The 140,138-nt window shown below is 38.8% G+C and overlaps 1 protein-coding gene across 6 annotated transcripts; it reads right to left on the bottom strand.

Moving 5' to 3' along the window:
• Positions 1-3,544: 3,544 nt before the first annotated feature.
• On the bottom strand, positions 3,545-117,133 carry PLA2R1 (phospholipase A2 receptor 1). 6 transcript variants are annotated; one of them, XM_057551434.1, is made up of 30 exons: positions 116,777-117,133; positions 102,415-102,798; positions 99,450-99,623; positions 88,453-88,626; positions 83,324-83,437; positions 82,365-82,508; positions 78,937-79,131; positions 77,483-77,640; positions 75,376-75,474; positions 71,997-72,109; positions 62,293-62,462; positions 49,567-49,769; positions 47,466-47,611; positions 43,499-43,583; positions 41,159-41,291; positions 40,547-40,582; positions 39,920-40,077; positions 34,358-34,422; positions 28,088-28,191; positions 26,388-26,527; positions 18,471-18,588; positions 17,650-17,780; positions 17,132-17,279; positions 15,027-15,143; positions 13,730-13,968; positions 11,983-12,151; positions 9,952-10,092; positions 7,996-8,112; positions 6,515-6,691; positions 3,545-4,020 (listed from the first exon to the last, which is right to left on the bottom strand). In XM_057551434.1, the coding sequence occupies exons 1-30, from the start codon at positions 116,889-116,891 to the stop codon at positions 3,806-3,808; spliced, it is 4,482 nt and encodes a 1,493-aa protein (XP_057407417.1). In that variant the 5' UTR covers positions 116,892-117,133; the 3' UTR covers positions 3,545-3,805. The 6 variants fall into 6 exon arrangements, with proteins under 6 accessions (XP_057407417.1, XP_057407418.1, XP_057407419.1 ...); XM_057551435.1 differs by lacking the exon at positions 75,376-75,474; XM_057551436.1 differs by lacking the exon at positions 9,952-10,092.
• Between the last annotated feature and the right edge of the window lie 23,005 nt (positions 117,134-140,138).

A 140,138-nucleotide genomic window follows, 5' to 3' on the forward strand; every position in this document is an offset into this window, starting at 1 on the left:
CACTGGAGTTGCACATATAGTTCATCCAGTTTAATGAAAATGTTCATCATAAAACTTAATTGGTAAAGCCAATCTTCATTGTCAAAGAAATGATCCAAATAAGACAATGTTCAAAAAAGTCTGATTTCATTTTTCAATTCAAATAAGCATGATAATACTCATCCCCAAAGCTCAGTTAAAAATCTAAGATAAATAAAGCGCGAAGTTTTGCCATGAGCTCTTAGCCCACATAAAGTAACACATCAGGGTCTTATCAATAGTTGCACTGTCTTTACTTTGCTTTCCCTAGATTTTCTCTCCAGAAATAGTCTTTCATAATAGACAGGGGCTGGATGAGATAAAGTTTCAAAGGAAGGCAGTTATCTTTCCTGCTGTTTATATATATATACACACACAATGCATATTAATTTAGACTATCCTAACATGGGGCAAAATAACCTTTTTCTAATTCACCACTTCATCCTTAACAGAAAAATGTATGAAAACAGAGGAAGACATGAGAATTTACATGCGTTTATAAATTCCTTTGTTAAAAGAAGTTTCACTGACATTATTATTTTGAAATTTTGTCTTTGTCTGTTGCCATGGAGGATTTTACCAAGAGAAGGCATCATCATAATATTTGGAGTAAAAGACATGTCTTTATTTTTTTTGAGGTAGAAAAGGACATTTCTACCAAAAGAGGTGGGAAAGAAGAACCAGCATGACACCTTGATCTCAGGCAAGTCAATTCTAAGAAAGAATATATATAAAGGTTAATGAGTCTGGAAACTGAGCTCCTTAAAAATATCCATGCCCCTGTATCCCTTGGAAGTCTTTATGTATCCACAGGGTGCATATTCTCAATTTAAAGACTGCTAACTTAGAGAATGTATTTCAATAGCCCATGGAAGCTACATAATTAATTGAAGATAGATCTCTAACTTCTTCTGTCAGGCAGAGGTAGGGGACCCACTGAGGAAACCAAGGCCTTAGGAGATGGAGGACCTACTATTTAGGAGGAGCCTGGACCCATGAATAACTGAATAGAGCAAAGTCTTCCTGCAAGCCCATGTTGGTGTGGATGAAAAATAAACCTTTGCTGTGTTAAGCCAATGAGATTTTGGGATTGTTTGGTCCCATATTAAGCCTCCCCTGACCAAGGGAGTAACTGATAGTGCTGCAGAGGTGACATGGCCTTATTGCCAAGAACTGTAATGTCCAGGTAGGGAATTGAATGGGAGTCACAGCCAGGGATAAGGCAATGCCAGGGAAAGCCAGGATGGGGCCAGTCCAAAGAGACTAGACTACAGGTTACACCAGATACAGACTTCATAGAGACGCCAGTAGAATTCCCAGGTGTGGGCCAGACAACTACCATCAGTGGACACCAGATAACACAGCCACAGTCAGTTATCACCTACTCCCCCCCGTACCACAAGGACAAAACAAGTTCTCATACATCCAACCACCATTTTGAGGAGGGAATGGAAACTCCGGAAGACTGAATGTTTATCTAATGAGACCATGTAATGCACCCTTGATAGGGAGTGGAACTTTCAATAGAAGAAACATTTAATCTGAAAGAAGACTGTTGGAATTGGAAGAGCCCAATATACCTTCAATTGGAAAAATCCAAGAGTTTCTATTACTCAGAGTTATAGAAAATAATTGACTGTTTTTTGGAGGGGGCACATTAATTATGTGTGAATGAGTTTGTGACCCTGCTACTTTTTTTTCATGTATAGCATGAAATCTAGCTCAGATTAAAAACTGTTGTGGAAGAAAGTTTTTAAAAGTGCACGTATATGAATAAAACAGAGTATTTCAGTAATTCCTATTTCTGAAATTTCAGTAATGGGAAGCAGCGCATGATCTGTCCATTAGGATGTGGTTCAATACTAAATGTCAAAGTACAGAGCACTGACAAGCAGTACAGTTTTTTTTCCTGCAAAACCACTTTAGTAATGACATACTTTGTCAAATTTTTGTGTGACTGACTATTCAACTTCAATATACCTTGACTGGAAGGATAATTGATTAGCAGTTTTTACCAAGTCCACTAAAAAGAACAGACCTTTAATTTCACTTGACAGATGATTAAATTGAGCTTTTATAACATCTGGTTAGTCCAACCCAATTTTCTTTTGAGTCATAAATATACAACTGTCACATAATGTAATATCTTAAAAAAAAATGAAGTCCCCAAACAAACAAAATTGTGGAAGTAGATTGTCTCAGTGTGTAAACTGCACACCAGTAGCAAAGAGCTACTTTTGGAAGCTGTATTAACTGTTTCAGGCCGCAAGGACTTCATTCTTAGGACAGGTTCTTCAAATTGTGTTTCTAATGATGATAGTTTTCCACTTAGAAACTTATACTTTCTCCCAAGCTCCATCTTGTGACTACTTGCCACCAGTTTTGAGGCAGCTGGTTGTAATAACTAAAATTCACACTCTAGGGAGACTCCCCCAGTTTCTCTCTATCACAGGACCTTACTTAATTTTCATGACCACCTGCTATTTTCTTCTTATGCATTTCTTTACTGGTTTACTCTTGGTTTTCCTTCATTCGAAAATAAGTGCTCGCCCCAATACCTCCAATTTCTAGAATGGCTCTTGGTTCTTAACAGGAACTCAATAAACATTTACGCAATGAGTAAACTTTTGAACATTGATTATGAAGTCCTTTTTCTTTATAAGAAATTAATGAAGGAAGATCAAATCTGTGAGTTTTAATTTATGGATAGTATCATACTTTTAATCATTTTTTACTGACTGCATGAACTAGCCCAATGCAAATGGAGTTGGTTCCCCCAAACCCTAGTTTACTCAATAGAACTCCCCAAATAAACTCCTTTATAGAGCAAAGGTATCTAGATTACTACTGGAGAGTAATTTATTTAGTACTTGTCTTGTTCTACTGAAACTGTAATTCACATCTTTCATTTTTCCCCTTTAAATTCAAGTTACATTTTATATCTTTTGGTTGCTAGTAGTGGTATACATTTCATACCTTTAGTCTTTGATAAAGCTCGTGAATTTTAACAGTATTAGGATGAAAATAAGTTCCTCTGAGCTAATCTATAAGATCTTTTTAACTATCCAACTTTGTCATCATTTAGTAATTGATGATTTTAGGCCACATTGCATGGTTGCTTATGAAATTGTGCTGCTAACCAAGATTTTTACTATTTAAAGAAAGGTTATTTTTCTTCTCCTTTAGTTTGAGAAGTCAGAACTAATAAAAATGAATGTCACCCTAAATACTAGTATAGAGCCCAGAACCTGTGAGTTTTAAGCTTAGAAATTAGTGTTTTCCAAACCCTGCTGTTAAACTGATCAAATTAAAAAACAAACAAGAAACCTCTCAAAAGCCGTTTCTTTTTTCCTCTCTTATACAAGTGTAGGACTTTAAAATTTGTTTTGCTTTTCTCTGCCTCTCTCTTTTAATGGAATGAGTATTGGCAAACGTCTGAATAGATATCAGATTAGTTTTAAAATTCCCAAACATTTTTGGTAGAAGCATATTGATGCAAAAACTATCATTCACATTGGTTTGAGAGTTTTCATTTGGGAGTTTCTTTTAATAGTTTTTGTTTTCTGAAGAATAGCCATTGTAAAATCTCCCCTTTTAAAGAACAGATCACAGTTTGAGGAAATGAATAAATGAACACCTATCTGATTTGGTTACAATTCAAAACCAGTAATCATTTTAAGAATAATTAAAATGGTGACACGATTCACATTAGAGTGGCATCTGGTCTGTAAAGGAAAGTACTCTTCTTTACTCATTCTCATGGCCGTGGCATCCTTTCACTTCATTATTATTGGTCATTCTTCTCAAGATCAGAAATGAGAATATCTTCTTCTAAATGTACTGTACTAAAGTTGGTTGCAGGATAGTAAGGATTTCCAAACTGTGCAAGTCTTCTGAAGATACCACTATTGTGCTTGTATATGCAGAAGGAAAGTGTGGAAATTGCCAGAATTACTATCAGTGTCACTGCTACTGCAAGGGGTATAATGCTGTGACTTGGTCCTGAAAGAAGATGAAAAAAAGAAAACTTCAATGACAAGTAGTAAGATAGATACTGTCACATAGTTACTTTCTATTTTATTATTTCTATGAAAAATCAAAACTTTCTCTACTGTTGAAACCTACATTTTCCTGGATCCTCCTTTACTGTGTGAATATCTAAAATCAAATACAAAAAATACTGCGATGAAAATTTCCTTTTGATCAGCAAAGTCATGTCATTGCTTATAGCAGGGCTCAGCAAATAATGGTCCATGGATCAAATCTGGGCACCTGTTTCTACAAATGATGTTTTATTAGAACTCAGCCACACTAATAATGTTTCTATTGTCTATGGCTGCTTTTGTGCTACAAAGGCAGTGTGACAGAAACCATATGGCTCCCACAGCCTGAAATATTTACTATTTGGTCCTTTAAAGAAAAGTTTGCTGACCCCTGATTTATAATAATCATTATTAGTGCTCACAAACACATACACTGCTTTTTTTTTTAAGCTGAAGAATCCCCATCCAGTTTCAGCACTGTGCTGCATTAAAAGTATGAGTAAAATATAGTCCCTGCCTGCAAGGAACTCAATTTTGTTGGGATCTGATGTGGAGTTGGTCCAGCAATGGTAACCTCCCTGGCTTTTTGCAAAGATTAAAAAAATCAGCACCTTCTCACCTTTTAAATCTCAAGAATCTTGGGAAATGAATAATAGCTCCCCCATTCAAAAAGTTAGAGGGTTCCTGTTTGAGGATTTTCTACTGTAAGAATGTATCTTTTCCAAGTAGACTCTATATCAAAGTTTGAACTCTGCTATTTTTGATTTAAGCAAAGATCCAGAGAAATATGTAGGGAATGACCCAGAGGCAGAGCAGTAAAGATTTGTGAGTGGAGGAAGTGCCTTAGTGCACTACTTATGCCCATTCACTCTTAAAAGAAATGTCAACATTACCAATGGCAAAAATACACTTTAAAAAAAAAAAAACCTCGATTTTGCAATTTTAAAATAATATTGTATAATTTTGCATAATATTATTGAAAACATGTAGTATTGTGTATGTGTAAAGATACATTTTAAAGAAAGACTGTTGAACGAGTATTCATTCTCAGGATGGAGGCAGCGGGCAGGTATAGAAGGGGCATATGGAATCAGAAAATGTGGCGGGTAGTTCTCCATGTAGCCTCAGTTTGGACAAGTACTTTTCTCATTGTAACATGGGAATACTGTATCTGCTTCACTGCCTTGGAAAGTTACTGTGTAGGATAAAAGAGGTGTCCTATGTAGTACAGGAAGCTTTAAAGTCCTGAACAGACATGAGGTGTTTCTGATTTGTTCTTGATAGTTGAATGCTAGTGGTTGCTTGTGCACACTAATAGGTTAGTCATGGTTTCCACACAGAGTTGATGTCCACACTTTCGGAGCTTCAAAGTTTGGTTCCTACACCTACCAGTTTTTGCTCTTTAATTCCCAATATCTAATCAGTCACCAAAGCCTGATGATTCTCTTTTCCCATTTCCGCCTTCCCTTTTTTGTTCCCAGTTCTATCACTCAAATTACAACCGTCTCCCTTTACATCAGATGGGTGTGACTCCACTGTTGGTGTCTCTAGAGCATGTAGGGGTTCCCTGTGTCCTTCACCATGGAATTCAGCTCTTTAGCCCAGCACTTTCTGTGGATGGATCCTACAGTAATGCGGTTTTATTGCCAACACCACCTAACGTGGTCCAGTCTAAGCTCATTCTCAGTTTCTGCCTTTAGTCATTCTGGACCTTTTATCCAATATTCCTTCCCTCCTCTCTTCTCATTATCTTTTGCGATTCCAAAGACTCATCCCCTCTATGAAGTTTTCTTCAGGAGCCCAGGCCATATCAATCCCTCCTTCTTTATTAATACCTGCATCTAGAAACTGTTGTGATTACTATAAACACCTTCCCACTGTTAATGATCCTTGTTAACGTCTTCTCTTAGAAAGCTCTATTATTTGCAACTGACTAGAATATTCTGGCTTATATTTCTAAAATTATTTATAATCACCACAAACTAAGTATATAGCTCAAGATGAAGTTATATGATTTTTATAATATATTATGGCTTGCAATAGAGAATCACATCTACTTATCCACAACAAGGATACCTAGACCTGAATTATATTTCCTGGGACCAAAGATGGAGCTTAAAATTCTGAGTAGCAGCTGCCAGAATGAGGGCTGATGGTTTACATTCCCAGCTCTATTTGCTTGAGGTAAACTTCTTTTTTGCCCATTAAGTTAACAGCTAGGGTGACACAAGAAAGTCATAGTCTTTGATTTGATTTATAATTGTTTTCTTCATATCAGAGGAAGGAGCTGAAATGTTCTCCGACTTTTTTGAGGTAAAACAAGACGATAATGTTAGAATCTACCTGAATACTCTCTGAATACTTAGATTTTAAAAGCTTTAAGTGCTAAAGAGGTGGGTCAACTTTAGTCAAGGTAGAAGCAAAATGAAGATTTACCTTCTAACTTTACCCACCTGCTTCCATTTTACATATAAATCCTTTTTTGTCTTGACATGAGGTTAACTGCCACACTCCTTCAGGAATCCTCAGGGCAACACACAGATGGGGTTTGACGTGGTCCATCTCTGGCTTCCTAATACCCCAGTTTGACTGGTCTGCGGGAGTTCCATCAAACCACTTTATGGTTTCATCTGTGGAAAAAATGCTAACATGAATTATGTGCATGGTTATCAAACATACTAAGTCTGGAATGAACCTTAAAAAGCAGCCCCTAAATTTAATGAGACTCTCTCCTTATCTGATGCATTCAACTCAGTAGGTAAAATCATGAACTCAACATCAAAATGTAGGTATAAGTAAAGTTGCCTGGTGAACAACTCTCTTTATTTTAGGTATATTGTTCTAATTTAGCTCATTCAAGATATCATGTTTCTTAATGTACAGTTTGAATTTGAAATATTCCCTATCATTACAAACAATTTAAAGAAATCATTTAAAGTCCTAACAGCTATATCATTACAAAGTAGATCACTTTCTAAAAGAATTTTACAGTGAGCTTCTTTTTTTTCGTAAAGTACCCCTTAAAATTTATTAGATTTATAGATAGAATAATAAAATTTGTAGTTTGAACTTAAAAGCTTAAAGAAAAAAAAACTTCATTACTTCAGTATATTGAATATCTTAGAAATCAAGTAGTTGCAAACAGTCCTTTATGAGCACAGAGTACGGTGAGCTTCTTTAAAAAGCAAGCCAGTGGTATACCAAGGGGTGGGGGCAGTGGTAGAATCCATCCATGTGTAGGTGATAAGGGAATGCCTTGTCTGAAAAGGATTTAAAACAAACAATAAAACTAAGCATAAGTCAGTCAGCTTTTTATTATCACCCTGTGCTAGAAATTTTAAGCAATGTCGGTGATTGAAATACTCTTCCTTGCCAGCATGGACCCATCCTCCACCTTGGTACACCACTGTAACAAGTTCTCTATACCAGTTAAAGTAATTTTCTTTACAAGTACTTTGAACAACCATCAGTTACATAAAGAAAAGAATAGCATGCTCTCATCTGATTACAAACTCTGGTTTTTATGAGTAGCAAATAACAATTCTACTAGCACTATTTAACACTGAAACATTTCCATAACTCTACTGTGCTCTCATAACATTTAGAAACCTGGGGTATTTTCAAGTAAATATGGTTTGGTGTCTATGACTAAGTCTGTGAACACAAAGTTCCAGCCAAGCATCTTCATAATGCAAGATTAAGTATAAGATAAACTTGTTTGTTTTCATTTTTGGTTTTCTGGGATTATTTCAAAGGGCAAGAGGGTATAAAAAGGGGTTAGCAATGATGTCTTTGGAAGAAATGGCTTTAGGATTTATGATATTTTTTTAAACAGGAAGGTATCCAAGGGAAGTTTTCTGGTTTGCAGATGCCATTTCCATCAACCTTGACCACTATGTATTTATTTATGCCCTCTCTCTACCCAGTCACTTACTGTCACCATCAAACTGAGCATTCAGCCAAACCATCTGGACAGAAGAACTGAAAGCTAAAAGCTGGTCTAGGAGAAATGAATTTTCAGCTTCATCTTTGATTGTTAAAAGATTAGATCCTATAAAAGAGACAAACAGCAAATGAATAACTATTTGTGTTTACATGTAAATACAATTAAAATAATGTCTTCTATACCATAGTTCATAAAGCTCAGACTTTGATGCATGTAAATCAATGAAGTGAGAACACTCCTTCACACACCATACACAAAAATAAACTCAAAATGGTTTAAAGATTTAATATAAGACATGACACCATAAAACTCCTAGAAGAGAATGTAGGCAAAATATTCTTTGACATAAATCATAGCAATGTCTTCTTAGGTCAGTCTCCCAAAGCAAAAGAGATAAAAGTAAAACAAATGAGACCTAATTAAACTTATAAATTTTGCATAAACAAAACGAAAAGACAACCTATGGAATGGGAGAAAATATTTGGAAACAGCGTGACCAGCAAGGGCTTGGTTTCCAAAATATACAAACAGCTCATATAGCTCAACATCAAAAAAAACACAACCCAATCAAAAAATAGACAGAAGACCTAATTAGACCTTTCTCCAAAGAAGACATACAGAAGACCAACAGGCACATGAAAGGATGCTCAACAATGCTAATTATTAGAGAAATGCAAATCAAAACTATACTGAGATATCATCTCAATAATATTGAGATGCTATCCAGTCAGAATTGCCATCATCAAAAAGTCTACAAATAGTAAATGCTGGAGAGGGTGTGGAGAAAAGGGAACCCTCCTATACTGTTGGTGGGAATGTGAGTTGGTGCAGCCACTATGGAGAACAGTATGGAGGTTCCTTAAAAAATGAAAAATAGAGTTACCATATTATCCTGCAATTCCATTCCTGGACATATATCCGGAAAAGATGAAAACTCTTAATTTGAAAAGATACAGGCACCCCAATGTTCATAGCAGCACTATTTACAATAGCCAAGACATGGAAGCAACCTAAAGTGTCCATCAACAGATGAATGGATAAAGAAGATATGGTATATATACACAGTAGAATATTGGCCATAAAGAAGAATGAAATAATGCCATTTGCAGCAACATGGATGGACCTAGAGATTATCATACTAAGTGAAGTAAGGCAGACAGAGAAAGACAAATATCATATGATATCACTTATATGTGGAATCTAAAAAAATGAAACAAATGAACTTATTTACAAAACAGAAACATTCACAGACATAGAAAACAAACTTATGGTTACCAAAGGGGAAAGTTGGGGGAGGTATAAGATAGGAGCTTGGGATTAACAGATACATACTACTATGTATAAAATAGATAAACAACAAGGTCCTACTGTGTAGCACAGGGAACTATATTCAATATCTTATAATAACCTATAATGGAAAAGAATCTGAAAAAGACTATATATCTATATATCTATCTCTGTATCCATATCTGAATCACTTTGCTGTATACCAGAAACTAACACATTGTAAATCAACTATACTTCAATAAAAGAATTAAAAAGCTCAGGCTTTGAAAAGTGAAAGTTTCCATTGTTAATAAGTAATTTTTGATTAGAATTTTAAAAGTAGTATGACATTTATTAAAAGATACAAGCTTGTACTTAAAAAATAGAATATTAATTTTCAGGAACATTAAAGATTCATAATTCAAATTCATTCAAAGGGAACACCTTTTTGGGAAAGTGCAGTATCCTGAGACATCGTCTTGGGTTTTTAATTTTATACTGGATATTGAACATATTAGCCATCCCCCAAACAAGCAAATTCAATAATATTTACTTTTTCAATTGTTTTTGTTGCTTCTGAAATCACTAAATAATCAGACGAATGAAGAAAACTACATTGTTTACTGAAATGTCAAGAAGGAACACATTGAAAGCATTTTACCACAACAAAAGAATTACCTTCCTTTTTGCAAAATTCATGAGCAGCCTCAAAACTCGTACTGTCTAAGACTGTAGAAAAACTGTAGCAATTACTTTTGAATTTTATCCAGGGAATAGATGTTTCTGAGCACAGCTCTGGGTATCCAAATGGTCTTGTTTCTATGAACAAAATCAGTTATGATTTCAGGGTGGTGACTGGGTTCACTTATTGAGATAAACATTGCATTACATTCTATGAAAGACCAAGATAAATATATGTAATGAGATTTTCATGCTAATACTCTGAAAGAGTGGGTTTAATGTAAATGATTACCAAACTGGAATGGCTTATAGCATGTCTGGCAGAAATAATCTTTACCTACACATAACAGGGTATATTAATGCATAGCTTCATAGGCTTAGTTTGGGTGTTATCTTTAATATTTACAGTTAGTGTCCTAAAGGTTGGAAAAACTGGGGGATGTGATTCAGAGAAATACTGGCAGCTGAATGAAGTTGGTAAAAGACACTTCCAAATGTACAGAATGTGTTCCATTCAGTGCTGAAGATTTAGTAAATCCTTACCTGCTAGTCAACTTAGAGAAAATAAAGCATTCAATAAAGTAACATATCATAACATAACATAACATAGTATAACATATCATAACATAACATAACATATAACCTAATGTAACATATCATAACATATATCATGACATGACATAACACAACATATCATAACATAACGTAACATCATATCATAATATATCATGACATAACATAACACAACACATAACTAAGGGGAATTTAGGGAAGTCTTTGTTTCAGAGGGCAAGCATGAGAGTCAGACGCACCTACACTGAGATCCTAGGTGCATGGCTGTGGGTATGTTACCTATCTTCCCTACACTCCCACACACATAAAAGAGAGCTAACAATAACATCTTTCTTACAACTTAAGAAGTTTAGATGAGCTAGTGCCTGTCACTTAAGCACTCAATAAATGTAGCGTTATTGAAAAAAGAAGGATAACTTCATGGTGTTTTAGAAGGAGAATTACATATGGCTATCATTTACATTTTTGTCCTGTATTGTTTTGAGCTGAAGTTACGTTATATGTGTGCTATTTGACTTATAGTATCCAGAGAGTAAGTAAATACATGCACACTTACTAAATGAGAGATTTAAAAAGAAACCAGTTAGTGTTAAGGAAATTTCTTTTTGTACACCATAGCAATCAAAGGAAAGGGGACCTGATTTAATGGGATAAACACGACATCAGAAATCAAGGAAACTTGGCTTCTGCTCCTGGTGCTGTTGACAGACATCTGTGAGATCTTCAGGAAGCTATTTAATGTTCTGAGTTTAAGTTTCATCTTTAAAATCATGTTCATCTGGTTGGACGAGGTGAACATTCAGTGTAATGAGATATTGTTATCATTACTGTCATGTTTTATATATACATATATAATATAAATATAAATATTATTACCATGATGATGATGATGATGATGATGAGGATGATGATGGCTCTAGAATCCTATTAGTCTTTGACTTAAACATAAATCTTCAGTGGTATTCAAGGTCTGCCACACATGCTCCTAACCTATGTTTCTAGCCTGATTTCCTACCTCTCTCTTACCAAAAACCTGCCATGCAGGAAAATCTCAACACCAGCTTTGCTCAGCTACATGCCCAGTCCTTTTTTCCTCCCATGTCTGCCCAAGCTTTTCTGCTCAGAATGCTTCTCCATGTCCCATCATTTCCTGATCACACCCATTCTTCAAGACCAATCTTCACAGTCATGTCCTTCAAGAAGGCTTTTTGCTTTTCCCCAAGGATCTGATGTGTCTATTTTCTTGCTATTCCCCCACAGCACTTGCTATGGCTCTTATATCATTTGGTAGCCCTGCCTCGTGTAACACTTACTTGTACATCACCTACCAGACCAAATGCTTCATGAGGGCAGATAATTCTTACTACTTTCCCTCATAGCTCTTGCTTAGCACAGTGCCTTGCATACAGTAGGTTCACAGTATGTATTTCTTGAGTTGAATAGAATTGAACCTACCTGTGGGCACATGACAAATGGCTCCTTGCAGATATGACTCACAGGCTGTGCTACTCCAGTGTCCACTGGTGTCGGCAAAAACACAGTCACCCAGGAAGGATGACTCATCGTCTTTCCAAAAAGTGAAGGAGGATTTGGTGCCATCTGACCAGTCAAAATTAAGACCATTCTGTGGAGGGAAATTGAGCCATCATTGCCTTGCCATGAATGCTGGCAACATCACCCAGTGCTGTCTGAGCAGCTCTCACTTCATGCATGGATTTATATTTCTACATCTAGACTTATATTTCAGGAAGTCTAGGACAGCTTGTGGATATGGCCTGACAAAAAGGACTATCTGCCATAAGCAATATCTTTTTTAGTTTTTGGGAATCCTTGGTTCCCTCCCACCATAATTTCCTGGTAAGCAATCAGAGGGAAGTTGAATCAATATCTTGTTCTTTACACCAAAATAAATTTAAGATTGATCAAAGATTCATACATATAATTGAAAACATAAAAGTGCTAAAGAAAACTTGGCTAAATATTTTATACTCTTGATATGGGAAAAATCTTTCCGAGTCTGATAAAAAAAATCCAGAGGCCATAAAGCAAAATTGACTACATAAAGTTAAAAATTCTGTAATATAAAAATACAATAAACAACCATGAAATACCATCCTTTCACCTATCCTACTGGCAAGGATTAAAATTTTGACATACCCAGTGTTGGCAAGGATGTGAAGAAACTAGATGTTATCATACACTGTTGTTAGCATGTAAATTGGCACAAAATTTTAGAGGACAATATAGCACCATCACTTGTTAAAATTTATACAGGGTACTTAGCAACTTTATTCCTGGGGATTTATCCTACTTGTACAAGGATATTTGTTGTGCATTGTTTGGAATTGTGAGAACTGGGAAGTACCCAAATGTCCATTCACATGAGAATGGTTTAATAAATTGTGGTATATCCACATATGCTGCTGTCTCAAAGAATGTATTAGATTTTTATGAGCTGACATAGAACGCTGAACAACGTATATTAAATTAAAAGCAAGCTTAAGGACAGTATATATAGTATGAGCTCATTTATATTTTTAAAAAATATACATACTAATCCATTACATGTGTATATATATGCATACACAGAAAATTTCTAAATGACACACAAGAAACTGTTTACAGTGATTAACTTTGAGGAGTAGAACTAGAGGTCAGAATAGTATAGATTTACTTTTTGCTATTTGAGTGTGTTAATACTTTTATTTAAAAAAATTTAAAAATACTACTTTCCAAACCATTTCCCTAGAGGGGGAAAATAACGCACATGTTAAATTCCAAGGGGTACTGAATTAATTAATAACCAAATTTCTATGCAGGAAGCATGATTCATTTTTCTTGGGGATTCTTTAAATGCAACAAATTACCCAAATGCAGGTGCTTGAGTTCAGTATGTATTCCAGTGCACCTATAAGTCAGTATCCTGAAATTTTTCACACATCTTCAGAGAAACTTTGAAGGGCATGAATTTCCAGAAATTAGGCAAGTGGATGTTTACTCTAAAAAGGGACACCTTTTGTAGTTACATGCTGCTCATGAGATTTGTCAGTAGTTATTGTATAATCCAATTACCTAAATGTTACATTTACTCTTATTTCATGGCTTTTTTTTTTCCTGTGCTAATTTCAGTGGCTATATCACTAAGGAGGTAGATATGGAACTTAATTATGCAAGGATTGTCCAAGGATTTTAGGACACCTACATCTTCAGTGAACAGTCCAATCCAGTGGGCATGTCCTAGCCGGTTGAGGATAACAGTGAGGAAAGACTGGTGGTACTGGTCTGTAATGCTGACCAGTTCTGCTCCATGCATCAGGCAGGTTTTTAGTGCTGTATACCAAGTCATATTTGCATTAATTATTTTGTAAGTTCTGTTTCCATATTCTAAGGTATTGGGGATTGGATACATATCAGATGTATTTATACTGTGTCCAGGAGTATCTAGGAAAAGAACAACAAAAATTATTTGTAGAACCTGGATGAGAAAGGGGGAGGCAAAGCTTAGCATGGATCCCTGTACAATGAACCATGCTCTTGTTAACATCAGAGTTTTTCTTCCCAGAATTGACTATTTCAAAATGAAGACAGTACCTGTAAGCATAGGTGATACTAAAGAATGAAAACACTTAGGAAATTTAATGAATGAGTTTTAAATATATATATAAACATATATTGAATCATTTCTAGATTTCCCATTTTTGACAATCCCTTGTCAAACTGACCACTTTTTGGTGGAACTGATAGGATCTCCTTAGGCAAGTTTACTTCTACTAGGTACACTCAGCCTAACACATGCCTCTGGCAGAACTTAATACTTACTAAGAGAATATTAACATATATAATGTAGTCAAATACTGCTTTGCAAACACAATTTACAAGTGCATATTCTCAAATATAACACTTTATTAAACTTTTGAGACTGTATGATAGTTGCTATCATGTTTAATGCTAACATGTATAATTTCTAAAGAGAAGTTAAGAAATAAGTTAATGCTTAGAAATACATACAGTTCTTATAAACCATTACTATTAATATGCCACCTAGCAGAGTCAAGATTTATAAATTAAAAGACAAGGTTTTCCCACACATGATCATTGGTGCCTTGTATAAATGAGTGGCTGTGATCAAGTGAGAACCAAGCTCATGTGTTACATACAGATGTTTCTTCTTTACTATGTGCATTTGCCTTTTTGTTCTGTACTATCTTTAGGCTGAGTTTAGGCATCCTAAAACACACAAAAAAGGTAAGAATTTCTCAACTGTCTGATCCAAAGTGGCTGGGATTTCTCTCTGTATACTGGTTTTTATCACGTTTGGGGTTGAAAAGGAGCATGGTGGATAGGTCTGAAGACCTGGGACTCAATCCCAGTCCTGACCCTAAATGGCCAAATCAGCTAATCTCTCTAAACTTTAAATTTCTGGTCTGTAAGAGATTACTAAGGCCTTCGTTAGAGGCGTGTGGGTAAAATTCAAGGAGATATTCACATAGAGCACTTACTATAGGATGTGGACCACAGCAGGCACTCAGTAAATGCTGCTTCTTGCTCTCCTCTCCTCTTCTTGTCACACTCTCCCAAATAAAAATGGCTGAGTGAGGATCTGACTTTTCCTGAAACTGTTACCTCAATATAGCAGTAGTACATATTGTAAAACCAAAGTGAAATTAATCTATTCACCAATTAAATTCTGATGGACCACACTTTCATCATCTGTTTTTCTTTGTAGAACTCTGTTTGCCAGCTGATGTACCAAGACTAAATGTTATTTATACAAAACCAGCATAATACCAAAGTAGCCATTTAAAAATGATAACAATTATTAAAATTAAAGTAACTGAAATTCTTTGTATGTGTGACCCAAATACCAATTTAACTGGTTTTTCCCACTAAGTCGTGCACCTGTATTTTCACATATATGAATTTCTCCCTATGTTATTGATTTCATCCAGTTTCAAAACATAAGTGATTTTGAGCACTATGATTTTGCCATCTGCTGCCCTGAGAAAGATCCATTGGAAAACAAGTTCAAAATTGGGGGTCTTGACTTTGCCCTTGTCTCTCTTTTTATTCAGATATCTTTATTCTTTCAGGCAGATCAAAGATTTTAGGTTCGAAACCCAATGTAAACACATACTCACATGGCACACAAAGAAGAGGAGTCAGAATTTGGATATTCATTGTAGACTACAAGAACTTGTGTAGTTGAATAATAATATAATAGAAACAATAATAACAGAAGCAACAATTGTTTGTTAAACACATGCTAGGAACATGCTAAGCATTGTATATATGTAGAGTCTGTGCGATAGTTATTATTCCGTTTTACAGATGCAGAAATCAAGGTTCAGAGAAGATAAGAAACTTGACTGACAGTTTATTTATAGAGGTGGAATAGGAACCCATGTGGGATTTGAACTCCACCACCACTGCTCTATACTATCTCCAAAAGAACATAAACATTGTTAGTCCCAAAAATATCAAAGAGAGAAAGTGGTCAGAGAGTACATTTCAAGAAGAGATCAACATCAAGGTCCTAGAATAGAATCATTGCATTTGAGAGAACTTGAGTATGTTACTTATTTTTCCTAAGCCTCAAGTTCCTCATCTGTAAAACGTGGAGACTTTTACCTACTTCATAGAAGTGTCGGGAGGATTTTATGGTACAATACTTATAAAAAGCAAGGCACAGTGCCAGGTGCATCGTAAGTGTACAAGTAATGATGTATTGATATTATTTCTTTTCTGATGAGACTCTGCTCTTCTCATAATACTCTTGCTATAGCTGATCTGGTATCTTTCAGTTCCTGACCACTACCATGCTAAAGTGATAACTGTGAACTAGGAAAGAGGATTTCTCTGGAACTGCTTTTCTGAGGATGGGTTGATACTTAGTATCATCAAAGAGTTCACATGTATGCACCACTGAGAGGTATAATTCATATTCCAAGTAAGCATATGTATCCTAGGCTGCCTAGAATTCCACACAGCTCCAGACACAAATTATGGCCTTCTAGGGAAGCCTGGGACTCAGTAAAAGCATGAGATGTGAGCTATTGTTGTTGTTGTTTTTATTTTTGTTACTCAAGGTCACTTATGGTGCATTCACAATGTTCATGTCCCCACTGGCTACCTGTAATACTATAGCTTTGGTATTTCATACCAGAAGTCATTGGGGGTTCTGAGCATCAGATCTAGAAATGTGCTGTTTGCCATATTTAGCCACAGAGACCATTTTAGGGTTCCAAGAAAGGAGTAAGTATTGAGTTGGTTTATGTCCTTGACTCTCTTCCAACATTTTTTCAGTGTCTTTTTTAAAATATCTGAACAGACACATAATCCTAGAACAAGCATAAAGCCTTTTAATATGACCAAAATGGATGCATAAACTTGGTCATCACTCAAGTGGTCTCTGGAGTCCTTAGAACCCCACTAAGGGGCACAACCCTGAAGTAGTGGAGATTAAGTGACCATATATATGTAAAGCTTAAAGAATAAGTGCTGGCACTTAGCTATGAAACTATTATTTATACAGTGTGTAAAACAAATGTGGAAGAGAAGAGTGGGCCATGGAAATGAAAGGAATAAAAAAACAAATATTTCTTACCCTGCATTTTTTCACAAACAAACCCATAACCTTCTTCTCTACAGTCTTCAAAATACCATTTTCCAGTGAAATGAAAATTAGGATTATTTGACAGCAAGGCACAGAGAGGAATGCGTTTTTGAACTTCGGTGGTGTTATGACTTGGAATCTTCAAAAGAATACACGTTTTTTAAAAATGGTAACATATAACGTTATCATAGCATTGATATTTTTATTAAGGACATAATTTTAAAAATTCAAACACTATTATTCCTTTATTTGCATTTAATAAACCTGTTCACAAATCAGTTCATAACCCACAAAATAAATAATTATTGTGATGAGTAAAGAGATGATATTCATGGAACACATGAAAATTATATGAAATTACATTATTAAAAATTAATATATTAACAACCAACTAATAAAAATTTACGCCTACAAAATATAGGAAGTAAAAAAAGAAAAACTTCAGTAAACAAGTCTCAAATAGGATCTCTTGCTAAAATGATTTCTAAAAAATAAATCTTAAAACTTACATTTACTATATCAAATGGGGACCAATTAGAATATGACACGGGCCTTCCATTTAGCCATTTTTCATAATCATCATTTTGTAACCCTATCCACACATTAGTGGTATGGCCAAAAAGATTCATAGTAATGAAAGCTGAAAAATAAGAATACATTATCAAATTTAATACCATATAAACCATTTGGGTAATCATCAAATTCTGTTTATAGCTATGATTTTATTTAAATGATAGCAAAACTTAATTATGAATCAATTGTAGGAATTTGTTACTTTCTCCTTATTAAGATGATGCAGTCTCTGTCACTTTTGCTCAGTTTAAATTGACAGAAATTAGCTGGCTAAGCCTGGGATTTCATCATATCATTAGCAAAACAATTTCCAGTGTTCATTCAATGCCTTTCTAAACAAAAGAGGGTTTATCCATTATACTTCACTAAAGTATACGATTATTGCCTAAATAGCAAATGAAAGTGTGTAGGTAACTCTAAAGGGATCTAAAAAATTATACCATGCAATTATAATAGACTATACCTCAGATTATTTTAGCCATTTTGAAATGCCGATCATAAATATATCCTTATTCTTTCCACTACGCCTGGTGAGACAAAAGTCTCCAAAAAATCAGCAGTTTGTAAACAATGGAGTGTACTAACTTTTACAGATGTCATGATATAAACCTTATAGGTCACACTGAAAACTTATGTGTCACCAGCAATATAATACTTAAAATGTTGATTTGGAAATGTTAGTATTTTGGAGGAATATTTTAACAGACGCTTGAATAAAAATGGTGATTTTTGCCTGATTGAACATTGAGTACTCTACCTTGTTCCACCTCATTTTCAATGGCGACAAGTGTCCCCCCTTCTTCAACGCAAAAATCTTGAGCAGATGTCCAGTTCTTCCAATCGCTTGGGTCTTTGGGGATTTTCATCAAAAGGCACTATGAAAATGTCCAAAAAAGCATTCATTTCCATATTTTTCTAAATGAATTAAAAGTTTCCTAAAGATACTGAGGACCAGCTTTGAAAATTTTTTATAATTTTCTTGCACAGAAATGACTCTTCCCCCCCCCCCCCCACCAGCTGCTCCAAAGGTGTGAAAGAAAAACAAAGAGGACCAGCTTTCAGGGTGAGTCAGTGCCTTTTGTGCATTTGCATCAGGCGGGAACAGAGGCAAGGATGTGTCTTGTCATGCAGGACGTCAGAATGATGTCTTTGGCTCAGTGAAAAATAGCATTCCTTCTAAAAAGGAGCCAGTCTGACTGCAAAGTTTACAGTGGAGGATTTAATTTTTAAAAAATTTCTTTCAGTGGCAGTTAATAGATTCGTTCAATTTTATTTACAAATACACTTCCTCACTTTAAGTGAGAGAGGAATACTGGGGAATCAAACCACATCAGGTATTTAAATTCACTAAATACTTGGAGTCAGCCACGTGGTCCAAAAGTCAATGAGGAAGAGGCAGAAAAGAAAAAAATGAGCCCAGTGGGAAGAAAAGCAAGGGCAGGACCAAGGAAACCTAGGAAGGAGAAACAAAGGGGAGGGGTGCCAACAATGTCAAAAGGAACTCAAAAAGAAGGCTGTGGGGTTTGGCAGTGAGAGTTGATTTTCACTCAAGAGAGAATCATGTCTATGGCGTGGCAGGGGTTACTCATTATGGGATGAGATATATGGAATAGTAACTTCTAGGCAGATCAGGCCAGTTGAAGAAAATCACCCCCTCACCAAGCTCAGTGAAATTTAACCATGTTAGTTGGGCTATATGGAGTCAGGGGAGAGGGAAAGATAGAAGAGAAAGGCTGTAACAGATCAGGCAAAGTTCCAGAGAAGTCAGGAGAGACTTTATGCAAAAAATATTCCATGTGGATTATTCTCTCATTAATGAACATAGCCAACCCTGCTCATTGATAGGTCTGATCTTGAGATCTGCCACTGAGAAAATCCAAGCTACAAGATTATTCTAGGCTAATGTGACAACCTCCATGCCACGTGAGAGCGCATCCGTCTGCATCCTTCTTTAATTTCTAAGTTTATCAGTCCCCCATCCCTTCCCTACCATCGTAGACTCCTTACAAAGCAGAGGGACTAAGTGTTGCTCCTCTTTGAACAGCAAAACAAACAAGGTCCCCAATAAATATTTATGCAACAAAATAAAAGCCAATAGACCCTGAAATGATTGTCAAATGACGTTCTCAGGATTCTAGATTTAGTCCAGTGGTTCTCAAACAAGGCCATTTTGCTCCTCAGGTGATATCTTCATAATGTCTAGAGACATTTTGGTTGTCACAGTTCAAGGGGGGAGGGGGTAGTGACTGCTATTGGCAGCTAGTGAGTTGAGACCAGGGCTGCTGCTAAACAATCTATAATGCACCGGTCAGTCCCTCACAACAAGGAATTATCCAGCCCCTAATGTCAATACTGCTCAGGTAATTCTTTTCAGAACCCAATTCCGAACATGTCACCCTTCAGGGATTTTCCACTGTTCTTAGGATAAAAACCAGAAACTCTGATCCAGCCTGAATTTGAGTTGCCAACTAAGAGAGGAAGTACATTTTCTCTTCTTCTGATCCCCTTTACCTTATTTGCTTCACAAAGAAATGGAATTGGCTTTAAAGGGTTTTAATTGTATAACAACTATCCTTTTATCAATTTCCTTTCATTCTGCCTCTTTCCCCTAATTACAAATTCCAAAGAGTGGCACATACTAATTATTAGGAAGTCTTATCATTTAATGTGAATTCACCTTGTGTTCAGATAGTTGCACTAATGAACCATTCATAAATACCAGTGAACCTCACTGTTTCATTTAGCTCAATAAATCTCTCCAGAAAACACACACACATACCCCCGCTTCCCACCCAGCCCCACCCCCCACCCTGTTTGCCTCAGCCAGGATTTACCAGCTTGAGTATGGGGGTGTAGACCCCCATTGCCACAACTTCATTGTTTCTAAAAATATAACATGTTTACTAACACACTTTGAAATTGTGTCAATAACTAAAGCAAAGTAGCAAGATGGAGTACAACACCCTCAATTTTAAATTGTTTATTTACTTACTGATTTGCAAAATGTGATCAAGTTTAATGCATCTCTGATTATTACTGTGAATTAAGGATACCTGACTGTATTCCAAACGAGTTTTGAATATAAAACTCTTTTGTCTCAAAGTCATTTCCAGTTCAGTACTTGAAAATGGAATTCATGATCTTCCTCCCAAATTTGGTCCTTTTTCAGTGTTCTTACTGACGTTGAATGGCATAGTCAGTCATGCATTTACCTAAAACTGAAACCTGAGCGTCTTCTCACCCTTCAGTCACTTTCATCACCCCTTCGGTCCTACCACTTGGACATCCCATTTCTGAGACCTTCACCACTCTCCTTATTCCCACCGCCCCACAGTCTCTGCCACCATCATCTTAGCCCAAAGGACTTATCTCTTGCTTGGACTATTGCAATATCTTTCTAACTGCTCTTACTTTCCTCAACCTCGCCTTCCTCCAATCTATCTTTGGTACTGCAGCCTGAATGATTCTTTTCAAAACTCAATCCCGATGATCATGTCTCTCTTTAGTTAAAACCCTTCAGGGTTTCCTATTGCTCTTAGGATAAAAACCAGAAACTCTAACACAATAATCGCCCTTGCCTACTTCTTTTGTCTCACTTTCTACATTCTAGTTCTCTATGCTTCTTTTACTTTCTTCAATATGCCACATTCCTTCTCACCACAGGTCCTTAGTACATGTAGTTTCCCCTACTTTTAATGCTTCATGTCCTTTTGACCACCTCAGTCAGGTGCTCCTGTTATATACTTTTATGGAACTGTGTAACTCTCCATAGCTTGTGTCACAGCTGTAAATTAGAGTTATTTTCCTGATTGATTTGCTAATGTTTTCTCTCCCTCTAGTCTGTAAGCTCCCAAAGAAAAGGGATTATATTTGTTTTCCTCACCATTGAGTCGCCAATATCCAGCATAGTTAAATGCAATGAATGAATAAAGTACTAAGAATTTGAATAATTTAAGAGGAGAGAGTGTTTTTTGTTTTTTTTTTTTTTAAGGAAAAACTACGTCGTGCATGAAACCAAATATTGGCTAATCCAAAATTAGATGGTGCAAAGCAGCCATCAGCGCTAAATCCAGGTCCCTGAATAAAAATGTATAAGTGGAAGCACAAGAGTTAATCTAATATACACGCAGAATTTCTTCCTCTTACATACAACTCTGCTGTGACAAGTATCTTAGATGACTCACTCTTCCTGGGGGAATCCCTGGTCAAGCCTCTTTTACATCATCAAACATGGGGACAATAATTTATGAGAAATGAGAAAAGACACTTAACTTCTGTTATCTCAGTTTTGAAACTCTTAAAGGCGAAGAGTCAACCAAGTGGGATTTTTTTCTTAGAAATAACCAATGAAAATTTGTCCTAGGAAGTTGACAAACAAGAAGCAAAGTTTAGTGGAACATAATACATTGACGCTTATTCATAATTCTGAAGTGAGTAATGTCTGTCGTTGCTATCTCCCAGTTTTCCTTCTGTAGCTTTTTTTTGTTAGTCAGAACTATCCCCACTGGGCTTTCCACTCCTCTCAACTATTAACCCTCCTATTCCCACCTTTTCTAATGATCTGATAAACCCACTTATCCCAAAGTGTAGGTGACAGATGAGGCCATCTCAGAAATATTTCCCTTAAAAAACTTAATGGAAAGTGTTAAGGCAAAGGAATGAGACTCCAGTGGTAGGATTTTAGCCATTAATATGCAGGGGAGAGCACTGTGGGTGGGGAGACACACTTGGGGACCCTGAAATCTCACTCTGTAACAGGTCACCCTCTCATGAAGCCTGCTGTGACCCTATCCTTAGTAATCAAATCTTCTGAATGATTGATTAGAAGACTAAGTTGTGTAACTGTTGCATTGCTGGGCAATTATTGGCTGCACATTAGAATAACTGAGGGAGCTCTTAAAAAATACTGATGCCTGGATCCCATGCGGATCAATTAAATCAGAATCTTTAGGATGTCACCTGCACCTTGATATTTTTAGAAAGCTCACCTGGTGATTCTAAATATTTGATCAGGGCTGTGAACCACTGATCTAGCTACTAGTTATCAATAAAAATTAAAAATACCCTCTGAGCTACATGAGGGTGTTTTAATCCTGCTCCATAGTTAGCCTCAGAAAGCCCTTCTCCTCTCATGTGTGTGTCTGTGCTTTACTCATGTCCCTTCTTATTCTTTCAAAGGAAGCATTCACTTGCTCTTTTGCCCTGGGTCTGCTGCACCATCACTGTTACCATGCCCATACGTGTACATACTCCCCATGTTTACACAGGAGGAAACATGGAATAGAGCTAAGCTGTGTAGATAAGAAAGTTTAAGGAAAAGACAATGGCCAAGGGTAAACCAAAAACAACCATTGTAAGTTTCTAAGAATAATTTCTCTAATGCCAAGGATATGACTTGTCATGAATTTCCTTAAAATATTCTTTTTTATACATGGGATGTACTTGTTTTAATAGTTGTGAAAAACTATCAGGTACAAGAATTAACTAAAAATGGATCAAAACCTAAATATAAGAGCTAAAACCATAAAGCTCTTAGAAGAAAACATGAGGTAAATATTTGTGAACTTGGATTTAGCAACATATTCTTAGATACGACACCAAAAGCATGAGCAACAGAAGAAAAATTAGAGAAATTGAACTTCATTAAAATTAAAAACTTTTGTGCATCAAAGGACATTATCAATAAAGTAAAAAGACAACCTAAAGAATGAGAGAAAATACCTACAAAACATATATCTGATAAGGGTTTTATATCTGGATTATATAAAGAACTCCTACAACTCAATAACAAAAAGACAAATAACCCAAATAAAAAAGTGGGCAAAGGAGTAGAATAAACATTTTTCCAAAGACAATATACAAGTGGTCAATAAGCACATGAGAAGATGCTCAACATCATTAGTCATTAGGGAAATGCAAATCAAAACCACAGTGAGATAATGCTAGACTCTAGTGTTGGCAGTAATCAAAAAGACAGGTAATAACAAGTGTTGTCAAAAAAAAAAAATAACAAGTGTTGTCAAGGATGAGGAAAAATTGCTAGCATACACTGTTGGCAGGATTGTAAAATCGTTCAGCCACTGTGGAAAACAGTTTGCTCGTTCTTCAAAAAGTTAAACATAGAATTAGCATATGATATAGCAATTCCACTCCTAGGTATATACACCAAAGAAGTGAAAGCAGGGACTCCAACAGATACTTGTATGCCAATGTTCATAGCTGATTTATTCACAATAGCTAAAAAGTGGGAATAACCAAAGTCCATCAACAGATGAATGGAGAAACAAAATGTGGCATGGAATATTATTCAGTCATAAGAAGGAAGTTCTGATACATGCTATAACATGGGTAAACCTTGAAAACATTATGCTAAGTGACATAAGCCAGCCACAGAAGGAAAATATTGTATGAGTTCATTTATATGAATTATCTAGAATAGGCAAATTCATAGAGATGGAAAATAGATTAGAGCTTACCGTGGGCTAGAGGGGATGGGGAACAGAGAGCTATTGCTTAACCAATTACAGAGTTTCTGTCTGGGATGTTGATAAGTTTTGGAAATAGAAGTGATAGTTGAATAACATTGTGAATGTAATTAATGCCACTGAATTGTACACTTGAAAATGGTTTAAATGGCATATTTTATGTTATACATATTTTACCACAATAAAAAGCTAATTGTCAAAGGTTTGAATAAAAACCTTAGTTATACTCAAGTTCTATTGAATATTTGCTATGTTTGTCATATTGAAGTGTATAAATAATTTACAACTGGTAGAAAGAGTTTATGGTTTGAGAAAATAAGAAGCAGACTGAAGGTATCAACTATTAAAAATAGTGTGTCTCAATACTATATAACATTTTAGAGAATGACTATATTATTTTAGAAAATATTTCACAGTGCCCCTGGACTGATTGTGTCATAGAGCTAAGGTGATTTGTAATTCTTAAGTTCTTATGTGAAGTGGCAGCTGTAGGAAAGGGACAAGACTCAGGGTCAAAAAACTTAAGGTTGATTCTCAGCCTGACACTTATTCGCTGTAAGTTTCAGAAAAACCACACAATTTTATTAGACTCAGTCTTCTCATAGGTAAGATGGGATAACAATTCTGTGTATTTTAAAAATTCAATAAAACAAGAAATATATATATATATGCATATATATTCATATATATATATTCATATATATATTCATATATATATGCATATATATATTCATATATATTCATATATATATTCATATATATATATTCATATATATATTCATATATATATATTCATATATATATATTCATATATATATATGAAATTGCCAGCAGAAACAGCTACATGGTAGAAGAAACCCAAATGTCCATCAATGGATAAAAGGAAAAACAAAATGTGTTATGTACATATAATGGAATATTATTCAGTCTTAAAAAGGAAGAAAATTCTGACACATGCTACAACATGGGTGAGCCTGGAGGACACTGTGCTAAGTGAAATAAGCCAGTTACAAAAGGACAAGTACTGTATGATTCCACTTACATGCGGTATCCGAAATAGTCAAATTAATAGAGACAAAGTAGAATAGTGGTTGCCAGGGGCTGTGGGGAGGGAGAATGAGGGATTGTTGTTTAATGAGTTTAGAGTTTCAGTTTTACAAGATGAAAAAAGTTTGCAGAGTCATTGCACAGCAGTGTGATTATACTTAACACTACTGCACTATACATTTAAAAATGGTCAAGATGGTAAATTCTATATTATGTGAATATTACCACAATTAAAAATATCAGTACCAAATATGTAGTGGGTGCTCAATAAATGTGTATTAAGTCCAAATGGCCCCATTTCACAAATTAACAATGAGAGGAAGATCACAAGGGAGGCAATGCCCTGCCAATGTAACTAAACACATAGACTGAAAATTGTCCATGATGGAGGAGCAATTTCTTACTAGCATATGAAATTATGACACAGTTTGAGTTTTTAATTATCAAAGAGTTAAACATTTATAATTTGAGATGCATTTTAATTACTTCCACCTAAGGCTTATAAAGTTATTTTAAAACATAAGGAGTGGAGGGGAAGTCTCAGCCTTAATTGGAGACAGTATCAGAAATAATAAATCTAGTTTACTGTATCCCCACTGGCCATTTAGGAAAAAAATTCAATTCTGCGTGGAAGTGCCAGCTATATGAGGCTCAAGACAAAGTTGACGGAGCTACGTTATTAGTCAGGCAATTGACAAGGCGGGTAGAGCTCTATGAGGGCTCCAGGCAGGGAAGACACAAAAGAAGAAGACACAGTCTGGGCCCTCTGGAGCTGACAGCTCATTTGGGAACAGGGCCTAGATACACATGCACACACGCCCACACATGCCCACACACATGTGCACACACCCACATCCCACCTACCGAAACAGTCATACAGCGCAATGAATGACAATGTCAGTAGCAAAAACTGAGTACACATATGAAGGGTGGTGTCAAGGCTGTTTTTGACAAAACCTTTTAATTTCAAGAGATCTGTCCCTAAATAGAAAACTTCTCAATCTCTTGAAAATTGTGACAAAAAAATTCCAGGTCCAATGGACAACTCATAGTTTTTCAAAGCCACACCTGCTTTTTGATTACTTTCTAAAATTAAAACCTACAAAAGAGAAACAAAAGCAACTTTTTGGAAACAAGTTTACCTTATAGTCAAAATATAACCATCCTTTGGGACATGTTCCATGTTTTTTTGGTGTATCTTTCTCTTTCTCTATGATCCAAAACTTTTTTCGCTTACAGATGCTAGGCATAGAAACTGAACACTCTTCACTAGCCCAGAGTCCTGGAAGAGAAAATGGTTAGAAATGACCGGAAACAATGGTGACTCTTTGTAGGCATTCTCTATTGGTCACTGTTTTTTTATGACTGCTGTGGTTTACCAGACTTTGTTAAATCTAGAAATTGAACTAAATTTAACTACTAATCATAGAGTTCTCTAGTGACAAGAGCTAACTGGGCAAGGTGCCAAATCAGTAATTCTAATTTAAGAATATAGAAATTTTGCAAATGCAAAAAAAAAAAAAAAAATCTAAACAAATACTGCAATTGCAATCACAAAACTGATGAAAGGTTTAAGAATATTTTACTTGGTTAGCCAAAGAATACTTTGTAGAGTAATATTTTTGACTTAAAGTATTCAACCTCAAGGTAAAAAAATTCTAAAACAATAGATGATCATTTCTACTTTATAATTATTAAAAATATAATAATTTAGAAAAAATAACTCAGGAACTTCTAAGGAAGAAGCACTTCTGAACCCTGACCCCTAAACAAAACACACACACTTAGAGACACGCCCTCAGGAATATTATCCCAAAGTCCTCAGTCTCTTGGAAAATGTTCTTTTAATTAGAAGAGCTATATTTTCAGAGTAAAGGTTATAGAATGCATTTCATTAGCATTCAAGTTATAAATTCCAGAATAGGGCAAGGATGCATGTAAATTGCAAGGGCAGATTCAGTTTTCTAGTGTGAGGGGTATGACCCAAAAAGATATTGGCATTCTGAAGGAGGGGCGGGAATGCTATTTTCAATGCCGATTAGCTGCTATTCTTCCAGAATCACAAATAGCCTTTCTGCAGGCTGTTGTGACACCTGCTGGCAAAAGCGAGCTGATTAACAACATGCTTTTTCGTCTCTTAACTTTCTCTGCAGCTGCCCTTACATCAGAGATTGCTTTCCATGTTTATGCCTCTCCTGACTTGGGAGAATCTGTTAGAGTCAGGGACATCATTACCTTTTATTGGATAGAAACAGTGGGATGGATATGAGTGGACAATCAACCCCAATAACACTGTATTGATGAATAGAATTTAAAAACCCATCTTAAATGTACATGTACTTCTAAATCCAACAGGCAAAGAGTTGGTGTTCTAAGGCAGGCAGCAATTAATGCCTGGTGTTAAAAAAAAGAATACTGAATTCAATGAAAATTTTTCTTAAATGGGCAAATGGAAGTAAATTTCAGAGGTTAAAGTTCTGACCAATTATAAACTGGATACTACAAAGAGATTTTTAAAAATGGGCCCATGTTGAAATTTCATAGAGAATAGTATTTGTCAGGCAATTTTTAACCCATTTCAGTGGGCTCATTTTTGGTAGGTTTGGTTCAAGAGGAAGGACTTATCTGGATATAAATTATTTTCAAGAACATGAATGCATGGAATAAACTGTAGGAATGGTCATCCTTAAGACTTAAGACTTATAAAATTAAACACACTCAGTTGAAAAGCAAAGTAACCAAACAAAACCTTCTCACTGAACTAATGCAATGAAAAGGAGTCTTCAAGTCTTCTGAAAATTATGTTTGTATTATAAACCCAAAAGTGGATGAACAAAATAACCTGTTATGGATGAAATGAAGCCACATCTCTGACTCTGATTAATCATGGATTCTTCTTTTCCGTTGTCCCAGTTCTGGTATATTACTGGTGATCCATCTCTCCAACTGCAGAAAAATTAAAAAATTAAAGGTCTTCTCTCATTCTGCATGTTCAATCTCCAACACCACTTTTGGAGTTCTGGGATATGGATGGAAGGCATAATATTTTATTAAATTAAAAAAAAATCATGTCTGTGGTTAGGGAAATGAAAATTTATAAGTTAATGTTTGAAGGCTATTCAACAAATTTTTTTAAATTTAATTTAATTTTATTTTTATACAGCAGGTTCTTATTAGTCATCCATTTTATACACATCAGTGTATACATGTCAATCCCAATCTCCCAATTCATCACACCACCACCACCACCCCCCACTGCTTTCCCACCTTGGTGTCCATATGTTTATTCTCTACATCTGTGTCTTTATTTCTGCCCTGGAAACCCGTTCACCTGTACCATTTTCTAGGTTCCATATATATGCATTAATATACGATATTTGTTTTTCTCTTTCTGACTTACTTCACTCTATATGACAGTCTCCAGATACATCCATGTCTCTACAAATGACCCAATTTCGTTCCTTTTTATGACTGAGTAATATTCCATTGTATATATGTACCACATCTTCTTTATCCATTCGTCTGTCGATGGACATTTAGGTTGATTCCATGACCTGGCTATTGTAAATAGTGTTGCAATGAACATTGGGGTGCATGTGTATTTTTGAATTATGGCTTTCTCAGGGTATATGCCCAGTTGTGGGATAGCTGGGTCATATGGTAATTCTATTTTCAGTTTTTTAAGGAACCTCCAACTATTCTCCATAGTGGCTGTATCAATTTACATTCCCACCAACAGTGCAAGAGGGTTCTCTTTTCTCCACACCCTCTCCAGCATTTGTTGTTTGTAGATTTTCTGATGATGCCCATTCTAACTGGTGTGAGGTGATACCTCATTGTAGTTTTGATTTGCATTTCTCTAATAATTACTGATGTTGAGCAGCTTTTCATGTGCTTCTTGGCCACCTGTATGTCTTCTTTGGAGAAATGTCTGTTTAGGTCTTCTGCCCATTTTTGGATGGGGTTGTTTGTTTTTTTAATATTGAGCTGCATGAGCTGTTTATATATTTTGGAGATTAATCCTTCGTCCATTGATTCATTTGCAAATATTTTCTCCCATTCTGAGGGTTGTCTTTTCGTCTTGTTTATGGTTTCCTTTGCTGTGCAAAAGCTTTGAAGTTTCATTAGGTCCCATTTGTTTATTTTTGTTTTTATTTCCATTACTCTAGGAGGTGGATCAAAAAAGATCTTGCTGTGATTTATGTCAAAGAGTGTTCTTCCTATGTTTCCTCTAAGAGTTTTATAGTGTCCAGTCTTACATTTAGGTCTGTAATCCATTTTGAGTTTATTTTTGTGGATGGTGTTAGGGACTGTTCTAATTTCATTCTTTTACATGTAGCTGTCCAGTTTTCCCAGCACCACCTATTGAAGAGACTGTCTTTTCTCCATTGTATATCCTTGCCTCCTTTGTCATAGATTAGTTGACCATAGGTGTGTGGGTTTATCTCTGGGCTTTCTATCCTGTTCCATTGATCTATATTTCTGTTTTTCTACCAGTACCATATTGTCTTGATTACTGTAGCTTTGTAGTATAGTCTGAAGTAAGGGAGTCTGAGTCCTCCAGCTCCATCTTTTTCCCTCAAGACTGCTTTGGCTATTCGGGGTCTTTTATGTCTCCATACAAATTTTAAGATTTTTTGTTCTAGTTCCGTAAAAAATACCATTGGTAATTTGATAGGGATTGCATTGAATCTGTAGATTGCTTTAGGTAGTATAGTCATTTTCACAATGTTGGTTCTTCCTGTCCAAGAACATGGTATATCTCTCCATCTGTTGGTATCATTTTTAATTTCTTTCATCAGTGTCTTACAGTTTTCTGCATACAGGTCTGTTGCCTCCCTAGGTAGGTTTATTCCTAGGTATTTTATTCTTTTTGTGTCAGTAGTAAATGGGAGTGTTTCCTTAATTTCTCTTTCAGATTTTTCATCATTAGTGTATAGGAATGCAAGAGATTTCTGTGCATTAATTTTGTATCCTGCAACTTTACCAGATTCATTGATTAGCTCTAGTAGTTTTCTGGTGGCATCTTTAGGATTCTCTATGTATAGTATCATGTCATCTGCAAACAGTAACAGTTTTACTTCTTTTCCAATTTGTATTCCTTTTATTTCTTTTTCTTCTCTGATTGCCGTGGCGAGGACTTCTAAAACTGTGTTGAATAATAGTGGTGAGACTGGACATCCTTGTCTTGTTCCTGATCTTAGAGGAAATGCTTTCAGTTTTCACCATTGAGAATGATGTTTGCTGTGGGTTTGTCGTATATGGCCTTTATTATGTTGAGGTAGGTTCCCTCTATGCCCACTTTCTGGAGAGTTTTTATCATAAATGGGTGTTGAATTTTGTCAAAAGCTTTTTCTGCATCTATTGAGATGATCATATGGTTTTTATTCTTCAATTTGTTAATATGGTGTATCACATTGATTGATTTGCGTATACTGAGGAACCTTGCATCTCTGGGATAAATCCCACTTGATTGTGGTGTATGATCCTTTTAATGTGTTGTTGGATTCTGTTTGGTAGTATTTTGTTGAGGATTATTGCATCTATATTCATTAGTGATATTGGTCTGTAATTTTCTTTTTTTGTAGTATCTTTGTCTGGTATTGGTATCAGGGTGATGGTGGCCTCATAGAATGAGTTTGGGAGTTTTCCTTCTGCTACAATTTTTTGGAAGAGTTTGAGAAGGATGGGTGTTAGCTCTTCTCTAAATGTTTGATAGAATTCACCTGTGAAGCCATCTGGTCCTGGCCTTTTGTTTGTTGGAAGATTTTAAATCACAGTTTCAATTTCATTGCTTGTGATTGGTCTGTTCATATTTTCTATTTCTTCCTGGTTCAGTCTTGGAAGGTTATACCTTTCTAAGAATTTGTCCATTTCTTCCAGGTTGTCCATTTTATTGGCATAGAGTTGCTTGTAATAGTCTCTTAGGATGCTTTGTATTTCTGTGGTGTCTGTTCTAACTCCTTTTTCATTTCTAATTTTATTGATTTGAGTCCTCTCCCTCTTTTTCTTGATGAGTCTGGCTAATGGCTTATCAATTTTGTTTATCCTCTCAAAGAACCAGCTTTTAGTTTTATTGATCTTTACTATTGTTTTCTTTGTTTTTATTTCATTTATTTCCTCTCTGATGTTTATGATTTCTTTCCTTCTACCAACTTTGGGTTTTGTTTGCTCTTCTTTCTCTAGTTCCTTTAGGTGTAAAGTTAGATTGTTTATTTGAGATTTTTCTTGTTTCTTGAGGTAGGCTTGTATAGCTATATACTTCCCTCTTAGAACTGCTTTTGCTGCATCCCATAGGTTTTGGATCATCGTGTTTTCATTGTCATTTGTCTCTAGGTATTTTTTGATTTCCTCTTTGATTTCTTCAGTGATCTCTTGGTTATTTAGTAACGTATTATTTAGCCTCCATGTGTTTGTGTTTTTTTCATTTTTTTCCCTGTAATTGATTTCTAATCTCATAGCGTTGTGGTCAGAAAAGATGCTTGATATGATTTCAATTTTCTTAAATTTACTGAGGCTTGATTTGTGACCCAAGATGTGATCTATCCTGGAGAACGTTCTGTGTGCACTTGAGAAGAAAGTGTAATCTGCTGGTTTTGGATGGAATGTGATATAAATATCAATTAAATCTATCTGGTCTATTGGGTCATTTAAAGCTTGTGTTTCCTTATTAATTTTCTGTTTGGATGATCTGTCCATTGGTTTAAGTGAGGTGTTAAGGTCCCCCACTATTATTGTGTTACTGTTGATTTCCTCTTTTATCGCTGTTAGCAGTTGCCTTATGTATTGAGGTGCTCCTATGTTGGGTGCATATATATTTATAATTGTTATATCTTCATCCTGGATTGATCCCTTGATCATTATGTAGTGTCCTTCCTTGTCTCTTGTAACATTCTTTATTTTAAAGTCTATTTTATCTGATATGAGTATTGTTACTCCAGCTTTCTTTTGATTTCCATTTGCATGGAATATCTTTTTCCATCCCCTCACTTTCAGTCTGTATGTGTCCCTAGGTCTCAAATGGGTCTCTTGTAGACAGCATATATATGGGTCTTGTTTTTGTATCCATTCAGCAAGACTGTGTCTTTTGGTTGGAGCATTTAATCCATTCATGTTTAAGGTAGTTATCGATATATATGTTCCTATGACCATTTTCTTAATTGTTTGGGGTTTATTTTTCTAGGTCCTTTTCTTCTCTTGTGTTTCCCACGAAGTTCCTTTAGCATTTGTTGTAGAGCTGGTTTGGTGGTGCTGAATTCTCTTAGCTTTTGCTTGTCTGTAAAGCTTTTGAGTTCTCCATGGAATCTGAATGAGATCCTTGCTGGGTAGAATAATCTTGGTTGTAGGTTTTTCCCTTTCATCACTTTAAGTATATCATGCCACTGCCTTCTGGCTTGTAGAGTTTCTGCTGAGGAATCAGCTGTTAACCTTATGGGAGTTCCCTTGTATGTTATTGGTCGTTTTTCCCTTGCTGCTTTCAATAATTTTTCTTTGTCTTTAATTTTTGCCAATTTGATTACTATGTGTCTCGCATGTTTCTCCTTGGGTTTATCCTGTATGGGACTCTCTGTGCTTCCTGGACTTGGGTGGCTATTTCCTTTCCCATGTTAGGGACATTTTCGACTATAATCTCTTCAAATATTTTCTCTGGTCCTTTCTCTTTCTCTTCTCCTTCTGCGACCCCTATAATGCAAATGTTGTTGCATTTAATGTTGTCCCAGAGGTCTCTTAGGCTGTCTTCATTTCTTTTCATTCTTTATTCTTTATTGTGTTCCGCAGCAGTGAATTCCACCATTCTGTCTTCCAGGTCACTTATCTGTTCTTCTGCCTCAGTTATTCTTCTATTGATTCCTTCTAGTGTAGTTTTCATTTCAGTTATTGTATTGTTCATCTGTGTTTGTTTGTTCTTTAATTCTTCTAAATCTTTGTTAAACATTTCTTGCATTTTCTCAATCTTTGCCTCCATTCTTTTTCCGAGGTCCTGGATCATCTTCACTATCATTATTCTGAATTCTTTTTCTGGAAGGTTGCCTATCTCCACTTCATTTAGTTGTTTTTCTGGGGTTTGATCTTGTTCCTTCATCTGGTACATAGCCCTCTGCCTTTTCATCTTGTCTATCTTTCTGTGAATGTGGTTTTTGTTCCACAGGCTGCAGGATTGTAGTTCTTCTTGCTTCTGCTTTCTGCCCTCTGGTGGATGAGGCTATCTAAGAGGCTTGTGCAAGTTTCCTGATGGGAGGGACTAGTGGTGGGTAGAGCTGGCTGTTGCTCTGGTGGGCAGAGCTCAGTAAAACTTTAATCTGCTTGTCTGCTGATGGGTGGGGCTAGGTTCCCTCCCTGTTGGTTGTTTGGCCTGAGTTGACCCAACACTGGAGCCTACCTGGACTCTTTGGTGGGACTAATGGCGGACTCTGGGAGGGCTCACGCCAAGGAGTATTTCCCAGAACTTCTGCTGCCAGTGTCCTTGTCCTCACAGTGAGGCACAGCCACCCCCCACCTCTGCAGGAGACCCTCTAACACTAGCAGGTAGGTCTGGTTCAGTCTCCTATGGGGTCACTGCTCCTTCCCCTGGGTCCCAATGCACACACTAGTTTGTGTGTGCCCTCCAAGAGTGGAATCTCTGTTTCCCCCAGTCCTGTTGGAGTCCTGCAATCAAATCCCGCTAGCCTTCAAAGTCTGATTCTCTAGGAATTCCTCCTCCCGTTGCCGGACCCCCAGGTTCAGAAGCCTGACGTAGGGCTCAGAACCTTCACTCCAGTGGGTGGACTTCTGTGGTATAAGTGTTCTCCAGTTTGTGTGTCACCCACCCAGCAGTTATGGGATTTGATTTTATTGTGATTGCGCCCCTCCTAGCGTCTCATTGTGGCTTCTCCTTTGTCTTTGGATGTAAGGTATCTTTTTTGGTGAGTTCCAGTGTCTTCCTGCTGATGATTGTTCAGCAGTTAGTTGTGATTCCGGTGTTCTCAAAAGAGGGAGTGAGAGCATGTCCTTCTACTCCGCCATCTTAAACCAATCTCCTAGTCAACAAGTTAACCACTAAGATCTAGTCTAATCATTCTGCAAATAAAAACCCGTTAAACAAAGTTCAATGCAAATTAATCTAGGTCCATACCGAAATTCATCATTGGCTCTTTCTTCTCGAAGTCCAATCCACCAGTTTACACCATACTTTGATAGCTATTTAAAAAAGAGAGAGAGAATGTTCAGCATTTATCCTACTTCTTTTCCCTTTTCACTATTAAGATTAATGGGTTCGCTGTTAATAGCTTTGTATTCTTCAGTATTTTACCCAATTATCTAAAGAATAGTACACTAAGGCCTAGCATCTTGAGAAGACCTGAAACTTCATTATTCTAAACTACTCCCTCCTCATTATGTAAGAAAATTGGAATCAAATATTGAAAATAATTTTGGTTTCATACAACATGCCATAACTTTGTTACAATGTTTCCTATATATTTAAAAGTAAATTTTCTAACTCTCATAATAGGGATTTAAAAAGTAATATTGTAAAGCAAAATAGAATGTGGATTCCTTTTTTGACTAAAAATTTAGTGGTTTATGCGCTCAGTGATTTATAGAAGTTTACTATATATGCCACCTACTTGAAAAACAATTCGAGACACAAAGACCTCAATAGTAAAAATAATTTGTATTTTAAGCATTAGTCTGATTGGTAAGTTTTTGAACTAAGTATTAGCACCCTCCCCATTCAAATGGAAATCGCATTATAGGACAAAATAATACTACAGTATTTCCAATGGTTGACAACTAGAAAATTATCCTTTATATATTTTATGAATTTACACCATTATTTATCACATAGATCCCAGTACAGTAAAGAATAAACTTGAAACACCATAGGCATGCACATGCATACACACATTAGAGCAGATGTAATACTGGACTTATGACCCAGGAAATTGAAATTCCCTCTTTAACTATAAAAGAAGAACAGGCATTAAGGATTTCTCTAAGGTCTTTAAATCAATATTCTTTATTGTGTGTGTGCTGTGTGTGAAATGTAACTTAATTTTTTATGCTAAAAACCTGTTAATTTGAAGGCATTGTACATTTAAATTTACACTTTCATTTCTTCTGTAAAGACTTGGGAATGCGTTTTAAGATATATAAATATTTTTCCATGTGAATTTCAGGTCATCATACAACAGAACCTAATAGCTCTCTAACATTGTAATTTATACACAGGTATTTTTACTCCTTAATCAGTGTGGCTGTCTGCCATATCAACAATTTAAGAATAATGCAAGATGGAACAACTATAATTTTGGATCCCTGAGTTGTTGTTTCATGGACGTGTTCTTACATGCTGAATTTAGCCTCCTATTGTCAGATTTTGGAATGGGTCCATGGAGACTGGCTGTGAACTCAGTGGAAGAACCACAACAATTTCATTCAATCTAAAGAGGTCTCATGTGCAACAATAGTGGAAATCATGGCCTGATTGTTCACTGCCCCAATTAAGGACCTCTAAAGGGGAAGTGTAACTACTGCATCTTAAGTGGCATATTTATTACTACCTCGATTATAGCACGGTAATCCTCCACAGGGCACATCACAACCTGTTGTGATATGGAACAGAAATTCATAGGACAAGATAGAAGACACCCAAAGTGAAAAATCCAATGTGAAAAATAGATGTTGTAAATTTCCGTTTAGGTATGAAACTGCAACAATAGAAGACATTAGTATTCTTTTGTATAAAAAACGTGATACAACCATGTACCTCATAGTATCAATTATGTTTTGTTACAGAAGAGCAGTCATTATAGATAGCATCGTATGGAAGAACACACCAAAAAGAAATAACCCACAGCAATAGCCAATATATTAATCTACTAAGCAGTATAAGGAAGAACAACCTGTCATCTCTTAAAATGTTTCCATAAAAATAGCAAAACCAAGTTATTTTAAGGATTTAAAACACCAGATTTTTGAGGATGACTAATAGATTTGATATATTTTTGTTAGAAATATTTTGAAATAAAAATTTTAAAGTAAGAGTAAATCGCAATTTTGAAATGCAAATATTGTACAACACAGCATAAAAATGTTAGTTCATGTCAAACAACTCCTAAAGTGCTCATGTTTTTTTACTTTTTTGGCATTAATCTGACCAACAAGATGGCTCAAAAAACTAGTACTCAAAAATTCCCTCACATCATGCTTTCTGTTAGTCAAAGAGGAAATTCTGACTCATCACTTTTCCAAGACGGAAATATTCTGTTAAAAAAATTCTGCTTCAGATTTTAAAAAAATGCATCCAGCTTTCTTTTTCAATAATTAGTTCTTCTACTCCCAACTGAATGTTATCTTTGTCTTTCACATTTCTGAGTTACTACTCTTCTTAGAGGAGCTATACAATGCATATGTAACTTTAAAAATATTTAATTATTTAATTCTTATTCTTCCGGCAATTATAGGATGGGCATGCCACAAGAATGAGTGGTATGACCTCTACATGTTTAGTTCCTCATCCAGAACTTCTGGACTGACTCATTCTAGCAAGACGTTCTTAGATATGGGATTTCTTAGTTCAGAAATGTAAATGGTCACCGTATATACCACCGCTACCACCAACAAAAATTGCCTAACTGCTATAAACTAAGCAGGAGGAAGAACTGCTTTAGCAATGTACAGCATTCTTTTTTCTAAATTGATACCCTTCCCATTTGGTTTTCTTGCTCCATTCTTGGTCTGCACATTCCCTATGATGATTTTCTTCTGTGGCACAGTGCAGTGTTAGATCAGTCGGCCACTCACCCATAATACTGACAGGGCATTCTTTATTAACATGGTCATAGGCTTGGTAATAATTTTGCCGCATAAGACACTACAAGGTTTGTCTGGTTTGAGATCACTAGATCTAGTCCTCAACTAGATCATGGCACTGGCTATGCCTTCTCAAATGTCTAAGCCTGTGGGGTTTTACTATTCCCTTCAATGGGAGGTATTAACTCTGCCATTTCCACTGGCTTCCCAACAACCAAAGGCTGGGAGAGTGAATTAAGGGAAAGGTTAAGAGAGAAGACCTGCAGAGGTTCCTAAAAGAGCTAAGCTCTGCTGGAACGATCAAAGAAGCCCTTTACTGTGCATGTCTGAGACAGAGCTGACAGCCATCTTTTGGGGAGGGATTTTATTTTATTTTATTTATTAATTTAAAAAAGTTGAGGTATAGTTGTTTTACAATATTCTATTAGTTTCAGCTATACAACATAGTGATTCAAAAGTTTTATAGATTATACCCCATTTAAAGTTATTATAAAATAATGGCTGTATTTCCCTATGCTGTACAGCATATCCTTGTAGCTTGTTTATTTTATACATAGTAGGTTATACCTCTTAATCCTCTACCCCTATCTTGTCCCCCTTCTCTCTCCCCACTGATAACCACTAGTTTGTTTTCTGTATCAGTGAGTTTGTTTCTGTTCCGTTATATTAATCATTTGTTTTGTTTTTTAGCTTCCACATATAAATGATAACGTACAGTATTTCTCTTTCTCTGTCTGACATTTCATGAAGCATGATAACCTCTAGGTCCATATACGTGTTGCAAATGGCAAAATTTCATTCCTTTTTATGACTAATATTCCATTGTATATATGTGCCACATCTTCTTTATCCATTCCTCTGTTGATGGGCATTTAGGTTGCTTCCATGTCCTGGCTACTGTAAATAGTGCTGCTATGAACATTGGGGTGCATGTATCTTTTCGAATTAGTGTTTTCATTTTTTTTCAGATATATACCCAGGAGTGGAATTGCTGGATTTAGTTCTTTGAGGAACCCCCATGCTATTTTCTATAGAGGTTGCACCAACTTACATTCCCACCAACAATGCACAAGGGTTTCCTTGTTTTGGATGGATTTTAGAACTAGCCCTTTAATGTAATGAATATGCTGTTCTGCTGCCTGTGGCCATTTTTAAAAATGACCTTGTAAGTCAGATGACCTGGGATCACTTCCAAATTCCACTACTTAGCTGCTGTGTAACAAAGTTGCTTCACCTCTTTGGAGTCTTAGCTTCTTCATCTGTAAATTGTGCTGACGACAGAACTTCCCACAGAGAGTTCTTAGAAAGATTAAATGCCATTAAACGTTAGTACTTAGCCGTGCTTGACACTGTTACAATAAGCATTGGCCAAGTATCAGCTCCTTTTGGGACGTGCACTTTGCATGTCCAGGGATTAGTTTTTAGCCATTCACCTGATCTCTTGTTATTGCTGCCAGGGGTGAGGAGTCTGCTGTCTAGCTAAAGAAACAAATGTATTTTCCGAGGTCATGATATGTAATTTGTTGATACTTAATATTACAGTTTTGGCTTGAGTGTTCCATTTGTAGGAGATGGAGAGTAGTAAAACAATGCATGAACCAATACTGGGGAACATCCAGTTCTCGTGGGTGGTCTGCCACTGAGTCTCTGTGAGGCCGTGCAGTTGTCACCTAACTCCTCTGGTTCTTGACTTTTCCATCAAAATGCAGTAGTAGTCCCAACCTGCATGCACCTCACAGGCTGTATGTGTATCAAACAGAACTATAGAAACAGGAAAGCCCAGTGAGGTGTGAGGGGAGACATTTCTCTTACAAGTCAAGGATGCTTTAATCCAGAGCTTCATTTTAACAGTCAACTTACAAACATAGGAAAAGATGATAGAGCAACCAAGGATTCCTGCAGACCATGAACTAATGTTAAATTATGGGAAAAGAAAAAAGGCTCTTTCTTACCTTCAACAATTTCCTAGGGAAAATTGGGAATGAGGCTTTTCCTCCCTGGTGCCCCCTTGGTAATTTGTACATACTGCTCCCTTTTCTCTTATTACGTCATGTTATTTCCAGCTTTTTAAAGACACTGACTGTATTTCATTTGTATGTCCTTGACATTTTTGTGTCCTTGACAAATACCACAGTGTCTGAGACATACCTAGTGCTCAATAAATGCTTGCTGAAGAAATACACTGAAAACCAACACTATTCCTTGGCAGTCTTATTCATTGTTTAATGGATTTTGCATGCTGCTTTCTAACAAGCCTAGGTTCTCAGAGGATTTCTCTATCTGAAGTTGAAATGGAGAACCACTCCTTACCATTTTCTGCATAGAATCTAAAAAAATATTGTACTATCATAAGTCAAATCTGAAACATTAAAATAGCCATGCACCTCCCAGCACTCTTTGTCCCTCATTTGTGCTTTATTTTCCTCCATGGCATTTATCCATTTATCTTTTTCTAAAATATTATGTAATTCTATTTATTTATATTGATTACAGTCTTCCTTCCCAGACTAGACTAACAACTCCAGGTGGGCAGGAATTTTGGTCTATTTTAATCACTGATAGAGCCTCAGCCCCTAGAAGAGTAGACTCAATAAATATGCATTGAATGATGGAATGAACCTCACAAAAACAATAAAATGCTATTTACTCATCCTTTGTTGCTAAAAAAGCATGAGGAGAAGTGAAATGACTGACCAGCATCGTAAACCTGTGTTTCCATTATTTGCTCTAAATCTCTATAACAGGAAGAAAAACAGTTCTTAAAAATCTAAGACTTTTAATGAAACAAATAAATGTCTGAAGTAATATAAAAACAAAATCCCTCAAGGACAGAAGAAGGAGTTAAGCTCTGAGTTTCTCATAGTTAATCATAGTTAAGTACCGCTCTTATTTTGCCGTGGATGAATTCTTGTTCACGTGCAGAATGAATAGTGAGAATATCACTGCGCAGCCAGCCACAGACAAACTCAAAGGAGGACCATTCCGAGGCAGAGGTATGAAAAAGGTACTCTGCATCCTGATAAAAGAGCCAGGGTGCATCTGAAAGAAAAATAAGCAACACAGGTGAGGCAACAATTATTGAGCAATGTAATACAGACTTAAATAGGGTATGCTATGATTGACCCCAAATGTGTAATTTGGTCACTCAGCATTAAGAAAATGTGTGTGTATACACCCACTCCCACACATAAATAAGTATACAATTTACTTATTTTCCTTGGTCTATTTCATATAAGAAACATTCACGTATATTCAAAAGTCTGGGATAGATACATATTTTAAAATCATGTGTCATGAACGTGGAGTTAAGCTATGATATTAGTCTTCAGTAATATTTAGTGACATTTGTTAGTTTGATTATTTATTAATGATGAATTTGTTAATTTGAAAAAATTAGTTGTCAATTGACACAAGAAAAGAGAAACTCGATTGGAGCTATGTAATAACACAGTAATGCTACAAAATAGCACATAATTAGAAATTCAAGAACTGCCAGGATAGTCCTTACCATACTGGTACCAGGGTGGAATCTTGGGTCTCACATCTGCAAAGTGAAAGCAAACCAGTTTGAGTGAACTTTATTTACAGGTGTACTATCTCTGAATTACTTTAGGTCTAAACACAATATTTTGGACTTTGCTTTTGAAAAGATCATTGAAGAACCAGGTGTTGTTTGGAAAGTGGTAAGTTCTCACGCTTGAAGAGGAAGCTCCAGAGAGATCTCTGGTTAAAGAGAAAAGGATGTGAATACTTGTTGAGAGCCCACTGTGTGTCACACACTGTGCCAGGTGCTTTCACTTACTCATTTGATAAGTAATTTTGTTTGCTTGTCATGTCACAGTGACATTTCCTCCAGGTTGTACGTGCAAAATACAGTATTCCACAACATTGGCAGTTACTTTCATTTCCTACTAAGTTAGCGTACTGCACTGGTGTCATCTTTTCTCATTCCCCCATGATACATTATTTGCTAAAAGACTACAATTTGGTTCATCATGAAGGCTGTTGGTACTGTGCTCCAGGGTGCTTAAATTTTAGACCTCTGTAACTGTTCACTTGGGAAAATGCTATAGATTATTAGAAAGCAAACAAATAGTAAAGGTCTTATTAATATTTTTACCTCTTGGAATTTTGCATATCCATTCACGTTTGGAACCGCAGTATGAGGGTAGCAACGTTTTATTCGCCTTATAAACAGCACAGTTTCTTGCATCTTCTCCAAAATAATTATTGTCTAGAAATGAAGAGACAACCTGCAGCAGATGAAGTTCATTATTCCTTAATAATGATCCCCCGCAAAAAGTTTCAAAAGATCAAAAAGGCATCCCTGTCAATAAATCACAATAGACTTCTGGAGGAAGTATGGTTATGATGCCAGTTAAAGGTTGTTCCACATTTGTGAAAAGCAAGCTAATCAAAGCTTTATCATTTTTATCTCGAAGATGTCTTTTTTTTTTTTCTCTCTTTAAGAGGCATTCTACTCTTTTCTCCAGAAGGAACAAGTCAGATGGACTTGCACTGTTTTCTCACTGGCAAGATTAGGCTAACCCTGGGATCCTGGGTAAACTGTTTAGAGGCTCAAGGATCTTTCAGAATCGAGTCTCACCTTTGATGTAGATTCTTTTGCATAAATACTAGGCTTTTAGTCTCTAATCACTAACTTCTAAGTCAACCCTAGCTTTAATCAGGAAACTATCCAATGTTTTCCAGGAATGATCACATAACGGGGTATTGACTAGAGATTCAACCTTCTCAATGATTTGATGACTACTTGACAGAAGAGTGGATGGACCATGAGTAAAACTGAGGTTAAAAAATTTGAAAAAAAGAGGGTTTTGAAACCATTTATGCTCCTCCTCAAACATCTACACAGTCATGCAACAATTCATCTAACTTAAATATATATAAGCTCAGATTCGGAGAATGGCATGAGTTTGATATTTATTTTGTCCAGAGGGAAGTGGCAAGGGACTCAGTCCACTGCTTCACCGCTTCGTCTCACTGATTCTGAACCAAATTGTCTATTCCCCTCCTATTACTGATGAGTTTTTGTTTGTTTGTTTTACTAAAACACATTCTCAACCTCTATGTACCACATTTTATGCTCCAAGTGCCGTATTAATGTTAACCACCCAACTGTGCCATGTGGTAGCTGCCATTTATGGGGTAGGTCGACCCTGCTACGCCCCTTCCACTCTCTGGGCCTTGGTTTCTTCATCCGCAAAACAGTTGGGTGGGGCTGGGTGATCTCTAAGATCTCTTCCTGTTCTCTGGTCCTGATGCCCTTTTCAAAGAAGCAGTACTGGGGTAGAATCGTTATTTTTTTTAAACTAGCACACTCTTACTATTTTTGCTCCCACTATAAGCATGTAGCTTTTCCGCAAACCCCTTCCTTGCTACGGATTTGAACACCATCTATGTAGCAGGCCTAGAGATAGATCCCTTTTCTCTATTGATCTTTACTGTTTCATCAAAGGTTGGCTGCTGCTGTTTTGCCAACGAGGAGACATTACGATATTGTGGCTTTGGAGGCAGGCAACCTGTGTACAAATACTGTCTCTCTTACGTATTATTTTAGGCAACCTACTTAATCATTTTAATACCCACTATATTGAATGACTGCAAGGATGAGATGAGATCATGCAGGAGTGCACTCAGCTCAGTGCTCAGAACATAATTAGGGCTCAAGGAACAGGAGCTGCATTAAATGCTCACTGCAGGCTGTTGCTACCCCCCAGTTCACAGGTGAAACTGAATAACTTGATTCTGCATGTGCCTTCAGATGGATCTCATTTTAATCTGGGATACTGCTACTGTGTTTTCCCTATTATGAGGAAAATCTGAGAAATCCTCATTGTACCTGAAAAAAAAAAAAAAACAACCAAAACGTAATTGTGAGTTCCCTCTTCCCTTCATAGAGGTTTTTTTTACACATGAGGCTGAATGAAAAGCAAGTCTTTTTCTTCCTTCCAAATAACTTGCTTTGTCTGAGAAGGGGGAGCTGTGTCTAAGGCTGGCGTTTCTGTTCTTTCAGAGTGAGAGAAACTGAAAATGTTTCTTTTCACTGCGACACAGACAACGGTCCCACACTTACACAATCAGGTGCTATGCAGCAGGGGCGGGGGGTGCAAAGGAAGCCTGGTATTATTTTAGAGAATAGTTGCTTCTCTGCTGGAGATTCTTCACATGGGAGATGGTTTTGGGGGCTTTTTCAGAGAATTTGATTCCTTTTTGGGACGAGGTCTTATAGCTGGCTTTAGAACTATCTGGCTAGCAAAGGTTTCTCAAGACCTTGCTGAAATAACTCTTTTGGTACCAAGGTCTGGTGCAGTTTTTGATTTAGGTTTGGGTCATGGGGATGATGGTCATTCTCTCCAGGTTCTCTTGGTTGGTTTACCAAGTGGTTCCAGGGCCGCCTGCTTTGAATTCATTTTCTTTTCTCCAGCTTGGAAAGACTTACAGGAGTTCCATCAGACCACTCCCAAGAGCCAGCATTCAGTGGGTTTCTTTTGTTAAATCCAATCCAGAACTGCCTTTCTTCTGTCCTATGAAGAGAGGAAACAAAAACTTGGCTCTTCCCGTTGAATTCACAACATTATGTAAAATGTTCAAGAAATATTTTAAAGTATTTAGTTGTGTAGGGAACAGCTGACGCTACTGGCAGAACTGGTCAAGTCAGCAAGCATTTATGGAACATTTCCTGTAAGCAAAACCTGAACTATAAAATGAACTGAGAGAAGATTAATCTCACTTCCCATTTCTCTTGGTTTGTATGGTGTGCTCACTGGTGATGGGCAGTTGGGGGAACCGTCAGCTCGTATTGAGAACATGGCTTTCACATGTTCATTAGGAAGGGCAATGTCTTTCAATTAAGACAAGAACACATGAAAGCAAGTTGGTAAGAAATTTTGGAACATCTTTTCCCTAGAGGACTATTTATTTGCTAATTGACTATACTATTTATACTACTTTACTCTTTTAATTTGTTGTTCTTTTGTCAAATGTTCATGTATTCTCTGAAGGTTAATCACCACCACCCCATTTAATAAAAGGTACACAGCAGATTTGTTTTTTTGGTTTCTTTTTAATGTCCCAATGTAAATAATTCCACAGCAAACCAGTCTGAGGCACGGTAGATTAACTTCAGCCGTCACCACTGGTTAGACTTGGTGAGAAGCCCCACAGAGAACCATCTTCCCTCCTATTAGGCTGAGGACGAATGCATCAAACCAGAGAGCACTCAATAAATCAAGCAATAAAGCCTAATTGTACAACGAATCATCGGACTAAGATAATTTTCTGAGAATAATTTTGAAGAATTAAAGATTTAAAAGATTCAGAAGTCATGACAGATGCTTTATTTTCCTTAGTGCACAGAAGCAAGCCTATTCTGAAGCATCCCCTTCTCAGATATTTGAGCTCCTTTGCCTGAACGATACAAATGAAAGTAAAATGTGACTTAGAAAAGGTCAGAATCACTGAGGCGCATTGGTCACTGCCATGATAATAACTTACATTTAAGGTTGTGGGAAGGTGAGAATGCTACCTTAAGGTTAAACCAGGCATATTAATCTTAATGGCCTGGCTGAAAACTCACGTCACTCTCCCTGCGTTGAGAGCGTTTTATTCCTTTCCTCACTGAATTCAGAATTTTACATTGTTCCTGCTATATATTGGCTCCTAAACGATGAACTGGTATTTATTTTCTCTTCATCATTTTCCTAAAGTTATGTAACTTTAATTAATATAATATAATATGAATATAATAAAATAGAAAAGCAGTGCCATAAGAAGGAGAAGAAGCATGTATGCTAACTATGAGAATTGGTTTATTTGGTATAATTAAGCATGAGATTTGGCTGAACTCCCTGGCAGTCTGGACAAAAAGTAAAACATACGTTATATAGCTTTTGTGATTAAGGGCCGAAGATCAATAATTTGATAGATACTTGACACTAAATTCTATGAGACATTCCAAGTGTGAAGATTTATATAAATACAAGTGTTATAATGAAATTTGATGTTACAGCAAACTTGGAAGCAGTTTGCACGTGTTGTTTCATATAGCAAACCTCACAATATGCAAGTATGAAAGGATGTTTTGCAAGGGGCTGAAGTCATGAAGCCAAGTTACAACTTAGAACAGTGGAGACGATCACATCTCCCTTGGATCTGAGGCCCCACACCAGACTAGCAAACCAATCAACAAGGAAGCTTCTTGAACTTTTCTTCAGCCTCAGAGAATCTGACTCAGCAGCTCTGGCATGAGACCAGAGGGCACTGTGTGAAAAAGTCTCCCAAGTGAGCGTGAGAATCAGCCAGATCCGGGAACCATGGTCTCAGGCCAGCATTTCCTGCAGGGACCAGCAGTTCCATGGGATGTTGGTAAGTGGTCTCAAAAAAAAAAAAAAGCGTTTTGCAGTCAAAGAAATTGCTTCCTTCTAGAAGCCTTTACAATGCTAAGGTATATGGCAAATTTTCAAGATCGTGCCTTGATTTGCAAACATATTTGACCACAAAATCCCCCTATTTCCCCTGGAGTACTTCATGAGACACACACTGGGAGATATTCTCACCTTTGAGGTCATTTTTGTAGATGCTGGAGATGAATAATTTGATAGATGTTACATATTAACCTTCTTAGGGGAGGGTCCTAAAGGAAACTTGTGGGGAAGGCCAGGATTTTCCTCAAAAAGTAGTTCTGGATTTTCTCTGAGATTCAGGTAAGTGTTTCACTGAGACTTCAGATTTCCAGAGCTTGGAACAGAGTACCTGGTATTATATTTGTGTTAAATATATGGAGGCATGCCCCCGCCCCCAGACCACGACATCCTCAGGGGCAGGATTTTGTCTGTCATGTCTATTGCATTCTCCAGCCACCCATGCATATAATAGGGTCCCTTCCATAGAAGATATTCCCAAAATACACGCTAACTGACAAGAACATTCTAGAGAAAGAGGCCAAGGGATGAGAAGACTTGCTAAAAGAGAACATGATGGCTATTTTCAAATATTTGAAAATAGAGTAGACTTGATCTGTATTGCTCTGGCTTACTAGAAAGTTGATCTTTGAAACTAGCCTCCAACAATGGAATGGGTTTTATGCCAAGTAAAGAGCACTTTGAAACTGAAAGGAATTATGTAGACCAGTGGTCCCCAGCATTTTCGCACCAGGGATTGGTTTCGTGGAAGACAGTTTTTCCATTGCTGGGGGTTGTCGGGGGGGTTGGCGGGACGGTTCAGGCGGTAATGCCAGCAATGGGAAGCAGCAGATGAAGCTTAGCTCGCTCTTCCGCTGCTCACTTCCTGCTGTGCGGCCCAGTTCCTAATACACCGCGGACCGGTATTGGTCTGCGGCCCGGAGGTTGAGGACCCCTGATGTAGACAGTAGATGACCACAGGAATGTAGTAGAAGAAATTCCCGTATTGGGTCAGAGGTAGCACAAGACCTCCTATGTTTCTTCAAATTTAAATTTGATTGATTTTCCAACTTCGTTAAATTCAAGATTCTGTAAACTTGCAAAACGGATGCAAACAAGTGAATGCCTGTTTCCTCAGAGGTAAAATTAGAAGGTTGGATTGGAAATTTTTAAAAAAATTAGTGGGACTTTCTTTTTTTCAAACCAAATCTCACATGGACTCCTGTTGTATACAAAACAACTAGAAGTGGAGTTGGCTGGACCTGCTGAGTCAGTGAGCAAGGAACCGGGAGCTCTGCCCACTTGGTCTCTCCTGCTCTGGGGGCTCAGGAACCTCCGGACCCTCAGACAGCACTTTGAAAACCACTGGGCTAGATAATTTCTGAACTTGGCAGGAAAGCTCTAAAATTCTGATTTGAGGTACACAGAAAAGATTTCAAATATCAAAACAATCGTCACGCGCTTCCCCGGTGGCGCAGTGGTTGAGAGTCTGCCTGCCAATGCAGGGTACACGGGTTCGAGCCCTGGTCTGGGAAGATCCCACATGCTGCGGAGCAACTGGGCCCGTGAGCCACAATTGCTGAGCCTGCACGTCTGGAGCCTGTGCTCCACAACAAGAGAGGCCGCGATAGTGAGAGGCCCGCGCACCGCGATGAAGAGTGGCCCCCACTTGCCGCAACTACAGAAAGCCCTCGCACAGAAACGAAGACCCAACACAGCCATAAATAAATAAATAAAAATTAAAAAAAAAATTAAAAAAAACAAAACAAAAAAAACAATCGTCACTTTGTCCTTTGTTTTATGGAATGAGTAGTTGGTGCAATATAAATATAAAACTGTAAGTATGTATTTTTCTTTCACAACTAGTGTGTAGTTGGTTTTAGACTTAAATACTTGAGATTTTGAATATCCCAAATACCCCCAATATTTGGGATACTCATGCCTAAGAAGCCATTACTTGGAGACAAAATATGTGACTGAAAATTTTCAAAATTAACAAGTATTTACCGATTAAATTTTGAATGTAAAAGCTCATTCACAAAATTCTCTTCCTCGATATGGGCAAAGCTTGCAAGATGAGCTCCAAATTCTTCACAAAATTCTTCAGCTTCTCTCCATGTTCTTTTCGTCAGAACTTTTTCACTATGAAATACCTGTGTAGTAAAAGGGAAAAAAAGTTGACACGGTCATGAATAAGGTGAGGCTGTTTAATTCTGGACAAGAAGATGACAATAATATAATTGTTGTCATTATTCTACTTTAAAAGCTTGACCGAGTAGGGAGAAATAACATTTATTGAACTAAAGTGTGTCTAGTTGTTGTAATACCATTATCTCATTTTATTCTCATGACAAAGTCATGCAGAGGATATGATAGGCTCAGTTTAACAGATGAGGACCCTTTTTCTCCTTGAAATCTTTTTTTTTTTTTCCCCTCCTAAATTTCCTGTGACTGGCATATGCTTGTCCCTTAATAAAATGTTTGTCAAGAGATGAGGACAGTCAGGATAAGAGAGGTTACAAATTTCAGGTCACACAGCCACAAACTAGCAGAGCTAGGATTAGACCTCGTATTCTATAGCTGAATGAATCTGGCTCACCCAGGCGAAGAAATGAGAAATGAGACCTGGGACCTAGGGCAGGTATATTTCTAGGGTCTTTGGGTTTTAGCTGTGACTAAATTCTCTCCTGTTTCTCAGCTGTCCTCACGGTAGCAGGAAGAAGTCAGTCAAATGGCGGGCATACTTTTGACTTTATTTAAGGTCAAGGGTGAGGAACTGCAGACCTGGAGCTTCAGATTCTGGGCCTCTGCACCCTTCTCATTTTTAACTGCCTGACACTATGCTTGAGTCTCTAATGCCAGGCAGGCACCCTGCGGCCAGGCTTCACCAGGCTCTGATTTGCTGAGACCAGGATGAATAACCTTCCCAGTCCCATGAACCACAGCACAGCATTTCCATCTTTTAAATTATATGTCGAAACCCACCTCCTCTGGGAACCTTTTCTCGAATCACTTTAAATTCATAAGTCCTACTGCTATGCCCATCAAACACACCATATATTTGTTGACATATCAGGGTGATGTGTAGTAGAAAAAGCACTGGACTGGGAGTTCCAAAACCACAATTTATTCCAACTCTGTCAATAAATAATTGTGATCTTGGGCAAATCACTTCATCTCACTTCATGCCGCAGTTCACTCATTTCTAAGGTTTAACTTATTGCTCTGTGTGGTCACTTCTGGGCCTATTATTCCATGAATTTAATGTAGGATTATACATGTGTACTTTTAAATTTAGTGTATTACAGGTGTTTCAGGCCATCTATGAGACTGCAATATTTCTAGAGATAGAGGCTGTCTCCATTCTGCTCTTCATGTGCCCAGGTGCTGGAGAAGAACTTTCTCCCAGGATTTTGGAAATCTCTATTTGTACAATGAACCAAAGACAAAACCACCAAACAAAAACATCATATTTCAAAAATGTATTTCTGAGAAGAAGATTGTAGATACTGATTTAAATCTAGGATCGAAAGATGATTTGCAAAAAGACATTTCTAACACGCACACACATATGTGTATATATCTGTATCTATCTCTCTCTCTATATCTATGTATCTCTGTCTATATCTCTCTCTATATCTATCTCTCTGTAAATCTGTATCTATATCTCTCTCTATATCTCTGTACATCTATATCTCTCTATATAAACTTTTGATATCAAAAGCTGCGAAAGCTATTCTTGGCAGGAGAATGGTATTATTCCAGAAGAAGGGCATTATTCATTTGCTTACAAACAATATGGAATTGTACCATTTCAATACCCAGCGTGTGTCTGCCTTGTTCATTTGTATATGCAATAAGAACAATATTGATCAGGGCCTTGATATCGGTCCTCATGAGGAGGCCTCAATGTCACCAGGGATCTGTCAATATTTTTACTTAAAAATTATTTTGAAATATAACTGAAAGGATGGAGACAGCCAACAAATATTAACTGAGTACTTGCTGTGTGCCAGGCACTATCCTGGAATAAAGGAGTTTGGGATACATGGACAAAACTGGAATAATGTTGGTCCCACTGAGAATGCCCTTGTAACCTTTGTATTACCTTGAAGCAACTGGCCAGGCCAGGCTCTGACTCCCAATCCAAATAGCAGGGGGAAAAGGGCCACCTCTCTTCTTGCTCAGGTTTCTCCTGATTTTCCACTGGTTGCTTGCACAGGGACATTGCCTTAAAGTGTCTACAGTCCTTCACTTCCCAGCGACCAGGGGGACTCCTTCCTCGAATGACAACACAGCCACCACTGTAGCCTAAAAGCAGAAAACAACACTTTAATACCAGATGACTAGAACATTTTGTGCTTGGAAGACAGCTCATTAGAGTGTTGAATAGTTGACATCTCATAATGAAGCATCCAGACAAGAACAATAAAGATGAAAAAGGATGCTTTATTGGCGTGATCATCTCATTTCTCTTCATCTCTGGAGAAGAGAATAGTAGACGGCAAAGTGAGAGAAGAGAGACTATGAAGCCTAAAATTTGGGCATTTTGAACTCAGATGGCAAATGATGGGAAATTAGGTGCTGTTCCAACTTGGGACTGAAATATCCCCCATAGCTCATCAAATGCCAACATCCCTCTACTTTGAATTATTGAGCTTTTTTTTTTTTTTTTTAATTTTATAGCTACTTTATTTATTTATTTCTTTATTTTTGGCTGTGTTGGGTCTTCGGTTCGTGCGAGGGCTTTCTCTAGTTACGGCAAGTGGGGGCCACTCTTCATCGTGGTGCAGGGACCGCTCTTCATCGCGGTGTGCGGGCCTCTCACTATCGCGGCCCCTCCCGTTGCGGGGCACAGGCTCCAGACGCGCAGGCTCAGTAGTTGTGGCTCACGGGCCCAGTTGCTCCGTGGCATGTGGGATCTTCCCAGACCAGGGCTCGAACCCGTGTCCCCTGCATTAGCAGGCAGATTCTCAACCACTGCGCCACCAGGGAAGCCCTGAATTATTGAGCTTTTTAACTGTGCAGAGGAAAATTTAATTCACCATTTATTGAATACCTGCCCTGTACACTGTGCTTTGAAACCCTACTGTGAAAAATTAACAATGAAAAATACATAGTGCTGATCCTTTGAGAAATAGATTCAACAGGAAAAAATACATAAATGATGGAGTAAAGCAGACTGCAAGGTACACAACAGAACACCAAACAGTACACCATGGAAGAGTGGAGAGAATGAGGTATATTCTAAATGGGGTGAAATTCTGGGGGCAGGGATAGGGGCAGACATCAGGGAAAAGGAAAAGACCATTTAGTTATGGACAAATTCCATTTTATTCTTTTGCATATGTTTGACATTTTGGAAAATGAAACATATTTTTCCATAGAAGCAATTTCTATGTTAAGATTCTCAAGTTTGTCATCAAATGTATACAACTCATAAGACAGCTAAAAAATGCACTTCAAATTTCAGTGACTAGTAGAAAACAATCCCATTCCAAAAATAGAATAAAAATTGAGTAAAAATGAGCTTCTTTTTTCATCAATCCAGAGCGATCATTCAGTTAACTAAATCAACATTCAACAACAACAACAACAATAAAATTATGCATCTGTATCTACGTACCAGGCTAGGCTTTATATTATTAGCTGCTTGAGATAGAAGGACAAAAAACATTTAGTTTAGTGTGAGACACAAAAAAATAAATGATTAATGGCAGCAAACATGATGGATTAAGTGCTATAGTAACAGTGTGTTAAAATTTCTGTGGGGAGACTTCAGAAGAAGTGATGGAGTCTCCTCAGGATGTCAGTAAAGGATTTGCAGGAAATCACATTTGAGCTGAATTTTGAAGGATGAAAAGGAGAAAAAAGTTTTCAAGGGGTGCTTTTAAAAAAGCAAGTGATTATAGATGAAGCATCTAAAGACTTGTGATGATTCTGGATCTAAAGGCACTTTAAAAAATGTAGTCACTTGGTACTAGATATTTGTCTTGCTTAATTTCCCTTCAGAAGTAATGGCTTCAATTTCTGTAGATACAGGGTAATTGACATTATCCTTGCCAGCCATGTTTTGGTTGTTTTATGCTGATAAAAAGACTAAAGAGAGAGATAATGAGGAGTGGAATGAGAAGGAAGAAGACAGAGGAAGATGTACAAAGATTTACATTCCTCCTAAAGGGATGGAAAAGAGTTTGTGAAGAAGGAGAAAGAATAATGAAGCTACAACACGAGTGTTTGTGTCTTCAACAATCCTGGGTGCGCACCCCGTGTTAGACACCTGCAGGAAGCTCAACGTGTGTGCACGCTGATGGTCAAAGAGACCCACGAAGATGAAAACGACCAGCGGTAAACAAGAAAACACGATTGTGTGACATGCAGAAGAAACGGAAGTCAATAGAGAGAGTTGGTCCACGCAAAGGCCATCATTTGGCTCCACTGGCCAGAAGAGCTAGTTAGTGTTCAAGGTGGAGTCTGGGGGGCCAAGCAGGGGAGATAGTATAGCATGCCACTGCCCCTGCTGTGAATGGAGCATTGCAGGCCTGCTGAGTGTAATTGTGGAACGCAGCTCACAATCTAGCTGAGTCATGAACAACAGAGGAGATGCTGCCCGCTCTGTGTAATGAAATTCGAATGAAACTGAACTGTGGAAATCCATGTGGAAGCCGAAAACCTAATATGTATATGGATGGAATTGCTCTAGTTGAAAGAGCAGGAAAAAACACACACTCCCACCTGACTCTTCCATCCTTCCTTCCCAGCAGCCTTTGACTTGGGGCCTGAAGTCTGGGGTTCTAGTCTCAGCACAAATATTTAGTAACTTGAAACTCAAGGTTCATAAACCACAAAAAGCCTTGTCTAAAACATAGGGGCAATAATTCCTTTTCTTCTTATGGATTTTCAGGAAGATCTGATAAAATAATATATTAAAAAGCTCCCTGAAAGATATGAAGGGCTAAAACCATCACTAAGATGTTGCTTCTATTCTTATTTTGACCGTTTTCATTACAAAAGCTGGGATTTTGTGGCACAAGTTCTGCCTGCATGTTCAAAGAATTTTTAAAAAGCTCAAATCAGCAAGTTTAAAATGCAATATACTTTTTTGTTGGTCTTGCATTTTGTCTTACTTTCCCACATCAGACAATGATTAAATAGCTTTGGTTTTAGACACTAGATATTCAACTCATCTTCATTAGTGAAGAAGGAGATGTTTGTGAACTGCTATGAAGATAAAAAGTGTGCAGTAGTGTTATTGGTACTTGAAAATGGTTAACTTAATGGAACATTTGACCTAAATTTTAGAGTCTCAGCCTCAAAGAAGCAGTAAAGTGGTATAATAAAGGGAGACTGGGCTAAGGGAGATATAAACCAAATTTATAATCTTATGTTGTGGGGATGCTTGTAAAGCCAAATAATAAGGGTAGGGTGTGGAAAAGAGCAGAGGTGTTTCTTCTCCCAGAGAAATTGTTCTCCAATTTGATTAACTCATTTCTCACTGGAAAAGAACAACTGTCGTCATATCCCTTAGCGGTGAATCTCACATTTGAACTGATTCTCCTCACCTGCCTTAGCCTCCCTCTATCCCCGCCACTTTACTCTCTCCATCAAACACGAATGCGAACACTTTCGGTCAGTTAAGAAATTCCAATTCACTAGTCTAGTCTCTTCAATTTGGCAAAGCTATCTAGCCTTATAGTAAATTGAACCAACCTGGGAAAGCCTCCATCTTTCACTTCTCTGGCCATATACCTGAAAACAAACAAAAAATATCTATTTGTGGCCTCAGGGCAGGAGGGAATCATAACCGGGCCTTTAGACAATTATTTTACTTGAGCCTGTCTGCTCATTTCCCTTTCCCTGCAACAACTTTCACATCCTTAATCTCAGGCCCTCTGCCCCAGCCACCTTCCATCTCTCTCCTCTCCTTCTCCATGGAGAAAAGTGAAGCTTTGGGTCAGGGAAGGTGAGCTTTCATGGAGCTCTGCTTATCTGCCTAATACCATGTTAGGCATTTTATATGGTCTTTTTCCTATTTAACTTCAAAACCTCTTTGAGGTGGATATTAGCATCTACAGTTCACTAATGGATAAACCAAGGCACAGAGGTGTCGTAACTTGCCTTAGGGCCATGTAGTTCTTGAGGGTTTGATCTGGAATTTGAAACCATATTTAACTGAGTCTACCATGAGACGATGTCAAGGTACAGAGGAGGTGGACATTCAATAAATAGCTGTTGAATGAATGCTTGAATCTTCCCCTCTAATTATGGTTCTCCATTTCTATGGAGCTCCCTCTCTTTCCCCGGTCATGCTTCTCTCCTTTGTGAGACCGTAGCATTTCCTTGAAAATCTACTATCACGTTTTTAGTGTGTATGACCGTTACTTATATATTTATAAAAAGATATGGAAATACCAAAAGGGTGCTCAGAAATGAGGCTGTTTGTCCTCATTTGTGTGTTGGTTCATTTCAGTACTCTGATGAGACAAAATGGGTAACTATCTGCTGGCTAGATAGGGTTCTCCTTGCCATGTGTAGGGCAGTTTCAAGAAAACATATCTGACTGGCTCTAAGCAATCCCATTTTCCTTGTCACTGACAGAAGATTTCCATTGACTTGAGACAATTAGGGTAAATACTCTGGAGTTATCCCATGAGTGAAACATACCTTTTTCACAGCACTATCTAGATCTAGAAACACAAACCTTTTGTCACAGAGCCTGAGTTATGGATGGATGCAAAATTTTCTCTATGAAGTAACTGTGAAACTCTAATAAAACTTGGAAAAGTTTTTTTTTTTTTTTAACTTTGGGTTTATTTATTTATTTATTTATTTATTTATTTATTTATTCATTCATTCATTCATTCATGGCTGTGTTGGGTCTTCGTTTCTGTGCAAGGGCTTTCTCTAGTTGCGGCTAGTGCGGGCCACTCTTCATCGCGGTGCGCAGCTCCCCCATTATCGCGGCCTCTCTTGTTGCGGAGCACAGGCTCCAGACGCGCAGGCTCAGTAATTGTGGCTCATGGGCCCAGTCGCTCCGCGGCATGTGGGATCCTCCCAGACCAGGGCTCGAACCCGTGTCCCCTGCACTGGCAGGCAGACTCTCAACCACCGCGCCACCAGGGAAGCCCGGAAGCGTTTTTTTGAATGTCTTAAAGGATGGACTAACCTGTTTTCTTTCGCCATAGAGCAGCCTCCATTTATATTGAATCCTTAATCTAAGTACAAAGTACATTTAGGTTTCTAATGCATTAGCTTCTCCCTAAATGAGAAAGGCCCTATTTGTCTTCTTTCCCTTTAATCAGTGGCACTAGTTAGTATGGATCAAAACTGTTTTTCCTGTTTTACCTGAATAGTTACTTCTCTTAAAATACCAAGTACCATAGTCTCTTTGTTGTTGTTTTAGTAAGGATAGCAGGAAATTATCTCTGTATAGAAATATCCCAGCTATGAAGCTATGAAGAAATCCCTAATGAATCCATGGATCTAGGCATCGATCATTAATGGCTTCTAACACTGCAAATAGTAAGAGAACTGGACATTATATGCCTCCATATGGAGCATACAACTATCTATGAAATGGTCTTTCCAAAAAAATAAGAGTATCTGATTTAGATCAGGCCTCTGATTCTAACTTTTTAAAAATGTCATTTTAAAAATGTCAATTTTATGAAAAATAAAAAGAATAGAGTAACTTTTTTTTATATTAAAGACTTCCATTTATTAGCACTGTGACACTCAGTGCAAAGAATACTCTAATGTATACTTTTTATACCAAAGGTAGTATATTGTTATTCTTCCAACTCAACAAACAGTATATACTCTTTAGTGAACTGTTACTTCCTAGAATAGCAGGCGGGCCTCTTCCAGAAGAGTAACACATTTTTAATGTGTTGTGGGGATACAATAAAAAAACCTAGACTGAAGGAAGCTCTACAGGACAAACACACTTGCATCAACAAATAAAATTTTTAAAAAATGACAGTGGGCAAGGAAGAGGAAAACACAGAGATTAAAACAGACTTCAGGAGATATACCAACCAATTACAGTGCAGTGCATGCACCTTTTCTTGGTCTTGATTCAAATGAAGAACTCTAAAATACATTATATAATAGTTATGAATCATTTAGAAATTTGAGCATTAACTGAAGATTTATGATGTTATGGAATTATAGTTAATTACTTTTAGTTGTGATAATTGTATTATAGTCATGTTTCTAAAAAGGAGTCTTTATCTTTTAGAGATAATACTGAAATATTTATGGATGAAATGATATGATATCTGGGATTTTCTATGAAAAAATATGGGAAATGGGAGGAGTGGGTGGGAGTATAGATGAAACAAGATTGCCCATGGGTTGATAATTGATGACACTGGGTGATGGGTATATATGGTGGTTCATTATGCTATTTGGTGAACATAATACAAGGTTGAAAAAATGGCAGAACTATGATTCCACCACAGATTGAATATTTTGATGATATGACATCAGGACAGAGTCTTCACTGAGTTTATAAAAAGCTTCAGGCTTCCTGCTCAGTGGTCAATTTATGTAGTCAGTCTGGGCTGGATTAAGGTTCTGACATGGGGAACAAGCTAATGGATTCTTTTGTGACAGGCAGGAAAAAAAATGTCATTTAGGATGGTGTTTCTGCAAACTGCAATTTTAAAGGAAAAAGGAAACACAGGGGTTTTCATATTGCTATTTTCTTCAAAAAAAGATTTACATTTTCAGAGACAATTTACTCAGTGTCAATCAACCTGAGCAGCCAAACTGAGCATCACGATATTATTTTTGCTTCAGGGAAAAGAGAAAAAGAGTAGTGCCACTCAAATAAATTACAGCAGAAACTTATGAATGACAAGGAGTTCTGCTTGAATTCCAAATTTTAGGCATCCAAATATGCCCCAAGGAAGATAACATTAAAAACTAAGAATTTTGTCTAGTCAAAATGTATTAATTTATTTTGACAGGTATAGACACTCCTAACAAAATTACAAAGTATATTAGAAATGATACCTGGGGATTTTTTTCCAGTAATAGTGTGACATGGAACTTTACTATTCTCTGCATTTTAATAACATTCATAAATTTGTAGAATGAGAAGGTTGTTTATTGAGTGAATTGTGATGTTTCTTGTTTAGAGCTATGCAGTCACCGGTTTATATACAAATTTCCTAAACCAATGGTTATACACAAAGAATCTAATTTGTCTTACTTCACCTTGCATGCATCCTTTAAAAGTATAGTTTTTTTAAAAAATAAATAAATAACCAATATATTTTAGAGTATTTTAGGTTCACAGAAAAATTTAGCAGAAGGTACAGACTTCCCTTATACCCTGTGCCCCACGTACCTTACTGCTGACATCCCATACCAGAATGGTACATTTGTTAAAACCTATATTGACACATCATTATCACCCCAAGCTCATGGTTTACATTAGGGGCCGCTCTTGATGTTGTACATTCTATGGGTTTGGACAAATGTATAATGACATATATCCACCATTGTGGTATCATATAGAATGGTTTCACCGCCCCCCAAATCCTCTGTGCTCTGCCTATAAACTCCTCCCTCCCCCAGCCCTTGGAAACCACTAATCTTTTTACTGTTTCCATAGTTTTGCCTTTTCCAGAATGTCATATGGTTGGAATTACACAGTATGCAGCCTTTTCAGATTGGCTTCTTTCACCTAGTAATACGCATTTAAGTTTCCTCCATGTCTTTTCATGACTTGACAGCTCATTTCTTTTTAGCACTGAATAATATTCCATTGTCTGCATGTAACACAGTTTTGTTTGTTTTTTTTTGTTTTTTTAAAAATTTATTTATTTATTTAGCTGTGTTGGGTCTTCGTTTCTGTGCGAGGGCTTTCTCTAGTTGCGGCGAGTGGGGGCCACTCTTCATCGTGGTGCGTGGGCCTCTCACTGTCGTGGCCTCTCTTTGTTGCGGAGCACAGGCTCCAGACGCGCAGGCTCAGTAGTTGTGGCTCACGGGCCCAGTTGCTCCGTGGCATGTGGGATCTTCCCAGACCAGGGCTCGAACCCGTGTCCCCTGCATTAGCAGGCAGATTCTCAACCACTGCGCCACCAGGGAAGCCCCTGTAACACAGTTTATTCACTCATCTACTAAAGGACATCTTGATTGCTTGTAAGTTTTGGCAAGTATGAATAAAGCTTCTATAAAAAAAAAATCCATATGCATGTCTTTGTGTGGACATGTTTTCAATTCATTTGGGTAAACACCAGGGAGTGCAAGTGTTGGATTGTATGGTAAGAGTATGTTTACTTTTGTAAGCAACTGCCAACCTGTCTTTGAAAGTGGCTATACCATTTTGCATTCCTGCCAGCAATGTATGAGCACTCCTGTTGCTCCAAATCCTTGTCAGCATTTGGTGTTGTCAATGGTTTGGATTTTGGTCATTCTAATAAGTGTGTGGCAGTATCTCGTTGTTTTAATTTGCAATTTCCTAATGACATATGATGTTGGACATATTTTCATATGCTTACTTTTCATCTATATATCTTCTTTAAGATCTTTTGTCCATTTTTAGATTGGGTTTTTTGTTTACTTGTTGAGTTTTAAGAGTTCCTTGTATATTTGGTATAACAGTCCTTTATCAGATATGATTTTTACAAATATTTTCTCCCATTCTGTGGCTTGTCTTCTCATTCTCTGGACATTATCTTTCTCAGAGCACAAGTTTTAATGAAGTTTTAGTTTTAATGAAATCTAGCTCATCAATTATTTATTTCATGGATTTTGCTTTTGGTGTTGTATCTAAAAAGTCATCACCATACCTAAGGTCATGTAGGTTTTCTATTATGTTATCTTCTGGGAATGTCAAAGCTTTGTGTTTTACATTTAGGTCTATGATCCATTTTGAGTTAATTTTGTTAAGGGTGTAAACTCTGTGTCTATTTCTTTTTGTTTTTTTTTTTTTTGGCATGTGGATGTCCAATTGCCCAAGCACCATTTGTCAAAAAGTTTTTTCTATTGTATTGTTTTTGCTTCTTTTTCAGTGATCAGCTGACTATTTTTGTGTCAGTCTATTTCTAGGCTCTTTATACCTTTTTATTGATTTATTTGTTTTTTTTTTTTTTTGCCAAAACCATATTGTCTTAATTACTGTAGATTTATAATAACTCTTGAAGTCAGGTAGTATCAATCCTCTGACTTTGTTCTTCTTCAGTACTGAGTTGGTTATCCTGGGTCTTTTGCTTCTCATTATAAGCTTTAGAACCAATTTGTCAATATCCACAAAATAACTTGCTGGTGTTTTGATTGGGATAGCATTGAGTCTATAGGTCAATTTGTGTAGAACTGACACCTTGACAATACTGAGTCTATCTATGAACATGGAATCTCTATTTATTTAGTTCTTCTTGATTTCTGCCATTAAAGGTTATATTTTTCCTCTATAGATCTTATATATATTGTTAGATTTATATCTAAAAATTTCATTTTGAGGGGTGTTAATGTAATATGTTTTTAATTTAAAGTCCCCCTTTTCAATGCTGGTATACAGAAAAGCAACTGACTTTTGAGCATTAATCTTGTATCCTGCAATCTTGCTATAATTGCTTATTAGTTCCAGGAATTTTTTTTGATTCTTTCTAATTTTCTACATAAACAATCATGTCATCTGTGAACAAAGTTTTATCTCTTTTCTTCCAATCTGTACCTTTTAATTGCTTTTCTTGTCTTGTTGCATTAGCTAGGACTTCTAGTACAATGTTTAAAAGAGTGTTGAAAAGGGACATCCTTTCCTTGTTCCTGATCTTAGTGGGGAAGCTTCTAGTTTTTCACCATTAAGCATGATATCTGTGGGTTTTCTTTAGACGTTCTTTATCAAGTTGAGGAAGTTCCCCTCTATTCCTTGTTTGCTAACAGTTTTTAACATGAATGGGTGTTGAATTTTGTCAGATGCTTTTTTCTGCATCTATTGATACGATCATGTGATTTTGCTTTTTTAGCCTGTTGATGTCATGGATAACATTAATAAGTTTTCAAATGTTGAACCAGCCTTGCATACCTGGGGTAAATTCCACTTGATTGAGGTGTGTAACTCTCTTTATACATTGTTGGATTCAATTTGTTAATATTTTGTTAAAGATTTTTGTGCCTATGTTCATGAGAGATATTGGTCTGTAGTTTTCTTTTCTTGTAATGTCCTTGTCTGACTTTGGTATTAGGGTAATGTTGCCCTCATAGAATGAGTTACAAAGTATTCCCTCTGCTTCTAACTTCTGGAAGAGGTTGTAGAGAGCTGGTATAATTTCTTCCTTAGATGTTTGGTAGAATTCACCAGTTGAACCCATATGAGCCTGCTGCTTTCTGTTTTGGAAAGTTATGAATTACTGATTCAATTTCTTAATAGATATAGGCTTATTCAGAGAGTCTATTTCTTCTTGTGTGAGTTTTGGCAGATTGTGTCTTTCAAAGAATTGGTCGATTTTACCTAGGTTGTCAAATTTATGGATATAGAGTTGCTCATAATATTCCTTTTTTATCATTTTAATGTCCATGGGATCTGTAGTGATGTCCCTTTTTTTCATTTATGATATTAGTAACTTGTGTCTCCTCTCTTTTTTCTTAGTGAGCCTGGCTAGAGGCTTATCAATTTCATTGATATTTTCAAAGAGCCAGCTTTTAGTTTCATTGATTTTCTTTATTGATTTCCTGTCTTCAATTTCATTGATTTCTGCTCTAATTCTTATTATTTCTTTTCTTCTACTTACTTTGGATTTAATATGTTCTTATTTTTCTAGTTTCCTAAGGTGGAAGCTTAGATTACTGATTTTAAATATTTCTTCTTTTCTAGTATGTGCATTCAGTGCTATAAATTTTCCTCTAAGCCCTGCTTTCTCTTCATCTCACAAATGTATTTTCATTTTCATTTAATTTAAAATGTTAAAAAATTTTCTCTTGAGATTTCTTCTTTGACCCATGCGTTATTTAGAAGTGCATTGTTTAATCTCCAAGTATTTTGGAATTTTCTCAGCTATCTTTCTGTTCTTTATTTCTATTTAATTTCATGTGATCTGAGAGCAGACATTGTATGACTTCTTTTAAATTTGTTAAGTGTGTTTTATGGCCTAGAATGTAGTCTATCTCAGTGGATGTTCCACATGAGCTTGAGAAGAATGTGTAATCTGCTGTTGCTGTTGTTGGATGAAGTAGTCTATAGATGTCAATCATATCCAGTTGATTGATAGTGCTGTTGAGTTCAATTTTGTCCTTACTGATTTTCTGTCTGCTGGATCTGTCCATTTCTGACATAGGGGTGTTAAGAGTCTCTAACTATAACAGTAGATCCATCTATTTCTCCTTGCAGTTCTATCAGTTTTTCCCTCATATATTTTGATACTCTGTTGTTAGGTACATGCACATTAAGGATTGTTATGTCTTCTTTAGAGCTGACTTTTTTATCTTTATGTAATGTCCATTTTTATCCCTGGAAATTTTTCTTGTTCTGAAGTCTGCTCTGTGTCAAGTTAATATAGCTATTCCTGCTTTCTTTTGATTAATGTTAACATGGATATCTTTATCCCTTTACTTTTAATCTATAGGTGTCTATATTTAAAGTGGGGTTTTTGTAGACAACATATACTTGGGTCTTATTTTTTGAACCACTCTAAAAATATCTTTTAATTGGTGTTTAGTTCTCTAATTATTGTTATATATATGATATATGATAACAATTATTATAATATTACAATAATAGTTATCTTTCCTCAGGGAAGAGCTTGAGCCTCTAACCCATTTCCTCTAGATACAAATTTAAAGGTAGCCTATTGTCTATTATCTATTGGGTAGTCCTGATTGAGATCCCCAGGCAAGAAAGGGACCAAGGGCTTCCCTGGCAGTGCAGTGATTAAGAATCTGCCTGCCAATGCAGGGGACACGGGTTCGAGACCTGGTCCAGGAATATGCCACATGCCACAGAGCAACTAAGCCTGTGAACCACAACTACTGAGCCTGCACTCCAGAGCCCACAAGCCACAACGAAGAGTAGCCCCCACTTGCTGCAACTAGAAAAAGCCCATGCACAGCAACGAATACCCAATGCAGCCAAAAATAAATAAATAAAATAAATAAATTTATTTAAAAAAAAAAAAGAAGGGGATCAAGGCATCCAAACAGGGTTCACACTGATGTAAAGGTGTGTTGGATCTAGGTTGGTGACCTAAGATTAACACAAGGGCCTAAAGCTTGGTCCACAGGGGCTGGTTTTAGTGTAGATTATGGCTGAAACCATTAGCTTCTCTGGCACAGTTTCATGGTTTGGGATCCAGAACTGAGCACAGGATGGTGAATTAATAGACCTGTAACTCTGAAATTCTGGTTAAGGTACCACAGAAGTCCATGGAGGAGATGGAGTAGCAAGAATGTTACCTAAGTGACATTCCTCAGCAAAGTCACGTGGCAGTGACTGTGAACTGATTAGCTACGCTCAAATGTGCCCATTCACTCTGCTTTGAAGTGTGACACACTATTCTGGACTGAGTAAGCCCCTGAGATTCTTGGACAATGAGGGCGGATGAGGAAAAGACTTTAGGAGGGAGAAACTGGACTTCTGCTAACAAAGGCATGTGTGGTCTTGAGCAATGAATTTATACCTTGAACTTGTCAAGTGACTCATATGAATTATACTTTAAAAAATGGCCAGCCATATATCACCCCTGAGAACTGGTGGTAATTGTTTTAGTTGATTTATGCATTAAGAAAACACTAAGGAAGAATCAGAGGAGGTGGACCATGAGGTGGATAGAATCTGGGGGCAAAGAAAACAGGAGGGAGAAGTGGTGTGACAGTGCCCTCTACTCACGGGGCTGACGTGCATTCCAGTGTGTGTACTTCACCGGCTCTGACTTCTGCCCTGCCGTCTTCCAAGTGTATTCTCCTGTATCATTTTGATCTTGAAGAGCTATCCAAAAATAAGTGTCCTTCGTTTTTACCACACTACTGATCAAACTGGTAATAAAAGCCTGTTCAAACCTGAAAAAGGGAAAAAAGAAATGATTTTATAGTAAGTTTCTGGGCAATAAAGAAATGTCGTTAAAACATAATGAGGTGCACAGAATGGCACCTGTGTAAGCATTTCTCATGAATTCTTTAGAACATGGGACAGAAAAAATACTCAAAGACCCTGAACGTTACTAATAAATGCCAAACGTCAGTGCAATTCCCAGAAATATGAGTGAGGAAAATTTGATCCTCAAAGGTGGTGCTCAATTCTTTCAAGGAATAGAGTCCGGTTCCAGTTTCGGAGTGTAGTAGTAAAGTCCAGAAAGCTAGCGATACATTTCTTGGTGCAACATGTGCTCTATTGTGTAATTAGGCCACACAGCACACACATGCTGTAATGTGCATGTGGTGGGGAGGTGGCGGTGGGGGATGTGGAGAAGAGGGAGGAGTAGGGACACTATGCTTTTCTGAATGAGCATCTGCCGACACAGGGTTCACACGCGCCCACCCACCACACTTGCCTGGTGAGAATGGAACAGAAATTGGAGTAGCAATTTTATGTCTCCCAGATCAGTTTGTTCACAGGCACATGCAGTCATTGGCTTATTCAAATGTGTTCAGATGTGCATATTCACTGAAGATAAATTTAAAACCCTAGGAACTAATCCAAAGAAGTACACCCACTATATTCCCCAACCGGCTGAATGAATTAGTGTTCATTAACTGCTGGCAATACTCCCTCTTCAACATGAATGCATTGAAAGCAGAATCTAGAAAATTTGTATACATGCTTCCACATGAATACCTAACAGAAATATGTATTAAGCTTTAACCAGCATTGAAATTTTAAGCTAAGTTGGAAACTATCTTGAAAAATTTACTTTCAATACATGTAAAGTTCTGAAGAAACACCTTTCAAACAGTGGTAACTTTTGGCCAGACCCGCTGAGTCATTAAGAAAGGAAACGCCTGATGAAATTATCCAGGAAACCTAAGGAGAAAGCAAATTAGACTTTTCCATCTGATTTTGGATTTTTTTTCATTACCATGCATCTTTAACTTGCTAAAGGAAGCAAAAGAAATGGGGTCATTCAAGAATAGAGGAGTCTCAAAGGAAATAGGGGAGAGAAAGAGAAAAGAACACAAAGATGCAAAGTTTTTAACTGGCTTATGAACATCACTAGCAACAGTTAGTTATATGAGGCATCCATGATACTCATCTTTGCAGAGCATATGCTTTAGTGAATATTTTCTGCAGATAGTCTATTGATAATCTAAATAGCACACATTTGAAATTAGAAGTTTTTTTTTAATCAGATTGCAGAACCTTACATAAACATGCTTCAAAAAGAAGGTATATAAAAGTAAATACTCTCTAGATGCTGTGTAAGTTTCCTTACACTTCCAGTGGTTCATGCTCTTATAACATAGGATCTGTTTTTCCTTCTCCCCTCTGAGGCAGAGTAGCATCATTATCATGCATCGCTGGTGCCTGAAACTACAATGCTAGGAGGCCAGCAAGGCACTGCACCATGGAGGCTACGGTCAGGACCACTAGTCACTGTGCTGGTTCTAAACCCAGGGGCCATCACTGGTTCTTCCATTACCTTGTACTATGGCATTTATTGGATAATGGAGAGATAACGTTGTCTGTGAGCTTGGCCTCTGGTATCATTATTCATGACAACACTTTGCTTTTGTCCCCTGTTGGTTTTAGATTTATTTAGTCCACTCTGATTTGCTATTTTATAACCATTTATCATTGCTCAAAACAATACAAACCTGCTTTTTGAATTGGCAAGTATATCTTTTAAGCAGTTACATATAATACTAATACATTAAATCCTATAACCTTCAGATAAAAACAGGACTCTAGTTTTTCCTGGTCCAGTTTAGAAGATGGCATTGTTAATAACAAAATTCAGCAACTATATTTTTTTTCTAAACCATGTACTCTAAGAAATTAACTCTGGATAACAGCATGCAATCTCTTGAGTGTCTGTTTCCAACTGATAAAGAAACAAGAGATCTTTTTATATTCTTTATCACTCACTGTTTGGCTTCAAACACTTAAAGGGTAGTGAAAACTCTGGCTTACGGTAATAGCGCAGATGACCTTTTAAAGTCTTTTCTGGCCCTGTGTTTTAGAATTCTTCATTTGAGAATATTCCAGAGTTTCATATCTGGATTTTTTGTCTGGTTTCACTGATGTTGTTTAATTCAAATGTTATTATGATTTAAGAAACAAACAATAACCATATGTACATATTTTTATATATTTTTTGAGGAATGCAGTAAAGTAAAAATTGTTATTCTTCAGAAAAACAAATGATAAAATATTTTGCTTATAACCTACTTATAAAATCAAAGTCTGTAGGTGAATACTTCTTAAAAATCAGAAAAAAAATTTCCCATCAATCCTTTAAAAAGGCAAGAAATCAAATTTTTATTTTCAATGTAAACAAGAAAAAAGCAAGTGTATATTGAACTTGTATCAGTTTGAGAAGGATCTGTTGCTCATGGTGCTAAACATTAAATTTTAATTAAAAAAATGCAATTTGAAGATAGCAATGTATATTTTTTGGCATACTTGACACATTTTTTCATTTCAAAGTAAATATTTTATATTTCAAAAATGCACACTTTGAAAAAGGTATTTTATGCTGAAATTTCTAATTGAACATTATATTTCTTCATCAGTTTAGCCAGTGACATATGTAGCTTAAAAAAAAAGATGTTTCTTGTCTGTGAATAACACAGTAGTTAGCAGAAATCAGTAATTAATGACTGTGTTTGTGGTACCTAAAACCAGAGATTGAAAAAATGTAATGCATTGGAAGTAGCTTCACTAGAGAGCCATTTCAACTTAAACAATATGTATATGTATGTATATATATATATGTATATGTATGTATATATGTGTGTGTATATATATATATATATATATATATATATATATATATATATATATATATACATATACATGATTTGGTTAGGAGGGACTCAGCTTTGAACTGAGTAAGTGCAATTGTATTTCTCCCAATACACTTGTTAGCACTTTTGATACCATTTTCAAATAACTAACTCTATTGCTGAACTAATATTAAAATGATAAATTTCTTTCTTTTAAATAAAGAATGGCAATAGAATATCAGTAGTTTTCAAATGGGAGACATGTCATGACCACTATTGCAAGAAGTTTCTGATGGTATTCCTCAAGAACTAGAAATGTTAAGTTTTTGGATATTGTTTCTTTCAAAAGACTAGAAGAAAAATATAGAATTAGAAAATATATCTAATATGTACACAGGAAATAAACCTGGAAGAGCAATCCAAACTGTTAGTGGCAGTTACTTTTGGGAAGGGAAGAGAGATTGGCTGGGAGGGGGCAAGAGTAAAGGTAAGGGGGCACTTTCACTTTTTAGTTGATATTCTTCTGGCTTGCTTGAATTTATACCAATGAGAATGTTTCTATTGTGTAATTTTAAAAAGGGTAACCAAAATGTGTTTTTAAAAAGAAAGTTAACTGCATTCTACCAAAAATAAAAACTGTTAGTTAATAAATGAATTCAGCGAGTGGAGGATACAAAGTCAACACACAAAAATTAGTTGCATTTTTATATACTAACAATGAACAATCTGAAAAGGAAAATAATTCCATTTACAATAGCATCAAAAATAATAAAGTACTGGGGAACGAACTTGACCAAGGAGGCAAAAGACTTGTACATTGAAAACTAGAAAACATTGCTGAAAGAAATTAAAGAAGACACAAATAGTCCATCGACAGATGAATGGATAAAGAAGATATGGCACATATGTACAATGGAATATTACTCAGCTATATAAAGAAACAAAATTGAGTTATTTGTAGTGAGGTGGATGGACCTAGAGTATGTCATACAGAGTGAAGTAAGTCAGAAAGAGAATAACAAATACCATATGCTAACACATATATATGGAATCTAAAAAAAAAAAAAAAGGTTCTGATGAACCTGGGGCAAGACAGGAATAGAGACGCAGATGTAGAGAATGGACTTGAGGACACGGGGAGGGGGAAGGGTAAGCTGGGACAAAGTGAGAGAGTAGCATTGACTTATATACACTACCAAATGTAAAATAGATAGCTAGTGGGAAGCAGCTGCATAGCACATGGAGATCAGCTCGGTGCTTTGTGACCACCTAGAGGGGTGGGATAGGGATGGTGGGAGTGAGACGCAAGAGGGAGGGGATATGGGGATATATGTATACATACAGCTGATTCACTTTGTTATACAGCAGAAACTAACACAACATTGTAAAGCAACTATACTCCAATAAGGATGTTAAAAAAAAAAAAAAGAAATTAAAGAAGCCACAAATAAATGGAAAGATATCCCATATTCATGGATTGGAAGATTTATTGTTAAAATGTCCATACTACCCAAAGTGATCTACAGATTGAATGCAATCCCTATCAAAATTCCGGTGATTTTTTTTTTGCAGAAGTAGAAAAATTCATCTTAAAATTCATATGGAATTTCAAGACATCCTGAATAGCAAAAACAAGCATGAAAAACAAGAACAAAGTTGGAGGCCTCACACTTCTTGATTTCAAAACTTACTAAAAAGTACAGTAATCTAAACAGTGTGATACTGGCATAGAGACAGACATATAGACCAATGGAATAGAATAGAGAACTCAGAAATAAACCATTGCATATATGGTCAAATGATTTTCCACAAGGGTGCCAAGACCATTCAATGAGGAAAGGACAGTCTTTTCAATAATAACGTTGTGAAAAGTGAGTATCCACCTACAAAAGAATGCAGCTGGACTCTTACCCTATACCATTTACAAAAATTAACACAAAGTGGATCAAAGACCTAAACATATGAGCTAAAACTGTAACACTCTTAGAAGAAAACATAGGGGAAATTTTTCATGGCATTGAATGTGGCAGTGATTTCTTGGATAAAACACCAAAAGCACTGGCAAAAAAATAAAAAGGATAAATTGGACTTAATCAAAATTTAAAACTTTTGCACATCAAAGGACACTATCAACAGAGTGAAAGGCAACCCACGAATAGGAGATAGTATTTGCAAATTATGTATCTGATAAACAATTAATATCCAGAATATATAAAGGACTCCTACAACTCAATGACAGAAAACAAACACTTCTGTTCAAAAACGGGTAAAAGACTTGAATAGACGTTTCTCCAAAGGAGATATAAAGATGCCAATAAGCACATGAAAAGATGCTCAGCATCACCAATCATTAGGAAAATGCAAATCAAAACCACAGTGAGATACCACGTCACATCCATAGGATGGCTATTATGTAAAAACAGAAAATAAGCAAGTGTTGGCTAGGAGGTGGAGGAATTGGAGCCCTTGTGCACTACTGGTGGGAATGTAAAATGTTGTAGCTCCTATGGAAACCAGTATGGTTGTTCCTCAAAAAATTAAAAAGAGAATTATTATATGATCCAGAAATTCCACTTCTGGGTATAGTACCCAAAATAACTGAAAGCAGGAAATTGAAAGATATTTGGATATTCATATTCATAGCAGCATTATTCACAATATCAAAAAGGCAGAAATATCTTGTGTCTATCAATAGATGAATGGATAAACAAAATGTAGTATATCCATACTATGGAATATTATTCAGCCTTAAAAAGGAAGGACATTCTGACACATGCTACAACATGGATTAACCTAGAGGGCATCAGGATAAGTGAAATAAACCAGGCACAATAGACAACTACTGTATGATTCTAGTTATAAGGTAACTATAGTAGTCAACTTCACAGACACAGAAAGTAGAATGGTGGTTGCCAAAAGCTGGGAGCAAGGGAAATGGGGAGTTAGTGTTTAGTAGATACAGAATTTCAGTTTGGGAAGATGAAAAATATTTTGGAGTTGGATGGTGGTGATGGTTGTACAATAATAGGAATGTACTTAATGCCACTGGACTGTACACTTAAAATGGTTAAAATGATAATTTTGCTATATATTATATTTTGCCACAATATTAAAAAGTTAACTGTAAAAGTGTTTGGGGGATATGGTTGCAAGAGAATGGCAGAGCTATAAAAATGCTTGCAAATAATGCACATTTAAACTTAGGAAAAAATGAGATATTGCAGCATTTCTCATTTTGGGCAAAATTCTCTAAATCGAATGTCATTTGGATTATTTTGTACAAATATTCCAAGACTGATTGATTCAAGGTTTAGATATACATGCATTTAGACAATTGTCCATGGTAACTTTGGAACTCAAGTTTTGCATTCGTGCTCTGTCTGAAAGCAGGTGGCCAGGCCTAACAAAATTTCCTAACAGCAAGCAAATAGAATTCTGTTATTTGGCAATAAGGGTTTGTTTTTCTTCCCTCTCTCTTCCACAAAGTGTTAAAAGTCCTAGACCAGGAGCAGTTGCCCTATAACAAAAGAAGTACGTAATTTGTAGCAGGTGGTTCTAATTGTGCCCATCAAATGTGTCGCTCAGTTGTGCAGAAGAGTAGAAAATCAATTAGCAACTACAAGCTTGGGTACTGGTGAGTGACAAGAGTGTCTTAACTCAAACAGGAAATCAGTAATGGAAGAAAATGATTAGCAAGGCTGCTAGTGGATACTCCTGGATCTGAGGAGACTGTCCATCTACTGCCCAACCTTCTCAGACAAAAGATGCTGTTGAAAAATACTCAAATGTGAATTGTTACTCAAAGAACAGTATGCCGTGGGTCTTTGTTTCTTATCTGATAAGGTCCGAATGAATAAAAATCAAGAGCTTAGGACACTTCCTGTCTTCAACTTGTATGTCTCATTTTTTTTTTTAAAGATTTATTGATTGATTGATTGATTGCTATGTTGGGTCTTCGTTTCTGTGCGAGGGCTTTCTCTAGTTGCGGCAAGCAGGGGCCAGTCTTCATCGCTGTGCGCGGGCCTCGCACTATCGTGGCCTCTCTTATTGCGGAGCACAGGCTCCAGACGCGCAGGCTCAGTAGTTGTGGCTCACGGGCCTAGTTGTTCCGTGGCATGTGGGATCTTCCCAGACCAGGGCTCGAACCCATGTCCCCTGCATTGGCAGGCAGATTCTCAACCACTGTGCCACCAGGGAAGCCTGTATGTCTCATTTTTGAGTCATTGCTCTGGATGCAGACATGTTTGCAAGGCAGTGTTCATGCATGTTAACTGCCTGGGAGAGCTGCCTCACTGGGACTAACGTGTAGTACTCGGGGGCTTGACTGGGGACTGAGTAGCATGCCAGCGAAAGGTCACCTGGGGGGCCTAGGAGGTCGAGGAGGGGATGAAAACAAATTTACCCAAGCTATAGATCTGCTTTAGAGTTGGACTACACATCAGCTTTGGCTACTGAATACCATTCATAAAAAAAAAATTTATAGTATTCACAGCACACTCTCGTATTCAGTTTTGGGGGAAATGAAACATAGTAGGTTTTTTTCTAGACACTTTCTATCATTTGCATGGGGTCCCCAAAGGAAGTGTTTGAACTCTAACAGGTTTCTGCCTTACTTGGGTCACTTTGGCACTATGAGTTATCTGTAATGTCACTTTGAGTTTATCCAGTTATTGTGTTATTCCACTTTCTTCACTTGTTTCATGCGTTTATGTTCTATCTCTTTAGCTGCTGGCCTGCAAGTGGCACCTGGGCAACTGCACTGTGCCTTTTATTTTTATTTATTTTTTGTACAGCACGCCAGTGTTTAATATGATGCCTCTCACAGTGTAGATATTCAATAAATAATTTTCTAATAAACTTTTTTTTTTTAATTTATTTTTTAGCTGCTTTGGGTCTTCGTTGCTGCGCACCGGCTTTCTCTAGTTGCGGCGAGCAGGGGCTACTGTTTGTTGCAGTGCGCGGGCTTCTCATTGCGGTGGCTTCTCTTGTTGTGGAGCATGGGCCCTAGAGCGCACAGGCTTCAGTAGTTGTGGTGCGTGGGCTCAGTAGTTGTGGCTCGTGGGCTCTAGAGCACAGGCTCAGTAGTTGTGGCACACGGGCTTAGTTGCTCCGCGGCATGTGGGATCTTCCCGGACCAGGACTCGAACCTGTGTCCCGTGCATTGGCAGGTGGATTCTCAGCCACTGCACCATCAGGGAAGTCCCTCTAATAAACTCTTGACTATTGATTTTTGCATAGTCAGATAACATATGAAAAGTAGTTAACACAGTGCCAGGTATGTGATAGACGCTCAATGAATATTACACACAAAAAAAGAAAGAATAAGATGTAAAAACAGGTGAAATAATTAGACCTTTTTCTTCAGTGAAAAACATTATAATTAACGAAAGAGCATAGCTTCATTGGTCAAGATCCTGAATAAAGTCCAATGTTGACTCACTGACAGGAGGACTTCTAGCCCAAGGTACTCTTGAAAACTTGTGGGTGGGTGAACAAGGCTGAGGATAAAGGCTTTCTTCTGGCTGGTAGCTATTCTGGGAAGGAGAGAGGAGAACTAAAAACAACACTGAGATACATCAGAAGTGGTGCTGTGCCCCGAAGAAAGGGTTTCTTGAGCATAAAATATTTCACCTGGCAATTTATTTTGCCAAATGCGGTCAATCTATCCCTCTGTGTGTGTGTGTGTGTGTGTGTGCATTCCTGTGCATTGTTTGGAGGAAAGACTGGGACAGAAGGTAAGAGGTAAGAGGAGGAAGGAAATACTGGCGGCTTTGAACGTTGACTTCCCATGTGGGGAGAGCAGAGAAAGCACACAGAATTCCTCCTACACGTTAGACCTGCATGTGAAGGGGTCTCTAGATAAAACCATAGCACCAGTTGTCCTGCTTCCTGGTCTTCAACAGATATTTTTAAAGGCAATGACCTCTGTAAAAAAGCAAGCGACTTGTTTTTTGGGTATAGTTTTCCGCGGAACCACTGAAGAGTTCTACCTTGCTTCTGTCTTCAGCCTGGAGCAGTCTGTCTCCCAGCTCTCACTGTCCTCCTGGCACTGATAGTGACATTGAGGTCTCTTCTGATGTTGGTACTTTTACCCCTTGCTACACATCTGTAACATGTTGCAAATTGTATGGAGTGTAAAAAGGGCACAGTTTCTCTGTTTGTATGTACAGATACCTGTGCATAGAGAAATCTAAATGTAAACAAACTTAGACCTAAGAAGCAATGGGGAAGCATTTGAAAATCCTCCACAGTTTAGTTTTACTTACTTTTGTTCTAAAAAAACTCCGCATGACTCATACACATTACATTTAAAAAACACTTCATATTTAAATAACATATTTATTTTCTATTACAAGGACTCATATAAAATATCATTACAACTGAATATATTAGCAAAGCTAGATAATTAAGAAATCTTTATGGAAAATAAAAGACATCTTAAATTTTACTATTTGTTACTCAAAAATCAATTTAAAATGAACATTGTATGGTTTAAATTCATCTAAATCAATAATTTAAATAACTTAATACTCTGTTGTACAGTACACTTTAGATTTTCACTAGTTACTGATTGTGGCTAGATTTTATCATTCTAAGAGCCCTCACAGCAAAAAAGCGCTGCATGTTTCTGATAGAAAATTTCTATTTTACCTGTTTGTAATGGTTACAAGTGCAGGAGGACAGTAGTAACCACTGGAGGCGTGGTCAAAGCTTCGAAGGACTGTGTCAATTTTGTAACAGAATCCACCATGTCTCTCCCATCCCTTAAACAAGGAAAATGAAAATTAAGGACCCAATCTGATTTAGTTAAATAGTAAAATATATATATTTTTGGTGTAATCTCATTTACCACTTTCTTCTCTGACCCACTCAAAACTCAAAAGTTGAATGTTTGTCTTGATATATTTATATTTATTCTACCTGCCATTAGCTACAGCCACTTCTACATTTATTTAATTAATTCTTAAAACCTAAATGTTTTAACTAATTTAAAATCTTTAAGCCCAAAACCTTAAAAGCAAATTTAAAAAAAAGGGACATTCACTCAAGATCTCTCCTTCTCTCCTTTCCTCTTTCTCTCTCTCTCTCTCACACACACACACACACACACACACACTGTCTCTCTCTCTCTCTCTCCTTCTCTCTCCCTCTCTGTTCAGACTTATAAGATTTACTGTAAATGGTTCCTATGGGATGGTAAAAATCGAACGTGTTGGCTTTAAGGACAGAATGCGTGGGTTTGAATCCTGGCTCCACCATCATGTGACCTTATTTAATCGCTCCGTGTCTTAGTTTTCCCCTCTGTAAATATGGATAATAATAGTATTCATGGGGTTGTTCTGAGAATCAAGGGGAGAAAATGCAGGCAGAGACCCTAGAATAGAGCCAGGAACTCGGTATGAGCGAAGAGGACATAAGTATCTAGGTAACAGTGTACTGTTTTGATTTTTTTTTTTTTAAGGGTCTTTCATACTGCGTATTTCATTTTATCCCACTGAGATTAGGGACTTAGATAATCTAAGTCAGAGACTAGTAACTGGCCTGGAACCTAATTTTGGTGCAATCCAGAATGGTTTTGTCTGGATCATCAAGCTTCCAAATAGAGATTGGCTAAAATATATATATATATTTTTTTTTGGTAAAGATTATTCCTAAGTCAACTGCCTAGCCTTTTAGAGAGAAAGCAAACAAGCTTTGGCACCTAGACAAAAAATGACAAACGTGTATGGCTAAGCCCTGGGAGCAAAGAAGGGTGTCTCTATTCTTTAAACTCATACGGTACAGGAGACATGGGTTCATTAGTCTTCTATATTTCAACTGAGATATTTTAGTTCTTTCTCTTCCAATATTATAAAATCATATCACTTCTATCAGTCTATTTTTATGTATTCACCAGTTTTAAAATACACTTCATTTTGTGTCATGCCAATACTTGCCAGATTTTGATCAGATATAAAATGATTTCTGCTATACTACTCAGAAAATGTCTCAACCTTGCAGTAAATTAGAGAAAAATCTTATTTTAGAAGTAAGCTATTTTAGTTCAAAACATTATTAAATGAGGCGTGGATCACAGGAGCACCACATCCAGCCCGTCAGGATGTGCTCTGAATTCACTCCCTTAACTTCTCTCCCCAAGCTTATCTGTGTGAGTAATTGACAGTGTCAGCCAGAACCCCTCCGTGGGTCACTCCAGAGGGGGCAGGGAGGTTAGACTGCTTTTGTATTTGGAAGGACGGGAGGAGGAAGGCTGACAATTTGACCTTTCTGACAAAGTACTCCTTCTTCATTAGTGGTTTTTAGATCATAGGCTGCTTAGCAAAACAAAAAACCCAAGAACTTGAACAGGCTCAAGGAAAGGGGGGGAAATGTGGCATAGTAATATCTGGAAAACAAAGACTCTACTATAAGCCTTTGTCCACACAATGAAAGTGGGAAGAATAATTGATTGTATTTGTGAATATCCTTTGTACATGAGATGCCATTTCATTTTACATGAAGTCATGATGGTGACAGTACTGAAACGATTGCTCATATTATCCAGTCCCCCAAAAGTGACTTAGATGGAAATAAAATTTTAAAAAATTTCTGCTTTGAAATTATCCAGACTTATTTTATAAGTTGGTTTTGCCTGTGCAGACTGTTTAGAGAATTGCACTGAAGCAGATGGCTAAAAGAAAGGAAACTTTCGAAACCATATTCATAGATGCATAAAGAAATTAATGGAATTTCACCATAAGAGTAAAGAACTGGCTCTGAACCCAGAATCCTTAAATATTGATAAGGCTGGTCAGAAAGAGGGAAGCAGTATACAAAAGTTTAGATAGAACATCAGTTGTTTCTGCTGTGTAAGAAGCTAATTACTCTTTCGACACAAATAAAACATGTTGAGTTGCCTTGAAAGCCACTGTAGGATGGATTTTTTTCAATATTTCTGATCAGATAGAGATTAGATCAGTGATCAGTAATAACTAATTCAGGAATTGTAATCATTAGGTAAAACGTCTGGTCACATGTCAGCTAAGGCACATGTATTGTTCAGCTAAAGTGTGAAGAGTAACATATGCTTACACACTGATGAATGAATCAAATGCAGTTTCTGAAGAGAGGGGTTATCGTTTAATTGGAACATAAGTAACTGGATTAGAAGAGAAAATAATTAAAAGAGAATTGCATAAAAACCAGATTTGTGAACATTTTGAGACTCACACAGCATAAAAATGTCCAGTAGTTAAATCCAAAATTTTTAGGTGTGTGTGTGATAAGAGAGAGAGAGAGAGAGAGAGGGAATGCACGTGCTAAGGACACTGATAGATAAATTTTTTGTAACACTGCAGAATATTGAATGTATTTTAAAAATTTAAGACAGATTATTTTCTACCTTTAAAGTTTAAACCTAAAGTAAATATGTTTTTTATTATTTTTAGTACTGAAAATAGTACAAGTACCAAAAATAGTTTATTACTTAAAATACAAAGTATTTTTATTATCCCTTTCCTAAATAATAAATGTGTTGCAAACATGCACTTCTCTTTGTTATTGTATTTTATTCAAATATTCAAGTTTAAGAAAAGTGAAAAGGAAAACAAGACTCTGGGTGCAGAAGGTCACTCTCTGACTCAAAGGAATGCATTTGCTTTCACTCTGACAGTCTTCATTGGAAGACAATGAAAACTGCGTGTGAGACAGTGTATCACATGATAGGCATTGTTTATACAGATGGTATAACAGGATCATTTACATTTCTTATCTCAAAAGAAAACTAGTCTTGGGTGGAAGTAGATGGTAAGACAACAATCCTTCGCTGAGCTGTAAATCTTTCATGTGCCCCTAGCTGATAATTGTTTGGTTTGTTACAATAGCCCACTCAGAAAAAAAAGAAGGGAAGGGAAGAAGAAAGGAAGGGAAGGAGGGGAAAGAGAGAGAGGAGGGAGCCAAGGCAGGAAAGAGAGGGAGAGAGATACACTTTAATTTGATGGTGGATAAATCAGTCTGGTTATGAAGTCCCTCCAATGTTCACAGCTCTTACCTTTTGGCAACCTGATTCAGTGTCAGAAAGGACATGGCCTGTTTTCTTACAAACGTAAAAAAGTGTTTCTTTGCAATTTTTAACTTTCCAGTGTCCCTCCTAAGAGGAAAAATATTACAAGATGAATGAATACACTCCATTATTGTTGCTGATAGTCAAAGTCAATAATTCTGAATTAAAATATGATTAATAATGCATGTTTCAAGGGGGGGTAATGTGTCAGGATCTTGTGTTGTTAGAAAAGGTTGATTCTCTACATACGAGTGGGAGGTCTGGCTTTACATTAAACTTCTCTCAATATTTTTTTAAAGACGGGATAAGTAGTGATTCTCAATCTTTAGTGTGCACTGGAATCACCTGGAGGGCTTACTAAAACACAGTTGATTGGGATCCGTGTGTCTCATTCAGTAAGTCAGGTGGGACCTGAGAATTTGCATTTCTAACAAGTTTTTAGGTGATGTGAATGCTGCTGGTCTGGGGGCCACACTTTGAGAACCACTTATATGAAACTATTCCCCTGACCAAGTGAGAATGCTGCTTCTTCTCTCCGATCACTTCTAGGTGTTAAATTGAATGCTTCGCTGCTTGCCTGATGCTGTATAAACCTGATGCTGATGCTGGGGAAATGCCTGGAAAGCACCATGAATCACCCGAGATAACATTATCATAGCTGAACTTCATGTTCAACCCCCAGTACCCTTCTTCATCACGAATTCTCCAAAGCCCCACTCCATTTCCTCTTTATATGACAGGCAGATACCTTCATGTCTTCTCCTAGTTCTAATGAAGGCTGTTCTCATATCCTTCATTAATGATGAAATACGATAACTGCTAACTGATTAAAATTTTGTCCTCCCAAAGGATTTTTTATTTTAACACAAATCAGACCTTTAGGCTAAAACCACACAATTCAAATTTTCACACAATTCAAATTCAAAATTTAGGTATCTCAGGCATGCAGGGTTTTAGGTGAGTAGAGAGCTCTTCCATGACCCTCAGAAACATACTATGTAGGAGGCTGACACCTTCACCTGTAAGAGCAGCCTTGTAGCCCATCCCCATGGAGTCTCCAGCAAACCATCCAGTTATAGGATATTGTCAGGCACACTGTAGTTGCTTAGTAACTATTGGATGGACAGATGAATGAATAGTTACCAATCTCTCAGATTCAAATTGAGGTATCGACCATGTTTAGGTAACTAGTTAATTATAATAATTACATTTATATTGAGTTCAACTTCAGGGGAATAAGTGTTACTTTTTATGCATCTACTATTTAAGGAGCTACTGAGTTGCTAAAAAGGGGCCACAAAATACCACACTTACAGCAGCACTGTCCTAACACATCCAATAATATTAATACCTATGCTCACTCTCTTAAAAACAATTTCTCTGTCCAAATGTTGCCTCCTGCTCTGTGAATATGCTAAGTGAAATACCCATGTCTGTCAAATAAAAAAGGAGAATGTCAATAGGAAACTAAGGTCACCTTAACTATATCAAAACTGGTCTCTCTGCTTCCACTCTCTTCTCTCCAATCAATTCTCTATGTAGCAGCAACAGTTGCTCTTAAAATGTAAATCAGATCATGCTTTTGTCTCCTGGAAGCCCTTTAGTGGGTCCTATCCCAGGCCTATAGGCCTCACATTTTTGCATTCTTCCTGCCCCATCTCCTACCACCTTTCACCATCCATACCTCCACACCACCCTGGTCTCCTTTTTGATTATCAGACATGGCAAGCCTTGGCCTGCCTTTGGGCAGCTGCCCCCTGCCTGGAATGTTCTCCTGCTCTTCAAGAGATTTTTTTTTTCTTCAAGTCCCAGCTTAAATGTCACCTCTTCAGAGAGCCCTCCTTGACGGTCTTGTCTGAAGTAGCTGTCCCAACCCAAGTTTCTCACCATCTTGAACCTACGTCCTCAGAACTATCATCACAACTATAATTACCATGTGTTTTTAGTGTGTATATGTTTTAGTGCTTAGCGTGGAAGCCCCAGGAGGAGCAGGCACTGTGCCTGTCTTGGTCTCTGCCACAGTCCAAGTCCCTGGCACAGGTGGCCCTCAGTACAAGTCCAGCAAAGTGAGCATTGAACAAATGAATCAACTTACAGATTGCTCTGCTGAGACACATAACTGGCTTCTATTTGGAAAAATTTGGGGCTCAAGTGTATGCCAATTAGTAAAGATGACTGAGGAGCCATCAGACCATTCAAAGGAAACTGGAATTTTATTGTTGCTCAAACCAATCCATGTTTCTGATGCATTTTCTGCAAGAGATAAACGTAAATTACTTACAAGAATCATAGTATCTGCAAAGGCGATAACACAGAGGGGCTATTACCAATATATACCACTTTGTATGTGATTTCTTCTTTGTTTCTTCTTGGAATGAAACCTGTTTAAGTTTTGGTGTAAAATACCTGCTTAAACCTTTCCCCCCTTAATCTATCCAGATCTGCTCAGTATAGGCCTTATAAGTGAGGCAGAGTGTCAGTGAAAGCCAGGGCAAGGACAAAGCTTAAGGAAGTCAGATTGCTGGGACTCTAGTTAGTTCGTGCTACAGTACGGAAAGTAGATCTGAAAAGTCTGGTTTTTCTTCTACCTCTATAAAGGAAAAATAGGAAGATCAATCGAATTAAGAAAAGGCACTTAGAAAAAAAACTTTTGATGATGTCCAGCTTTACTTTTTTTTCTTTTGGCTAGGAAAAAAAGAGGAGCAGAAATTCTTAGAAGCATTGAATAGGAGCAGTGGGGTTGCTGGAAAAGTAAATAAAATAAAGCTTGCCAGTCTAGGTAGGGCGAAAAGACCCTCGATGGCTGGGAGAGTGTTTCAGTGCCCCGCTGACACAGCGGCAGTCACAGGATTCTTTCAATCCCAAATGTGAACGGTGAGGAACAATGACAGAAGGAGTTTTGTTTTCACTCCAAACTAAAACCTAACACTGAAATAGAGTAGACGCTGGATTTTTCCACTAAAAAAAGATTTAATCTCAGTCAATGATTTCAATGTTTTCCAGCAGAATTCTGTGTCCATATATGACATAGGTAGGGGCAGATCTGCTCTGGTGGGTAAAGCAGGGTGGAGGCCTCAGAGCTTGGAACCCCTGAATATGCTACACAGCTTGAAAAACACCACACCAAATAAATTACCCATTTTCACTGGCTAAAGTTATTTAAATCTAATCATTTTTGTAAGGAATTTCCTTGATTGCTTGGATTACATGGTCGCAGCACATTACTGCTATCTAGTGCCCATTATGCTAAATTACAGGTTCAGGTTTTTCAAATTAGAAGTTTTAGGAAATGACCTTTCCCCCTTAAAAAAAACCCCCAAAAATGAAAACATCTAATATATCTGGAATCTATGCGATGTTACAAAGTTTCTGAATATGTATTTTGTAAAAATTCAGTGAATTTTCACTCCTGGATATTATTTGAAATTTCAGATACATGTACCATAAAGAATCAATTTTAAATAGCTTAATTTCTTTTCAACTTCACTAATAAAGAGAGTTACTACATTATATTTCATACTTCTTGAACCAAAGACACTTGGCACTCACCATCTCCAAGGAGGGTTACAAGAAACTCCACTTCTGCTAACGAATCTATGTCTATTAATGCACTGTTATTGGACTGGCAAGAATGCAAAGCTTCATTCCAGGTCTTTTTTTCTTTCTGAAGTTGATAGCAATTACGATTGTGGGGATTCCAGCCAGGCTCACAGTGGGTAACATAATATTTCCAAGCATCATTATCTTTTTGAACCAACAAAAAACGAAGTTATTTTCCACAATTGTTTTAACATTACTTATTACCCCAATATAAGTCACCATTAATATATGATTATTTTTTAAATTTGAAAAACAGAAGCGTATGGTACAATAAGATATAGATCATAGCATTCTAGATCTTCAGACTTGAAAAGGATCCTATCTATGATCTGGATCTAGGATCTAATGGATCTCAGTGCTTCATTTTCCAGATGAGCTATCTAAGGCACAAAGAGGTTAAGGAGACTTGATAAAGGTCATACAACCAAAGTGAGAGTCAGGGCTAGATATAAAATTTAGCATTTAGAGCTATCCATTTAAAAAAACCTTTTTACACTAAAAAAGGAGTAGTATGGAACACAATTTAAATGCTTTTTAAAGGATTTTATATACAGTAGTAGGTGGGGGGGGGGGTAGATAGTTATTCTCAGCTGAAAAGAATCTGAAATTCTGGCCACTTTCTCTAGAGCAGAGATGATAGCTTTTATTTTGGGGGTCAGGCTGAGTGCCTCTGATGTCCCTCTGGGTTCATATGGACTCTGGGTTCGACTTACAGCAAAATAATGCCACGATGCTTTGACACTGGCAGGGAAGGCAGCTGTGTGCATGCCAACTTTGGCTCTCCTCTTCCAGAAGCTTGCCCCCAGCCTGATGACAGCATTTTTACTTTATTTTATTAACCACAACTGGGTGCCTCCCTTAAGCACTAACTTAGTTAGAAACAACTTCACTGCTAATTTGGGAAACAAGATATTCTTTTAAAATTGCTTCTAGGACTCTGACAGCTATTAGAATCACAGTGGATGAATGTTAGAACATTTAGATAGATAGATAATATCAACCTAAAAACACAGTCACAGAACCCCTTTAAAAAATGAACCCTAAACTTCACTCTAGAGGTAAGATAAAAAGATAAAAGAGGAACTTCTCTGATTGATGCAAGGGTGTAGATAAGGAAGGAACCTGGGGACCCTGGATGCACAGTTGGAAGACACTGGACTAGATCATCAAAAGTATTTGTTGGACTTGAAACAACAGCAAATAATCCAGACAAAGTTAGCTTAGCTGCCATCATTTCTGGTCTTCTGACCTCAATTAATAGATCAGGAGAGCAAATAAAATTGAAGAAAAGAAGGATAGCAGGAGGCAGTGCAGGAGGGCATAAGAAAAAACAATGAAGACAGAAGAAATTGAGGCAGGAAAATGAAAGGAAAAGAGGGAGGGACAGGACAATAACAGTGATAGCAATGTCAGCACATTCTTGACATAATGAAAAAATCTCTATGTAAAAAAATGATGATATGCTTCTTCTCACCCCCATATTCTACAATATCTTTAGGCTTAGCTACTTGAAGGAAAATAAAAGTTAAAGCTTAATTATAAGAGGGTGTGGAGAAAAGGGAACCCTCCTACACTGTTGGCAGGAACGTAAATTGGTACAACCATTATAGAGAACAGTAAGGAGGTTCCTTAAAAAGCTGAAAATAGAGTTAACATATGATCCTGCAATCCCACTCCTGAAAACTCCAGAAAAGATGAAAACTCTAATTCAAAAAGATACATGCATCCCAATGTTCATAGCAGCACTATTTACAGTAGCCAAGATATGGAAGCAACCTAAATGTCCATCGACACATGAATGGATAAAGAAGATGTGGTACATATATACAATGGAGTACTACTCAGCCATAAAAAAGAATGAGATAATGCCATTTGTAGTAACATGAATGGACCTAGAGATTATCATACTAAATGAAGTAAGTCAGACAAAGGCAAATATCATATGATATCACTTATATGTGGAATCTAAAAAAATGATACAAATGAACTTATTTATAAAAGAGAAATAGACTCACAGACATTGGAAACAAACTTATGGGTATCAAAGGAGAAAGGGGGGGATAAATTAGAAGTTTGGGATTAACAGATACACACTACTATATGTAAAATAGATAAACAGCAAGGACCTACTGTATAGCACAGGGAACTATATTCAGTATCTTGTCATAACCTATAATGGAAAAGAATCTGAAAAAGAATATATATATATATATAAATATATATATATATATATATATATATATATATACAACAAAACCACTTTGCTGTACACCTGAAACTAACACAATATTGTAAATTAACTATACCTCAATTTAAAAAAGCTTAATTGGGGACTTCCCTGGTGGTGCAGTGGTTAAGAATCTGCCTACTAATGCAAGGGACATGGGTTCGATCCCTGGTCCCGGAAGATCCCACATGCCACGGAGCAACTAAGCCTGTGAGCCACAACTACTGAGCCTGTGCTCTAGAGCCCGCAAGACACAACTACTGAAGCCCGCACGCCCATGCTCCACAACAAGAGAAGCCACGGCAAGGAGAAGCCCGTGCACCTCGACAAAGAGTAGCCCCTGCTCGCCGCAACTTGAGAAAGCCCGCGCACAGCAACAAAGACCCAATGCAGCAAAATAAATAAATAAATAAATAAATCTATAAAAAATAAAATAAAATAAAAAAGCTTAACTATAAGGGATAATATTTTAGAAAGATAATTCAGATTATTATTTTAAATGTAGAGTTGTTTCTAATTATGCTGGTAATGATTCTTTAAAAATGGTTGTGTTTTTATCTCTACTTCCTGAGTTCAGACATTAATTCCATAGAAACTAAGAAGAAGTAATAGATCTTAAGAATAGAAATAACTGAGCTTCAGGTATTAGATTGTAATTATGTGGTATTTAAGTCTCAGGTACACCTAAAAGTTTTGTTTGTTATTTCAAGGAGGAAGTATTACTAATAAGAGATATAGAGTATGATAGGAGATCAATGAAGTAAAGAATTTTATAAAACTATTTTCTAATCCATATGTTTAATTTCTAGGGTAACCATAAATAAAACTCAACTAGAATAGAAAATGAAGCATATCTTGTTTTTCTAAGACAGAATGAATAAGAAAGCAAAGTTTTTAAAAAGAGAGGGAGAAAATGTTTTCTATACTTAGGGTATTTTGCTTTAGTTTTTAGTAAAAACCTAAATGCATTTATTAAATTCATGGTGCCTTTGGAATAACAGATCTTATCTTGTTACACATTTTTATTCATATAAAAACTAGCCTTAGCTAAGTTTAAATTATAAATTATTAGCAAAAAATAAAGGACTTTGAATATATTGAGAGGACAAGTAAGCAACTCATAAAAACAGCTTAAAATAAAAACACTCACCAACTACTTCGTGATCAGTATGGTTTAGATATTTTTTACATATGTAAGGCAGAGTGGACTCACAATCCCGACTTCTCCAGGCATTTGGCATAAATGCATTAAATGTTCCACAGTGATATTCAACAAATGGCTCAAAATTTATTTCTGAAAATACAATGTGTGTGTACTTAATGTTAGAAGCAAAAGCAGTTAGTTCAATATATACTGAAATGTAGTTTTAGCATCAAGGAGACAGCCCTTCTCTTTGGCATATGTAGTAAATCCTATAAGATATTATATTTATGATTTTGCAGTTGAAGTCCAGGCATGACAATGAAATGATTTCCCAAAGATAGCAACAGCTGATTTTATTGTTTTAAGGTAGAGAGATACTTTGCAATCTGTTGCTATTATTTTTTCACAAAATGCAATCGTACTTTATTATATTTTCTAGTTATTCAAGGTTCAACTATAACAATCTTTTAAACAACACATTTAAACAGAATGTGTGTGCGTTGTATTACACAGTTAATGTAATTGACTTAGAATTCATAAGAAAAACCAATTTTCCTTTTTTTGTGCGAGACATACTGATGTAAGACAGTAATTGATCATATCTTCGGAGGGCAAAGGTTAACTGAAGAGAGAGGAAATTGACTAGGAGAGAGGGAAAAAATATATGAAAACGATCTGTACATAAACATCTACTTCTGAGATTTAATTTCTTATCTCTGTTGCTATTTTTAAAACAACTGACTAGAATCTTGGTTTTGACCCAAATCCTCCTGCAACCTTGGCTTACCTTCTTGGCCTCCATTTTCTCGTTCGGAAAAGCATGCCTTTTAGAAATTCAATCAGGCTTTAAAAATGTTTATAAGCCACTTTCACAATAACATGTCGTATATATATGTGGGAAATATTGCTACTTTAGGCTGTGGGACGATGCCACCTGTTGAAGGTAAACAAAACGCTGCAGGTACCTGGGTTCCAGTTCAGATAGTTGAGTGGTGTTCTATCAGACCACTGCCAACCAGCATTTTCATCTAGCTGATTCAGACCTATCCATACTTCCACTGCTTCACTGCCAAAGTGCTCTGAAATAAGAGAAATACGGAGCTTCAAAAAAAAAATCAATGTTACACGTCTTTCTTGTTTTCCTGTTCCTGGGGCATGGAGTCATAAATTAACTCCATCAATGACAGAAAAGGGTTTAAGTGCTACTAAACCCCACACTGGTGCTTCAGAGTAAAAATAGCCAGCCTGAGAAACATGGCAGTCTCCTAAAGGCTCACTGGCAGTCTCCTAAAGGCTCACTGACAGCAACTGTGAAGTGCTTAATCTAAGCATACAGGAATGCTGCCTCTCAACGGTCGTCAATCCATCAAGAGTTCATGGTTACAAATCTGAGACCATCTGACCTGTGTGAGCTTACCCACTTGAGGGTTTTAGAGGGGGAAGGAGGAAGTGCCCAGGGCCAGTCCTACAAAGTGCCCCTCTGTCTTCCTTTTTTTTTTGCCACGTGTGTCTGGTGGCCTCAGTCTGGAGGCTCAGGACTCAAGTATGCTGAGCTCAGGCTACCTCAGGCCCTGAGAAAGAGGAATAGGAAGAAATGCTATTAAATCTCTATAATGGGTATGTGTGTGCAGAGACGTAATGTTTACACTTGTCAATACTCTTGAAATATTTCATAGGTAAAAAATTGAACAATTTAGAGGACCTTTTCCTTAGGGGTCTGGCTAGGAAGGGGAAGGCAGATTAAGTGTTGTTAGTGTCGGGAGGCAAGCCCTCAAATTTAAGGTATGCTAAAGAAATGGGGGGAGGGCTGTCCAGTTGGAGAGCCAATGGGGGTTGTCCGGCCAAGAGGAGATCATGATCCAAGGGACCAGAGCATGTAGAGGGATCAACAGCAGGTTGGCCAATCCAAAAATGGGCAGAAGACCTAAATAGACATTTCTCCAAAGAAGATATACAGATTGCCAGCAAACACATGAAAGGATGCTCAACATCACTAATCATTAGAGAAATGCAAATCAAAACTACAATGAGGTATTACCTCACACCAGTCAGAATGGCCATCATCAAAAAATCTACAAACAATTAATGCTGGAGAGGGTGTGGAGAAAAGGGAACCCTCTTACACTGTTGGTGGGAATGTAAATTGATACAGCCACTATGGAGAACAGTATGGAGGTTCTTTAAAAAACTAAAAATAGAACTACCATATGACCCAGCAATCCCACTACTGGGCATATACCCTGAGAAAACCATAATTCAAAAAGAGTCATGTACCACAATGTTCATTGCAGCTCTATTTACAATAGCCAGGACATGGAAGCAACCTAAGTGTCCATCGACAGATGAATGGATAAAGAAGATGTGGCACATATATACAATGGAATATTACTCAGCCATGAAAAGAAACGAAATTGAGTTATTTGTAGTGAGGTGGATGGACCTAGAGTCTGTCATACAGAGTGAAGTAAGTCAGAAAGAGAAAAACAAATACCGTATGCTAACACATATATATGGAATCTAAAAAAAAGAAAAAAAAATGGTCATGAAGAACCTAGGGGCAGGACGGGAATAAAGACGCAGACCTACTAGAGAATGGACTTGAGGACACAGGGAGGGGGAAGGGTAAGCTGGGACAAAGTGAGAGAGTGGCATGGACATATATACACTACCAAATGTAAAATAGATAGCTAGTGGGAAGCAGCCGCATAGCACAGGGAGATTAGCTCGGTGCTTTGTGACCACCTAGAGGGGTGGGATAGGGAGGGTAGGAGGGAGGGAGACACAAGAGGGAAGAGATATGGGGATATATGTATATGTATAGCTGATTCACTTTGTTATAAAGCAGAAACTAACACACCATTGTAAAGCAATTATACTCCAATAAAGACGTTAAAAAAAAAAAAAAAAGCAGGCTGGGGCCATGAGCAGTGCAAATGCTTCTTCAGCTTGGTGTGGGAGAAAGTTTTCTGTGGGCCCCTTCTCCTAACCATTGTGCCTCGGCTCCTCCTGTTTTAATTCAATTCCAGTTTTGTTATCAATGCTATGTAGAAACATGTGCATTGACATGCTTGTGTAGAAAAATATGCTTATCAAAATTGTAGAATTAGGGGAAATTTTTCTTTGGTTTTCCTTTTTGTGCACCTGAACTTTAAAAAATTACTCTAGAACAAACATGTACCACGCGTGCTGTAATATTTGGGGAAAAAACAGTGTCAGAGACTTTAGTGAAAGTAACTAATTTTGTGACACTTTCAAATGTTGCCATTGAATCTTCTAATCTATAATGGAGAGCATTGATCCCTTATGATTCATCTGCTTCAGAACCCAATTTATTCTGAGCCAGATGCAGGGGCCCTGCCTGAGACTGAGACCCTGACAGATAAGAGTTATAAATAGGGTGACTGTATGTCCCAGTTTGCCTGGAAAATTCATGGCTTATGCTGGTAGTTCCAGAATAAGTATTGATGGCAGAACCTTTTACTCTTCAAAGGGTCTCAGTTTGGATGATCGATTGTATGGTCACCAAGGTTGTAAAGATTAGTGCATTCACATCACAAGGCTGCAGCACCTTCTGTGATTGGGTATTTCGAAACAACAGTGGAAAACTGGAAGAAGCTAAACCTTTAAGGAAAGAGAAAAAGGTGCTTTATAATTTTGAGATCCCTGAAATCACTGGACAGAAACAGAATAACATTCATGGGCCCTGCCTTTCCAAGTTTCTGGGGCATAAACACAAATCTCTTCCTAATGTCTATTTGGTTAGTCCTTCCAATAGCACCATTTGATTAAATCAAAACTGTTGTCATCATGACAGAAGGCAGAATGGAAGATGGATTGACAAGATGGAGAAATTTCCACATTTCATATTGGGGTAAGTACTAAGTGATGCTTTCAAGTAATCTACTTAAAATATTTAAGTATTAATTATTCTTACCTTAGAGTTATTTTGAATACCCTCTGTGTGACTGTTTTGACAGTACATATAAAAAAATCATTGTATAATTTCTAATCTGTGTTTAAAAGTACAAAAATAGTCTACTTAGCTTTACAAGTAAATTGGCTCACAATTCTGTAATAGTAAATGCAAACTTAAATTCCTTTGGCTATTTCCTGGCATTTGTGGCAGTTTAGATAATTCCTTATACCATAGTTAATGTTCATCAGCGATTAACAAGAAACAGTAGACTATTCTCAACATTAAAAAATACCTTGGTCAGAACAAGCTTCTGTCTTTATGAATACTCCTCTGTTTTCCTAATCTAAACAGTCCCCGAAATCTAATTATAAAATTGTGTTATTTAAATCAAAGTCTCTGACATATCTTATTCCTTTAATCTTTATTCAAGTCTGATAAGTCTAAACTCTCTTATTAAAGATCCTAGCAGTCAAAATAGATAACAATTGTAATTCATAAATGGTGCACAAAATTTTCTATAAATACCATTACAGGCTAATAATGATTTTGGAAATGGGTGTTTTCCTGCAATATGACTCACTCAGATCAGTTTCAGTGATAATTTCCCACTTTTGCAAGTCTGTGGGGAAAGGGGCAGACATATACTGTTCATGCATTTGTTACAATCCTTCTAGAAGTTATTAATGACTTTCAAAAGCCTTAAAATGTGCTTCCTCTTCCACCCAGTGAATCCACTTCTACAAACTTAGAGAGAAATAATCGGGGATCTATGCACAAAGGTATGTGAGGGATGGTTTTCCATAGCAACAAATAAGTAAATAAAAACAAAATAAAGAATTTTATCTACCTATCCCTATCTAATATTTGGAGATTAGCTAAATATATTATCTCTAACCTGTATCACTATGTAACCATTAAAAACTATGATGTAGATCTATATTTATAGACATGGACAGATGTTCATTCTATGCAGGTAAATTACATAAGCATGTTACTAAACTGTGCGCATAGTTGCTGTTAAATGTTTAACACATACTGAGTGTTTGTTTTGTGTGCCAGGCACTTTTCTAAATTTTCACCTGTTTTATAACATGTGATTCTCACCACCAAAAAGTAGATATTGTTATTATTTCCACTTGATAGAGGGGGGAAGTTGAAGCACAGAGAGGTTAATTTACTTCTTTAGCACTGCTAGTAAGTGATGGAGGTGGGATTCAAACCCATGCAGGTGGCTCTTTGGTCCCTGTTCCTAACCTCTGTGCAACAATTGCCTCATGTTTTTATTTAGTATCATTTTTCATAGATACTATGGATCATGCATGCATTTGTATGTTTTTTTGCAGGAGAAACATGGTTATCTCTGGATTGTGGAACTATGAGAGTTTTTCTTTTGGTTTTCTTTCTGTATACTTGAACTTTTAAAATTATCCTAGAATGATTTTATTATTGTTATTCTAGAAGAAACATGTGCAATATAATTCGGAAAAAAAGCATCAGAAACATTTAATGAAAGTGACTAATTTTGTGACACTTTCAAATGTTTCAGAAAGATTTTTAAATGCTGCATGTACACATCTACAAACACATTTAATCTATAAAAGAGAAGTAAAAAGAGAGTTTAGGTGAGAAGGTGAAATAGATCAGACCCAGCTCCTTAGCAGTCTTTTGGCAGTTTATGTTATTACTTTACAGCGTTAGTTAACATGTGTGTGCTTTTGCTTTTCCAATTAAATTTTAAAGTCTTTGGCATCCACTGGAAACCCTACTACTACACACAGTGATGACAGGTAAGATTTTGTTTAATTAGTAAACAGCTTAATTATTTATAAATGGAAACGGAATGGCTAAGCTCCCCAGCAAAGCAGGAATTCGGACTTAAGTTTAGAGGTCTCCCTATGCACTTGTTGGAGCTGAAAATTCTCCTGGGTCCCTTGCTGTAGCCTCAACTTCTCTTTTCCAAGGGGGAGAAAATAAGAGAGGCATGGCCAGGTGTCAAATGGAATGGCCCAGGGTTCAGTTCAAAATTCTGGGTGTGAGTTTGGGCCATGTTAATAACAGAAAAATATTTTCCAAGGGACCTTTTTTTTTCCAGAAGGTATCTTGGCATACATGGACATAACTGTAAACACCAATCATTTTAATTGTACCAACATCAATGTGCATCATCCACCTACTTACTCCTTATGAAATTTTCTTCAGTCTCATCTGCAATACTTAATAAAGCACCTCCTTGCATCTGGCATGAAGAGTGTGCCTCACTCCAGGAGAGGGAGGAAAGCAGGTTGAATTGGTAGCAAATGTGTGAATTGAGATCCTTCTCCCAGACAGCGTCACAACCCACCTCTGTAGATGCTGAAAACAAAATCCATTAAAACATTATAATCTTATTTTATTTTTACGGCAATACATTTCTAAGATGAATTTGAATGGCATGATTCTAGCTTGCAACTCCTAAAACTTCAGAGCCCTTATCTATTCTTGATTAGGTCTTTATGATGAAATCTGCATTGTTTTCCCATAAGCACTTTATGGTAAAACTTGTTCAAGGTTGAAAGGAAATTCAAGAAATTATCAATAAAGAAGCTCTGATCCTTTCTGGGAAAATGACATCAGCTATTTTTAAGAGAAGGAAATATAATTGGAGTATAGATATTTGTGAAAATAACATCTGAATTCTTTAAAGTCAGAACTTTATACTGAAAGCTGTGTGAACTGAAGTATTTATTTGAGATAGATGCAAATATTGTTTCAAAAAGCTTTTCCCTGCAAATACCAAAATGCTAGATGGAATAAAAGGGATACAGTAGAAACATGACTCTAAAATGAACAGAAGTTTTCAAATAAACATTGAGAACAGGAGCACTGATATTTAGTTTAAGAAAATTCTTTCAGTCAAAAGGAGGAGAAGCAAAATCCACTTGCAAAACATTGGCCAAGGATTGTGTAGTTTGCTTAAAAGTAAATTTAATAAAATATGAAACATGGATCTGGAATCTGAAGTTTATTGAAATAACAGAAAATGAAGACCTACTTTGGGTGCTTTTGCTGAAATTTTAAATCAAACCCTAAGGTGAACCTAAGCAGCCATAAAAATTACCTGAAATCAAACTCAGCCAAAGAATTTCATAATGTAGACCATGTGAACCATGCTACAGCATGAGTGTAACTGATGGTCAGACAATCTGCTAAAATCTAGAACAACTTTTCCCGAAGTACAATCCACAGAGTATTACAACTTCAAGAGCTCTCCAAGAAAAGCTGGGACATAGTGCATATGTAGCCTCTTCTGGGGAATTCATAATATACAACAGCATATTAAAGGCTCTGAGAAGTTCTCTAATAAACAGCTTAATTTTAATTCAGTATACTTCAAACTTATTTGACAATGAAATCTTTTTTGTTTTCTTTTTCCCACAATACTTAGTTAGATGGCTCCCTTGGGAATGTGGGAAGTTTGTTTTCATGTCTGGTTGCAATGTGCCTTCCCAGAACTGAGTTAGTTAAGGAGAAGTTATTACATAAATCTAAGGTTGTCTACAGAGTTTCCTGACTGACACATGTATTTATAGAAGGATCCAAGATTGAAGGAGGATCTATCACCAAGAAGACAAGTCTATCACCGAGGAAAACTGTAGGAAGAGGAAGAGAAAGGGAGGAGGACATCTTCAGTAATCATCTTGCCCTGGTGGCAGAAATTTCCCCATTGAGTTTAAATCCTTAGAGACCGTCTTCAGTTAAAAAGCTATGCCGTCCATGAGATGGACAGCACACTAAGCATTATCAGACATCAGTTTAGCCCTGTTCATCCCGTGTGAGAGCTGAGGCCATGAAAGAGGAACAGGGGAGTGTTTACAATTTCAGTGTGCATAAAAATCACTTAGCCAGCTTCTTAAAAAAACCACAGGTTCCTGGTTCTCAGTCTCAGAGATTTTGAATTGGAAGGTCAGGGGTGGGATTCAGAAAGCTGACTTTCTAACGTATTACTGATTCTAATGCAAATGGTTCACAAAGCAAACACTGGGGAACCCTGGCTTGAAAGAGATCATTTGAAGCACTTCCCAAGGAGAGCAGGTATGAGTAGCCTTTGGCTACTAGAAGATAGTAGGATGTCAGAAGGAGAGATAGGAGGAGGATGTCAAAAGGAGAGATCTGGGTATAGGGTACCTGCCTCTCATCTACTGCCTTGGGTAAAGATTTGATAATAAGTCCTAATTATAAGCTTCCATGGTAAGCCATGCCATGATAAGAAAAGGTTCGGAGGACACTTCAGTTGATCTCATTCCCATTTTTGCCAAGAGTTGGTCCTGCCCTTTCAACAGGACATGGATTAAGCTACATAAAACAGCCTTTTGCAGAAATCTGCCTGAATTCTATACATTAAACAGTTAAGATGAGAGGCTTGCAGGTGATCCTGTCTGTGCTACAAATTACTGTCTGTGCCCAGTTTTGTTAGCTTTCCCCTGGCTTTGTGTTATCTGTGCCAGTTCTTAAGGTTAATCAAAAGGAAACTCCTGGTCAAATGTTTGCAAAAGGTGCCCATATTCTTCTAACAAGGCAGTCCATTTGTCATTAAAATTTGGTTTTAACTAAAATATAAGAATTTGTATTTCTATGCCGTCAGACACAAGTCCTCTCTTTGCATCTCTAGATGGGCTGCATGTGACTCCGTGGATCTGATTTGAAGATTTCATGGTAACAAGTGGAAGGAAAGTGCCACCTTGGGCCTGGGCACTGTGATGTGTTCTTCTGATCTCCCTTCAGGACCAAAGGCTTTATTTCCCCAGCTGCCAGCAGACACCTCTCAACATGAAGCCTTCTTCAAGGATTGCCTTGGCTGAAGAGGCTCTTTGCCCAATATCACTCTCCCTTCCTAAGGGCAGTCTGCAAACCATGACTGGTCAGTGCAGGGCTATAAGACCCCCTCCTCTCACCCCAACTAGGGGCAAATCCAGCCTGAGAACTCCTTGTGGGTCAGTGTGGGGAGTCACCAGCCCTGCATCACCGTCCTGTGCAATCCTGCTCTCTTCCCTTCGTTTCCACGTGTATCGATCCTGAGACCCCTCCCCAGGGGGCCTCCTGCATGCTCATCTTGGCCTCGGAGACTGTCCCCCGGGAACTCCCTTGCCACAGGGTCCCGTCCTGGCCTGGGGCATTTGCGTGTATTTACTCTTAATCCTCTTGCTTATTCATAACTAACTTCTGCTTCTAAGCCACTGAAAATTGCAGGCTGGTACATTTACTTTTTCTTGAAAAATTCTAATCTAAGGGATACCATCAGATTGTTATATTTCTTTGCATCTTTGGTTGTCTTTATATCATCTCTTCTGTCGCTAAATTCTGAGCTCCTTGAAGGAAGCAACTGTGTCCTATATATCTTTGCATCTCCTACTGTTTGAAGAAAGATTGCCAAAATCTTTTGCATGATAGTGATTTTTTTTTCCCTTTCAAAATACACCTTTCTTCTAATGAACTGAAGTATATTCACGTCAACACCGATTTTATTATAGATTATGACTGAGATGCAGCCATTTCTCCTTCTCTATTAATATGGCTTTTTTGTCATCCCTAAGGATACAGCTTTGTCATTGTCCCAGGTGCATCTTTCCTGCCACTTTAAAAAATGGTTGAATTCTTTAAAAAAAAAGAGCTCTTATACTATTCGAGCAACTCCAGGCTACAAAGGTACTATTTTTCTCTCTCTTTGGTCTTTCATACACTCAGCAAATAGTTATTGAATATCTGCTCCCTGAAAAGTGCTTTGTTGGTAGATCTCATGTAAAAGGGATACCAAACCAAGTCAGGACTTCCTGCTGTTCATCCCCAATGCCTTACATGCTCCTTGGTAGCCCTGATCACGGTTGAGATTAAATGACGCGTTATGGGATTGCTTATTGATTGTCTTTTTCCTGATAAAATTAAGTATCAGGAAAGCAGGTACCATGTTCCATCTTTTTCATGTTATTTCCCAAGCTTGCCCATCAGAATTTAAAGGCAGTTAGGCAGAGGAGACTATGCTATCAAAGGAAGCTGAGAAGTGGTGCCCACAAAGGAAAGAGGAAAACTAGTAGGTATGGGTCCCAGAAGCCCAAGGAAAGAGATGGTATCAGTTTGTTACACGTTGTTGAATCTTTCAGTAAGATGAGGACTGAGTCCATTAGTGACTTTATGGAGTGCGTTCTAGCAGAGGAACCCAATCATCTGCCTGCTCCGTGCCTGCATCCAACAGATGAGCACTGCCAAGGAAAGTCATCTGATGGGTTCATTATCAACCACCCCCGATACTTCCTGGAAACATTACCGGTTTTCCCTAATAAGCTTGCTCTCCCAGCAGCCACGGTGTTCATTTCACACATTTCCTGTTGTCCAAACCTCTCACTCTTTCTTCCCCCTCTTCAGAGAAAGTCCACAGCCACTGGACTAGTTTCTCCTCATTTTCCCCATCACTTAATCCATCAGCCTTCTTGGACCTGTACTATCCTCTCCTTCTTCCCTCCCATGGAGAAGTTGTCTTTACATCCATAAAAGGTCAGTCTGTCCATCTCTGATCTGGACCCTACTTCCTTCTGCCTTCTGAGAGACCATATTTATTTCACCAATTGTTTCACTTCCCTGCATCCTCAACCTCTTTCTGTTAGATCCTTTCCAGATGCATTCAAAGATGACCTAGCAGCTCTCATCCTTAAAAGACAAGAAACAAAAAACTCCCTCCCTTGGCCTCCCCATCGCAGTCTCTGCCTTTTCTCTACCCCCATTAATCACATATTTTTATACGTATGCTGTCTCCAATTTCTCATCTCTCATTTACTCTTTAAAAAAAACAGTTTCACTGAGATATAATTAACATGCCATATAACTCACCCATTTAAAGTATACAGTTCAATGGTTTTTAGTATATTCAAAGCATTGTGCAACTATCACCACAATCAAGTTTAGAACATTTTTGTGGGAACCCAATTCCCATTAACAGTCACTTACCATTCTTCCCTCAGTCCTCACCCCTACCTCCAGCCCAAGGCAACCACTAAGCTAGTGTCTGTCTCTATAGATTTGCTTATTCTGAACATTTCATATAAGTGGAATTATACAGTGTGTGATCTTTTTGTGACTGGCTTCTTTCACTTAGCATAATGTTTCCAAGGGTCATCCATGTTGTAGCATGTACCAGTACTTCATTTCTTTACATTGCCCAATAATATCCCATTAAATACTACTGGGTATACTACATGTTATTTATGCATTCATCAATAGGTAGACATTTGGGTTGTTTCTATTTTTTGGCTATTATAAATAATGTTGCTATAAGCATTTGTGTAAAGGTTTTTGTGTAGGTATATGTTTTCATTTCTCCTGGATATATACTTAGGAGTAGAATTAGGGGTCATATGGTAACCCAATGTTTGACCTTTTAAGGAACTGACAGACTGTTTTCCAAAGCAGCTGTATCCTTTTACAATCCTTCCAGCAGTGGATGAGAGTTCCAATTTCTCTATATTCTTGTCAGCATTTGTTATTGTCTGTCTCTTTGATTTTAGCCATTCTGTGGGATGTAAAGTGGTATCTCACTGTGGTTTTTATTTGAATTTCCCTGATGGCTAATGATACTGAGCATCTTTTCATGTGGTTATTGGCCATTTGTAAATCTTTTTTTGGAAAAATGTCTATTCAGACACTTTACCCATGTTTAAACTGGGATTTTTGTCTTTTTATTATTGAGTTATGAGTTCTTTATATATTCTAGATATAGGTCCCTTATTAGATATCTGATTTGCAAATATTTTACCCCATTCTGTGGGTTGTCTTTTCACTTTCTTGACTGTGTCCTTTGAAACACAAAAATTTTTGAGTTTGATGAAGTTCAACTTATCTATTTTTTTCTCTTGTTGCTTGCATTTTGGTGTCATATCTAAGAATTCATTGCATTTTCAAGATCATGAAGATTTACCCCTATGTATTCTTGTAAGAGTTTTATAGTTTTATCTCTTCCATGTACATTTTTAAAATCTATTTTGAGTTAATCTTTTTATAAGGTGAGAGATAGGAGTTTAATTTTATTATTTTGAATGTGGAATCCAGTTTCCCTGCACCATTTTTTGAAAAGACTATTTTTCCCCATTGAATTGTCTTGGCATCCTTGTCAAAAATCAATTAATCATAAGTGTGACCTCTCAATTTTATTCCATTTTGACAGTATCACATTGTCTTGATTACAGTTGCTTTGCATAAGTTTTGAAAATGAGAAGTGTAAGTCCTCCAACTTTGTTCTTCCTTTTCATGATTATTTTGGGTCTTCTGGGTCCTTTGAATTTCCATGTGAATTTCAGGATGAGCCTGTCAATTTCCACAAAGGAGTCAGTTAGGATTTTGATAAAGATTGCTGTAGTAGTGCCATCTTAGCAATATTAAGTCCTCGATCACATGAACATGGAATGTCTTTCCATTTATTTAATTTTCTTTAATTTCTTTCAACAATATTTTGTAGTTTTTAGAGATAAGTTTTTCATGTCTTTTGTTAAATTTTTCCTAAGGATTTTATCCTTTTGGATGTTACAATAAATGGATTTGTTTTCTCTTTGTCTCTTTTTTGATTTGTTTTCTTAATTTAATTTCTGGATTGTTCATTGCTACAGTATTGAAGTACAGTTGATTTTTGTATATTGATCTTGTATCCTGTGAATGAGTCTATTTGTTGTAGTAGTTTTTTTAGTGGATTACTTAAAATTTTATACATACAGGATCATGTCATCTGCAAATAGAGATAGTTTTACAACCCCCTTTCCAATCTGGATGACTTTAATTTTCTTGCCTACTTGCCCAGGCTAGAACCTCCAGTACAACGTTGAATAGAGGTGTTGAGAGTGGATAGTCTGTCTTATTCCTGATCTTATGGGAAAGCATCTAGTCTTCTACCATTAAGTATGCTGGCTGTGGGTTTTTCAGAGATGCCTTTCAGCAGGTTGAGGAAATTCTCTTCTGTTTTTAGTTTAGTTTTGTTTTTTTCATGAAGGGATGTAAAGTTTTGTCAAATGTTTTTTCTGCACCTATTGAGATAATTGTGTGTCCTTTCTCCTATTTATATAGGTATTACATTAATTGATTTTCAGATTTTCAAGCAATCTTACATTCTTGGGATAAGTTCCAGTTGGTCATGGTGTACAATTCTTTTTATATGTTGTTGGATTCTGTTTACTAGTATTTTGTTGAGGATTTTTGCATGTATATTCATAAGAGATATTAGTCTGTAGTTTTCTTTTCTTGTGATGTCTTTAGTTTCAGTACCATGGTAATACTGGCCTCATAAAATGAATCGGGAAGTGTTCCTTCCTTCCTCTTCTGTTTTTCTATTTACTCTTTAACCCACTCAATCGGGTAACTAGAGTATATCTTGTCAAGGCCATCAATGACCTCCATGTTGCCAGATCCAACAAACACTTAGTTTCAGACCTTGTCAAATCAGGCCCTTCAGCAGCATTCACCTGAATGTGAACTTCATTAGGGCAGGCACCATGACTTTCATCTTTCACATTTGTGGTTATAATCACAGCACCCAGCTGAGTGCTTGGTGCATAGCAGGTGTTCAATACATATTTGTGGAAAAGAGTGAATGAATGGTTTGTGGAAATGGAGGTCAGGCATACATCTTCATAGAAGCCAAGAAGAGACAGTGCTCTGAGGAACGAAAGCAAGGTGAAGGGGTGTAGACAATTCTTTTGAGAAGTCTGTCTATGCAGGGGATGAGAGAGATAGGTATTTTCAGGAGGCTGAAGTGGAGATGAAGGAGTTGTATTATTTTAAGATGTTATTTTAAGACGTGAGTAGGTTTAACTGCTAATGAGAAGGATGCATCATTCATCTATGTTAGAGTAAGAGTGTGCATTGGAATCACCTAGAAGGCTTGTTAAAACACAGATTGCTGGGACTGTACTTCTAGAATGTCTGATATAGGTGTCTGGGATGTGGCTGGTAATTTGCATTTCTAGCAAGTTCTCAGAGAATGCTGATGCTGCTGGAACCACACTTTGAGAAACACTGAGATACAAGTTGGAGAAGATCGGACGGGAAGCTCCAGAGTCCAGATGGCGAGATTTGCCCTAGGTAGGAGGAGGACCACTATTGCACAGGAAGGAGAAAAAGGAGATGGGTGCAAACCCAGGTAGGCTTAAAGGTTTGGGAGCAGGAAGATGTCAAAACTTCCCTTCTGATGGATCCTGTTTTCTTTGAGAGGTAGGGATTGAGGTCATCTCTTAAGAGTTGGGAAGGAGAATGTAGGGCAGGGTTAGAAGTCAGGGGAGAGTAGAGAGGTTTGTATGACCCTTGCCAGGAGTGAGAGAGCAGCATGACAAGAGACACGTAATAATACTGCTGACAAAGCCGAGGTTGGCACTCATACATCAATATTGGTACCTGTCTGCTCTGTTACATCATTCAAGTTACTGATAAACATTGTATCAGGTGAATAAGGTTCCAGGGCAATCAGATCATCCCAGAGGTTGGTACCCTAAAAATATCTCAAACTAACTAAGCCTGACTCTCCAGCTATGTAAGACACACAACCAGGACGGACATAGTATGACACAGAATTGCCTCTAAACAAACCCAGAAAGATTCCTCTATATCATCCTTGTTCTAGAAGATCTATAGTGACAGATGTTTTATCATATCCCTCCCTGCTAGTGTGTTTTTGTATGTGTTTATTAGCACTAAATTTACATTGTGCTTACTTACAATCAACGTTTTTAAAAAAAAGGCATCATTCTACATTGAGATACTAAAAAATTTCTGTGCAAGAAAGATGAGATACAGAAGTATGAATCTTTGCTTTAATGTACTCACTCCTCTCTGTTCTGTCCACTTTTTGACCCCATGGACAGAGCTATCTGCTTGCTCAGATTCCAGTCTCTGGCATATCATTTTGAGTTAAGTTGGCCACCAGGAACCAAAAGTAACAAGAAAGGAAGAAAACTGGAACTGTAATTTAGCACTGCACAAATAAACATGCTCTCTGCTGGTTGTGGTAAAGGTTAGGAGAGTTGGAATCTGGCAGGCTGTCAAGTGGAGGACGCTTCTGAACTGTAGGAAGCTGAACAAATAGATAGTCCAGGGACTGAAAAGCCCTGGGCACAACTAAACCCAGGCTTCCACCTGGGAAACCATAACTGGCTAAAGTGACAGAGCATGGTGACAGTGCTCTTCAAAGGATCTCAAGGAGAATAGTGTAGTTTAAAACATAGTATCAGGGCCATGTGAAATACATGTTAATCTTATTAGTATTGGTTTGTTTACTTTTAATAATGACATCTACTGGAGATGGAAATGGAAAGAGAAGATGATGTAAATAATGTGACATCTGACTCAAGAATCCAAGGAGTGTAGGGATTACATGCACGTACACCTCCATACAGACATTCAGATTCAGATAGAGAAGGCTGATGATCTGACAGTTAATAAATGATGAAATACTTTCATGCTGGTTGGTGAAGAGCTGCTGTCCTGAGCTCCTCAAGTGCCCCTTTCTGCCTCAGCATCCCCTCCCATTACAGCAGATAAGGGGTTAATACCAGCAGTGGGCGTCTGGGACTCCTAACCTCCACATTAAGGCCTCCACTTGAATTGACCAAGAGGTCATACTAGACTGGTTGCTAAATGTCTTGACATCACCCCTGTATATAGATGTATGTTGCGTAGAACTACCTGCATATTATGAATTGTCTGATGAAGAATTATCTGCCACAGGATCACCTGGGTCACTTGTCAAAAATGCAAATGCTCACTGCATCTCTGGGACTGGGCAAGGATATATGTTTTAAACTATCCCCCAGGTGATTCTAGAGCATCATGTCAAATATAGTCTGCATTTCCAGGCATGGAGCAAATCTGTCTGTCCTGTATTCCATCTAAAGGCCAAGTTCTTTGAAGAGAGGGTCCTAAGTCCTAACAACACTATGCTTAGTTTAGTGCTGTTGACAGATAATAAAGAGGTAGGATCATTGATTCAGAAGCACATGCTGAAAGGATAAGTTAGGCCTGATGATGATATGATGATGATGATGATAATCCTGGTGAGTACCAGGTACTATGATAAGTGGCTTAGATGCATCATCTAATTGTATCCTCTCAATAACCCGAATAGGTACTGTTATTATCTCCATTTTGTAATGAGGAAGGTGAGACTCAGGATCTCATTGTTGGGAAGAAGCAGGACTCCAACCTTGGTCTTTCCGATTTCAAAACCTACACTCTTTCTTATTCACTAAGCTGTACTGGCTCTTAGATTAGAAAACAATTCAACAGGCAATTTATAAATCAGATTCTTTGGAGTTAATCTCTTCAATTTCTTTTTGTTTCAATTTCTTTGTGGCATTTTGTTAACTATGTGGAGGGAAGATAGGCATGGAAGATGAAGAGATTGTAAAAGCTATATTCTCTGCCTTGCAGAAACCAAGGTGAAGAAAATTGAATATAGAAAGTAGAAGGTATATATAAATAACCCCAATACTTAAGAACCACTGGAAACCTTTAAGCTAAATGAAAATACAATAAAATAATAAAGTACTAACTGACAAAAAAAAATTTAGAACATTGCAGCTGTCATTGGACCTTGAAAATCGGGTTAAGAAGAGAAAAAGATTTTGAGGTTATAGCTAGAAATCGAGTAACAAGGAAAGGGAATCAAGACAAGAATTCATTGTCGAGAAATAACGAGGGCGACTGCGATTTTAAAAAGATCATCAAGGGCCAGCTGATGCCTGGACTTGACAATGGGCAAGGCAAGCAGTCAGGACATGGAGAAGTTAAGGCAGCTCATAAGAGGGAGTGGATTGGAAGGATAACTGAGCTTTATATGCATTCAGGTTTGTTTGAAGTATCCTGCCTGGAAGCTGGGATTAATGAGATCACAGAGTATTATAATTTGATTCTGGTTAAAGCATCCTTATGTACTGAACTTAATGAGGAATGGCTAATTAACATCTTTTGAACTTAAGGAAAAAAAGGAATATACATCAGAATTGTCTTTTCAGGGCAAAAACAAACACAAAATCAAAGTCTGGATAAATGGAATCAAAGAGCTTATTCAGATTTTAGTAGATCAATCTCAGTGCTTTCCTTTAGATACAATAACTTTCTAATCATCCTTGATTCCTTCATGACATATGGGGAAGACTAGATTTTATTCTTACTGGGATCTGGGCAAAATCCCCACTTCTCATCTCTTTCGTATCGGCTGGTCGTGGCACACCACAGCAAGTTGTCTTCCCGCCCTTCCCGGGTACATTCATGATGCCACTGCCGGTTATACTGGAAGGGAAACATGCACGGTGTCCCGTGGGCGTTCCCTTTGATTGTATACAAATCTAGGAGAAAGAAAAGGACAAAGTCAAATAAGTAGTATGTCAGCTTTATCTTTGGAAACTGTCATAAAGTGAATGCATTTTTTATCGACTGAAAACCTACACGGGGCAAGGCCCTCGCTTTACCACAGTGAACCCTCAGGACCTCAGTGTCTAGTGTATGGAAAAGTGCAAGGCTGAGTGCTGTGTTCAGGGGAAATGCTGAGAGATGGTTTGTTTGTATGTTTATCTCCTTGTTTATTCACTATGGTGCACTGCTACAGTAGCATACATATTTGTGAATGGATGAGAAGAAAAAATTTATCTATTTATTATTATTATTTTTATTTAACTATAGTTGATTTACAATATTGTGTTAGTTTCAGGTATACAGCTTCAGATTCTTTTCCATTATTGGTTATTTCAAGATATTGTGTATAGTTGGAGATTTCACTTTAAAATATCTTCCAGTCCCCAAATACATCAGCCATCAGCATCTGAATCTCGAGGTTCATAGGCATTTATTAATTTATTCATTCAGCAGACATCTGTTGAGCATTTAATGTGTCCAGCACTGGGTATATGATGTAATAGTGAACAAATGAGTAAAAGTTGGCTTTCATATGGAGCTTCTGTTCTAGTGGGGAGAAAAAAAGAGAAAGCAAATGTACAAGTAAACATGTAATTTCAGGTAGTGATAAGTACCATGAAGAAAAACAAAATACTGTAAGAACAGAATGACTGTGTGTGTGTGTGTGTGTGTGTGTGTGTGTGTGTGGGAAAGGGTGGAGGCACTATTTTTGATAAGGTGGTCAGGGAAGGCCTCTGAATAAGAACCGGGGGAAGGGAGGTTTAAGTCCTTGGAAAAGAGTTCTTGGGGCATAAGGAGCAGCAAGTTCGAGGGACCTGCGACAAGAACCGTGCGGGGTGGAGGGGGAGGAGGAAGGAGGCCCAGTGCGACACGGAACCAGGAAGGGCACTGGAGCGTCAGCTCACAGAGGGCCGGCTCTGCCACATCATGGGCTTTGACCTTTCCCCTGAAGGCGGTGGGAAGTCATCAGTGGGTTTTGAATGGGAAAGTCACATGATCCGATTTTTAAAGACTCACGGGGTGCCCAGTGGCAAACAGAATGTACACAGAGAGAGGGCAAAGTGGATGCCCGGCTGGAGGCCCCTGCAGTGGTCTAGGAGAAAGATGGCCCTGCTGAGTGGCCGGCTGGCTGCTCCCTCAGAGTATTTCAATGATCAGTCGTCCTTGGCCTTAAGCAGGAAACAACAACTTTTCGTGACTCAGCTGGGGCTTTCTATAGTGAGGGGGATCAGGGCCACCCTCAATTAAATCAGTAGGTCCTGGAGTGAAAGGGCTGGCTGTGGAGATTCCCACCCTCTCCCACAGCTGGTGGGGGAAGGGTGTTGCCTGAGCTCACTCCACACCATCAGCCCTAGAGGTTGAGGCTGTTAGGAACTACTGGTATACCAGGACACATCCTCTTGTTTCCATCCTCTGCCTTCTACTCAGTCTTCCTCTGCATGCATTGTGAGTGTGGGCATATGGCTAAAATGTTAACCTGGAACAAAATGCCAAGTTCTTCCTTAGAACTGTAGATTATTCAGAGTGCTGGTTTGCAGCACTTGCTTTATTGTAGTGAGTCCTGAAAATGACTTGCTCTTGGCTCTGTCTCTCTTTACTCATTTCTTGCAGGTACGGGAGCAAGTCTTGCTTTAGATCTCGGTAGCTCCTTGCTCTGCTTCCTAGAGTTCTTAGAAATAGAAGCTCTTATTAAGTCATAATTCTACAGAGCACCACGAGGGCAGGGACCACACCTGTCCTGTTGGCCTTTGTAAATCAGATGCCCGGCACAGAAAGTCAGTGTTCAGTGAATGCGTGATGGACGGTGAATGGGTGGATGAATGAATGAAGAGAGCTACAAAACAAAACCTGACAAACAGGTTTGAGGTTTCAGAATTTCAGAACTAAGCTGCTTTCTTTCTCTGTTTAAAAATACCAAATATCACAGAACTATGGAAAATGAAAACACCTCCCCCTACCCGCCACCAAAACCATGCTTTCCTGCTCCCTGACACACACCAAATAACCCCTGACAATAGTCTGCCTTTAAATGCCTTGTAACATGGGACTTCCCTGGCAGTCCAGTGGTTAAGACTTCGCCTTCCAATGCAGGGGGTGTGGGTTTGATCCCTAGTCGGGGAGCTAAGATCCCACATGCCTCGGGGCCAAAAAACCAAAACATGAAACAGAAGCAATATTGTAACAAATTCAATAAAGACTTTAAAAATGGTCCACATCAAAAAAACTTTAAAAAAATAAATAAATAAAATAAATGCCTTGTAACATGACCACCACACGAACGCCAGCCAGGCCTTAGGAGGCACTGAGGTGCCCTGCAGACACACTCTATACATGGGACAAAGTTTCTACAATAAAAGAAATATTGACAGGAGTGGCTCTTATTTTCATCCTGAAAGTCTAACTTCAAAAAATCTTTTCCTTCTATTTTTATTTTCTTTCTCCCTCTTTCTCCTTTCCATTGATTCCCAAAGTTATTTAAGTATTTTCTCCTCTAATACCTTTAAATTCGCAGTTCTGCTTCTTTAGCAGAATTTAGCAAGCCCATTCCAAGACTCCAGTAATCTTTTTACAATGAGCGAGTAAGCAACTAAATTGTGTTTAGTAGAAGTGTCTGGAGGTTCTAGGTGCTGTGTACCTCTTTCATATATTTTACAAATCTTTACTTATGGGCAAACTTGCTAAACATATCATTTCATGTGTACTTTGGTTGAAATTCTTTTTTACCTTTGTGCAGATATTCACAAATGCCTCCACCGCCTGACGTATAGGAAACCCACTTATGATGATATTTCCAGGAGGCCACAAGCGTGTTGTCGTGCTTCACCTGGACCATGTACTGGAGCGGGCCGGTGATCATCTTCCTGTTACAGCGCCACTTCAAGGAAATGTGGGTGGAATCACACTCGTATATGCTCAGCGGCTGCTCTGGATTAGACACATTCAGGCCCAGGCAGCCGCTGCCTCCGATGTTAAAGAGGCGGTGGTTTGAAACCCACTTCCACAGCATGTACTTGTTGGGTGGTTTGCAACTCTCCAGGGTCAGTGTAGATTTGCCAGCTTGAATGCATTTCTCGAGGTTCTCACTTTGGATAATGAAGATCCCTTTATCTGAAACAGCAAAATAGAAGATATGGTATAGAATCTTCATATATAATTAACCAGAGTCTGGAGGATCCTAATGTGCATGTCTGAGCTGTGATATGTCACACTGACAGCTGTCGCAAACAGATCTGAATTTAATGCTTGAGGTCCACCATGGGGGCTTGATTTGCACAAAACAAAGGAGTTTCTTGGGAAGCATACATGGACTTATTAGAGCTAATGGAAAACCTCTGGTCTAAGACTGCATTGGCCCTCCAGTAACAAGGGATGCTTGTGAATCCACTCCGGAATGGTACTGATAGAAAAGGAGCTTGCCACAACTGAAGAGAGAGCGGGGATTGGTGATAATACTTAGCGCTGCAAGGGAGAGACATTGGGTGCCCCGAGGCATGGTGACACTTTGGTTTTCTTCAGACAAGTGCCTGAATGTTAGGAATATGGCAGCTGAATCAAGAGCCACTGAAATGAAAATTTCCACCATCAAATTTCAGTAGAAAACCTAAAGGATAGAAGTCAAGGGCTGCTTTGTGTCTTGATACAAGATGCAATGCTGGTGAGAAAAAATGCTTCTCCACATTTGTTTTCTGTGCTGGGTCCATCAGGAGTAGAAGGGTGGGGACATACGCTACGGGGATGGCCTCCTCCTGGGAGCATCCTTGTTGGGCAACAGCAGACAGATGCCCAGGACACTAGGTGAGGCCCCTCACCTAGGTACATGAGAGGTTGCAAGAGCACTGTGATAGGATAGAAACCACACAGGCCACGTGCGAATGTGGAGGAAATAGGCATTTTGTGATATACCCCTGAGCCTCTAACCTTCAGGAGCCAGAAGAAGAGATTTGGGTGAGTTTCCTGTGGAAAAGCTGGCAGGGTCCAGCCAGGGCTTAGTGGTATCTACCTGCCCACTACCTGACTTTACCTCAAGTCGCTGGCCTGGAAGGCACCTATTACACAACAGTTATGAACATGTCCTCCCACAGGTTTTTTGAAGGTGGAAATCATGTCTGATTTCTTTTGTCCAAGTTCAGAGTGTCCTGAGCACATCGTGGAAGTTCAGTAAATGTTTGATGTTGATTAAACACGCTGGCAGCTGCTGCTTACTTAGGCTTAAGGTTGCTGGGTTACTCAGCTCAGACTGTCTGGTCAGGTCCAAGAGCTCTTTTGTTCTCCTATTCACTAGGCTCTGCTCTCACGTCTTACTTCCTGTCCATTCTTCAAAAATCTAAAGGGACATTATCAGGTTCCCTTAAAACGGCTGTGATTTAGGGCCAGGCGTGTGCGGTGGCAGGGCCATAGTGGACACAGGCAGAGCCTTCTAGAGATTGGGAACACTGCAGAATGAGCCTCCTCGTGCACTGGAATGTTTCATTTAGGTAAAAGTTCTTTTTGTTTTTCTAAAGTTGCTCAGGCCAAGAAGAACTGATTTACAATAACCAAAATCACTTAAGACACTGTTGAAAAAAGATTGTCAGTGTATTAATGGAAGCTATACTTCATGTAATAATTGATAACCTTATTTATAACCATATATTTGAGGAGTTGAATTAGTTGTCAGAAAATTGCTTTGATCACCATACATCAGAACAAAAGAGAAAGGAGTCGGGGCAGGGGGCAGAGAATGAACTGTTTTAGGGAGATTTCATTTAGATCAGGAAATTTGTTTTCCTAATGAAGCCCATATCTGTGTGGTTATTAGTAATAGTCATTCAAGATCAAATCTACCTCTCGCCAATGCAGTGTGGACTCTGAGAATTATTAACCTTCTCTCCAGCTCTCCTATTCACCTTTTCATGCCTGGGTAGAATGTTAACCTTAATTTCTGTTGTAATCTACTAATTACTTTCTAGCTAGCCCAGAGTCCCATTAATTTTTCACTAAAGGATAATTATTTTACTATAATTGTTCTGTAGTTTAGCTTCTATCTAATATATATGTTCAAATATATCCGGCTCTGCAACTCACTGGCTGTACCATAGCCCTCTGGGCCTCAGTTCATACACATAAGATAGGTGGGTAGACTACCTGGCTGGTGGTTGAGAGCTCTGGAATCAGACAGATCCGCCACAGACCAGACTTGTGACTTTGGGCAAATTTCTTGATCTCTGTGAGCCTTGCCTTTCCTCTTTGAACTAGGAATATGTATGATAGTCACCTCATAGGGATGTTAAGGGTATTCCATTAAATAACCCTTGCAAAGCACAACACGCGCTACCATGGCACGGGAAGACCTCAGTAAATGTGAGTTGTAATTCACAACTCCAACAATGCAGGAGTTGTTGTTATTATTGCCATTATCATCTTTCTGGCTTCCTGGTTCTTAGTCTGCAGATCCAGCCGTAGGTCTGGTTGAAAACCTGTAGAGTACTAATTTGAGCATACCCCCAAAGACTTCTAGCATTAGCACAAAAGCTCATTTTTACTTTAGATTCTGCAGCACATAGTAGGTGTAGACATTTTAGTTAACAATCCAGAAATACCATGCTATCACCTTTCATGGAGGAAAAATATTCCTCAGATAACCAGATGACAAAATCTTTGTCTCATTTGTTCAAATACACATGTGATTATGAATTGAGTCTTCATCTATTCATCTGCCACGCTGCCAACCTGTAAAGTCTACACTGCAGCTCTCTTACAAGAAAGACAAAAATGCTTGATGTTGACCAGCAGTCTATGCATGGGTAAACGAGTGGTCTGTAAGTAAATGGACGTGGAAATTATAAATCACTAAAATTTGAGGTGAATAAATAATGTTTTAAAATATCCAAATTATTAAGTGTTAAGAGAAAAGGAGTGGTAGAATCAGAGCTTCTGTAGTTTTACCGCTGGTCATAAAAACACCTTTCCAAAGCAGAAGATATTAGACAAACTTAATTCCCTGCTGCTCAATTTTAGGGTGCTATCATATTTCTAAGCCCAGCTACCTTTAGGATGTGGCTTTGGAAAAGTTCCTCCGAATGTATCATAAACAAGTAGCTCTGGCTTACCAATAACAATAAACATGCCATCTCCAAAAGAATAATATGTCACACTAAGCTAAAAAATGGCCCAATCCCATTTTCCCATTAAGCTATAATAGAATCTGGTCCTAGCACCATTAATCTCCATAAATTCACTGAATAGAAAACAACTGTTTTCAAATAGACTATGAGGAGACCCAATATAGGTATCAATATTTGGATTATTATTATATGTGTATATGAGTCATCTCTAACAAAAACATAATATGAAAATAAGCCACCAATCCTTAGTGTCTGTAGACAGATTTCAAAAAGGATGAAGATCAAATGTGGGAGGAATCAAGATTGATTATATATGTCAAGGACATCAGTTCTGCTTGACCACTGATTAAGTGATTAATGAAGTACTGCCAGAATTACTAAATCTCTTTGCAGTAAAATGCTATTATACTTCCCTTCATAATTATAAGTTTAGGAGGAGAAAAAGGATTGGTTTACCAGAAGTAACTTATAAACTAATTTTCATCCTTAAAAAATAAAATAAAATCCATAGACGATAGGGGCTCTACTTTCTACTTCTGAGTTCCTTTCAAGACGAGACCATTTTAGATCCACCCTTTGGCCTCACAAGATGACATGTATTTCTAAGGAATGGAAGGAGAATTTCTTTATTCATTTATTTATTTAGTCATTCATTGAACAAGCATTCACTGGGTGCTGACTATGTGGAAGGCACTGTGTAGGGTACCAGAGATAGAGGAATCATTTATCTAAATATCTGTTCTTTAAAACTATATCTATTCGTTCTGGAATCATGGGAATTCTCCTAGTTAATGAAAAGAAGGGAGTTCCGTCAGTTCCAAAGAAAACATTGTAACTGCACTTAAAGTAAACCCTTAAAAACAAGTGATGAAAGATAAGAAAAAGAAAATAGACCAGAATTTAAAACACTTGAGTGGATCTTCAAGTGATGTCATGTGTGAGGTGGACATGGCGCCTCAGTGGCATCAGACCTTTCTGGGTGGAGAGTGTGTGTGTGTGTGTGTGTGTGTGTGTGTGGGTGTGTGGGTGTGTGTGCACGTACTGGCCCATTTTCTGGGGAGGGGACAGCAGAACAGCAGCGGAAGGAACATGGACATAGCAGAGGAGACTACCTACCCATACACCCAGAACCATGAACTTCAGCGCTGGATGGGACTGTAAAGCTCATTTAACTGAATCATTCTTACACATTTTTTTTTTCCAAATCCATTTTTTTCTTAGAAGCTTTATATTGATATACTTAGTGAAAACCATATAGGTCTAACTCTATTTACATCCATTCATTTATAACCTAGAAAGCAGAAAATGAGCTGCTATAGATTGTTGCCAAATTATTTGAAGTGGGAGACTTGAAATTTCAAACAAACATTAACTGAGCACCTAATATGGTGGTGTGTTAGGAGCTCTTCAGATAGAAGGATATATGTGCCATAGTGTTTGCCCTCGAGGAACTGATGTTCTCCCTGGGAGTACATCATGAAGTGTACAGGAAGAACTATAACTTAACGCCAAAATACATATTGACGTAAGAGGTATAAGCACAATACGGTGGAAGGCAGGAGTTAGAAGGGGTCACTTTGGCCTAGAAGATCAGAGAAATCAATCAATCCATCAATCACTCTCTCACAAGAACACACACACACACTTTCATTCAACAAACATTTGATAGGGACCTAATATTTGTTGCACATGGAGGTACATGGGTGAACTAACCCAGCATGGGTGCCTGTCCGCATTACAGATGGAGGGTTCAGGTAGTGCAGGAGGTATAGACAGAGAGGTGAAGGGTTGGGCCGGGGGCACTGTGGATAGAGCAAAAGTCATCAAAGCTCAGAGGTGATGAAAATAATCAGCTCTAGGGTGACAAGAGCCTCACTATCTAAAAGCGTTTGGTGGTTGTAGAACACAAAGTTGGAAAGAGGTGGTTTGGGGCCATTTTATGAAGAGCTTAAATTTTATTCAAAAATTTGTATGTTAGTCAGATAAAGGGAATTTTTGGAACAAGAGAAGGCGTGACTGAGGCTGTGGTGTGGAAGATGAATCAGGGTGGTAAATCATTCGATAAAAACATTTATTGAGCATTTTTGTGTGCCCAGCACGGTTTTAGGAGAGTAGAGGTGTGAGACAAATGTCCAAGTTCCTGTCCTGGAGGAGTTCTCAGCTGGGATGAGAAGGCCCACGTGCAGAATGGAGAACAGTCTGAAGACTATTGCTTTGATCTGGTAAGAGAGACAGAGGTGTCAGTTCAACTGGTGGTGATGAGAAAGGAAGGGAATGGTTAGACTCTAGTCACTAGAGAGAGAATTCAAAGAGGGAAGAAATGACAGGATTTGGTGATCGACAGAATGGGAGGATTCTGGAAAAGGTAGTTGCAATCACTTGTTTTCTGGCTTCAGGAATCCGATACACTGTCAGATGCCGGCCAATCCCTATGATACCATGAGGTTGGAGAATAAAGCCTGGGGCTGCGATTAGAGTTGGAAGAGTGCCAACTGGGGGTCCCTGCAGGAAGTTCCTCTTGAGGCCCTTCCACTTCATGCTCAGCACCCCTTCTGATTGCTTCCACCCGCCTTTCAGTGTCCCCTTATCCTTTAAACAGCTACTCTTAGAACTGGCTGAGGTATGAAGTGTTACGTAAATCAGATACGATTTGAAATGTTAAGCCTCGGTGAGATGTATGTTCTTTTGATTGAAAAAAACCCAAAATACTTGAAACAAACAACGAAACAATTCCTAAAGAAATCCTCTTTTTATGGTGGATTTTAGGCAAGCAAAGGGTTTTCTGGTGTTTACTAAATAACACCATGACGGTGGCACCTAATCCAACCGAAGTATAAACCGGCCTCTGGGCCCTTCCATGTTATGGGAACTGGAAGGAAAAACTCAAATGCACGGTTCACGTCAAGTACAATGTTTAAGACAAGCTTCCTAATAGGAAGCCCACAGCTTGCCCACTGCACTCCAATTTCAATCTCCTACTCCATTCCCCTGGGTTTAAACCTCTTCTACTCCATCTACCCACACAGCTGGTGCTGGGCTCAAGCATTTCCTTCCCCGGATCATCTCTTGAATCTGTCCAGTTCCTTGCTCTTCTGACAGTATCTCAGTTTCGGCATGGAAAGGGTCCAGGAAGTATGGGGAGGGCATCTCTGCCCTGAAACCAATCTAAAGTTGAGCAGCTTCTCTCTTGAGATGTATTGACATTTTCCAGCTACACAAATTCAGGTTTGTCCTGTCCAGTGACTCAGATTCAGATTTGATTGTTTTCCTTACTTAGATTACTCTGTATCAGGAAGGGATGCTGTGTGGGGCTGAATCAAGGCCCGTTCATGGCTGAACGATGCAGAGAAGCTGGATTCTTAATATGACTTTCCAAACCAATAAGCAAGGAATTTCTGACGTTTGCAGCATGCAGCATGTGCATTGTACTTGAAAGGACAGAACAAAGTGAAAAGTGTGCTCTGTCCTCCTTGGCCATCTCTGCATGAATACTTGCATTTTTATCCCAGATCATCTGAGATTTGGTGTTTATCTCTTGACAATCTGACAGCACTTAACAAAGCCCGTGGCTTCCTAACAATTGATTTCTATAATCAACTAAAAAGTTAAGTATGTTTTAAAATATCCGCTTGTCCTGTCTCAGAACTTCTTCTCTTTCCCTGCCCTAGCATTGTCCTTGACTTTGAGCCTTCTTTATTCTCCTGCAGCTTCTGAACCTGGATAATCACCACCTCCACAGGCCCGTGGGACCCCTCTTGCTAAATCTTTTTACATGTTCTCTTCCCTTTTCTTTCTAATCTCCCCAAATCGTCACTCCAAGTTCCACGAGGCATACAATACTCTTTCTCGCACGCAGGAAAAATGAAACCTGGCTTAATCTGCTCCACCGGGCTCCAGTTTTGTCAGGATTCAAATTGCCTGTCACCAACCCCTGTGTGAAGTAGATTAACCCTTCCAGACTGTCCTCGCCACTCTGCCACTCTCATTCCCTCCCCGCCCCCCCTCTTCGTCCATCACATTTAGCAGTAAATCTTCTGACCTCTGCAGAAAATCTTCTCTCTTTCAAAGTTCTTCACTGTGTCTCTATATCTTACCAGTGAATTTTTAAACTGAGTTGAAAACATTTTTCTTCCTTTTAGTTTTTAGTCTATTCCTCCATCATTTTTGTCTTTATTTAACTGGAAAGTATCTAACAGACATTCAGACATTGCTGGTGTGAAACTCATTATTCACAGCAGCTCTGTTAACATCTTATAGACTGTGCTGAAAATATACCATCTCAGTCACCAGGGAGTCTTCCTACAGAAGACCATGTTATGGCAAGAAACAATAAGACAGAACATTGTTAAACTTCCCTCAACATGTCTTCGTGTGGAAGCCCTGGGGGATATGATTCAAAGACTGGGTCACCAAAACAAACAAAAGCAGAAAACAACTCAGCCAACAACCAAACAACCCTGGAAATGATGTGACGTTATTGAAAGCAGAAGTGTTCACACTGAGCTATCCATCTTGTCTGCTTTGAGAATATACTCAAGAAAAATATGTATTAAGTGGGAGACAGAAGTGAAAACACAACCAAGGGACTTCCCTGGTGGTCCAGTGGTTAAGACTCTGCACTCCCAATGCAGGGCGCCCAGGCTCTATCCCTGATCAGGGAACTAGATCCCGTATGCCGCAACTAAGAGCCTGCATGCCGCAACTAAGAGCCTGCATGCTGCAACTGAAACTCCTGCACATGGCAATGAAGATCCAGCATGCCGCAACTAAGACCCGGTGCAGCCAAATAAATAAATAAATATTTTAAAAAAAGAAAGAAAGAAAAAGAAAACACAACCAAATCCAACTCTTAATGGTAGATATATTGTTAGTCCTTGTATTTGTTTGCTAAGGCTGCCCTCAGAAAGTACCACAAACTGAGTGGCTTAAACAGAAATTTGTTGTCTCACAGATCTGGAGGTTACACGTCAAAAATCAAGGTGTCGGCTGGGTTGGCTCCTTGGAGGCCTGTGAGGGAAGGATCTGTTCCAGGCCTCTTTCCTTGGCTTGTAGATGGCTGTCTTCTCCTTGTGTCTCTTCATATCATCTACTCTCTATGCATATTTCTGTGTCCAAATTTTCCCTTCTTAGGTGGACATCAGTCATATTAAATTAGGGCCCACCCTAACCACCTCATTGTAACTTGATTACATCTGAAAAGACCCTATCTCCAAATGAGGCCTCATTCTGAGGTATTTGGGGGGTTATGAATTCAACATCTCAATTTTGAGGGGGACACAGTTCAACTCATAACAGTCCCATGCCTCTTATTCAGCTATGTAATTCACAGAGCCCAGAGTAAAATGAAAATGTAGGGCCCTGGAGGGGACAGGGAAGTCCAGTCAATCTTCACTTCCCGTGGGCCTGTGAGGGGTTGCAACCTCCGTGGCAGAAAGCTCTGGGAACACGCTCAGTACCTGGACTGGGGACAGGTGATAGGTCCCCACTCAGTTCCCAGGGAACATGCAATGGTGCTGCCAACCCGGTGGGGACAGCAGCCTTGTCCTGCCCCCAGATACCACTGGCCGTCCACTCCCAGGCCCTGGGCCTTCAGTTTCCCAGCCCCAAGGCAACCTGTTGCCGTGGTGGGCGGAGCACAGGAATATGGAGGGGGAGGCTGAAAACCCACCCAAGGAAAGTGGGGAGGTGACGTGAGGAGGGCCTGAGATTTAATCTCTTGGTCTGTGCGCCATTGTCCCACAGGATTTCACACCCAAAGCACAAATTCAGAAATAAAAATTACTAAGAATTCCAAGACCCCAAACCACAGAGCATTCAACCCCAAGGGCAAGGCCCTGCTGAGCATGGAGCCCTACGAGACAGTTCTGGTCACACGCCCATAAAGACTGCCCTGTTAACTGGCCAAGGCTAACACTGTGGAGAAAAGACCTTGGCAAACCACAGAGCACTTCTTTTAGGGCAGAACTGCTTGAGGTTGAGAGTATCTGCCTTAGTTTCTCCATCTGCACAATGGGCTTAATTAATTATAGTGCTGTCCTCATAGGATCCTGATAAGGACTACCTCAGTCACTACGACCCCTTTATAAATGTTAGTAAAAGAAAAACAAATCTTAACTTTGGACATGGGTAGTGAAAAATAGCAGCAAAATAAGACAACAATGTTTATAGTTAAATGATTACTTTGAATTTTCTGTTTATATTTTCATAACCGAAAAGGAAAGTTCTCAAGAGCGCGATGCAAAAAGCCAGAAGAAATGAAATTTTTTCATTAGCATATTTCTTTGGAACTGTAGTAGTCTGGAAAGTATAGTAAATTAGAAAGTCATGTGGCCCCGCATGAAAGCAGAAAACTCTTGTCCATTTTGTTCAGCTCTGTATCACAGAACCCAGTTTATAGGAATTCTCATAAAATTCCTCCATTTTTCTTGAATGACTTTATAAAATATTCTACCCTAAGTGACTTACTGTAGTGTTTATAAGGTGTTCTTGTGTTTGTTTCTTTTATGAACTGTAATATTTCTTTTCACTCTGATCAATGAAAAAATATAATTTATGTTCCAAGCTTTGGTTTGGAACATCTCCTAAAAGGCTTTCAAGGATAATTTCTAAAAGAAGATGGAGACAAGGGTCTATAAATGTCTCAAATACATTACTTTGATAGATCATATGAAGATTCATCACATAGGGATGAGTTCAGAAGAGGCAGAACAAAGAATTGTTTCTTCAGAAATCCTGATATAAATAAGCAAATTCTTAGCTCAAGGAAGGGAAGCTGAGGGGACAGCGAAACTCTGTCTGGCTCAACCTTTCTGGTAATTGGAGTGGAACCCACATGGTGTAGTATCAGTTACTGTGACAACCAATAATAGGAAAAGAGGTTAGGAGCTAATGAGAAAGAGTAAAAAGGACCAGAAAAATTGGAAGTCTATGCTGACTCTCAAAGGCTCATGAGGAAAGAAGCCGGTCAGAGAAACTGGGATGAGAAAAGTATAAAGTGGAAGAGTTTCTGAAAGATGATGAACAGAGATGGAAGAAACAGAGTCTGAGGGTTGGAGTGATTGATGGCCAGGCAGGGCAGCTAAACCAGGAGCTGATCATGCTTTTACTTAAATTCCAAATCCCCAGATTAGGAGAATGGCTCATTGCCCAGGGATATAAAAATTGCCTAGAAAAAAATCAATGGCTTTGCACATTTCGGCTCTGTGAAAATATTTACTCCTACATGTGGAAGTACAGGTTTAGAAAAGGAGGAGCTGAAGAGAGCAAGAGGCTGGCCTCCTGTTCCTCCTGTCACATAATCAAGTCACATGCTCCCAGCAAACAGCGGGATAAGAATGAGCTATCTTATCAGGTCACAAGGCTATACAGGGGTCCTCCGCATTAGTGCTTGTGGATCCGGTTCACATCCCTACTCTACAAGTTCCTGTAGGTGCAAGTTACTCAACCTGTCTTCACCTGTGAAGGAAGGGTATGCATTAATAGCACCCAGCTGCCTGTGGTGAGGGGCATTTTGACCTTTGTATTAGAAATGGGAGCTAAGGGGAAAATCTCAGGGTCATGACTCCTCCCCACTGCTGCCTCCAGGGGGTGGCTCTCACCACCCTCTTTCAGAAACCTCTCCTTCGTGGCAGCCTCTCTTCATTGCTCCATACCAAGCGCACCGCCCTGGACCTCTTCCTCACATTCACTATGTCACTCCAGCAAACACCCCATTGGCCTCCCCACCCCAAGGCCTTTAACTCCCAACACTCTGGCCCAGTGTTTTCTTCAGTGCAGGCTGTGGCCCATTAATGCATCATGAAATCAAAATAGAGTGGAACATTACAAAGCAAAATAGAGTAGAACAGAGTAGAAAAGTAGCAGCACATCATATTAGGTAAGGGTGTTTTTTAATGAAACTTTTGTTTCAGACGTATATGTCTGTACTGCTCTGGACGCTTGGTTCCTTGACCCCCTCTGCTCCAAGGACCTTCTTTCACTTGTTCTCGCTTTAGTGATCACTTCTGCAACCATACCTTGGACCTGGTCACTACTGAGAATGGACCCACCTCCAAAATTCATTATTTCCATCGTATAATCACTACCCTTCCTGTTCTGCCATCTCTCTCATCTCCTTACTTTCACCCTCGCTTCCCTTGGTCACTGGCCATTCAAAAGAGCCTACCTTGACCGTCTCTGAGCACTGACACAGCCGTGGGCTCCCTCCCCCCTGCTGCTGGGAAGCTGAGTGCTGTAGGGGAAGCTCTCTTACTATGTTGGTTGGGGCCATTTCACATTTATAATTTTCAGCCCTCAACGTCGCTTCGAACTTCTTTTACTTGCCCTCAGTTCATTTCCTTTAGCAACCTCCACAGAGACTATGCCCACTTTTCCCCAGGATGCCCTGTCCCCTTCTTTGATCTCCCCTCTACCCTCCCAGTATCTGGGGTACTTGAATGAAATTATCAAGTTTTAGCACTTGCTAGAATGAAGGGCTCAGATTTCAGAACCGCAATGAGGTCCCTTGCTATAGCAACTAGAGGTAGGAGACAGGCTGCAGACATGCCAAGTACAGTGCTGTGCACAGGGAAGTAATTGTTACAGGGCTGTCAACACGTCAAAATGGTCTGGACTGGCCAGAGGAAGAGGGCACCGTGGTGATACTGAAACAAAAGGACAATACTTGGGTAAGTACTATTATTAGTTCCATTTTTACATATGAGGAAACTGAGGCACAGAGAGCTTAAGTAACTTGCCCAAGGTCACACAGCTGGTAAATGGTAGAGCCAGGATTTGAACCCAACAATCTGGTTCCAGGGCCCATGAACTTAACTACTATATGACACTGCATCTACTGATTTTTAAATACAAATTTATTGGTAAATGACTGAAAAGTCAGCACCATACTGTCCACCATCTGCCTCTCAAGGCTGGGATGCTTATAATAAATAAGAGATCAATCAGTAACACATATCAAAGAAATTTTCAGATGAAAAACACTATATGTATAATCTGCCTTGTATTACTACCTATCCCTTATTAGTGGATATGAAACTGACATAGGTGCATATCTTCTCCTGGTTGCTCTGGGGATGCCAATCATGGCTAAGAGTAAGTCAATGTAGTCCAGTGAACACAGTGGCAAACGTAGGCACCCAAACACAGCTAAAAAACACTGCTGTATTTCAGCTTCTACATCTGAAAAATGGATGGCTGGAGTAGACAATGTCTCAGGTCCCTTCTAAAGCTAAGATTTTGTGTTTCCATCTTTGGACAAACAGGAAAAACCTGATTTTAAACCCATCTGGATTATACTTGAAATTCCACTGATGTGAGTGCTTGGAGTCAAGGAGGGGAGCCTGTGTGAGGACTGGAGCAATCAACGTCACACAGTCTCTGTGCTCTTTAGAAATTAGGAGCAGCATTTTCACATCTGAAGAATCTCCATGCCAACTATGTCAAATGCCTTCAGATTTGCAAACTGTCACCTGGAGGGGACAGGAGGTAGTGGATGATTCTAACTTCATAGTGTCCTTGACTATTAAAAAGAAGGCACTGATTAGCAACTGTCTCAGCTGGGATTTGGATCTGCTACATATAGAAGGGATTAGCCCATCAGTGCTAATCCTGGCTCAGAGGATCACCAGCGCATTCTCTCTGTGTGGCTAGGTGGCAGCTTCTGTCCTCCCGGCTGCTGCCCTGTTCCAGAGAGACATTTAGTGCTCAGGCAAGACCCACATTTTAAAATGTAAAGAAATAAGCGTGGCACAGCGACTGTCAGTGGAGACGGATCACCCCATGGGGTCGCAGGTGCATCTGCAGGAGCATTTTTATTGAACTGACGAAGGAGGTAAGAGGCTTCTGACCTTCGGCCACTTTAGAATAAGAATTGCTCAACCTGCCCCTGGTAAAGCCTCCTAGGAATGCTAGAGAATACAGTCCAGAGAAGATTACCTCCAAAATGTATGCATAACATGTTGAGAGGGGAAAAAAATAAACACAGACATTGGTGACATGTTCTACTCCTTCTGTCCAAGCTTATCCCCAAAGGCTGAGAGTCTGGAGGCTGCCTGGAGGCTTCTCCTGGTTTAGTTAGCTTCTCTCTACCTCTTTCCTCCCTTCACACATGGGCTTTGCACTTTTGCACGCTGGCTCCTTTGCCTCAGAGCCAGCCCATACAGTCATTTACGAAAGCGGGCGATCTCTCTTTCTGCCTCTGTCCATAGCCCTTTATGAATCTTATGTACAGTAGGTGCTCAATACATGTTTGATCAGTTGATCCCGTGTACACGTGTATATGGCAGTGGTAACTCCGCAGGAACGCTCCACTCACTGGCCTGCCGTGTGCCTTGCAAAGGATCACATTTTACCCTCAGGGGTCCTATGTCTGTCACAGGCCCCATTTTTCAAAGGGGAGAAACTGAAGAGCAAAGAGGGTAACTTGCTCCAGCTCACAAGTTCATTGGGGCCACAGGGGCTCCTCTTCCCCATCTGGTCTGAGAGGCGTTAACAGAGAAGATTGTTTTCTCTCCCGAAGGGGCAGAGCGGGGAAGCCAGGCGCGGGGCCGCTCCGCAGGTGGCAGCGTACACCCAGAGCGCTTGCTTTGGGAGGGGACAAAATGGGACATCTTTTTGCCATCATTTATCCCAGAGATGGTCCTCCCAAATACACTGCTCTAGGAAGTTTACATTTGAGACATCTCCTACCCTCCTACGCGCAGCTTGTCCCCGACCGCAGCCGAGTCAAACCGCCTGCGAGCCGAGGCCCCGCCCCACGCCGCGCCCCCGACTGAAGCCTGGAGAAAGCGGGGGCGGGGGAGGGGGTGCAGGGCCTGTCCCCTTGCAGGACTAGCCCACCCGCAGGGCTTTCTCCGGACGGCAGAGACGCGGGCCACCGTATAATCCCGGCCGCCCTCGCCCGCCCCAGCTTCGCCCCTTCCTCCTCTTGCCCACCCCCGCCCCCGACGTGCCCATCTGGTCCCTCTGGGCTGGGGGACACTCACCCTGCCACTCGAGAAGCCGCTCGGGGGTGAGTGCTACCGCCGCGCCCTCGGCGGAGGCCGCCGGCACCGCCAGCAGCAGCGGCAGCAGCGGTGGCAGCAGCGACAGCAGCGACATCGCTAACCACTGGGCTCGCCGGACACTGCGCCCGGCCCTGCGGTGGGGGAGGCGGGACCGCAGCCTCCTCCGCGCTCCACCCCTCCCCCAGGCCTCGCCACCCCTGCGTCCCGGAGATCCACTCCGTCACCGTCACCCCTGTCGCCACAGTGTGTGGGCACTCGGGGTTATGGGCTGGAAGGCGGAAAAGTCTAGATTTTCCCCGCCCTACCCACTCCGGCTTGGAGCAGGAGGAGGAAGAGGGGGTGGACCATCTGCCCATCCCAGAAATTCCTGCCTTTGGGGTGGGGAGAGAGGAGGGGTGAGGCTGCCCCGTGCACGCTCCTCCTGCTTCCAGCCTTCTCTCTCCTTCTTGCGGAGGCCAAATAGGAGTTGGAGGTGAGCGAGTTGAGAATTTCTGGGACGGGAAGTCTGACATCTGGGTTTGCAAGCCACCCGGATTATGGTAAACACTGCGGGTTTGGCAGCAGGCAGCTTAGAGTAAACCGACCTGCTCCTTGGACCCAGGCGCGCTGGGAGCGCTCTGGACCTCCTCTCCCCTGGAGTGTGGAGCCCGGAGATCCCTGGGGGTGCACCGGGGTCTCTACCCTCCTCACTCCAGAGTACGCTGAAGGTTCTTCCATTTTTGAGCTCCTTTCCCATTTAAAAACGACCTCCCCCTTCCATCTCCTTGGATCCTCCTAACCCAGCAAAATAGCTGGGTTATCCCGTGTTACAGCTGTTACTGCCTTGTCCCACTTTATACCTAGAAAACCGGTCCAGAAAGGCAAAGTGATTTGCTCTAAGAAGAGGTTACTCCCTAACTTGGCAAAAGTTCCTCCCTAAACTAGGAAAACCCTGACTAGAATGTAGTCTTTCTAAGGGTAGTCTTTCAAATAACTAGCGGAACACTAGAAACATTCAATATTTATGAGAACAGGCTAATGTAAGATCTTTCCTAAATAGTCATTAAACAAAACATTGCTTATGACGCTAGTCATTAAAACATAAGAGGAGGGAAGAAAGCAAAAGGGAGCTTTAAAAAAATAAAAGGAAGGTGATGGGGTCTTGGAGAACCTTGCCTTTCTCAGCTGCCTGTTGGGCAAGACCAAACCAATATTTTTGAGTAACACTGTCAGCTTTAGACTGAATTGTGTCCCACCAGCTCCCCAATCATATGTGGAAGTCCTAACCCCCCAAATGTAGTTGTATTTGGATATAGGAATTTTAGGAGTTAATCAAGTTTAAATGAGGTCTTAAATGTGGGGTGCTAGATAAGGTCGGCTTTATAAGAAGAGGAAGAGAGAGATCTCTCCATCCAGGCACTAAGGAAAGGCCATGTGAGGACGCAGCAAGAAGGTAGCCATCTGCAAGGCAGGTAGAGTGACCTCATCAAAACCCAAAACCTTCAGGAACTTGATTTTGGACTTTCCAGCCTCCAAAACTGTGAGAAATATATTTCTGTTGTTTAAACCACCCTGTCTCTGATATTTTGTTGAGTCAGCCCAAACAGACTAATAAAATTGTCTTAGCCTGGTTCTCCAGAAAGCAGAGACTGGGTTGAGATCTCTGGCAGAGAGTGGGATTGAAGATCAGAGTGAAATAAGGAAGCAAGGACAGCTACTGCCTTGGCCACTGTCGTAGCAACATGCACTCAGTCCTGCAGGAACCTCAGAAGGTCTCAGAACTGTCTGTCCTGGGGAGAAGAGGAAAGGGGGAAACATTTATCCTTAGGTTGACCGTCTCTGCTGGTGAAGGTGGTCCTAGGGTTATTAACTCCTCTGCACACTTCCATAGCAGTGGTAAGCTCCAAGCTTGGTCCCATGCCTTGGCCACTGGAAAGCCCTGCGGCAGGCAGCAACAGGTGCATGGCATGGCCAGAGGTGAGGTGCTGTCACGTTGCCCCAGAGGGAACCTGTGCAGAGCTGGCCGCTGCAGAGGTGGCTGGAGTAAGAGGTGTGGCTGAGAGAATGTGAAAAGTTCCAAAGTGTGCCCTGAGTCAATAGCATATTATTACATATAGAAGTCAGCATCCCTGCCTGAAACATGCAGAAAAAGGATGCTTTCAGCATATGAGACTATATAGACCTCAGTCATGAAGTATTTATAAATCTCTCCTGTGACTCAGCACTACATCATGTGTTATGGGAATTACCCCAAAGTATAGATGGTTCAGCCCTGTCTGAGTGGGCTGGCATCTACTGAGGCAGCTGAGTGCTATCAAAGTGGCATAATTTAGTAGGAGAGTGCAGCCTTGATATTAATCTTTGGTGAGGTGCAGTGCAGTGAACGTAAAACTGGGAGAGGCCAGGAGGGGCTAGAGTGATTGCGCAGGGCTAGATGTGTTCAGATGGGGTGAAGGGTATTTAGGAGCAAGAGGCTGTTCTAGGATGGGAAGAAGTCGTGAGAGAAAATACAAAGTCTGGAGTGAGAAACACTTGCACGGGAGGGAGTGAGTAGGCGGGCCTGGCTGAAGCAAAGGCTGGCTACTGGGCAGCCTGGAAAGCGAGGTCGGTCACTGGGACACTGGACTACCTCCCACTGGCTGTGGGATCCTGGTGAGACATCCACCTGCTACGGGCTTCAGTTGTATCCTCTCTCTAATGGGGGGAAAAAGCCTTCCCCGACCCAGAGCAGATAATATTCCAAAGTAGCAGAGCTATGAATATGAGCAGGATAAAGAGGAGAAACCAGCCATATTTCATCTTCAAAGCAATTAGCGTAATGAAGAATGGTGATGACAGCTTCCTGGCCTACTGACACCAAATTTCCTATTCAATGATTAGAAGATTCCAATAAGGGCTCGTTTTCATCTCTTCCTGAAGTATTGTGGCTTTGAGGTGGAAATCTGTGGCAAAAACTTTTACACCTTCAAGAAAATGATCCTTCCCCATACCCGGGTCTTGCGTATGTTTCAGATTCGGGAGGTAGGGTAGTGTGATGGTGAAAGTAGGTGCTTTGCTACTTACCAGCCGGTTACTTAGTCTCCTTAGCCTCAGTTTCCTTCCGTGTAAGATGCAGATGGAACTATTTGCTGCTGTATTTAATGAGATAATGTTGCGCGGTGTTTGGGACAGAGTCTGGCATATTTTCAACGTCCTTCCATGGGAGCTGTGAGAGTGGGGGGAGGAAGTGGGGCAGCAAGGAGCAAAGGGGAGCTCAGGAGCGAGCTCTGCAGGGCTCTGTCCTGCTGAAACGATGTCTCCTGCCTGCTGCGGCCCAGAACACCTGCACCTGCAAGCCTTGTACATCTTCCATCATTTTGAATTAGAATTCTTTATTTATAGCTCTCACCTGAATGTAGGTTCCTTGAGGAACCCACTACATTTTCCTTCTCTTTGATTCTCCAGGGCAGCACAGTTCCTGGCACTTAGTAAATTCTCCAAAAGTCTCTGCTGAGTGAGTGAATGAAGGAGGGAAGGAAGGAAGGAGGTGGACAGGAGTATAGTGTATGGAGTCATTTGTAACTCGAGAAAAATATTAGAAACCTGAATGATGTTGAATGAAAACGGTGAAGAAGATTCAGGGACTTAAAACTTACTTAATGTGTGGGTTATGGTGAGGGTCAAGATTAACAAATATATTTAGATCACTGTAGGAATCACAGTCTCCGCAAGAAAGGGTGAGACCCTGATTTATAGTGATTTATAGTGAAACACTATTTACAAAGTTATGGGCAGAGTGAAGGGAACCAAAACAGGAAGGGAAAGACCTAGGTTCTAGCCAGTGCTGGAAGCTGTCATGACTGTATTGGGGCCTGAAGGAACCTGGCAGGGAGCAGTTATAGGAGCCTTGTGAGAGCTGCACCTCAGCGACAGGGGCCATCTGGCAGGACAGGAGAAGAGCAATTGTTACCAAACTGGAGCCTGTCAGGGAGGAAGCTGAGAAAATGAAGAGCCTGTTCCTTCTTCTCCTGCCCTCTGATCTCTTCCAATTGGCTAACCCAGCCGGGAGTCAGTGGTCCAGGAGTCCCCAGAAGTCAGCTTTCCAGAACACAGTGCAGGGTGGAGAACTATGGACGGTGAGTCTGGAGAGACAGACAGTGACTATGAACGTGAGCATCTTCTGCCCATCTCAGTACTGGTGTGGAGGATGCAACAGAGAGCAGGGTGTGATGAGTCCTTGACCGTGCTCACAGAGTTCTGAGTCTGGGGGAGAAACCAATAGGTAAACAAGCAATTACAATAACAAACTAATGTAATAACAATTACAATGCATGTCATGATATGAGAATGTGTCTGAAACTTGACAAGTACTTAGAAGGGCCACTCATCAAAGCTTGAGGCTCAGAGAAAGTGATGCCAAGAAAAAGTGGCATCCAAATTGGCACCTTGAATAGCTAGCTAACTTCAAAAGATATGAAACGAATCAAGAGAATGAAAGGAAAAGCCACCAACTGGAACAAAATATTTGCAAATCATATACCTGATAAAGAACTTGTATCTGGAATATATAAGGAACTCTCCAACTCAATAATAATAATTAAAAAACCCCAAATATCAAATGGGCAAAAGATTTGAGTAGATACTTTACCAAAGAAGATATACAGATGGCAAATAAATACATGAAATGATTTCCAAGACCATTAGACATTAGGGAAATACAAATTTAAACCACAGTGATATACTTCTACACATCTATTAGAATGGTTAAAATTAGAAGACTGACCACACTAAGTGGCAGCAAGGATGTGGAGAAATTGGAACTCTTACCCACTGCTGATAGGAATGTAAAATGGTGCAAACACTTTGGAAAATTGTTTGACAGTCTTTTCAAAAGTTAAAAAAAAAACATAGAACTACTTTGTTTCCTAGAACTGCTGGGACAAAGCACCATAAACTGGGTGGCTTAAAACAACAGGAGTTAGTTCTCTCACAGTTTTGTAGGCCAGAAGTCCAAAATCAAAGTGTCGGCAGGATCGGTTCCATCTTGAGGGTCTGAGGGACAGTCTGTTGCATGACTCTCAACCAGCTTCTGGTGGTTGCTGGCAATCTTTAGCATCACTTGGCTTGTAGTACATCATCATATGGATTTCTTCCCTTTATATCTCTCTTATAAAAACATCAGTATTGCATTTAGGGACCACTCTGATCCAGTATGACCTGATTGTAACTAATTACATCTGAATATACCCTGTTTCCAAATAAAGTCACATTCTGAGGTTCCATGTGGACATGGTTTTGGGGGGAACACTATTCAATCCGGTATGACAACCATAGGATTCAGCTGTTCCACCCTTAAGTGTTTACTCAAGAAAAATGAAAACACATGTCCATATAAAGTTTGTACATGAGTGTTCATAGCAGCTTTATTTGTAATAGCCCAAAAGTGGACACAACTCAGATACCCATCAACGGATGATTAGATAAATAGATTTAGGTATATCCATGCAATGGAATCCTACTCAGCAATAAAAAGGAATGAACAGCTGATGCATGTAAAAACATGGCTGCATCTTGAAATAATTATGCTGAGTGAAAGAGCTAGGCAAAAAAGAGTACATACTTTATGATTCAATTTCCATAAAACTCTGGAAATTGTAAACTAAAATGTGACAAAAAGCAGGTGAGTGGTTGCCTGGGAATGGGAATGGGGGGCTGATGGGAGAGGAGAGACTTAGCTGAGCAGAAAAATGTTCCAGAACAGAGGGAATAGAGGCAAGAGTGGACATGAGGTGTTTGAGAAGTTCTTTTAGCAGGGAGATTGGGTATTGAGGTGGGAGGTTCTAGGAACATTAGGGCTAAATAGGAAAGCTGAGATTAGGTCTTAAATCATGTTAAAAAACCTTTATGCTAGAGCCAGCAGGGAGCCATTAGGGGGTTTCATTGTGACCAGATTTATGTGTTACATTTTAGAAAAAACATTCCTGCCATAGTATGGAGAATGGACTGGGGGGTGAGCAATTCATAAGGGTTAAGAGGCTGCGGCAGGATCCTGGATAAAGAGATGGCTCTTGTCTGGACTAGAAAGGAGACAGTAGAAGACTGGGGAAAGTGAACACACCTTGCGAGATGTATAAGAGGAAGGATCAACAAGACTTAGGGTTTGAGCGGGTGTATTGGGGAGAAAGAGAGAGTTATCAAGAATGATGTCCCTTTTCTGGCATGGCAACCTAGTGGCTTCATCCTCTGAGAAACAAGTTTGGGGAAGGAGTAGGGTTTCAGTCTGGGATATGTTGAGAGGCTGGTGAAGATGTCTAGGGGGCAGTTCCATATATGGGTTTTTTTTTTTTTAGAAATTCACGTTCTTATTGATTGATTGATTGATTGATTGCTGTGTTGGGTCTTCGTTTCTGTGCGAGGGCTTTCTCTAGTTGTGGCAAGTGGGGACCACTCTTCATCGCGTTGCGCGGGCCTCTCACTATCGCGGCCTCTCTTGTTGCGGAGCACAGGCTCCAGACGCTCAGGCTCAGTAGTTGTGGCTCACGGGCCCAGTTGCTCCGCGGCATGCGGGATCTTCCCAGACCAGGGCTCAAACCCGTGCATATATGGGTTTTAAAGTCAGAAAGCATAGATTTGGAAGTTATCTGTTGTTGATAATTAAAACCATGGGAGTAGATGTGATTGTTGTAGGTCAAGAGAAGAGAGGAGAGGCCTGAAAAGAATCATAGGGAACAACATTTGGGGATAGCTAGAGAAACAGACTGAGAAGGAGTTAGGTGTCTGGAAGCTGGGGAAGAGTGTTTCAAGGAGAGAGTCATTGACAGCTCCATATTCTCTGGAGAGATCAAGGGATTTAAGGGCAGAAATGTGCACAGGATTTGGGGACAAGGAGGGAAATTATGACCTTGGGGAGAGTGCTCCTAATGGTTGGAGGAGAAGGCACATCAGTGGTTTGGGGATGACGAGGAGCCAAGACACCAAGGGCAGACGACTCTTCCCAGTAGCTGGTGGCTGTAGGGAGCAGATGTAGCTGTACAGGCTGTGCGTATATGGTTGGGGATGAGGGTGAACCTGTTGCTGTTATTTTTGTTACTTTGCTATTTTTTAGATGAGAGACTTGAGCACATCTAAATGCTGATGGGAAGGATCCAGCAGAGAGGGGGAATTCAAAGATACTTACCGTTGGAAAATTCAGAGTGAGGTCCCTGAGAAGGAAGAAGTTTCCAGAGCAAAAAGTGAAAGGATTCACTTTAGAAAGGAAGGTGATGCCTCCCGTTACAGCAGGAAATAATGGTTGTAGACACAGGTAAATCTGTAAACTGAAGGTAGAGTTGAGAGTTCTCTCCTCTGCTAAGTTCTAGTTTCCCTGTGAAGTAGCAGGGGCGTTCATCTGCCGAGGATGAGTGGAGAGCTGGAGTTGGGGAGAGGAGGTGAGATTGGCTCTGACGTCCTCAGAGAGAGCTGCTGGGGAAATGTGGCCGGAAATCTGGGCATAACCAGGGGCCCAGATGTGGTCAGGGACTACGATTTTAGAGTGGATGTTTTTTTCTTAATGATGCTCAGCAGCCCAGGTACCTGCAGGGAGAAGGTGGACACTGGGCTTCATCCAGATCGATGTCACCCCATCAGGATATTACCTACAGGGAGTTGAAGATGTTGGCAGGAGAGAAGTTGATGATGATGATGGGATCTCACAGGACGTGGTTCCGTGATCACAGGTGGGCAAGCAGAGGCAGAGAGAGGGGGCTCTGGGGCCATACCGCCAGTCTCAGACCCTGGGTTTGTCATCTGCTGGTTGTATGACTAGGGCAGGTTTTACCTCCAGGTGCCTTAGTTGCCCCATCTGCAAACTTGGAACAATAATAGTGCCATTTCATTGGTCTGTTATGGAGATTAAAAGAGTAAATACCTGGAAGCTGCTTAGAACAGTGACTGGCAGAGTAAACACTCAGCAAAGGTAGTTTTTATTATTGTTATTACCTACATAAAAAAAATATCTGGGGGGGCAAACAAAGAATGAGGATTGATTCGGTCTCTTTCTGGGTAGAGAGAAAAGCCATATGATAGACCTTGTTTCTTCCGAGGAGCTGCCATTTCTGGAGTGCTTGCTGTATCCACAGCGTGGTGGTGAAGAGGGAAGTCTGCCTGGGTGGGAGTCTGCTCTGTGACCTACACCAAATCACTGTGCCTCGCCCAGCCTCTCTTTCCTCTCTGTAAAAAGGGAGCACCACCAGTGCCCACCCCATAACATAATACGTGCAAAACACCCAAAACCTGGCAAGTAGTGAGTGCTCCTGAGATGTAGCTACGATTATTAGATAATACCCACAACGGTTACACTGTGAAGTAGGTATTATTACAGTCATTATATACTGATGAGGACACTGAGAGCTTAAATGACTTATTGTTAAAACCCTACCCTGAACTACTCATTAACTTCACATAATAAGCTATCTCATTAAGAGGAAACTGTACTGTAGATAAAAGAGAATATTGGTTTACATAAGACATGAGTTTTCTAACCTATTTAATATGTATTTTCAGAAGCTTTCCCCCAGCCATTTATTAAACACTTCTGGATGTGTTCAAAATATTGCTTTACGTTGTGATTTAGCAGGACTGTGGTATTTTAACTAATAACACCCACAGTGACTGGAGTACTAAGGGGTAAAAACAGGTAAAAATTCATTGGGCTAAGGGCCAATTTCCATAATGAGTTAATGAACTAGTTTTTCACCTTAGTCTAGGCAGCAATTTATATCAATTTAATTCAATTAACGGCTTTCCCAGTGTGTGGTATTTAGCCCGAAAGTTCCACTCACTTGGAAGTTTTAGCTGAGCCTCTGTCTTGACTGGGTCTTCGTAGGGTATCTTAAGTCTCCCCTGTCAGCACACAGCCTAATTTCTGCATACTTATGCTCTCCTTCTGCTTTTCACACGTAACCTCGTAGAGGACGTGCAGAGGTAGCAAGCAAAGGGGCACCGTCTGTAGAGAAAGAGGAGACCCCTCCGGAGAGCATGTCACCAGCAACACACGTTTTCTGAAACCCAGCTGGCCCAGTGGTGCTCAGCCCTCACTGCGGTCAGAGTCCCCCGGAGACCTTTTGAAAAGCACCAATACGGAGGCCCCTACCCCCAGTGATTCTGATTCAAGGGGTCGGGGGTGGGACCCAGGCATCAGTACTTTTTTTTTAAGCTCCCAAAGTGATTGTAACGTGCAGCTGGGGTGGGGAACGTCTCCTTTCTCCCATGAAAGGGCATTGGATTCTGAATAGATGAGGGCAGGAGATAATGTCTGGCACTTGGAAAAATAAGTGAAACCTACAAGAAACCTCTCAGTTCAGGGAGAGAGGTGAGTTTTAGATGTAAAGTTTCCACTTGGCTGTGTTGTAATCACACAGGGAGGGAGAAGCAAGGTGTGGGCACCCACAGCAGACCGGGAGACCTGGCCTGGCTGCCACGGGGTATGGGACTGCCTGACTCTAGAGGCCCCATTTGGAAACTTGTGCTACCAAAGAGCCTTCTCCAGCCGTGCATCTCTGGTTGTCACCCTGCAGGCTAGAACTTTCCAGAACTTAATGGGAAAGTCTGGTGATGGATCAATATTTATTTTACCATTTATTAATCATTTTCTAGTAATTTAGGTGTCCTATTCCATTTAATATTCAGAAAAGTGTGTAAGGTAGTTTTTGTAATCACCAATGTGCCTTTTAAATAAAAACAGTAACAAAATAGAGGGGTGGCTGCACCTTTTGATTTCATCTAAAGGATTCCCTGATAAATTGAAGCAGAGTCTGTGGGTGTGTTCACATGTTGAAGGATTAGGTAAAGGGAGGAGGAGGAGAAAGAGAGAGCAGGGTAGAGGTGATGGGTTAAAAATTCTTCTTCCATTATTTCTCAGCTGTGTTCCTTTGGTCAAATTACATAATCTTGCTGAGTTTCCTCACTGTATAAATAAAAAAAACCTACCATAAAAATTTCCAGCAGAAGAAAGAGAAAAGAAGTTGGCTTCCCGCTCAAGACACCGATTTCGCTACATTGCACCCAACACACCAGAGAATTTCTGGGAAGTTGGTTTTCCTTCCACTCAGACTTGTATGGAAAGAGTTTACATTAAAGAAGGTCTTGATCCTTGTCCTCGTCCAAAAAGACGGCAGCCTTACAATGCAATATTTTCTCTAAAAGGCAAAGAGCAGAAGATATAAATGTTGAAGCAAAAACAGGAGAGATGACAACATTCTTTTTATTTATAGTTAAAGTTGGTATTAAACATTGATTTTTTTTGATCTTCTGAAAACTGATTTATAAATCATTTTTCTATTGAAAATGTTTTGAAATGGCATTTACCCATCACACAGATGACTATTTAAAAATGGATAAGTTTATGTCGTATTTTCATGCTTTTGCACCTTTAAAATAAGGTGCTTTTATTTTGCACTCTAAGTTAAAAGTTGTTTATTACTTTATTTGGTAATACCTAATTACAAATTTGAAAAAGAAAAAAAAAAAACCTACAATAAAAACCTACCATTCAGGGTTGTTGTAAAAAGAGAAATAACGTGAGTCGAATGCCACGCACCAGCAGGGCCACCCAGATACTCTGGGACCCACGGCCATTCTGCAGGAGGGAAAATGATCCCAATGGATCAGGGGCAGAGAGTCTATGGTGTGTTCCTACTTGTCTTATCATGTGTGCTTGGAGGGTTGGAGACTTGTCAAGTTTTATTTCTAAGACAATTCAAAATGTTAAAGCTCAGCGTGGAAGAAAAAACAGACATGAGATAGTCATGGGGCTATGAAAAGGAACTAGACGAAGTCTTCACCTGCCCTTCTTAGGTTAAACCAGTTAAGTATTAAAGTCCAGTGTAGCTTTCTGAGAAGAAGGTATGCAAAGCTAAGTGAATAGAGCACTGAGAAGGTAGCAAACTTGTTTTATATTGCTCGGCTTCTAGAATCTTCCAAGGCATGCTGCTTAGCTTTTCCATACCTTAACAATTTTTCTAAGTTAAAACAGGAGTCATAGTGTTGTCGAATGTATGGATTTTGTAAAAGGGGAAGATACGATTAGCTAAATGACCAGGAATTTGTGAATATAACTTAATTTTTCCTGTATTAAATCAACATATAGTTTTGTTCCTGCATAGTGGCTTTATTTTCATTTTATTACTAGAAAAAAAGCAATTTATTAATATAAGGCCAGAAACCTCAGCCTTTTAAACTAAGATTGATGGGCTAAATAACATTTTTAATATATTCCTAGTGAATCCAGTGAATTAGAAAATTATAGGAGACCTTTATTGAGATGAAATTGAAAAACAATAAACTACATAAATGTAAAATGTACAATTTAAGAATTTTTGACATATCTTTACACCCATGAAGCTGTTACCATAATCAAGAGAGTGAACATATCCATCATCCTTACTAATTCCACTGTGTTGCTTGGTAAGCCCTCTCTTCTATTCCTCCCCATCCCAGACCCCAGTCAACTATAGATCTGCTTTCTGTCAATATAGATTAGCTTGAAATTTCCAGAATTTCATATAAATGAAATCATATAGTATATGTTTTTTTGGGGGTCTGGTTTCTTCACTCAATATCATTATTTGCAAATATAGCCATATTGTTGCATGCATTAAAATTTCAATTATTTTTTATGGCTGAGTCATATTCCATTGTAAGGATATACCACAGTCTGTTTATCCATTTACCTATTGATAGATATTTGGGTGGTTTCTAGTATTGTGCTATTATAAATAAAGTTGCGAAGAACATTCATGTATAAATCCTCACGTGGACACATCCTTTCATTTTTCTTGAGTAAATACATACAAGAAGAATAACTGGATAACAGAGTAGTTATGTATTTAACTTTTTAAGAAACTACCAAATTGTTTTCCAAAGTGCTTGTACCATTTTACCTTCCCACCAGTAGTATGTGAGTTGCAGTTCCTCCATATCCTCCTCACTGTTATGGGTTGAATTCTGTCCTTCCAAAAGATGTTAAAGTGCTAATCCTCAGTACTTGTGACCTTATTTGGAAATGAGGGTTTTACAGGTGATCAAGTTAAGATGAGGTCATCGTGACATTTGGACACAGAGACAGGCATGCATACAGGGAAAATACCATGTGAAGATGAAGACAGAGATTACGGTGATACATCTACAAGCTAAAGAATGCCAAAGAATGCCAGAAAACCGCCAGAAGCTAGGAAAGGGGCATGGAACAGATCTTTCCTTCACAGCCCTCAGAAGGGGCCAACCTTCTGACACTTTGACTTTGGACTTCTAGCCTCCAGAACTGTGAGACAATAAATCTTGTTGTTTAAGCCACCTAATTTGTAGTACTTTGTTATGGGAGCCCTTGGAATTTAATATTCTTGTCAACACTTGGTATGGTCAGTCTTTTAAATTTTATCCATTCTAATAGGAGTAGGTTGATATTTCATTGTGGCTTAAATTTGCATTTCTCATACAGCATGGTGCTGTATGTAGTTAATAAGTTTATGTATTGTTATGTATTGAAATTTGATAAGAGAGTAGATCTTAAGTGTCCGCACCAAAAAAAAAAAAAAAAAAAGAGGTAACTATGTGAGGTGATGGATATGATAATTAACTTTATCATGGCAATCATTTCACAATGTATACATATATTGTATAATTTAAATGGATACAGTTTTATTTGTCAATTATACCTCAATTAAAAATAAATAAATTTGCATTTCTCTAATGACTAATGATGTTGAAAATCTTTTCATGTACTTATTTGATAATCATATATCTTCTTTGGTGGAGTATCTGCTCAAATATTTTGCTCATTTTTTATTTGATTGTTTTCTTATTCCTGAGGTTTGAGAGTTTTTAATATGTTGTGGATATGAGTTCTCTATCAGATATATAATTTGCAAATATTTTTCTCAGACTGTAGCTTATTTGTTCATTCTCTTAATCTTGTCTTCTGAAGCGCAGAAATTTTAGATTCTGATAAAGTTCACTTTATCAATTTATTCTATTATGGATCATGCTTTTGAAATCTAGTTATCTTTGCCTAATCCAAGGTCATGATGATGTTCTGTGCTTTCTTCTAAATGCTTTATATTTTAAGACTTTACTTTTAGATCTCTGGTCCATTTTGAGTTAATATTTGTTACTATGAGTTTCATTTGTTTACATGTGAATAAGCCCATTTAATTTTAAATATTGTGAGATTCAATTTGCTAACATTTTGTTTAGAATTTTTTCCGTCTATGTTCATGAAGGATATTGGTCTTTAGTTCTCTTTTCTTGTAATGTTTTATCTGACTTTGGTATCAGATTAATGCTGGCCTCAAAGAATGCTTTGGGAAGTATTCCCTTCTCTTCAACTTTCTGGAAGAGTTTGGGTAGAATTGGTAGGTATTTTTTCTCCCTTAAGCATTTGGTAGCATTCATCTGTGATGCTATCAGGGCCTGATGTTTTCTTTGTGAGAAGGCTTTTATTAGAATTTCAATTTCTTCTGCAGATATAAGGCAATTTGGGTTACCTGTTTTTTTTTCTTGAACAAACTTTGGTAGTTCTTGTCTTTCAAGGAATTTTTCCATTTTATATAAGCTTTCAAATTTATAGGCATAAAGTTGTTCATAATAGTCCCTTATTTATTCATCTAATATCTGTAGAATCTATAGTGATGTCACCAGTCTCATTCCTGATATTGGTAACTTGTGTTCTCTCTCTTTCTTTCCCTCATCAATCTGGCTAAAGGTTTACCTATTTTATTTACCTTAAAGAAGCTTTTGGTGTATTGATTTCCTCTATTGTTTTCCTGTTTTCTATTTCATTGGTTTTCAGTTTGATCTTTATTATTTCCTTTCTTCTGCTTACTTGTGCTTTATTTTTTTCTTCTTTTTCAGTTTCTTAAAGTAGAAGCCTGAGGTCATTGATTTGAGACCTTTCTTGTTTTCTAATATAAGCATTTATTGCTATAAATTCCCTCTAATTACTGCTTTGGTGGCATGTTATGTATTCTGGTATATTGTACTTTCATTCAGTTCAAAACCTTTCTAACTTTCATTTTGAGTTCTTCTTTGACCATGGGTTACTTAGAAGTGTGTTATTTACTTTCCAAATATTTGAGGATTGTCCAGATATCTTTTTGCTATTAATTACTAATGAAATTCCTTGGTTGAAGAAGATACTTTATGACTTAAGTCCTTTTAAATTTATTGAGATTCATTTTATGGCCTGGAGGAGTATGGTCTATTATGCCAAATATTTTTTTGTGTGAAAATTATAGTACCTTGTTTATTTATATCATATCTGTTGTAAGCATCTGTAATTATTTTTTAAAATTAATTTTCATTGGAGTATAGTTTCTGCTGTACAGCACAGTGAATCAGTTACACACATACATATATCCACTCTTTCTTAGATTCTTTTCCCATACAGGCCATTACAGAGTATTGAGTAGAGTTCCCTGTGCTATACAGCAGGTTCTTATTAGTTATCTATTTTATATATAGTAGTGTGTCTATGTCAATCCCAATCTCCCAATTTATCCCTCCCCCTCCCCACCTTTCCCCCTTGGTAGCCATAAGTTTGTTTTCTACATCTGTGACTCTACTTCTGTTTTGTAAATAAGATCATTTGTACCATTTCTTTTAGATTCCACGTATAAGTGACATCATATATTTGTCTTTCTCTGTCTTACTTCACTCAGTGTGACAGTCTCTAGGTCCATCCATGTCACTGCAATTATGCTAAATATTTCATGTGTGCTTAAAAAGATCATGTCTTCTCCTGTTTTGGGGTAGAGTGTTCTAGAAATGTTAATTAAATAAGCTGGGACAATTGTAGGACTGTATGGTCAGGCCACCCAAGATGGCTGTTCTCTTGCTTTCCTTACATCCCCTGCTGGAGCAGTCCCTACCTTACCTACACCCTATTCATCTGACTGACCTTCCCTTTTAATCACAGAGCCTAATCAGTAAATGCCTACATACTTGCCCCCGGCACCAGATAGTGGTTGTTCTAATCTTTAGGTCAGAACTCTCTCCAATATGATAGTTTGTCAAAGGGTCATTGAGAGGTGTGCTCCTCTGCTCGTTTCTCTGGTAACCGATGAGCCAACCTGACGTCAACTTCCATTATAACTGGTAACCTCCCTCTCCCCCGGTAGCAAAGACTGCTGCCTTGTCTTGCCCACCATCTGACTCACTGGGTAGGGTGTTGCTCCAGGACCTTACTTCAGACATGTAAGATTCCCTCCATCCATTAAACCATTGATGTCTCTGTCGCTGACTCCGGGCTCTTTCTTCAGTCTTGAGGCTGGGCAAATAGAGGGCTTGCAAGCCTGCGGGATACAGTCCAACAGGGACTCACCTTGTTTGTTTCCTATATCTCAGGGATAACTGCCCTTTAATGCCTGATGTCCATTGTCTTGAAAACCATTGTTTCATGTATTTTATTTGTTTGTTTTTGTTTATACACGTGGCAAGGTAAATCTGGTTGGTCCCCGTTACTCTGTCTTTTTTTGAAAGCAGAAATGTCTTTTTTTTTAGGGATATTTTTTCTCACATCTGCATTTGACCTTTAGATGAGGGGAAGCAGGAGACAGGAAGAAAACACTAGCATAAGGAACTCTAGAAATCTGTAAAATAACATTTTTTTTCAATGGCTTATGACTCTGCTTGGTTTTTTCCCTAGGAGTATGTGTGGTGTGTGTGTGTGATTAGTACATACAGTAATGCATTTCACACTTAGCTAGAATGAGTAGACTTCAGAACCAATGAGTAAACAAAAAAACAAACCAACCAATCAAATCTGAGCAGCCAAGTTAGATGTAAAATCTTAGAAGCATGTTACTGAAGTGTCTGGGCTAAAAAGTCTGTGTTTTTAAGGGTACAAATGAACTTATTTACAAAACAGAAGTAGAGTCATAGATGTGGAAGATAGGCTTATGGTTACCAGGGGATAAGGTGGGGGAGGGATAAATTGGGAGATTGGGATTGACATATACACACTGCTATATATAAAATAGATAACTAATAAGAACCTGCTGTATAGCACAGGGAACTCTACTCAATACTCTGTAATGGTCTATATGAATTAAAAAAAAAAAGAGTTGATATAGGTATATGTATAACTGATTCACTTTGCCGTATACCTGAGGCTAACACAACACTGTAAGTCAACTATACTCCAATAAAAATTTTTTAAAAGTCTGTGTCTTATTTAAGGAGAATACTTCAGACCCATAGTCTTATGAATGATTCTAACATTGGGATATCAGTTTTCCAACCAATTTCACAGAAATGGTATTTGAAGGACAAGGGGCTGCAGTAGGCATTCACCCTGAGAAGCCTGATGAGGGGTCCCTGCACTCCAGCAGCCATCCCGTTCCAGGCCAGGGCATCCTTGTTTCCGAAGCATCCGGTCCATCTTAGGCAGTGCAGGAAAAACACTGACCAGGTCTTCCCTTCACCTTTCTTTTCCTAGGCTCCATGAAGACCATTTGCCTTCCATTAGCATTGTCTTTCCTCAGACCATAGAGTAGAAAGTACCATCAACTGTCTTGTATCTTTCTTATAGAAATCACATTCCAGCCCTTTTCTAGTTCTCTTATTTCTATTTATGGATATCCACATTTTCCTGAGTCACTTATTCCAAGATGGTCTCTTGGGTTATTTCTGCAAGGGGTTAATCATCTCCATTTGTGCTGATTTTCACTAGTGTCATTTCCAGAGTAATTTAACTTCCAGTTCTGGGGACAGCACACTCGCCCTCTGTGGGCTGGATAAAGGGATGCTGTGCTTAAACCGAATCACCCAGGCAGCTCGACAGTACTTTCTATACCATTCCACTCCCTCCAGTGTGATGAAATACTCTGCCTTCCGGTTTTTTCTCTGGTCCTTTGCCTTTAATTGTGTTCCCTGAGGGGGTTGTGTGACTCATCTATGTGAGCTACAGAAAATCTGCATCTCTTTTCACTACATCTTTTATGTTTTGACTGTGCTCTCTATTCAGGCAAATTCCAGTTTATTAGTAAGAGCAATTATTTTCAAGAAAGGTTAAGCCCAAATCTGAACTGGTCCTGGCTTGTTAGCTTGAGTGTCTTAAAAAATGAAATCTGAAACCTGTTACTTGTGTTCGTTATTTATCATAAATAGTTGTGGCCTTGTTATTTCCATCAGAATTCTTAATTTTGCCTATAGGTCCTCACGACCTACATTATTCCTCTACTCTCTGTCTCCCACCCCCCAATTTTCCCTACTGCCTTCCTGTTTCTCAGAAAAGCCTGCCGATTTGTTTTCTGGGCTGCCCCTCGTGGGGGACTGGCTAGGGAAAGGACTAAGTGAGATACATTATTCTGAAATTATTTTTAGAGCTGAGCAATGACCTCTACGGGTGTACAAATGTTAATTTGAGAAATGTTGCCCGAAATTGTTTTTCCTTTGTCTACCTCCGTAGCAGATATGTCTGTCCTTTGAGTCCCAAACCCTTCCAAGTGTCAGCACCCAGTGGGTTCTGAATAAAGTCTTTTTAACATTGAGACCTGAATTTCGCTGGTGGTATTTTTCATCATGGTACCTAGAAGACTTAAGGGACCTCTTCTGAGGTTCATGTTCACCTCTAGTATCTGGGGATCCCCAGGGGGCACGTCCCATGCCCCATGGCAACTTGGTGGTGCTCCTTCCGGCAGCTGCCTACATGGCACGGCACCCAGGCCTGGAACATCACTCCAGCTCCACTGCCTGAGCTGAATATGTGCCTCCAGGCCACGCTGAGGCTCTCATCACCCAGTGTGATCCCTCCTGCTTCTCACCTCCAGGCTCTGCTCCACAAGCAGCCCTGGCAGGACCTGTTCCATGGTGGCCACTCACCTCTGCACCACAGCTGCATGCTCTGCCTTCCCAGCCAACAGAGACCATCTGTCTTTCTTTTGCCATTTGGAGGCAGCTCCTCTCTACTGTGTTCCTCTGTTTTCAAAGGGGCCTCACAATAGGCCTCAGGGTTTAGCAGGTCAGACTTCAGTTTACACAGAATTCTTTTAAGGGCTGGTTTAAGAAGCTGTCACCCCATATACTCAGAACTAGCATTCTCCTCTTACAGTTTGACCCTTGTTCTGAGTCATCTAGCTCATGGTATCAGAGACTTTTCTATGTTATTCTTTTTCACATACTTCATGGTTTTTCCAAAATTTGTCTTCTGTTTTACCTCTTCCCTTTATATATCCCCACTTCTCCAATTATACCTAGACTCCAACCTTGGATACTCTGCTCTTTTTGACAGAAGGGATTATTGGAGGCACTCAGTTAATAGACACGGCTATCATTTCCTGAATATTTATTGAGTGTATATGTCAAGTACTTTAATATATTGTTTCATTTAATTCTCACAACAACCCTAGGAAATAGGTGAGAATACATGCAGTAGTGACAAACAGAAGCAGGATGAGGACAGGAGTATCTGTCAGATTGTTACCTCTTCCCTGTGAACTTCTCAGTATGTCAAGTTAGACACATTAAATATTCACACCCTGTTACTGCCTACATGTAAGTCTAGGATATTAAAAGGTAACTTTGTGTGCCAAGAAAGTTGCTTTGCAGCTGCAGCATAAAAATTACTATATATCCTTTCCTGTGTCCATCTGGAACTGAAGTCATTTTCAGGTTTTTTAATTAATCACAGAGTTTTATTAAAGCATGGGCTGGGGGCTTCCCTGGTGGCGCAGTGGTTAAGAATCTGCCTGCCAATGCAGGGGACACAGGTTCAAGCCCTGGTCTGGGAAGATCCCACATGCCGCGGAGCAACTAGGCCCGTGAGCCACAATTGCTGAGCCTGTGCGTCTGAAGCCTGTGCTCCGCAACAAGAGAGGCCGCGATAGTGAGAGGCCCGCGCACCGCGATGAAGAGTGGCCCCCGCTTGCTGCAATTAGAGAAAGCCCTCGCATAGAAACAAAGACCCAGCACAGCCATAAATAAATAAATAAATAAATAAATAATTTAAAAAAACAAAAAGAGCATGGGCTGGTTACCTCTTAAAATGAGTATTAGATCTGAATAAACCAAATAATGACTGAACATGACCAAGAAAGCCTCAGAAGAAAAACATTGTATATTTTTCTTGCTTTTATGACAAATTCATCTCTTTTATTATTCCCAGTGTTTTTAATCTTCTTTTATTTATATTTTTCTTCTCCAATTCCATCTTCTTAGTAAAAGTGTTTCCAAAATCTGACACACTTCTTGAAATCAATGAAATAGACATTTAATATACCAAAATTATGCAAGATACATTTAATAGCTAGTCTGCTTAATTTAAATGTTCATTTTTCCCACTGCAGTGTTTATAAAACTAATAGTATTTTGTAGAGAATATAGTAGAATATAGTCATTTATTACAGGAGATGAATAAAAGAAGCATAGTTTTTATTTTTAAAAAGTATGAACCAAAATAGTTGTTAATCAAAAGGGAGAATTATGAAATAACTGTTAAGTTTATTAGTAGTATTAAGAAGTGTTTTTTTGTAAGACATTTCATAAAGGCGATGACAACTTTAATTTGAGCACTTTAAACACTGTAGCCTAAGAAGAACTCTTGAAAGAAGTTTTAAGCAAATGGTAATCATCACCTTTAGTATTTCAAAGACTAATCACAACTTGTATCTCCACTAGCTTGTTTGGGGAAACAAACAAACAAACAAACAAACACAACAAGGGCTTCCGAATTACCCATATTGGAGAGCCATTCCTGCCACAGTCATTACTATTTTCTGATTTCTTTTGCCATCACCATCAACCCAGCCCCACTCCTGCCTCTCCTTTCTAATTAATTAGCTAGCAAAGTGGGGCACTCGTCCACTTTTCCCTCCAAGTTCTCTGTCTTGCCGCCCAGGCTGGGCTTCTCTGAGGTGCCGGATGAGGGCTTGCAGGTGTTGGCTTCTGCTGGAGCAGCCCCGAGGGTGGCCGGGGGGCAGTGAGCAGAGCAATGTGTGCACTCAGCAAGGACTTACAGGAAGACAGAGGCTCTCCAGTCAGATAACCAAGTCCACCCACTTAGCGTAAAACACCAGCGTCCCACAAAACGCCCCTATGGATGTAGAAGCCTTTGCTGCTGAGAGAAGTTTCCTTGACATGTCAAGACCCCTACCTCCAAAACATCCTAAACTTTCCTGCCAGAACTCACAATGTGAACATCACATGTGTGCATAGTGGCAGCCCTCTGAGGTATCTGACTTAAAGGGTGACAGGCAGGGCTCTAGAAGGAGAACTGAGCTGGACACACCCCACACTCATGCTCAGGCTGGCTAACTTGGTTGGCTAGAGTCTGATGCCCTGAAAGGGTCTTTACTTTATAGCTAGATTGATCATAAGCCTGCAGGTAGGCCTACGTGGTTCAGGGCAAATCCATGATTACATCTGGGAAAGCAACTCTAAGACATAGCCTACCAGATGCAGATTAGTAGTAGCACCTTTCTTGGCATGCAAAGGAAGGGGCAGAACCAAAGGTGAGCGCTGCCATTGACCTTCAGGATAGGATGGTGTTTAAGACTGAGGCTTCAGAGTGAGATGCGCTCAGGTCAAAATCCTGCCCTTGTATATATGTCCATGCCACTCTCTCACTTCGTCCCAGCTTATCCTTCCCCCTCCCCGTGTCCTCAAGTCCATTCTCTACGTCTGTGTCTTTATTCCTGTCCTGCCCTTAGGTTCTTCATAACCTTTTTTTTTTTTTTTTTAGATTCCAGATATATGTGTTAGCATACGGTATTTGTTTTTCTCTTTCTGACTTACCTCATTCTGTATGACAGACTCTAGGTCCATCCACCTCATGACAAATAACTCAATTTCGTTTCTTTTCCCTCAGCTTTCTGAATGCCAGTTTCCCTCTTAGTAAAGTGGGGAAAACAACACAAGCCTAAATACAATAAGATACATAACATACTTTACATAATGCTGGTTATGGTAGATAATCAATGAATGGTGGCTTTTATCATTATTATGTCCTTAACTGGGATTTATAAGACAGTAGAGCATGGTGGTTAAGAATATGGGTTCCAAATCCAGAGTTCAAATCCTGGCTTCAAAGCTTGCTAAGTTCGTGACCTGGGCAAGTTACTTAATATCTGTAAAACAGGAGATACTAATAATACCATTCCAAAGGATGGTTGTGAGCTCTGTATAAATGGGCATATAAAAAGCTCTTGGAATAGTAGATGTTACCTATTTTTATTAACAATGCAAGTTATTTAATGCTAGTAAGTTACACCTATTAAAACAAGAAACAATAAATACCTCCATTAAAATAATAGATGTATCTAATAAGATACATCTATTAAAGTAAGGAAGAAATATATATGTATGTATATATGCACACAAACACGCACTGATATTAGGTCTAGCAAAGCCAGCTGGATGAAAAAAAAACCACAGTGACTTTTTCCCCAGTCAGTTATTGACAAACAGTGGAGTTTCATGATGCACTGTCTTTCAATGTTGACCTGGAACTGGGTTGGCTACTATACAAGGACCATGAATGTAAACACATTTCAGGCTAAAAAAGCATATACTGTTTGAGCAGTAAGTCTCCTCATTAAACGTGTACCTAGAAATCGCAAAGATCAGATTGAAATTTCAAACTGACCTAGAACTTCTGTGGGATTTGTAAAGCCTTGAAGTTGTTCACAACACCAAAGAGCATGTGTGAGTCTAATCTGTGCCTTCCAGGGCCCGGTCTCTCCCAGGGTCTAGCTCCGGGACAAGCTTAAGAGAGGAAGAATTCCTAAGTTGCCCATGCTGCTCGCTCTTTGCTGGTTGTGCAGCCAAGTGGGAGAGAACAGAAGATCACATATTTGACCCTTCGCTCAGCCTAGGGTGATTCACATTTGGAGGCCTCTAAAGCACAAGGGAGGCGGCATTTAGCAGCCTACAGCCCACATTTAACAGCCTACAGTCCACAGCTCAGAAGAATTCATACGTTGGCCCAAGTAGTGACTATTTGACCACCGTCCACCATCCTGGCCTCATGTAAAACTCCACTCATTTAGTACTAGAGCATCCTAGCCCAGCTATTAAAAGAGGCCCCGACCACTTAAGTTCCCTTGCTTTTTAGCTGTGTTGGCTTGAGTCTGCTGCTGTATAATGAAATTTAATAAAAGGGAGAATTTCTATTTATCACATTTCATTTAATCCCTGTTTCTCTTTCCCTCTGAATAAGGGGAATGAATAATGAGTTTTTTTCCCATTTAGATTTCCATAAAATGAGGCTGATATAAAATCATTATGAACAACATTTAAATAAATTTACCCTCTTGAGAGATCAACTTTCTCCTGCAGTTAAAGAATATTATTGGTGGGATCGCTTCTCTCGTATCATGTCCCTTCAAGAAGTGCTGGAATAAATGGGTGTGGAGAGGCGAGGAGAGTGATTCAGAGGACTCTTGCTTGCTTTGGGAGGATTCGGGGTCTTCCATTTGGGGGGTTGCACAAGAGTATTTCAGGGCACGATTGTTTCTGGTGTTGAGGAGGGTTAAACCTGAACTAGATTAAATGCGCCACGTGGGCTCAGCTGAAACCCCCATGGTGCTGGGCTGTTTCACTCTTGCCTTGGAGCCCTGCAGGATGCCTTCGTCAGGGGAACAGCAGGCCCCAAAGGGTGAATACATTTAAAATGAATAGCCAACCACTCCCACCCCCATGTACCTCATTCTCAATATCGCCCAGAGTTGCTGTCCCCAAAACTTTCTCTTCCCTTTCCCCCAAAACTTCCTGCCTCTTCCCCAAACCTAGCTGGGGAAACATTTTGTTTCTTTCCTCTCCTCTTAATGGCTCAACTCAGATCGACTTATTCTTCATTCTTCTTTTAACATTTCTGTTTTCTTAATTACCCAGCTTTAGCTGCCACTCTGGACGTGGGCACAGGACTTGTTGTGGCCCCCGACCCCCGGGGAGTTAGGTGGAAGCTGGGGCTCTACCCTGAAGGGAACTGTGTGAGTAGGTGTTGGAGCGACTCCCAGCTTAGACCCAGGGAACAGGTGGAGCCAAGTGGATCTGGGATGTGTGTAAACTGGATCCAGTACCCTGATAGTGTATATTTATTTGTTTATTTTCTTCTCCCCGACTTGGGAGCATAGGGATTGGTTATCTTGTTCATTGCTGAATCCATATTCATAAGAAATGTGTCTGGCATATATTAGGTACTCAACAATACTGATTGAATGAATTTATTGAGCCCCTGCTATGTGTTGGGGATTGTTATAGGTGCTAGAAAAGACAGGAACTGCCACCATCTAACAGATGGAAAAACTACGGAGAAAAGTGACTTTCTCAGGGCTATTCAAAATGGAAGCAGTTTCTGGATTTCCAGACATCTGGCCTTTCGTCTACAAGAAACAGCTTGTTTCTGAATATT

Source organism: Balaenoptera acutorostrata, chromosome 8 (assembly GCF_949987535.1).
Source record: "Balaenoptera acutorostrata chromosome 8, mBalAcu1.1, whole genome shotgun sequence".
NCBI lineage: Eukaryota > Metazoa > Chordata > Mammalia > Artiodactyla > Balaenopteridae > Balaenoptera > Balaenoptera acutorostrata.

Bases quoted from the DNA above. Each gene is read 5' to 3' on its own strand.
- PLA2R1 (XM_057551434.1), bottom strand. From the start codon at position 116,891: ATGTCGCTGCTGTCGCTGCTGCCACCGCTGCTGCCGCTGCTGCTGGCG. The intron at 34,423-39,919 runs GTACTTAACTAT...TTTTTTAAATAG, and splicing joins TCCACGGCAAAATAAGAGCG to CTATCAAAGTATGGTGTAAA. The intron at 12,152-13,729 runs GTAGGTGTCCTA...TTCCCTCCACAG, and splicing joins TTGGACTGTTCACTGAAGAT to AATGGTCTTAATTTTGACTG.